Below are 109216 nucleotides of genomic sequence, written 5' to 3' on the forward strand. Positions count from 1 at the left end.
CAACAGGCTTGTAGAGGCTTGGTTGCCAGAGAAGCAGGTAACTAGAATAAGGCAATAGAAGCAATCCTTCTGTGGTACATCAGCTGCACACAAAGACATCAGTGTTTTAGGGCTTTCCTCTACCAAGACACTGAAGGACCCAGAGAGATTTACTGACAGCTTCATAAATGGTTGAAACCAGAGATCCATACCAAGAAGCAGACCATGAAACTAGTAATTTTAGAACAGTTCCTGAGAATCTTGCCTGAAGACATCCAGGCCCAGGTCTGGGAACATTATGCAGAGACCTAATGGTAGCCCTGACAGAAGATTGTCAGTGAGTCTGCCACAGGTAAGAATAATAAAATTGGATAATTCAAATGAGAGGTAAAGGGGAGTCCAGATAAAAGAACCTTTAGGTACTATGGTAAAACCAGGACATAGTACCTTGGTTTGGTCTCAGAAGGACTTTTCTATTGTCTATAACAACTCTTATACTACTTGACTGTATTGAGATGAAGAGTTTCTCCCTTAAAAGAGCACATAGCAGCATCACCTGGAAAGCTCCATTTGTGTGGGTAGGTAGGAGTGTCTGAGAAAGGGAAAGGAAGGATCTGGCCACCTTAATGATGAGAGGCTATGGGAGTAATGGATAGTGATATTCAGCAAGATGCCAGCAAAGCCTTTGCCAATGAATGCCAAAGTGTGTTTCTCCTAACATCTGAACTGACATTGTTTGCTGGGAGAATGGGCTTGGTGTCATGGAGATGGGGCAGGAGTAAGATTAATTGGACAATGAACTGGAAAAGGAGAGTACTTTGAAAGAACAGAGAAGGAACAGATACCAGAGTAAAGACTGTCCTGTTCTGCCAATAAACAAAACACCTTTCTTTACTGACTGGGAGAAAAGACAAGGGTGGTAATGGAGGTGGTGGGCATCTCTCTGATTGATTGACTTTCTCGGTTTGAGAGACAGTAACTCTGTGAAAGGACCAGTCAGGATATACTCTTCACCTATTGGTTTTATAAAAAGGTACTGCAGTGCCAGAGAAGAAAGAAACCCCAGACTAAAGAGACAGAAGAGCATCTGCTTTCTTCAGTACCATAGAGCTCTACCCGTCTCCAGAGCAATGACATGTAACAGAATCTCAGGTTCATAGCTGCTCAGAAGATTCCAGTACTTAAGAGTGTTTTAAATTCTGACTTGCTATTGCAAACATGTGGTCACTAACTATAGGAAACTGATAAATGTTATAGATGTACATATTTTCCCTATTTTTCTTCAAAGTCTCATTTTCAAATGTGGCAGGAGGCAGAGCTGTCTCTAATGAGAGCTTGATGCATGCCCGGCAAGGCATTGACAGCTAGGCTGGGCTGGAGGAAGAAGTGCTTGCTCCTGTTTTGCTTCTCTCATCTTCTAAGATGGCTACCTTGGCTTCCCTCTCCCCCAGTCAGGCATCTTCTACCCACCCTGCCATGCGCTTTACCTCCCTTTTCGCTAAACAGCCACATTACTTTCTTTCACACCCAAGCAGCTAATTACAGTCCCACACCAGCCACTCACCCATTCTAACCCATCACTTCCCACTTCTCTGTCACTTTAACCCCACCGTGTAGGCCATTAGGTCCTGACTGCCTTGACTGGGCCCCAGTGCTGCTGCCACCTCTACCTCTTTCCTTGACTCATTAAACGCTCTTCTCAGAGTGTGGGTCTATGCAGCATTTTGGACCAAGCCCTCCAGCCGGATTGACAGACTTGGGGTAGTGAGTCTTACCAGCACTCTAAAAATATCTTTATAGACAGCACCTTGAAGGTTGTGCATTCTGGCCTATCCCAGAAAGAACTAGGTCAAATGGCTGCAGGAGAAGAAGAGGGAGAGGGTGAATAGTCAAACCCCTTGTGCCAGTAGAACCTGTTGGGACACTAGGACTGCTCTGCACAACCGGGACAAAAGCCAGTAAACCCAGATGCCTGATCACCCTGGAAATACAAAGCATATCAGTAAATTAAAAATTAAAGTTCATACAATGAGATTAGCTCTGCCACAACTAACCAGCATTGAATGGAGAGTGATTGTTCCAGGTGCCAGTGAAGTTTGATTAGGGGGAAGTGCATTTCTCTGAGAAGAATGCAGACTTTGGGACAAAAAGAAGAGGAACTCTCTGCTCGGTGTAAGGGAAAGTTAGGAGGCATGGTCCTCACTGGGTAAAGATTGGTTGTGCCCTTGTTTATTACAAGATACTTGGTGTCTGAAGTGCCTGGCTGGGGTTTGGGTCAAGGTTCTGTGTTGTCTAATGGATCAGAGCACTGGACTGGGACTCAGGAGATCTGAGCTCTCCACCCAGTTTATCTGCTGGGTGACCTTGCCCAGTTAATTCACCTCTGTTGCCTCAGTTTCCCCATCTGTAAAAAGGTGATGATGATAGTGACTTCCTTTGTAAAGTACTTTGAGATCTACTGATGAAAGCTGTATATAAGAGCTAGATATTATTATCATGATAATCATCGCATACATTTCAGGAGAGTGAGGTTCTACAATCTTGAGGTTGTTTATGTGAGAGACAGTGACCTCCACATCACCTCGTATTTGAAAAGATATTTAGAACTAATCATACACATTACCCCCAACTCAGGGGATTTCTTAGGGAGAAAATGAGGATGTAGAGTGATCTGTATACATGTCCATGTTGATGCACCCAAAGAATTGTACTTCTTTAACTGTGGGGGGCTGGCTCCATCCAGAAAGGATCTAAATTCCTGGCTTCTGAAGCAGGAGATTCAAGTCTCCTGCAAATTGAGCAAGTGGTATAATGGTTAACAAAAAAGGGAGTAAGCCATCAGTAACTTGATATGAAATCTCAGGCCTGCATTAACTGTTTAATGTTGTAAAAGGGTTTCTGTTACAGCATGGGCACTTACTCTCAGAGCTCCCCCTTGTCTCAATGCTGACATTAACCTGCATAACCTCTGGCAGCTTGGTGGGGAGCAACAGGGTCTGTCCCTGCCTCAGTTTCCTCTTACAGGCTATCACTAAGCTCAGTGAGGCTTGTATACAGAAAATGGTACCACTTCAAGGGTCTAGTTTTATTTAATCATTGGCCACAGAGATTTGCAAGCAGGGGTTCACCCCCACTGTCCTACCCAGGGTACGTGTGTTAAGCTTAGTCTATCTGCCTCCACCTGAGTCCATCCAGCTCCTCTGTCCATGCTCATCACCGGTAAGGCCCTTTCAGTTGAGGACCCTCTTCTAGAAGCAAGCTCTTGCCATCAGCTGGGAAAGAGTTCCTGGAATCAGGACCCATGCAGATGTCAAACAGCTATAGTCTCCTCTGAAGCAGCATGCAGAGCCTCAACCACCTGGACTGCTTGCCACCATCTACTAAGGGCCTTTCACTGGGACTGATCTTCCTAGGCCTTTGCACTCACAGAATCTGTTGCCTCCAGGAACACCTTTCCGAAGCCCTCTTTTCTTGTAAGATCTCTAATCACCTTCCCTGAAAAGCCCCTCTCCTCATGAGCTTCCTCTCTGTGTCCTAGAACCACGTAACTGAGCCCTCATACACCTGTATTAGGCCCAGGCGTTTCTTAACTAATTTACTTCCACCCTGCCACTTAGGTAATTAACTACTCACAGGTGGATCTGGGTTGTCTCATTCGCCTTAGCAGAGCCTGTGCCAGGTAGGCTGGTTTGTAACTCCCTTGAATGGATCAGGCTTCAGGACAGTTTAATTAGCATCTCTTCTCCTGTTGACCCTGAACATGCTCTTTATCAACACAACAGTCCTTACACTTGTCTCATCAAGTTCAGCATTGTAGCCAACATTTTCATGGTAGCCGTGAGATATATTCCTCTTCTAGGACTATTACTTCCCATCACCAATCTCTCATGTGAATATTCAGGTGAGATGCTAAAAGAGAAGTAATCCCCTCGCAAGGGAGATCGTGGTTTTATTGCTGATGTTTTCTTAAGGTTTGTCTCTGGGTTTTCAAGCTCAATTCTTTTGATTTGTAGCAAACTCATTGCCCTTCATCAGCTAGCAAGGGCGGTCAAGCTTGTCCTCCAAGGTACTGCTATCAGATGGGAAGGAGAAACCTCCTCACAGCAAAGGGGTGCTAGGGAGAAGGTCCATGGGAAGGGGCTTAAAGAGATTTGATATTAAGAAAAATATCCAGACTATTTAATACTTGCACAGACTGAACCAAACTGTTGAACCTTTTGAGATTTGCCCTTCTCACTGTCGATCATTACACAGCATTACAGTACTGGGCAACACACCAGGCTATTCAGCAAATAATATAAACTCATGCTTCATTACTGAAACAACAAACAAAGCAATAATAATAATTTTAAAAGATATGATATTTATTTACATAGCAAGAATAATTTAAAATTGATCCCACCAGGGTTATCTGTTACCTTGGAGGCACCAAATAAGTTTGGGGTATATTACCATTTCTCTTCTTTATCTAAATAAATTAGGACTTGTGAAATATTATTATTATTTTATTTATTGGCTGTAACCATTCCAATAAAATCCCTCCATTTCCCTCCCCCCCCCCCCCAATTGAGAGTGGATGGTCCATGCGATTGGTAAGGGGTAACAGAACACTTTTACCTCTGGGTTGCCCTTGCCAAGCTAGCTCATGTTTGTAGTGATGGAAAGTTTCTTCCGTCTGATGGCTGTTGGCGCACTCAGGGGCTTTTGCATCAGTGATCCCCATCCATATTGCCGTGGTACCCCTGGAAATTGGCAGAGTGGAATACCACAGGGAGGTTAAGTGTTTTTGTTTTGTTTTTTTATTGTCTAGTGTGATCACTGCTGCACCATTAGGAGCCTTTTAGAATAGGGATGTGAAGTGTGTTACTCTTGGGACCACGCATGCCACCTTTCTCATGTGTAGAAAAGGGCTCGGCAAGAGTGGCCTCTCTGTAAGCACCCCAGGCCACTTCCTCCTAATTGGTGTTTGCATCACAGGGCAATGTGCACTGCTTTGAGTTTCCATTTCCATGCATGTCAACCACAGAATGGGCAAGCCACTATGCTCTCTGGCTATTAAAGCTGGAAGTGCTTACATATCCTTATTAGGCTACCTTATAACTGAGATGCGAGCCATCATATATATATATATATATTCACAGACCTGCTGAGTTTCTCCATGACACAACAAAGTAAGGCTGAGTTTGAAAAAAAGACATTGCTACCTTTTTCACACGTTGATAAAAGAAGAGGGGCCATATCCATCGGTTTTCCCTCCCCTGCCCAGGAACCGTTCACAGCCCCTCCCATTCTTTCAGAACTGGTCGTTCATTTATTCTAATAAATAACAAAAGGGGAACTTTCCAAATTAGCTGAATTTTTTAGGGATGGGAACATGTGTGCAAATGTGCGTTTGTCAGAAAAAGGAAGTGTGTTTTGGGGGAATTTGATTCACTATTGAGATTTCCCAAATTGCCCCATTCACACACATACCCTCTTCCATAGCTGGGGTGACCTAGGCTGCGGACTCCACTTATGAAGGGAGAGGAAAAAAAGAAAGAACAAGAAAATAGAGAAATGGAAGAGAAGAATGCTTCCAACTAATTGCATTGTACTGTGAGAACAGAGGAAAAGACTGAGTTTTTCCAGTTACACTAATCCAAACCTCATTATACATAACCCCTTAAAAGACACAGATTGAAGGCAACGGCTCTCCAGAGACAAGTACCTTACCTGCTGTGCTCAGGATAAGGATAAAGAAAATAGATTCTGCCTTGGTCTATAGAAATCCTTCTCAGGGCCTACTACCATCTCTGACCCCACAGGCTTAAATGGTGTTATGCCTTTCATATGCCAACCTCTCCCTTCCAGAGATTTGTCTCCAAGGGAAAGATATTCATTGAATGAATGTGATGCTATTAAGCAGGGCTTTTGATCCTAATGGATACAACACTCCTTTATTACATGAGTCAAGCACTGGAGCCAATCATGAATGAATAAACATAAAGTGTTTCTTTAAGGAAAGAAACATGAATGGCATTGCTAGTATAATTTATTCAGATTCACTTGAGTACAATCATTCAATTTCTACAGCTGGGTCCTGTTGACACAGACTTTACATATAGGAATGTCCCTATGCACTGATTTGAGACCTAGCAAAGTGGATTGTCCAGAAACAACTACTGTTTGTCCCTAGTTTAGAAGCTAAAGGGGTGTAGGAATTGTGTTTTCAGATCATTTTAATTACAGAGATTCACACACCACACACACTTTCACATCTGCCATTCTTTCTTTTTTCAGATTAATGGATGATTTCTAATTTATTTTACAGAAAAAATAATCCCCCCCTTTTTTTAACCTAGAGTATGATTTGTTTCTTTGTAATTTAGAATTAAACAATAGCCAGTAATTATGCTTTAATATTTTTATATACCCATTGGTCATCAGGCTAAGGTATGCATCCCTTTCCTATTTTATAAGAACTAGAATCTGGGTTTTGTACCAAGAGTAGATAATTTGTGGGGGATAATACCACAAAACACATATTATTACCTTATGGGAAGTAAACGGCCCCTCACAGAACTTTAGTCTAGATGGTGTGGAAAGATCCACTAAGTTAAGTCAGTACTATTTCCTAGTATTCAAGGGTTATAGACCTTGGTAAGCAAAGCTGAAATCTAGTTTGTGGGAGTTTGTGCTACCTCTGTCTCTTTTAAATCAGTTTATAATGAGAACATTGATACAAATCACTCACTTTCTTATACGATTTGGAGAAGACCCTCTAAAGATTAGTACTACATTCTTTTTCTGATCTTATTCCTAAAAGAACGTTTTTAATTTACAAAGAAAAACAAAACTTTCTCTCTTCAGAGGTCCATCAAGCTCCAGGATGCAAGATTTATTGGGTCTTCTTTATCACAGTATTATTATTTTCAACAGAAAATACTGACAGATAAAAATGTTCTATTTCACCTTCTCACGATTGTAAAATGGGGTGATTCTGTGGCAGATATTGTGCAAAAAATACATTTTATTTTCTCCGAAGAAACACAAACTGAGCGGGGAGAAGAGCTCTGTCTGCCTTACAGCTGGGCGGGTTCTTAAACTCACCAATCAGAGACGAGCTTGTCTCTATAAATACAAGCCATCTACTGTAGTGAGGCGTGTGTAGAGCGTTTGTAAATCAACGGTGTGACTATGTCTGAAACTGCGCCCGCTGTTGCAGTGACAGCAGCTGCTGCTGCAGCTCCTCTTCCAGCTTCAAAGGCTCCAGCTAAAAAACCGAAGAAGGCAGCAGGAGGACTCAAAGCTCGCAAGGCCGCGGGTCCCAGCGTGACCGAGCTGATCACCAAGGCGGTGTCCGTTTCCAAGGAGCGCAAAGGGGTCTCGTTGGCCGCTCTTAAGAAGGTGTTGGCCGCCGGAGGGTACGATGTGGAGAAGAACAACAGCCGCATCAAGCTGGGGCTTAAGAGTCTGGTGAACAAGGGCATCTTAGTTCATACTAAGGGTGTCGGTGCCTCGGGCTCCTTTAAGCTCGGCAAAAAGTCGGGTGAGACCAAGGAAAAGGCGCCCAAGAAAAAGCCAGTGGCAAAGACTAAGAAACCCGCTGCCAAGAAACCCGCCAGCGCCGCCAAGAAACCCAAAAAGCCTGCGGCCGTGAAAAAGAGCCCGAAAAAAGCCAAGAAACCAGCTGCTGCAGCAGCCAAGAAAACGGTCAAGAGCCCGAAAAAGGTGAAACCTGCCGCCAAACCTAAAAAGGCAGTCAAGAGCCCGGCTAAGGCCAAAGCTGTGAAGCCGAAGGCGGCCAAGCCCAAGCCGACGAAACCCAAAACAGTGAAGGCTAAGAGGGGCGCGCCTAAGAAGAAGTGAAATGGCGTGAGATCTTTACCATAAAAAAACCAACGGCTCTTTTAAGAGCCACCCATCCCTTCCCAAAAAGAGCTGAAACTCCAGATTCACTTATGTCATGGTGCCTTTTCAGTGAAAGGCAGATATTCCCATTTCGCTTAGCCACATGAGAATCACAGTAAAGAAGAGGCAAATAAAATATGTTTGTGCATCATTAAGAAGGAACATGAAAGAGCCTCTGGAGATAGTCTTTCCTTCTACTGTGTACCTTTCTTACTGTAATTTTACCACTCCCGCTAGAAATCAACCGGGGGGGGGGCGTATTTCAAGTCTACGGGCAGGAGTTTGTTTATGGAAAGATATTTACGATCATTACTCCTGTGTCAGCTTCAGTCTCTGTCGGAGGGGGAGGGATAGAGAACAGGGTGTGATAGGAAACGGCGATTTAGAAACAAAAGTTCATTTTCTGCCCTCTTTGAGAGTGGATTTAAACCAGTTGAAGTTTAAAAATCCCACTCTGTGCAAGGATTGGCCAGTAACAACTATTTTTTTCTTAAGGGGGATTCAGTGTCATATAGACTCTCCTTCGCCCATTCGAGGTGGGCGATCTTGAGAAAACGACAAATTATCTCCCAGGGATTTCTATTTGGTTTCCAGTCAGATTAATCGGCTGTTTATATATTGTTTCGTTCGCAACTGCAAAAATAACCTGGAAAGGAAGATGTGTGTATAATTTATCATTTTGTTAATTTAATACAACTCTCTCGTAAATATCCGAATTCACTTTCTAAAGGGTGCTGTTAATGATTGTTGCGAAAGAACAGAAAGGGATGGATAAGTTATTTTGCATTAGCATGTTTTCACTACACTCAGAGAAGGGACACAAGAAGCGAGACCTTTTCTTAAACCTCACTTTACTTCCTTAATTTCCCTGGCCGGACATCGTTGTGCTCTAACACACAACAACTTAATAAAAATACAGCGAAGAAATGACACTCTGTGGCCTACGGTCCTACCACTTCTCTTTAGAGAGTTAAATGATTTACGATAGGTTGAAAAGTTATTGCCTGAACAGCCAATGGTAATGCGTATCTAACTCTGACCAATAGACAGGTAAAATGTGCCGGAGGGGACGGCTCTTGATTCTCAGGTCCAATAAGAAAAGAGGAAAGGGAAACACCTAATTTGCATAAGGCTTCTATAAATAGAGGGGCGGCCGCCATTATTTCTATACTGTTTGTCTGTAGACATCCAGAGGTAGTAGTTTAGTGTTCGTCGAGTTCTTTAAGGCAGAGTAGTTTTTGTCAAGATGCCGGAGCCAGCAAAATCTGCTCCTGCTCCTAAAAAGGGATCTAAAAAAGCTGTGACAAAGACTCAGAAGAAGGGCGATAAGAAGCGTAGAAAGACTAGGAAGGAGAGTTATTCTATCTACGTCTACAAAGTGTTGAAGCAAGTTCACCCGGACACCGGTATTTCCTCTAAGGCGATGGGGATCATGAACTCTTTTGTAAATGACATCTTCGAGCGCATTGCGGGGGAAGCGTCTCGCCTGGCTCATTACAACAAGCGTTCAACCATCACTTCACGGGAGATCCAGACCGCTGTACGCCTGCTTCTGCCGGGGGAGCTGGCCAAACACGCCGTGTCTGAGGGCACCAAGGCCGTCACCAAGTACACCAGTTCCAAGTAAATGGTTTGTTGTGAGACCACCTACACCTTTAACCCAAAGGCTCTTTTAAGAGCCATCCACTTTATCATCCAAAGAGCTCTGATATCACTGATTCCTGTTACTTGTGTTTTTCAAACTCTAACAAAACTTATTTTAAAAATATTAATGTGCTTTAGTATCAAGTGACTTGTGAAAGTTATTTTTTCATTGCATATGCTCCCTATATCGTGGGGTGACTGATTTCGCTCTAGTAAATGTGGCATTAAGTCAATTTAAACTATATCAGGTTTCAGAATGTTAATGCAAAATGTCGCTGTCTCTCGTTCTTCTTTTTTCTCCCGCTTCCAACCAATAGTTCGGTGAGGTGTCACCCCCAAGAAATATAAAATATGGCTAAACGGTTTGTCCGGTAAATAAAAATTTGAAATTTGATCAGATTAAACTGTTCGGTTCTCTATTTAACTGAAGAATAATCCTAGAGGTTCGACTAAAAAGTTTTAGCTCCATTAATATCCTTATCTGCCTGAAGGATAGTTGGTTGCCTCATTGTTTCTCTAATTCTTTAAGTTCCTGTAGCTAAAACTCAAAATGCTTCCCCTCTCCCTCTCTAATTTATCTGAATAATCTTGCTATTTGGGAATGTTAATAGAAGAACATTAATAAGTATTTAAAAGATAACAGATGTTCAAAGGTATGGGGGTGTTAAACAGCTCCTTTCAGCGTGAATGTAGTGGCTTTTAAAAGAGCCCTTGGGTCGTTTGGAAGTTGCAGAAGATGGCTGGGTTGAGCAGCCTGTAAACCTCTCACCACGGATGCGCCGGCGTAACTGGATGTCCTTGGGCAGGATGGTGACTCTTGGCGTGAATAGCACACAAGGTAAAAGAAAAGGAGGACTTGTGGCACCTTAGAGACCAACAAATTTATTTGAGCATAAGCTTTCGTGAGCTACAGCTCACATCATCGGATGCATGCAGTGGAAAATACAGTTAAAGTTAATACTTTCAAAGAGCCCCACCAAGTAGGCTTCGCTGGCCTCCTATCGGGCCATAACGGCCGAGCTCTGGAAGCACAGATCGAAAGCGGTCGCCACAAGCTGGCTGGTTCCCTGAAATTCAGGCTCCTGGAACCACCCCAGTGCCGCGTTCGTCTGCTGCCCCCGGCCCCGCCCCCGCCACTCAGTCTACAAAACCTCCTTCCCTTTTCTGCCTCCTCGGTGCATATTTATTTCTTCTATTATATCAGAGGCTCCGTGTCTCGCTATTTTTCTTTCAAAACGACCAGTTCATTAAACAATGTCATTCCTGCTCTCTCTCTTACAGCTGAACATCCATCACGCACGTCAATCACCAGAGCTAAGGGGAGGGGATAATAGTTAACCCAAAGAATGGGATGAAACGTCTCTCGATCCTCGTATTTTGTGTTTTAATTTGCGGTTATTTAGAGGTTGGCACAACTACCCTTCAGTAATTCTCGCCTCTGTGACTATGGGGCACTGCACCTTCATGAGGGATCTCTCTAATTTCCTTCAGTCCTGCCTTAAACAGATGAAAGACTGGAGGAATTTTTAAATAGTAATTACTTGCAATAAGTTAAATGACTAAATTTCTCTGTCTACAGTTTCATCCTGATACATCTTCGAGCAAAAGAATCTAGCTGGTTTAATACGCGGCGTTAAGGAGAATAGGACACAAGAATGCCGCTTTCTTTGTCTCCCGCCTTCCTTCCCTCCTCTGAAAAAGATCGCATTTGTGTTTCGTTTCCAATTAGATTAGCTTGAATTTTACAAAGGAATTGTTCAAACCTTGTTTATCATTCACATACCGCACCCCAAAGTAACCCATTGGAGGCTTGTTTACAGGTTACTTTTAGCCAGACTGAGAATAAAGGTTTCCATGTGATAAATCTGGTTAAAAGTAAACTAAGAAATCCTTGACTACCCCCAGCTCCCTACAGAAGTCTATGTAGCTGAGTATTTTCAAAGAGGAAACATCACTGTTTTTCGGATTGCAAAGGGTTTTTATATGAAATATTTCTAGAGTTTGTCAAATAATCACCCCAAAGTGGGAAAGGGACTTGAAGCTAAAGCTTTAAATAGCAACTTTGTATTTGGCATGGGTTTTCTTTAGCAGTTAATAGGGAATAAGTGCATTTACTGAAAAGACAAGAGAGCACTATTCCTATTAAATTAAAAAGCAGTTTACCTACGGTGGTGTACCACCTCGGAACAACCCTTACATTATAAAAAGAAAGAGTACTTGTGGCATCTTAGAGACTTACTTATAGGCGTGCTACAACTCCTTCAAGTGTAACTTTAGTGGCTCTTAAAAGAGCCTTTGGGTCATTTGGAAGATGGCTGAGTAGCCTTTAAGCTCTCTCGCCGCGGATACGCCGGGCTAACTGGATGTCCTTAGGCATAATGGTGACTCTCTTGGCGTGAATAGCACACAGGTTAGTATCTTCGAAAAGCCCCACCAAGTAGGCTTCGCTGGCCTCCTGCAGGGCCATAACGGCCGAGCTCTGGAAGCGCAAATCGGTCTTGAAGTCCTGGGCGATTTCACGGACTAGGCGCTGGAAGGGCAGCTTGCGGATGAGCAGCTCAGTGGATTTCTGGTAGCGGCGGATCTCTCGCAAGGCAACAGTGCCGGGTCGGTAACGATGAGGTTTCTTCACGCCCCCAGTTGCAGGTGCGCTCTTCCGGGCAGCTTTAGTGGCCAGCTGCTTACGGGGAGCTTTGCCACCGGTGGATTTACGGGCGGTCTGCTTGGTCCGGGCCATTGCAACAAACACAAGACGTTATTAGCTCTGAAACAAAAAGAAGAAAGAGAAGCGTCTGTTGTGACACTAGCTGTATTTATAGGCAAACTCTCCTTCTTGATTGGCTGATGGTTATGAGCCATATGTCATTGGGTAATTTGAAAATTTGAAAAGCCCGCTCCGTACTATTGAAATAGGACCTTTCCCGCCTCACCACTATCCCAAAGCTTACGGCTTTCCCAATGTGGCTGCACCACAGCTCATTTCCCTGAAATCCACGATTCCTGGACCGCCCAGTACCGAACATTTGTGCGGTTTCCTCTCTCCGAAACAGACTCCACCTTTCCTTCGCTACCACCTCAGTTTCTTGTTCTTTTATATCGGAGGCTCCGTGTCTCACTACTTCTCTTTCACAATAGCCAGTTTATGAATGTCATTCCCGCTCCTTATTTCTCTTACAGTCGAACACCCATCTCTGGAGACAGAGAAGGGTAATAACTAAACCCTAGTTTGTTTATTGTTCTATTGAAACACAATAAAATCTCCCCGTTTTCATTGTGTTTCATGTTTCAGTTTGTGGTTATTTGGAGGGTTGGATGATCCTTCAATTCTAACCCCACTTTGAGCCTGAGACCTTTAGTCCTTTCGTCCTTCCTGAAACCTTAATTAAACACGCGAGACCGAAGGAATTTTTAAACAGTAATCACTTGCGTTGCAATACTTACCTAGTAAAAGGATTAAATTTCTATTTTACAGCCTGATCTGTTTCTGTTCACAATAATCTACTTGGTTTAATAAATTTCAGAGTAGCAATCGTGTTAGTCTGTATCCGCAAAAAGAAAAGGAGGACTTGTGGCACCTTAGAGACTAACAAATCAGTGGAAAAATAGGACACAAATCATTAGATACTCGCCCTCCCCCCCCCCCCCCCCCACAATTTTATACTAAAGGAGTACTCAAACTCCCACCTCCGACCCGCAGGGGTAGAGATTGTTTAAGTAGTTATGAATAGTCCCTAGGAGGACATACAGGGGAGGGTTATCACTAACTCATCTGTTAAGAGTGGACTTTTCAAACTAATCAATGTGTCAAATCACGGGCCCACTAGCCAGATAGAAAAGGTATTTTGGACTCTAACTTATCCCCAGTTTCTCCATTTCCCTTACTCACGGGTTCCCCCCTCCCCCGCCCCCCTTTGGAGGCAGAAGCTGCTGTGCCAGGAATAGTTTTAACTAAGCTTTCTAGCCTGGACTGGAAAGTCCTTGGGTATCCCTTCCTAGGAGATAGAGCTTGCTGTCCCTCTGCCGCTGCTGCAAGCCGGCTGCCCAAACAGTAGCTCTGAGAGCACCAAGGCCATCTCCCTGAAAAGGGTCTTTTTCTCTAGACAGTATTCAGAACCACCTACCCCTTATTAAAATCACTTTAACACTTTTATTTAAATCTATTCTCTGAATATGGTACAAATTAAAAATTAAGTACCACATAGGACAGGAAAGAACTGAGTTAGACTTTTTGTGAGTTTTCTCCTCAGACCTCTTATAGGTATCAGCTAGCATTCAATTTTTTGTTTCAGATTTCTATGTGTATATATATATTTATATGGAACTAGAAAGCAGACAGCTGCTTTCATACAATGTTTCTCATAGATCAATGGCTGTGAACAGATTGCTGGTAAAGATTAAGAAATTGGGAATTATCCCGTAATAATAAACGATTTGATGTGTAAGGTAAAAGTCTTTCCCCACACGTTTGAAAGAAGTTACTAAAAGTAACAGTTCTTATTGTGAAAATCTAGGGAGGCTTTGAAAAGGGCCTTTGTATTGTTGATGTTTTGGTCTAACTGGGAGAAGGAAAAAGTAAAACGTGCTCAATGAAGCTAACAGTATAACAGATCACAATCTTCAAGTTTCTTCAGCATTCTCTTCGAGATACGTTTTATACCCCTACAGCGATCCAAGCTTTGAAATACCGTGGACGTTATGGAGAAGCACTTTCCGTTACCGTTTACCGAGTCTAGTTTAGACTATAGTTTGTGCAATGAAACATCACCTGAGGCAGAGATCCGTGGGGACGACCTGATTGAAAACTATCAAGAAAAACATGGGCGGGATCTATTCTCTGTTATCCTCCCCCACTAGCCTCTGTCTTCATGATGCTTGAGTTAGAAAAAAAGTGGCGGCTTATTAGCCCGGCCCTTGCGCTTGCCATTGTCTGAGCATTATTCCATTTAGACTCCGCAATATATATACATATAATCATTTTTTCAAACTTTGGCAAATTATCAAATCCTACCTCTACTAATTATTAATTCAAAGGAATCTCTGATTTTCCGACAATACCTGGCGTCTCTGTTAATTGTTTAAATAAGAGCAGCTGTCAAATGGCATTTTTCATTTGCCATTACCTTATTTTGCCTTCTGGAGGATCTTCTGGTAAAACTGCTTCACTTTTGTGCCTATTTTGGTTTCAAACTGCTCCTTTGGTTTTTATGGATTTGCAGTCTGCAGTAAAATCTGACCAATCAGGTTTCGGGACACATCACCTTTCTTCTGCTCCCCAGCATTCGTCGCCATTTCCCCAAGTGTGCGAAGGGAGAACTAATGTACTGTATTTCATCCAAAGATAGAGCAGGGCCCTCTTGTATTATCGGATACCGTATTATTTTCTTTCGTTCATTACGTCCGTTCATTAGGAAGTATGTTCCTTTTCCAGTATTATTATTCCCTTTGCTGTACCGTACTGTAAGTAGTCTGAATACTGATTGAATGGCTGTACAAATAATCAAGCAGAAACCCAGAGTCCTTTTCCACGACAGGAAAAGGAATTCATTTATATAACTGATAAATAGAATTATTTTGTGTGGGAAAGGCTTCGAAATTGCTTAAAGAAAATAACTTTTTTGCTGTCACATGTGTATATCAAATTGTAATACACCTTAATGCTAACTCTGCTACTAAAACACAATTTAACTATGCGTCTGCTGATCTTTAGAAAGCATGGATTAAAATGATCACTAAGGGTTCTAGGACACTGAAGAAAATAAAATGCGTCATCCTTTCTCATGTATTATCCTCTACTGCCATCTAACGGACACTCCTTTTCAAGCTGCAGAATTTTAAAATATTGTTACATTGCCGTATTTACTATTAACAACAAAAAACATACAATAGCAATACAATAATAAATATTCTTTGTTCATCTCTGTAACTTTTACATTAAGATTACTTGTATTTTGAATAACAGATTATTCCCCCCCCCCCCCCCCCGCAGAGCAAAAAGCTAGAACTTTCTAATAGAAACTCAACTTTTTAATACAAGGGACTGGACAGATAGCAAGTGACAAGTCCAGCTGTAAATATGTCTAAAATGTGACATGTCTCTTAACATAATAAATGAGAACAGTATGTTACACACTGCCAAAATACAGTCTTGATATAACATTTGAACTGAACAAGGAAAGAAAAAAGCCTATTGGAAATATTTTTATTTGCTACACACTCTTCGGACCTTCCTCTGAACACAATTATTTATTTCTCACAGGCTTTCATCACCATAGTATTATAATGCTCCCCAAATATTAATTAATCTTAGAGAATTCCCCTGTGAGTTGAGGTGACATGATTAATCCAATTTCTCTGAGGAGCCAAATAACACAGAGATTAAAGAAAAAACATCCATGGATTTTGGGTGCCTGATTCCAGATGGCTAGGGCCTGATTTTTCAGAGTACTTAGCATAATATATACAACCAGAGCTCCCATTTTGCTCAGATGCAGCTATGAGCTCTCAGCACTTCTGCAAATCAGACAAAAGGGCTCAAGTAAGGCACAGAAAAAATAAGGAACACACAATTCATGACCACCTCTAAAAAGTGTGGTTTAAGTGACTTGCCCTGCATCACATAGGAACTCTATGAGAGAGGCCAGGATAGAATCCAGTTCTCCAGGGTAGCATTCAACTGTCATAACCATGAGGCCTTTGCTTCTCTTCCTGTAATCCCATGCCTTATTGACTACACACTTCACGTGATGCAGTTCACTAACTACCCTGACCCCTGTTTGCCAGAGACCATGGCACACCTCTACCTAGGGTGTGTCAGGTTGCAGCCCTCTTCCGGCTCCTCCAGAACCTCTTACTGAGATTTTGGCTGCATTTTTTCTCCACACCTCCCGATCCTGGCACACCTCATCCGTGGCCCTGCAAAGTCCTGGGACCTCCTTACCAACCTTCTCCTGGTGCTGGCCAAGATGGCCATGCATCATACCAAGAGGAGGAAGCTGCATGGGGGAGTAAGGGGTGCTCTGCGACTGGGGAGGCCTATGTCCGTTCCCTTGTCCACTCACGATGCTGGACAGAGTTTCTCTGGGCCATGTCTGTTGAGTTGAGGTTTACTGCGGGACGCTCATTAGGACCATCTCATCACAGTTGCTTCCAGCACTGGACAATACAGCTTCAACCACCTTTTGTTACACAAACTTATTTAGAACTTTTTGGTAGCTTTTCTTATACATTGGTATTAGTCTCTCATATCCATGTTAACTCTCCTCCCCTGTCAAGACAGGTATAGTGTTAGTTCAAACTGATCTTTTCCAGCTTTTTAGTTACTTTATCTTTTCTTGTTCCCACAATTTAAATATGATGACTTTGCAATTTCTTACACATGCCCAGTCCTACTTATGCTTACGTAGTTGAACATTATCAGAACAGACTCTTAAAATCCACAGCAGGCTTCTGTCAGGCCTAAATATACCTTCACTCCCAACAGTGTCTACTGACTCCCTGAACACCTTTGAGGAGCAGTGGGCGCTGTCAGGAACTTTCTGCTTCGTGTCCCCCACCAGATTCCTGATTATTACCTTATGACCTGCGCTCCCAATCCTGTTTTTTCATTAGTTGTCCCAAGAAATCAATTGAAACCTAGTTTTAATGGCCCCTTCCTTTTCCGAGGGGGAGGGCATTTAGTTTTGGGCAAACCCAGACCCACCCACACCAGTACTTTACTTTCAAACAGTGCATGCCTTCCAACTGGAGTCATTCACTATCTCCTCTGACACCGATTCCTTCTGCGACAAGAGGGCTACACTGGCACACATTTATAAAGGGGGCATCAGGTTTCAGCTCCTTTCCCAGCTCCCCCAGAATCTCTTATTGAGATTCTGGCTGCACTTTTCCCCATGCCTCCTGGTCTGTGAACACCCTGCCTATGGCCTCGCACTCATAGGTCCTCCCCATAAACCTCCTCCTGGCAATGGCCAAGATGGCCATCCATCCCTCCAGGAGGAGGAAGCTGAATGGGGGTACTCTGCAACTGCCAGGCCTGTTTCCTGTCCCTTGTCTGCTCGTGTCTCTGGGATGAATTCCTCTGGGTGCTGTCCACTGACTTTGTAGACTCCTTTGAATAGTAGTGGGGGTTGTCGGGGTTCCTCTGCTTGGTACCCCTTGCGGATCCCTGATTTTCAATCTTTGACCTTACTCAAAATCCTGCTTTCTCCTTTTTGTCCCCCATAATCATTTGCAGCCTGGGCTTAGTGGTTCCCCCTGGCCCCTTAGTTGAGGGGTAGGCACTTTATTTATGGGAAGGTCTAGATTCGCCTGTACCAATACTTCAGATAGTATACACTGTTGAGCTGCCTAGAGTAGCTCAGGCGCATGAGTGCCAACCTCAGGGCAGACTGTCAAGGAACAAGGCAAGAACCACAAACTGGTTGTATGTTCTATAATTACATTTCACCAACTAAGTAATCAGTGTGAGCTCCTAAAGCACTATAGCAAGCCTCCGAAAGCAAACCTGCCTTTGTGCCAGATGGTGTCTTACACCAAAAATCACCACAATATTCAGGTTACTCCCAGTCCCAAAGAACTTGTACTTCACACTTGGTAATGCTTCTATCCTGACCGTGCCAGTTTATAGTTTTAGAGCAAACACTTTTATAGTTACAAAGCAAACACTTAAATATTATCTTATAGCATCGGATAAAGATATTATAAGTGAGATTAAGACATGCAGCAACTTACAAGCATTTCATAAAGTCCAAATACTAAACACACCTCTATAAATCTAACACCTATTTTAACTGTACTAACACACAGGTGAGCCAGCTTGCTGTCCAGCTATGCATTTGTCAGTGTTCAGAGAGACCCAGGGGCCTTGGCAATCTTCCAACTTCTTCAAGAAATGATGAAGAGGTTCTGTGGACAACAACCTCCTTCACCACTGATTTATTCCATGAACCACTATCCATCCTGGAGCTGAATGAGGCAGCTGTTCTGTGCAGAAAATAGTATGTGATGGTTACTTTAAAAGCCACAGATTTTGTGGGTCCGTAAGTCTGACTACCCTTAAGCTTGCTGTTGTAGGTTAGTCTTTATGTTTGCTAATTCTTTTGCCAGTATATCTTATGTTTTCCTGGATGACTACATCTACACTTAGGGCTTTTGCCCACATAGTTTTAGATTATAGGTGTGATATAGCTATTCTGGCTAAACTTTTACATATAGACCAGTCCTAATACTTGTATATTGTCAGCTACCATCAAAACCCCACATCTGCACTGGCATTCACACAGGGTCATGAACCCTCTCTGTCCTTTCTGCTGCACTATTGCTCAGAGCAGTTCCACCAGTTTGGTGGCACACACTTCACCATGCACAATGCTCAGGCAGGTCTAACCAAAGATAATGGCCCAAAAGAAATCCTTAGCAGGATAAATAGGTGTAATCATAAGGCAAATATATGATATCTTGTCTGGAGTAGACAAATGGTTAAATGTAGGGGCTTTTCTTCACTGCCAAGTTAACTCACATTATAAATCAGTTATTTCTGTTAACTAATTCCTGTTACACACACATACACATAATGCCACACTTTTGTGTGTTTTGGTTCTAGTACCTCAAATAAATGGCATCAATGGATATACAGGTTAAAGCCCTGTCAGCTGCTGACACAATCACCCTGTTGTGTGAACGTCGCCTAGTGACATTCAAGTTCTGCTAACCCTTCTTTGCTTTGCCACTGTTCTGTTCCCACTGGGCTATCTTCTCTTGTTTTCAATCTATTCCTTCCTTCTAGATCAGAAATCACCTACCAATTAGTATCTGCTGACTAAGCATTCAACCGTCATGTTTTAACTTTATTTCCAGTACCAGCAATTCTCAGGTCCAATATAACACATTCTGTTTGAGAATAGTGACTAGGAAGACATCTTCTGAGCATGAAACCAGCTGGTCAGAGGGTAACGCAAAAACCCACCTTGATGTCCCACCAGCTCTGGTTGCATCCACACCACACTGCTATGTTCTTTGGCCACTGTACAATTGGGGCGGAGGGCTCAGCCACTTGGTGCCTCAGTCCATGCATGGAAGTGCACATGGTCAGCAGTACCCAATGCACCCCATACTCTGTCTACACAGGAGGAGGAAAGCAGGTACACTGATGATTTACACGTCATAAAGTTTTGATGTTTCCTGTTTGTGCATACTTTACTTTTTCTAGTTTGGGCTGTTTTAGGGTTGAGTGGTTTTGCAAATGCCTGTTAATTTATGACAGTTGGGCTCCCTGTGTTAGAAACCTGCAATAAATATTTTGTGTACTACAATCCTTTGGTGTTTGTCTTGTGCAAAATTCTTACGGAGAAACAGCAACTTAAAAATCAGGATTTGAATGAATTCTCTGGTTAATAATACATGCAACTGATTATTTGACTAGCTATACATGAATTGATATGGTGCACTAATGCAGTGCTCACATTAATTAATTTCTCCCTTAAATCTAAGATGAGGGGACACAAGGCATCCCTTACTGCCCTTGCTCTCCTAGGCCCAGCCTTAGTCTGCGGCATTCTCACTCAAAACAGAGGTGTACTTTCTTCTTGCTTGTACAGGGCCTGTAAAAATTCACAGTCACCAACCCATTGATGGCCAAAGAACCCTTCCTTATGCTCAGATATATTGTGCTGTGTACAGCAGTCCCCACTGAGATCAGTCACATTGTACACATATTGCAGTCCAAGTGACTGTAGATAACACCGTCTTGTCTTCTCTCAACCAAAGGCTCATTCCACCACCATCCTGTGCTTTCTCAGTGTGCTGTTAAAACTAATTTATACATATAGCAACAAAAACATGACATGCCACTGTATGTGCTTCTCCTTCTGGAGGAGAGGATGAGAGAACAAACATGTGACTGATGTGTAGTCACTTAATGTTCTACTGAAAGGTACTCTGATACGAGGGCAATGAAGACCATATAAGAACCTATACAGCATACAAGAGACTAGGAAGGACTCCCTTTGTAACATTAATGGCACTTAGTGTAGTGTAGTACGGTGTCATATATTTTACCAGATTGCTACAAATCCCCCTGGCAAGAATAGACCATTGTGATCCATATCAATAAGAAATAAGAGGTTTGTTGTGCTTTTGGGTGTAAATTCACCTCTCCTTCTTATCACAGTGTGAGTCATGATGACCTGCTGGAAGTAATCCTTCCATCAGTCAACACAATGAAGTGCAGTTGTGGTGCATGGTGATGAATAAGGAAATACAGTTTTGTGGGACACAACATACCACGTAAAATTGCACATTCTAGCAGATCGACAGCTCTGCTGTAGTTCTGGTTAAGACCAACTTTCTGTTTAAAGTTCAACGCTTATAGGTGCTCTAAAATCTACATGGTTACTCAGATCACTATGAAATTTAGAGTGCCTCATGTGGGTGCAGGGTTCAGTTAGTGATTCAAATTGGGAGCCCTTTGACCAAGGGGTTCCTGAAATATAGGAACAAACCATCCTGATGTGCAGAACAAACCATCCCGATGTGCAGAAAGAATACCAAATATGGCAGGTGACCAGCTTGACTTAAGAGAGAAATCTTCAGTGAGTTTAAACACAAAAAGCAAGCTTACAAGAAGTGGAAACTTGGACAGATGACAAGGGAAGAGTATAAAAATATTGCTCACGCTTGTAGGGGTGTAATTAGGAAGGCCAAAGCACAATTGGAGTTGCAGCTAGCAAGGGATGTGAAGGGTAACAAGAAGGGTTTCTACAGGTATGTTAGCAACAAAAAGAAGGTCAGGGAAAGTGTGGGAGCCTTACTGAATGGGGGAGGCAACCTAGTGACAGATGATGTGGAAAAAGCTGAAGTACTCAATGCTTTTTTTTTTTTTTTTTTTTTGCGCCTCGGTCTTCACAGACAAGATCAGCTCCCAGACTGCTGCATTGGGCAGCTCAGTATGGAGGGGAGGTGAGCAGCCCTCAGTGGTGAAAGAACAGGTTAAAGACTATTTAGAAAGCTGGACATGCACGAGTCCATGGGGCCAGATCTAATGCATCCGAGGGTGCTGAGGGAGTTGGCTGATGTGATTGCAGAGCCATTGGCCATTATCTTTGAAAACGCATGGTGATTAGGGGAGGTCCCGAATGATTGGAAAAAGGCAAATATAGTGCCCATCTTTAAAAAAGGGAAGAAGGAGAATCCAGGGACCGGTCAGCCTCACCTCAGTCCCTGGAAAAATCATGGAGCAGGTCCTCAAGGAATCCATTTTGAAGCACTTGGAGGAGAGGAAGGTGATCAGGAGCAGTCAACATGGATTCACCAAGGGCAAGTCATGCCTGACCAACCAGACTGCCTTCTATGATGAGATAACTGGCTCTGTGGATATGGGGAAAGCGGTGGACATGATATATCTTGACTTTAGCAAAGCTTTTGTTATGTTCTCCCACAGTATTCTTCCCAGCAAGTTAAAAAAGTATGGATTGGATGAATGGACTATAAGGTGGATAGAAAACTGGCTAGATCATCGGGCTCAACGGGTAGTGATCAACAGCAGATCAACGTCTAGTTGGCAGCCAGTATCAAGCAGACTGCCCCAGAGGTCTGTCCTGGGGCTGGTTTTGTTCAACATCTTCATTGATGATCTGGATGATGGGATGGATTGCACCCTCAGCAAGTTCAAAGATGACACTAAGCTGGGGGGAGAGGTGGATACGCTGGAGGGTAAGGATAGGGTCCAGAGTGACCTATGCAAATTGGAGGATTGGACCAAAAGAAATCTAGACAAGGACAAGTGCAGAGTCCTGCACTTAGGAAGGAAGAATCCCATGCACTGCTACTGGCTAGGGACTGACTGGCTAAGTGGCAGTTCTGCAGAAAAGGACTTGGGGATTTCAGTGGATGAGAAGCTGGATTTGAGTCAACAGTGTGCCCTTGTTGCCAAGAAAGCTAACAGCATATTGGATTGCATTAGTAGGAGCATTGCCAGCAGATCAAGGGAAGTGATTATTCCCCTCTATTTGGCACTGGTGAGGCCACATCTGGAGTATTGTGTCCAGTTTTGGGCCCCCCACTACAGAAAGGATGTGGACAAATTGGAGGGAGTCCAGCAAAGGGCAATGAAAATTATTAGAGAGCTGGGACACATGACTTATGAGGAGAGGCTGAGGGAACTGGGCTTATTAAGTCTGCAGAAGAGAAGAGTGAGGGGGGGATTTGATAGCAGCCTTCAACTACCTCAAGGTGGGTTCCAAAGAGGAAGGAGCTAGGCTGTTTTCAGTGGTGACAGATAACAGAACAAGGAGCAATGGTCTCAAATTGAAGTGGGGGAGGTCTAGGTTGGATATTAGGAAAAACTGTTTCATTAGGAGGCTGGTGAAGCACTGGAATGGGTTACCTAGGGAAGTGGTGGAATCTCTATCCTTAGAGGTTTTTAAGGCCCATCTTGACAAAGCCCTGGCTGGGATGATTTAGTTGGGGTTTGTCCTGCTTTGAACAGGGTGTTGGACTAGATGACCTCCTGAGGTCTCTTCCAACCCTAATCTTCTATGATTCTATTACTTGAACCAAGAGCATGGCCTCACATTTACAATGACTATAAAAGCAGTGAATGACAGATATTTAGGAAAAAAACTATCAATCAATTACCTTCTCCTGGGGCATAGGCAGGTCACAATGGATTTTTCCTGAGGATTTTACCCCATTACACACTAAACTATTTATACCTTTCCATATTATCTGACTATCCAATCAACATTAAGCCTTGTGTCTTACATAACCCATACAATATGCATATGCAAGCTTCATTTTAGGTAACTTTAGCTGTCCATGCTATTTTTATGTCATCATGCCTCTTTTCTAATTGATTTTTGTACTTCAATCATACCACTCTATGTAGAATTTTTCCTGATTTTCCCTAATACAGGGACTTCTTGTCAGTAGCTTTTATGTATCTTACTGTACTGATTAACTTTCTCTTATCTGTGCCTAGGCTTGTCAGAATTCCATTTTTATTTTTTTCTAATTGTAATGATTAATGTCGATTTTGATTTTTTAAGATGCTTTTGTTTGTATTGATTTTGATTTCTACTGTTGTTGGAAATTAAGTGGGCAGTAGGGTTGGGGTAGAGTTAGGACAGCACTGATAGCAGGTCTTCAGGGGGTTTCCTGCACATCCGAGGGGTCCAAGACACTAGGGTACGAGGGATGGGGGAGACTGCGGTCCTGGCCCTGCAGAGCAGAGACCCCCGGCCGGAACTGCAAGGAAAATGTTGAGTCCCCAGCTGTGGGGTGCTGCTGAAGAGTACCTGCTCAGGGATGACTCTCACATGTTTGTCTGGTGTGTGAGGGAGCAGGCCCATGGTAGCGGAGTTGCAGAAGCCTCCCTGCATAGACACCGGGCCAGTGACACCTGATTCCTGCAGGCACAAGGTATAAGGAAGGCAGTGGTCCTGGAGGTGCAAAGCAGAGACTCAGCGAGGACTGCCAGGAGGAGGAGAACAAGTCCACACTACAGGGGAGGTCACCTCATTGGTGAATGGCTCCTGCCTCGAGACTGGGCAGCCTAATTCTGTGTTAAGTTTTTTTTTTTTTTTTTTGCTATTTAATTTTTAAGCCATTCCTCATGTCCACTTAATATAGGGTAGCCCTCACTGAAATATACTTACAATATATCCTCAGTGGCTACTGACAACTCCAAAGGGTTAGTTAATTGTGCACCATAATTCTGTATGTCCCGGTTTTCAGAGCCTGGCAGCTCAGTGGCTTTGATGTTCTGTAAAGGCATGAGACACTGTCGGGCACTCTGAACACTGTGTGAACAAAGATTTGGACAGTGAATAACCATGTGGCAAGTTATTGTAACCTGAATGGTAAACTGCAACGATGCCTTAGCAACTGAATTCCAGTGAATGTTCGTCTTTTGGGGAGTGTCCAGTAAGATTGTGTGATGTGTCTGTGTGTGGCCTTCCAGAAACTAAACTGCAAGCATAAGGGACAGAAGCTTCTTTTCCCCTAATTTCTGATACCTCTGTGTTTTTGCATATGTGAATCTTGAAATTAAAATATCTGAAAAACTAAAGAACATGTCATGCTCTCTCCCTTCCCCTGCCCCCCAAAAAACAACATTAAAAAGCCTTAATAAAGTGGTGTGAAAACCCGTAATAATTAAAATATCAATTAAAAGTGACAAAACATGAACGAACAAACAAACAAAACCAACCAACCGTCCCCACCCCACACCTCTTGCCTGGGAGACAAGGGGTTAGTGGACATGGATATATGCAGGTTGATGAGCTGTTCTTGTGTGTGGAGAGGAGATGGCGTGAGGGTAACTGACTTTAGGGTTTCCCTGGGCATTTAGAGGTGCCCCACAAGGATGTGCCCAAGATAAAAGTGATGCCAGTGCCTCTGCATCAAACGGTCAATATTTAAAAGGATTCCCCAGCTCTAGTGCCGTGGCCCACTGGGGCTCTTTTGGCAGTAGTAGTATGGGGAGTCTTAGAGCACTGATACCTTGGTGCAAAGGCATTCTTATTTCTTATCAGTCCTCCTGCTGGAATCCTCCAAACAACTTATTTGTTTGTCTGCCCTGACGTTTTAGAGTGTAGGCTGCAGGGGAGGGAACGTTTCTTATTCTATGCCACGGACTTGGCTACACTACACAGTTTTGTCAGCAAAAGAAAACTTTTTTCAACAAAACAGCAGAGGTGTGCACCGTACAATGCTCCTCCTTCCGACAAAACTTTCCTGCTTCGCTGACAAAATAAAACCACCTCGACAAGACGCGTAGAGCTTTATGTAGCAAAGTTAGATCGACAAAGCGTCAGTGTCGCTGTAACTGGCCTCCAGGAGATATCCCAGTCCACAATGCCCACTGTGACCGCTCTGCTCACTGTTTTGAGCTCCACTGCCCTGCACCCAGCTACACAGGCATGCACCCCTTCCCTTTCAAAGCCTCAGGAAGTTTTGAAACTGCTCAGCATGGACAGCTTGCATAGGTACTGCCCAGCTGAGCATGCCGGCTCCTTGGCAGCAAATGCACTTCTGCCTGGACTACAGGGAGCAGGTGGGTCTCCTTGGTCTGTGGGGAGAGGAGGCTGTGGGAGAACTCGAAGGGAACCATGGAATCAAAACATTAATGCGGAATCCTGCTCTCTCCAGCACTAGGACCACAGTGGCAGGCAGGGTGGGCCGCTTACCTGCGAGGAGGGAGAGGAAGAGACTTGTGCTGTGCAGAGCCAGGGAGGGAGTAGGGGGCTGATGTTGGGGTGTCCCCCTCCCCCTGCTGGTGTACTTGTCTCCGCTGAGCTGAGATGGAGGGACAGGGGGACACCAGCTGTCTGTGCACCAGCTTCTGCCTCAGGATTGTTTACTTCCAGCTGCTGTCTGAACTTAGAGTTAACTTGCCCACACAGTCACTCTCCCCCAACACAAACACATACTCCCCCCTCCCCTCCACAACAGAGTCTCTCACACTCCCCCAACACACTGGGCTTCTTGTGTTAGTGTTCAGCAATGTCAGTTTGGTCATATTACTAAGTGCTACTTTAAAAAAATGATTTAAAATGTGTTACTTTTCAGGCACACACAGCAATCATTATAAGGTTCGTAGCACGGTGCAGACAAACAATGCCAGGCTCAGCACATTATAGAAACACACATTATTGTGGCTCAGTGTTATCATGCTCCTTCAAGGCATCCCCACTTGAATAGCTTCCCGTTGGGCTCCTCTTATAGCCTTGTGTTCATAATGCACCACACAATACTGAAGAGCAGTGCAGGATCCATGCTTTCTGACAGAGATGACTGGATTGCAGGTTACCAAAGCAGTTGAAAAGCAGTTGGCAATCTAGTAGGATGCCTATGGAATGATGGGATTAGAAATCTTCATCATATGACACTGTACCTGTCCCCATGAGGTATTGCAAACCCTTCCCAAAGCTACCCACACTGCAGTGCTCTCTGTGTCAATGCAAGAGCTGCTATTGTGGATGTGCTCCACTGACACAAGGAGCACAGTGTGGGCATGCAACAGAGGTTTAATTACAGTGGTGGCTGTATGTTGGCATAACTTGCACTGGCAAAACTCTGTAGTGTAGACAAGGCCTTAGTTGGTACAAATCCTAGAGCAATAGGACTGTGGCACTGGTTGGGCTCTTTAGGTCCTACTGGATTAAAAATAGTAACAATGTATGGTTGTTGGGGAAGAAGTGGCGCTTGAGCTGGGAAGGGCCAGGTGGGAAGAAGTGCAGCAGAGAGGAAAAACAAACAGCTCTGCTACCCCCATATCCTGCATTCTAGAAAGCTGGAATCTAGAGGAGGGTACATGGTAAATGGTGACAATGTGCAAACGGTGAAGAGGAGGCATTTGAGAGCATGGGAGTGTCTGGATTTGAGCAAAGGGATGTGACATGTGAGGGGACTACATCTGGATAGAGTTCAGGGGAGTGAGTTTAACTGAAATAGGGGGGAGTAGCTTGTGTAGGAGTCTGGTTGGGACACTGGGGTTTCCCCAAGTGCAGGATTGTTCCATGTGGGGTGTTTATGAATGGATAAACGGGTGTGTGGGTGGAGGGAAGAGTGACTGTGTGTACACCTATCATGAAGCAACATGAAATGTACAAGTATTGAATGAAGCAAAGATCATGCTTACCAGGGTTCATTAGTCAGTTTTGGACCCAGATAAAATCATTAACAAATTAAAATGCATATTTTCATAATATATTTTGTAATTTGGGGAAAATGAGCTACTTATACCCCGAGGTGAGGACAGACACTCAGAGACAATTCAAAGTATTTTTAAAACATCCTCATTTTCGGGGTGATGTTAGCATAATTTTCTCTTTAAGAGGAAACTAAGTGAACCAGGTTTCAGAGTAGCAGCTGTGTTAGTCTGTATTCGCAAAGAGAAAAGGAGTACTAGTGGCACCTTAGAGACTAACCAATTTATTTGAGCATAAGCTTTCGTGAGCTACAGCTCATTTCATCGGATGCATTCGATGAAGTGAGCTGTAGCTGATAAAAACTCATGCTCAAATAAATTGGTTAGTCTCTAAGGTGCCACTAGTACTCCTTTTCTTTAAGTGAACCAGACTGACAATACCATGCCACTAGCAAACTATGCATCCATATCTTACCTCCTGTGCTTCTGTTTTATGGACAATTCTCTAAAATCATATTCCTCTGGGCCTTTCTCAGGTTGACTTTTACATTAAGGATGAAACATGGAGCTGTTTTTTCTCATCCCCTTTCTCTTCCAAGTTAACCCTGTACCACCCTTTTTTTTAAAAAAAACCACAAATTGAGACGAATCAAAACAGCAGACAAGGAGGAGATTGCTTATCTTAATAGCTTCCATGTATTCTTCGCATTTCATTGGAGTATGCTTTGTAGTAACCATCACATCTTTATCATGTCTCACATATTGGCATTTTTTTTAAATGACAAAGAAGTCCTTTAAAGGGTCATACTAAAAGTGCTAACTGACTTCTCTCATTTTATCTTGGGGATTCATTAGGCTATATTGACTATTGTTTCTAATAACTACATGAGGGCATGTCCACAACATAGTGTACAGGGGAAAAACAAAGCAAAAACCACCATTATATTTCACAAATAACCAGGGTTGATTCTGGATAATTAACTTGAAGTGAGCTGTAGCTCACGAAAGCTTATGCTCAGATAAATTGGTTAGTCTCTAAGGTGCCACAAGTACTCCTTTTCTTATTACTGTTATTACTTATTACTATGATGTGCCTTGATTTTATTTATCATGGTTTATCATCTTCAATAGCAAATCAGCTTCTTCCCTGTTGTTTAGGACCTGATTGTGGCCTAGTTTTCACCAGGTTACAACCAAGATTATCATCAGCAATCTCTAGCTACTGTTGTGGAATGGACAGAATATACAGTTTACTCACTTTTATTGTTATGGATAATTCAGATGTATAATTCAGATCTTTTTGTGAACCTTTAATTGATTAGTTATAACTAGAGCTTATGAGTTCATTTTTGAACTGATGTAAGTCTCTCATTACCTTTTCAAAAAAACCCCAAAACACTGAATCATGTTCTATTAGTGCTAAAAAACAAATAAAAAAACCAAAACAAAACGATCCCTAGGTATAAAGTTTTCATGCAGTTCACAATGCAATACAAATATGAGTAATTCATAGAGCTAACATTAATTGTGTAGTTTACCAAAAGCACTTTTGCATTCTATTAAATGTAAGTGGGAAAAGAAATAATGCATTGAAAGCATTTTGATCTTTAATTAGTGTCCTCTATATAACGTCAGGTTTTTACAGCAACAATTTCTGACTAGCAATATGTTGTCATAAATAATGGTGTAAAAAACCCTAATCTTTCTTGCTTTTGAGAATACATACAAAATATTACTCTAACAACTACTTTGCTTTTTTGCATTTAATAAACAAGGTATGCATTGGAATTTAATTAATTCAAACAACAATAAAATGTCTTTAAAACTTAAAAATAACTTTTTATGTTGTATTGGAATATCTATAAATGTACACTATGACAATTACATATATAGATTTACTGTGTTTAGGAGGTAAAATACTTGGTTAAGGGAACCAATTCTTCTCTCATATTCAAAATTCAGAGGAAGTCGGTCCCCTCTCTTCAAAATCAATTTGAACTGAAAAAAAAAAATTGAAATCATAACCTTTTTACCCTGATTTGGAGGAAACCCTTTAAAGACGGATTCCCTTGTCGTTGTAATTTTATTTCCAAGGGTACAGTTTTAATTTATCGGTTCTTCTTTACCTCGTCATTAGTTTATCCAATGGGAAGCCCTACTGAATAAAAATACCCTGCTTCCCCTTCACCCAGTTGTAAAATCAAATGACTCGATGGCAGTTATTGTGAAAAAGAAAACTTTTTTTTTAACTGGGGGGGGGGACACCACCAACAAAAAAACCCCACAAACCGAAACCCTGAGTGGGCAGAAAAGTCCTTCCCGGTCGGGCTCCTTAATGCACCAATCACAGAATACCTCTGGTGTATGACCAACAGGCGCCAGCTGTGCTCTCTCCCCGCCCCCCGCCTTAAATGAGTTACAGAAAAATTCTGTTAGTACAGTATGTCGGAAACAGCGCTTCTTGCTGCTCCGGCTGTGTCTGATCTTTGAGCTGAAGCCTCCGCTGAAAAGCTGAAGAAGGCGGCAGGAGGCTTCAAAACCCGTAAGTCCTCGGGTCCCAGCTGATCACCAAGGCAGTGTCTGCTTCTAAGGAGCGCAAAGAGCTCTCTTTGGCTGCTCTTAGCTGGCGCGCCAGAGGGTACGATGTGGAGAAAAGCAACAGTGGCATCAAGTGTCTGGTGACCGGGGGCATCTTGGTTCAGAGCAAAGCACCTGGGCCTCTCATTTCTTCAAAATCAGCAGGAAGTCGGGAGAGAACAAGGAAAGTATGCCGGTTAGGAGGAGTGGAGGGGACAAAAACACAAACCCCACCAAACACCCAACCAACCCCAAAACAAACAACGGCAGAGCCTACGAAACCAGCTGTGAAGCTGCCCAAGTCTGAGATCGCGAAAAGGAGCCAGAAAAAATGCCAAGAAAGCAGCCAAGAGCCCGGAAAGGGTTAAAAACGACCCAGGCCAAGAAGTCAAAGCGTTGAAGCCCAAGGCTGCCAATCGGAAGCTAAGAAAAAGATGAAGGCAAAGAAGGTGGTGCCCAGGAAAAAGTGAAATGAAAGAAGGTTCTTGTCATTCAAAGAAACCCAACACCATCCATTCCTGCCCCAAAATTGCTGACGAGGTTCGTTTATTAATAACCTCACGGTACTTTTCATGGAAGGGAGAAATTCCCTTTTCGATCTTGCCCCTTAAAATCACAGGAAAGGGACCAATAAATCATACTTTGGTGGGCTCATTGGGAGTGAACATGAAGCAGCACCCAGGAAAGGGGGTTTATTTGTGTCATTCGCGCCCTAGAGCGGACGCCCTTGCTAGAAAGCAAATAAATGGGAACACTTTTACAAATCGATTGTAAAGCTTTCGTTTTCTTGTGGTTCGTTGTACTAAGAAAATTCAATACTAGGACTGGAGTCAAGCGTCCCTCTATAAATTGTTAGGGGAGTGAGCGACTGTAACCACGCTTCTTGTGAGAGGGAAGAGAGGAGTTAGTGTGCGCCTGAGAGAATGTAGCTTCGGCCACCAGGTGGGGGTAAGGAGAAATTTGGCAATCACCTATAGACAAGAATCCCTTTTCTAGTCTACTGGTGAGAACAGGGTTAAGTTTGAAAAGCCTGCTCCGCTGTGCAAGGATTGGCTCGTAACAATCCGCATAGCTCGATCTTTTAAGGGGAAAAAGGCATTATATGAACGCTGCTTTACCACCCTGGTGAGGAAATAATGTAGAGAAGATTGTACTTAACACCAGATGGCAAACCGAAGTGCTGCTGGTTAATATTTCACAAGAACAGTAAAAGCATAGTTATTTTCTATTAACGTATTGTTTACTACTATAAAAGTGAGCGATAACAGTTCTTTTTTGATTTTTGTGGGTGGCTCTAAAAAGAGCCTTTGGGTTGGTGTGTTTTTTGGAGTAAAGATTCCGGTTTCTTGTGCGTTGGGTTTCACTTGCTCTTAGCCTTGTGACTCTCGGTTTTTTTGGGCAGCAGCACGGCCTGGATATTGGGCAGGACACCCCCTTGAGCGATGGTAACTTTCCCCAGGAGCTTGTTAAGCTCCTCATCGTTTCGGATGGCGAGCTGCAGGTGACGGGGGATGATCCTGGTTTTCTTGTTATCCCGCGCCGCGTTGCCAGCCAGCTCCAGAATCTCAGCGGTCAGATACTCCAACACCGCAGCCATATAGACCGGGGCGCCAGCGCCCACCCGCTCAGCATAATTACCTTTGCGGAGCAGCCGGTGCACACGGCCCACCGGGAATTGCAAACCAGCCCGGGAGGAGCGAGATTTCGCCTTAGCCCGCACCTTACCTCCCTGCTTTCCTCGGCCTGACATGATTGGCGTTCACTTCAAACAGCGCTCACGCTAACAAAAGTAAAACAGAGATAAGAATGATCTCGTTACAGCCCACCCTACCCTTATATCCTTTCTATTTGAAGAGGTAAACGCTTTTTGATAGGCCGAAATGGCCTTAATATCTAAACAGCCAATGGTGACACGGATCTAACTCTGGCCAATAGTGGGATTCGACGTACTGGTGGAGAAGTCTCTTGCGGTCCACCCAATAGTAAATCATCAAGGAGAGTCGTTATTTGCATAAGGAATACTGCAGTAGCGGAGGCAGTTCGTGTGTATTCAGGCTGAATAGCAGTAGGTGTGTGAGTGAGGGAAGCACGCAGAATAGCAGTTGTTAAAAATGGCTGAACCAGCAAAATCTGCTCCCGCTTCTAAGAAAGGATCTAAGAAAGCTGTAACTAAGGTCCAAAAAAAAAAGGGGGATAAGAAACGTAGGAAGAGCAGGAAAGAAAATTATTCCATCTATGACAGGTTTCAGAGTAGCAGCCATGTTAGTCTATATTCGCAAAAGAAAAAGCAGTACTTGCAGACCTTAGAGACTAAGAAATTTATTTGAGCATAAGCTTTCGTGAGCTGCAGCTCACTTCATGGGATGCATTCAGTGGAAAATACAGTGAGGAGATTTATATACACAGAGAACATGAAACAGTGGGTGTTATCATACACACTGTAAGGAGAGTGATCACTTAAGATGAGCTAATACCAGCAGGAGAGTGGGGGCAGGGGTGGGAAGAAAACCTTTTGTAGTGATAATCAAGGTGGACCATTTCTAGCAGTTGACAAGAACGTCGGGGGAGGGGGGGGGCATGGGGAAATAGTTTTATTTTGTGTAGGTTTCAGAGTAACAGCCATGTTATTTCATCGGATGAAGTGAGCTGTACCTCACGAAAGCTTATGCTCAAATAAATTTCTTAGTCTCTAAGGTGCCACAAGTACTCCTTTTCTTTTTACTTTGTGTAATGACCCATCCCCTTCCAGTCTCTAGTCAAGCCTAAGTTAATTGTATCCAGTTTGCAAATTAATTCCAATTCAGCAGTCTCTCATTGGAGTCTGTTTTTGAAGTCTTTTTGTTGTAATATTGCGACCTTTAGGTCAGTAATCGAGTGACCAGAGAGATTGAAGTGTTCTCCAACTGGTTTATGAATGTTATAATTCTTGACATCTGATTTGTGTCCATTTATTCTTTTATGTAGAGACTGTCCAGTTTGACCAATGTATATGGCAGAGGGGCATTGCTGGCACATGGTGGCATATATCACATTGGTAGATGTGCAGGTGAACGAGCCTCTGATAGTGTGGCCGATGTGATTAGGTCCTATGATGGTGTCCCCTGAATAGATATGTGGACACAGTTGGCAACGGGCTTTGTTGCAAGGATAGGTTCCTGGGTTAGTGGTTCTGTTGTGTGGTATGTGGTTGCTGGATTCTTACAACTACAATACCCACCTGCTGAAGTGAAGAAACAGATTGACAGAGCCAGAAGAGTACCCAGAAGTCACCTACTACAGGACAGGCCTAACAAAGAAAATAACAGAACGCCACTAGCCATCACCTTTAGCCCCCAACTAAAACCTCTTCAACGCATCATCAAGGATCTACAACCTGTCTTGCAAAATTTCCAGCCTGCAAGACGTCTGCTGCTGCCTCCAAGGGAACTAGCCAGACAGACTGTGATCAAGGACACCAATCTTTCTCCACCTGGAGGATTTCTTGCTGCAGAAAGTGTTCCGAACTACCCACCTTGCAGGAAAAGAGCTATAATACTAGACTTTAAATCGCTTATTTGCATATATTGTAAGTTATAAATCAAGTAACAAATGATTGGAGCCAAATTAAGCTTTTGTGTGTTCTCCTGAGCCCTTACATCAGGGGTGGGCAAACTTTTTGGCCTGAGGGCCACTTCGGGGTTCCGAAAGTGTATGGAGGGCCGGGTTGGGAAGGCTGTGCCTCCCCAAAAATCCTGGCCCTGCCCCCTATCTGCCCCCTCCCACTTCTTGCCCCCTGACTGCCCCCCTCAGAACTCCCGACCCATCCAACCCCCCGTGCTCCTTATCCCCTGAATGCCCCCCTCTCGGGAGCCCCACCCCTAACCACCCCCACGGGACCCCACCCCCATCCAACCCCTCTGTTCCCCTTCCCCCGACCGTCCCCCCAAAACCACCCCCCCATCCAACCGCCCCCTGTCCCCTGACCGCCCCAGGAATCCCATGCCCCTTATCCAACCGCCCCAATCCCCGCCCCCTTACCATGCCTCTCAGAGCTGCAGGAGTGGCAGCCGCGCTGCCTGGCTGGAGCCAGCCATGTCACTGCACTGCCCGGCAGGAGCTCGCAGCCCCGCTGCCCAGCGCACTGGCAGCAGGCAAGCTGAGGCTGCAGGGGAGGGGGGACAGCAGGGGAGGGACTGGGAGCTCAAGGGCCAGGTAGGACCAAACGGGATGCAAACCAAAATATATCGGTCTCCCTTTCTCCCTCCTCCTTTCCCACAATAAATGTTTCAGGCCTTCTACAGACAACAGACTCCTCTACTGCACAAACTTGATTTATTCCATGAGCATAGTCCATCCTGGGACTGAAAGAGGCAGTTTTTCTGTTTAAAAAATAGTATGTGGTTATAACATGAAAAACCACAGATTTTGTGGGTTCATACGATTGACTACCCTTAAGCCTGCTGTTGTATATTAGTCTTTCTCGGCATTGTGTTAATATGGCTCTAATCTTGCTTTACAGGTGAAGGAATGTAAGAACTAGTTATAAATTCTGTGGAACAGGCAAAATTACTGATAATACTTTTTAATGATTTGCAAGTGTGATGCTCAACTTTAAGCAGAAAGTCCCTGAAATCCCACATTTGAAAAAGTTATATGTGGACATTAAAGTCATGTTGTTCCCCATGCTGTTCCTACTCAAATAAAAATAATGTATATTAATGAATAGTTTAGGATGATCCACATATACTGAATTATAATATTAAAATACAAAGAAAATTGCTGAATGGTAAAAAATAAGGGTTACATTTTGTTAGTTTAAGGCTGAGTAATGTTGATGTTATGCTAATGATTTATAATAATATAGAATGTGAAATGAAAATCAAATGATAAAAATTGGGATAAATGTATAAATGGGTCTGAGTATTGTTACATAACATTGGTTGGAGGAAAGCTAATGGATATGTCATATGGAAAGATATAAAAAACTGAATGAACAAGTGCCCATATCAGAGAATACCCAATTAAATACCCATCATGAAAAGGAGAAGAGCTTCCTGGTATCCAGGAACTCATTAACTTTGGCCCATAATTGTTCCATATTATCTGTTTATTACTGTGACACCATATGGAATATGGGGGACACTTAAGGATATTATCAATATCAATATTGTAAAATTGTAATGAGTTATGCCAGATAGGCCATGTAAGATATCTGCAAAAATGTTATAATTTGCCAGATATGATAATCTCATTTATGTGTTTTTATCACCTTTGTATAATGAGTTATAGATATGTATGTATGTGTCTATTTCAAACTTGTGGTATGCTTCTGGGTGACACCCCCAGTAAGTTTGGCATCAGCACTGCCTAGCCTGCTTGATGGCCCATTAAGGACCATCAGCTATACAATTGACCCATTGAGAAAAGGCAGATACACCTTATAACTCAGCATGGCTTTCAAGCCATGTGCTGGGCAGCTTGTGCTTGAAACAAAGGAAGCACAGGCTTCATGGCAAAAGACTATAAAAGGCAGCTGCATGGTCTTCATTCCTGCTTCTTACCTCTGGAGTAACTTTTTACTGCAAAGGAAGCGCTGAACAAAGGACTGAATGACACTTTCAAGCTGTGCATGTATTCCAGAGGGACTTTCAAGCCAGCAAACTCACCAATACTGCTAAGAACCTGATATACGGACTTTGAATCTTTGTTTGTATGTGACTTCTTTACCATTTAACACCTTTCTTCATGTTCTTTCTTTTTTCTTTATAATAAACATTTAATTTTAGACACTAAAGGATTGGCTGGCAGCAAGGTATTTTGGGTAAGATGCAAACCTAGAGTGACCTGGTAATGTGGCTGACCCTTTAGGGTCAGAAGAACATTTTGTATATGTGAGCAGAGTTATTTTAAATAATTTCTCATGTGTATTGGACCTAGATGCTGATTGGGAGTCAGAGAACTGGAATGCAGTAAGAGGGCTGCGATTTCTTTTTTTGCTTCTTGATAACCAGTGTTGGGGATCAGAAGCACAGTTTGTGACTGGTTGGGGAGCTTAACTTCAGTGTTACTCCCAAGACTGGTGGGTATCTGCTCTCCCTTTTGCAGTCTGCCCTTACCTTGGCATTTCCAGTGTGGGTTGCCCCAGGCACTGCCGGGTCACAATTACTAAGTGTCATAAATATATTATCAAAAATTATAAATAACAATGATTTTGTCTGCAAATTTATTAATAAAGGTGAAAATTAAGTAAGCCTAAATTAGGTGGAATCGTGCCTCAGTTTCCCACCTTTATACAGTGCTTTCATTTAGTTCCACCTTTACTTGTTCTAAATCCTCTCATGGGTGACCTCTTAAAACTGTCCAATACGGTTGAAAGGTGGCAGCATGTTATTTTGTAATAAAGTTGTTGAAAGAAAGAATTAAAGGAGTCTGAAAAACTGTATTTTCTAGGTGATTTGCAATATTCAATACCATCCTTCCTTCCTCCTCACACATCACCCCATCCCTTTAAGGAGCACACTTACAAATTTCCTAATCAAGTCCCCTATCAGGAGAACTCATACCCCACTATCCAGACAATATTACCATCCTGTGATTTCTGGGGTCTTAGTGATGACACAGCAGCTTGTATTACAGGAAGACTCATCTATCTTGTGAAAGTTGTTGTTTATCACCCCAGCTTAGCAAACCCTCACACCCAAATTTCATTTTTGCCAATGAAACCCAGGCCTTCTGTCACTAAAACAAACCCAATTCCCCAAAGGCAGATAAGTCTTTTGTTGAAATATTTCTGTCAGCAAAAAGTCAGTGTAGTTACTGCACTATCTATACCAGAAAAAATATTCCCCCAGCTACAGTCCCACTATGCCTCTGCCAGGACAGGGATTGCTGTCAGCACAATTATGAACTCCACTGACCAGGGGTCAGAGTGGTAATAGTTATGGAAGTAAACAATGCCCTGTCTCTAGTGCCAAGCACCACAAAACTCACATCCACTCTGATTTCAACAGTTTCCATCCCACCATCAACCTCAGCCTGGACCAGTCCACACAAGAGATCCACTTCCTGGACACTACGGTGCTAATAAGCAATGGTCACATAAACACCACCCTATACCAGAAACCTACTGACCGCTATTCCTACCTACATGCCTCCAGCTTTCACCCAGACCACACCACACGATCCATCGTCTACAGCCAAGCTCTACGATACAACTGCATTTTCTCCAACCCCTCAGACAGAGACAAACACCTACAGGATCTCTATCAAACATTCTTACAACTACAATACCCACCTGCTGAAGTGAAGAAACAAATTGATAGAGCCAGAAGAGTGCCCAGAAATCACCTACTACAGGACAGACCCAACAAAGATAGTAACAGAACGCCACTAGCCATCACCTTCAGCCCCCAACTAAAACCTCTCCAACGCATCATCAAGGATCTACAACCTATCCTGAAGGACGACCCATCACTCTCACAAATCTTGGGAGACAGGCCAGTCCTTGCTTACAGACAGCCCCCCAACCTGAAGCAAATACTCACCAGTAACCACACACCACACAACAGAACCACTAACCCAGGAACCTATCCTTGCAACAAAGCCCGTTGCCAACTGTGCCCACATATCTATTCAGGGGACACCATCATAGGACCTAACCACATCAGCCACACTATCAGAGGCTCGTTCACCTGCACATCTACCAATGTGATATATGCCATCATGTGTCAGCAATGCCCCTCTGCCATGTACATTGGTCAAACTGGACAGTCTCTACGTAAAAGAATAAATGGACACAAATCAGATGTCAAGAATTATAACATTCATAAACCAGTCAGAGAACACTTCAATCTCTCTGGTCACTCGATTACTGACCTAAAGGTCGCAATATTACAACAAAAAGACTTCAAAAACAGACTCCAACGAGAGACTGCTGAATTGGAATTAATTTGCAAACTGGATACAATTAACTTAGGCTTGACTAGAGACTGGAAGGGGATGGGTCATTACACAAAGTAAAAAGAAAAGGAGTACTTGTGGCACCTTAGAGACTAACCAATTTATTTGAGCATGAGCTTTCATGAGCTACAGCTCACTTCATCGGATGCATACTGTGGAAACTGTATGCACCCGATGAAGTGAGCTGTAGCTCATGAAAGCTCATGCTCAAATAAATTGGTTAGTCTCTAAGGTGCCACAAGTACTCCTTTTCTTTTTGCGAATACAGACTAACACGGCTGTTACTCTGAAACCTACACAAAGTAAAACAATTTCCCTATGTTTATTCCCGCCCCACCAGTGTTCCTCAGAAGTTCCTGTTAACTGCTGGAAATGGTCCACCTTGATTATTACTACAAAAGGTTTTCTCCCCCGCCCCGCTCTCCTGCTGGTAATAGCTCATCTGAAGTGATCACTCTCCTTACAGTGTGTATGATAACACCCATTTTTTCATGTTCTGTGTGTATATAAATCTCCTCACTGTATTTTCCACTGAATGCATCCGATGAAGTGAGCTGTAGCTCATGAAAGCTTATGCTCAAATAAATTTTTTCGTTTCTAAGATGCCATTAGTACTCCTTTTCTTTTTGCGAATACAGACTAACATGGCTGCTACTCTGAAACCTATAAATCTTTGGGGCGTTAAATGATTTTCGATAGGCTAAAAAGATGTGATTGTCTGATCAGCCAATGGTAATGCAGATCTAACTCTGATCAATAGCGAGACAAGACGTGATGGAGTGACTTGTCAAGTCCAATAGGAAAAGAGGAAAGAGAAGTTCCTTATTTGCATGAGGTTATATAAATGAGGGGCAGCAGCGAATTTCACACATACTGCTGTTTGTAAGAACATATAAGATAGAGCTTTAAGGAAGTTACTAAATTTAATACTCCGAAAATGCCTGAACCTGCAAAATCTGCTCCAGCTCCAAAGAAGGGGTCTAAGAAAGCTGTGACTAAGACTCAGAAGAAAGGAGACAAGAAGCGTAGAAAGACAAGGAAGGAGAGTTATTCCATCTACGTATATAAAGTGCTGAAGCAAGTTCATCCAGATACTGGTATCTCTTCTAAGGCTATGGGTATAATGAACTCTTTTGTAAATGACATCTTTGAGCGTATCGCTGGGGAAGCGTCCCGCCTGGCACATTACAACAAGCGCTCGACTATAACTTCCCGGGAGATCCAGACCGCTGTGCGCTTGTTGCTGCCCGGCGAGCTGGCCAAACATGCTGTGTCTGAAGGAACCAAGGCTGTTACCAAATACACCAGCTCCAAGTAAACATCTGGGTAACTAAATCTAGAACCCAAAGGCTCTTTTAAGAGCCAACCACCTTTTCATTCAAAGAGCATAGCATCACTGACAAGTATCATTTGTGCTTTTCAAATTGCATCATGTCGTTAGTAAAGAGAAAATATCAGGCAGGCATTAAGTTTTACATAACTATTTCTAAGTAATTTATCAGCAAACTTTCTTCCCAAACCTTATGCAGAAAAGGAGCCTGGATTCTCTTTACTAACTATAGTAAACAAGCATTTGTATTTGCTACAGTCTAGGTGAAAGGATTCTTGTCTCTTCTGTAAAAGTGATTAAAGCCCCCCATTACTACAGTAGCATTATTATTCAAAGGTATTTAGACCACATCTTAGCAATACATTAGGTTCATCATGTATAAAATTGATTTTTAATTTTCTGGGATCTCACTGGGTTTTCAAACTAATCATTTTTGTCACTCTCCCCTAATCTCTCATTCCTCCCTTCCATCTCCCCATCCCTGAAAACTTTTTAGCCCCTGAATTAAACCAATTGTCAATTTCTTACATCAAGACATTAAAAAACAAAGTTTTCCTTTTATTTTCAAGCACTTTCCCCCTACTTAGCCGTAAACTCCTTAAACCTTCATTTGGCCAGTGTCTAGATTTATAGAATTACAGACAAGTTAGCTATTCTGAAGAAGTTTGTTGAAACCGAATTTTAAACAAAACACACATAGGAACAAGGATCAGATCTGATTACAGAGTCATAGCAACACAGTTATTATTCTATTACTTTATACTATAGAACTATATACTATAGGTAGTAATCCTCTAGGATTTCACTTTGATCCATTCTCACCTGTTTAGCTGGAGGGGTACAGAAAGTTTGGTTATGGTATATTATCTAAAATGGTCAGTTCCACTGCCTTTTTACTTTCATGGCTGAGAAGCTAGTAGACATTTTGTAGTCTTGAAAAAGCTACAGTACAAACTAAAGAGGAAAATGAAGTTTCGGTTAATTAGCAGGAGTTGGAGCTGGCCCTTTAAATACCCTGGATGAGCTTTAACCTCCAAACCCATAAAGAGTTAGGCTCGATATTTCAGGACATTAACCAAGCTGGTGGCTGTCAAAGTCTTTCTTTTCCTGGTCTAAGCGTAAATGACATCATCGAGGATCATCCTCATAGATGAGACCAGAGATACATTTCACCCCGACAGCAAACGCGGTAATAGAAGGTCGGTAGTACCTAAATATTATCTCGAGGCATTTTTCTGTGATACTTAAGTCCACTTTTACTATGATCATTTTCTCCTTTACCACATTCAAACATTTTATTAGACATCTTCTGTAATAATAAAATGACTATGGGCTGCTGGCTTGAATAGCACGCCTACGATATATTCGACCTGCTTGAAAACTGAGTGGAGATTTTTTGGGGGGAGAAGAACGGGTGAAAGTTTATTTAATGATACTCCTACTCCTTAAAGCCAGATATTGAACATACATAGCCTGTTTTTTTGGGCTGATTCTTTGGAGACAAGTTATTTCCTTATTATAAAACTAAATAATAACTTGATTTCAGTATGTAAATATTGCGCCTGGTTATTATAAAACTTCTCTTTTCACAATCACAACTGAGGTTATAAAGCAGGACATAAGCAGCATAAACATATCCTTTATAAGGTGCCGGTGGCCCTCTGAAAGGAAGAAAAATATAAGGCATTTATATCGCTTTAAAAGCAGCAAATTAAAACACAAAAAAGAACCAGAACAAAGAGATTTGTATGCGTTCGACGAATCACGTGATTTAAATGTTCTCCCCTATCTCCGGGAGTGGTGCTGCTCGTGCTAAGTTTTCTTATTTTGAAGAAAGGAAGCGGCAATAACGTTCAGAGATACAGATTCGATCACTTTGAAAATGATATAGTCAGATCCCCGAGCCACACACACACAAAACCAAAAACCCCGGTGTGGCAGCTGTGTGATAGCGAGCTAGGAAACTGGTCACTAGGTCAATGATCAGCTGAAAGTTAGTTTGAAAAGCAAGAAACAGAGGGGGAATTCACTATGAACAAGGCGGGCTTTTCAAATTTTCAAATTGTCCAATGACATTTGGCTTCTTCGAAACAGCCAATCAGAAAAGAGAATTTAGTTATAAATACCGCCCGAGACGTACAGCTCTTATTCATTTCAATCCATTCTTCCTGTCTCAACGTCTTTTTCACAGGGACTAGGTGTGTTAATATGGCCAGGACCAAGCAGACAGCTCGTAAATCTACTGGTGGCAAAGCCCCCCGTAAGCAGCTGGCCACTAAAGCTGCTCGGAAGAGCGCGCCGGCAACTGGGGGAGTGAAGAAACCCCATCGCTATCGACCCGGCACCGTGGCCCTGCGAGAGATCCGCCGCTACCAGAAATCTACCGAGCTGCTCATCCGCAAGCTGCCCTTCCAGCGCCTGGTTCGTGAAATCGCCCAGGACTTCAAGACCGACTTGCGCTTCCAGAGCTCGGCCGTTATGGCCCTGCAGGAGGCCAGCGAAGCCTACTTGGTGGGGCTCTTTGAAGATACTAACTTGTGTGCTATTCACGCCAAGAGAGTCACCATCATGCCCAAGGACATCCAGTTAGCCCGGCGTATCCGTGGTGAGAGGGCTTAAAGGCTGCCCATCATCTTCTAATAACGAAAACTACTCTAAACGACCCAAAGGCTCTTTTAAGAGCCACTACATTCACACTGAAAGGAGCTTTAACATGTTCATACGGTCCGTTTTTGCTCAGTACGGAACCTGTCTTAACGCTTTTTTCCAGTGAAAATTGCGGACTAAATATAAACACATTTTATTAAAAGCAGGAGGTAGCTTACTAATCCTCTAACGTTCATTCTCCAGCTATCTATCTTTTATGATTAATCTTAAATTTATAATTCATTACCATCAACACGCCTAAACACAAGTAATTTGCTATTTAAGCTAGCTAGCTATTGTTTTGCTCATTTTAAAAATTTCATAATTCCATTGCAAATTTAAATGTACAAGTCTGCAGATAAAACTAAAAGGTTACATCAGTGCCCCAAAGCAGTGCTATTATAAATTGAAGTTGATCAGCACTGCTTCGTGCTGTTAATTGCCCCCAATGAAAGAGCGTGTTTGTTGTATTTTTATTTTTTAAGGAAGTAATGCATTACTGCAAATGGGCGTCGGGGCTTCTGTTTTGAATTACATTTGTGGAAGTTCAAAATGAAGTCAAGTTTGAAGCTTTATAAGAGAAATATTTCACAGCAAGTAAGTCCGCATCCTCCAAAAAGTCTTGTGTTCAAGCTATAAAAGCATAAAGCCCCTTTCAGTGTAACTGTAGTAGCTTTTGGAAGAGCCTTGGGGTCGTTTTAGTGTTTCTTTGTTTCTCAAATTGCCCAGAAGATGGTTGGACTTTTCTCAGCCCACTCAGCCCGGATACGCCGGTACACGGAAGGAGGCAAATGTCATTGGGCAATTTGAAAAATTGAAAAGCCCGCTCTGTGCGTAGAGAAATACGCCCCATCCCTCCCTTGTTGATTCGTCAAAGTGAAGCTCATGGGCCTGGTACATAAACCCTGCGCTTCCCTGAGTGGCTCCTTTCGTAGTTTCCTTTGATTTTTTTTTTTAAACAAACACTTTCGCTCTACAGCATGCACTCTCCAGTATTTTTTTGTCGTTTCTTCTGCTATACATATTGGTGGTCGGGAATTTAATTTTGACTTTCAGACTAACCAAATCTGTGATCATGAACATTATTCAGCTTCCTCTTCTTAGGTGCAAACAGTCATCATGAGCCCCAATGTCCAGCGAATAGGAGGGTAATAAACTGCAGGATTTGAATACATAGAAGAATCCCTTCGTTCTCATTTAATTTTGTGCTTTAATTTGCATATTTTAAGATAGTGATATCCTACAGTTCTTCCTCTCGGACTGGGTGGCACGCACACCTCCTGGAATATCTGTTTACTCTCTTCTGGCACTCCTTAAAACCTAAAATCTGACAGAGGGGAGGACTTCATAGTAATTAGTTGTGATGAGGGGAGAGGTAGCTCCCTTTGATGGACATCCAGCCAGCCAGTTAGCTGTAAAATCCCTCTTGGTAGCTGTTCTTTACTTGCTTATCACAAGTTGCAATATTTAATTACTAAAATAACAAAAAATAGGGATTTTATTTCCATTGTGAATTTCTCCTTTCTCAAAAGAACCACACTGTATTTAATATGTAGCTTTAAGGAGCTGGAGAATCATTAAATAAAGTCTCTTCTTCTACCCCTTCGCTTTCCCAGTATCCCATGTCAGTTTTCAGTCAGAAGGATCAGTGTATAAAAGAGCCATTCAAGCCAGCAGTTAACATCCTTTTATTAATAAATGTTATTATTGAAGACATCTTAGAAAATGTTTGGATGTGGTAAAGGAGGAAAGGTACTTAGTAAACATGACTCTCGACATCACAGAAAAAGGCTCCAAAAGATGATCCAGGAATCAGTAAACCGGCCACCCACTGCCTCATCTGATGAGCCATGAAATGTACAGCTTGTCTCCTCTATGAGGAGACCTGCTGAGTGTAGAAAATGTATCCAGAGAAGTAGCAGCTGTGTTAGTCTGTATTCGCAAAAAGAAAAGGAGTACTTGTGGCACCTTAGAGACTAACAAATTTATTTGAGCATAAGCTTCACTGAATGCATCCGATGAAGTGAGCTGTAGCTCATGAAAGCTTATGCTCAAATAAATTTGTTAGTCTCTAAGGTGCCACAAGTACTCCTTTTCTTTTTATCCAGAGAAGGTGATTCTCCCAAGCCAGTAAAAAGAAAGACCTTAACAGCTATGGATGTGGTTTATATCTTGAAAGGTCAGGGCTACACTCTTTACAGTTTCGGAGGTTAAAGTTCATTCAGGATTATCCATATCTATATATCTACAAATAAAAAAGTTCTTTTAAGGGAGAACTCCGACTTCAGCCAATGAGTTGAAACTTCAGTGGACACATTCAGTTACGCTGTAGCTTTTATAACACTATAAAAGACTTATGAGCGTCTCTTCTCAGCCACTAAAGTAGAAGGGTAAAAGAAATTGACCAACATAGATACTTAAAGGTAACAAAACTTCTCTGCACAATGGCAGATAAATAGGTTAGCATCCTGGAGATTTAGTAATTTAAAGGGTTTCATAATATAAACTAATAGAAAGAATAATTGTGTCAATGTGATTCCATAATCAGATCTAATCCTGGTTCCTGTGCATATTTTGTTTTAAATTCCACCTTACTGAAAGTTCCTAAGAACAGATACCCCCTCTCTAATTTCACAAACATGTCCACAAATTAAATACATTTATGGGTAAGTTGAAAAAGCTGCTTTGAAAATGCAGAAGAAAATAGGGAAATTACTTGATGTAAGAAAGGAGTTGGTTTTATTCAGCGGCACTCTCTAAGGACTCTCTTCAGGGACAGAGGAAGGATGGGGAGAAACAAGAGATTTGGGTTATAGTTTCTAAGATTTTTAGGTAGTAAGCCCAGTGAGATTCCAGCAGTTTAAATTTGCTTTCTATAAGTGTGATTCTGATATGCTGAATGAATTTTAGGTGAATACCAGTTTAATCATACCTTCATTTCAGCAGTTTGGGGGTATTAATCAGTTTATATGATAGATAAGAAACCTATATCTTCTAGAATACTATGACACTTCAAGTGCTTATTTACTAGTAGCAAAGAGAAATCAGCCTCACTCTCTCTCTAGGTATGGTGTGGGAATAGAGAAGTTTACAGACAGCTTGCTTGAGATTAGAGTTTTGTAAAGCTTCCTTGCTGTGTATTATTAATTATGATAATTAATTATTTACTTTCAAGCCACTGGATGCAGTTTGAAAAACACAATCGATAGTAATAAGTGATGTTCTCCTCGTTGAATGAGAAGGTGGATGGCAGCTTGTCTACATTACCGGCCAGAGAAATGGGCAAAGATCGATCCAGCAGGAGTCAATTTATCATGCCTATACTGCTGTGTCTACACTAAACACGATAAATTGACCACCGATCACTCTCGTGTTGACTCTGGTACTCTACCTTAATGATAAGCACAAGGGGAATCGATGGGAGAGAGTCTTCCGTTGACACAGCGCAGTGAAGACATGGTGGTAAGTAGATCTAAGTACGTCAACTTCAGCTACGTTATTCACGTAGCTGAAGTTGCATAACTTAGATCGATCCTCCCCCCTCCCCCCCTGTAGTGTAGACCAGCCCTTAAAAAAGCCTTTGGGTTACAGATTCAGATAGCCTACTGAGAAACTATTTACTTAGAACTGGTGTACTTGATGACCACAGGTCAACACTACCAGGCTCAGTCGACCTAAGGTATGCAACTCCAGCTATGTGAATAACACAGCTGGAGTCAACATAGCTTAGGTCAACCTTTTGCGGTCTACACCCCGCTGGACCGACAGGAGAAACTCTCCTGTCAACGTACCTTACGCTTATGCTACGTAACGCCAGCTACGTGAATAACGTAGCTGGAGTTGACATACCTTAGGTCCAGTTACCATTGGGTCTACACCACGGGGGGTGAGGGGGTGTCAATGGGAGAAACTCTCCCGTCAAATTACCTTACTCTTCTTGACAGGGGTAGAGTACAGGGGTCTACCGGAGAGCAATCTGCTGTTGATTCGGTGGTGTTCACTAGACTACCCTAAATCAACCCCTGGTGGCTGGATCTCCACACACTGATCTTCAGGTAAGTGGAGACAAGTATGCCCTCAGAAACAGCATGTTTGGCCAGCTCGCCTCACAGCAGGAGACTCTTACAGCAGTCTGGATCTCCCTGGAAGCGATTACAGCTCTTGTTGTAATGCGCCAGACGAGACGCTTCTCCAGCAACACGCTCAAAGATGTCATTTACAAAAGGGTTCATTATACCCATAGCATTGGAGGAGATGCTTGTGTGTGGATGAACCTACTTGAGTACTTTATACACCTAAACAGAGTAACTTTATTTCCTCGTCTTTCTGCGCTTATTGCCCTTCTTCTAAGGGTATGTCTTCACTAATCCCGGGATAGGAAGGCAGTGATCGATCCAGCGGGGATCGATTTATCACCTCTCCTGGACTCCTGGACTCCAGCACCTCCAGAGGTGCAAACAGTCGACAGGGGGAGCAGCAGCAGTCGACTCACCACAGTGACAACACCACAATAAGTTGATCTAAGTAGGTTGACTTCAGCTACTTATTCACATAGCTGAAATTGCATAACTTAGATCAATCCCCCCCCCAGTGTAGACCAGGGCTTAGTTATAGGAGCAGGCCTACACTACGGGGTTAAGTGGACCTAAATGAAATAACAAAGCTGGAGTTCACGTTTCTTAGACTGACTTATTGTGGTGTCTACATCAGGTTGGGTCCGTGGGAGAAACTCTCCTATCGATTTACGTTATGCTTCTCCTTCCAGTAGAGTATGGGACTTGATGGGAGAGCGATCTGCAGTCAATTTAGTGGGTCTAGTAAGCTTTCTTAGAACCTTTCCTAGGAGCAGGAGCAGATTTCAATGGCCCAGGCATGTTGATAGCACCTACTGGGCCGTCCCTAGCTATTTTGGTGCCCTGTGGGGGGCCCTAGGCCTCCACGGGGGGCTGGCCACTTCCTGCAGGAAGTGGAGCGACTCGGTCCCAGCCTGCTCCGCTCCCCTGGCTCCCAACCACGCGGTCCGCGAGGGCGGTTCCCCCCTCCCCGCAAGCCTGGGAGCCAGGGGAGTGGAGCAGGATGGGGCCGGGTCACTCCACTTCCCGCAGGAAGTGGCCAGCTCTCCTTCTGCGGAGGCCTGGGGCCGGCCAGCGCTCCCTCTCCCGCGGAGGCCTGGGGTGAGGTCCCACGCAGGCCTGGGACTAGCTCCCGCTCGGGGAGGCCTGGGGTCCCGCTGCTCCGCTCCCCTGGCTCCCAGACTCGAAAGCAGGGGGGAACCGCCCCCCAGCACTCGCCGGCTGCAAGCCAGGGGAGCGGAGTAGGCTGGGGCCGGGTCCCTTCACTTACCACGGGGTGAGTGCAGGGTCGGCCCTGGCTGCAATCTTCAGGGGAGTGGGGGCGGGGCCGGAGCAGAGCAGGGGCGGGGGCTTGGGGAAGAGCCTGAGCAGGGGCTGGAGCAATGCGCAGCTGCGCAGGGCACCAGGACGTTTGGTGCCCTATGTAGCTGCGTGCTTTGCGTATGGGTAAGGAGGGACCTGAGCACCTAGTTTACTTTTACTTTTCAATGCCTTCTACCTTTTTTGTGTACGTTTCTGTCTCCAGTCAGCTCAACAACATGCGCACAAACTCTGGCGGGAGCCTGTTTATGGCCATCTTGTGGAAATGACTATTCTCTTTCCTAATTTCCTATTGCATGTGAGACACATGATTCTTCATGAACGTCACATGGAACTTTATGATTGGTCAGAATTAGATTCGCGTTACTATTGGCTATTCAAACAATAGCTTCCTTTCGGCCTATCACAAAGCATTTAGCTCCACAAACAGAAAGGCTATAAGGGCGGGCTGGGAATTAAATGGCCTGATATATATAGAGAGAGAAAGTATAGTACCGTAGTTGATTTCTAGAAAGTGCTGATCATGTCCGGTAGAGGAAAGCAGGGCGGTAAAGTGAGGGCTAAGGCGAAATCTCGCTCTTCGAGGGCTGGACTCCAGTTCCCCGTAGGACGTGTGCATCGCCTGCTTCGCAAAGGTAATTATGCGGAGCGGGTGGGCGCTGGCGCCCCGGTCTATATGGCTGCGGTGCTGGAGTATCTGACCGCTGAGATTCTCGAGTTGGCTGGCAACGCTGCTCGGGACAATAAGAAAACTAGGATCATCCCCCGTCACCTGCAGCTCGCTATCCGTAACGATGAGGAGCTCAATAAGTTGCTGGGGAAAGTCACGATCGCTCAAGGGGGTGTCCTGCCCAACATCCAGGCCGTGCTGCTGCCTAAGAAAACTGAGAGTCACAAGGCGAAGAGTAAGTAAAAACGACCAAGAAGAAACGGAAAACGTTACTCCAAAAACCATCGCAAAGGCTCTTTTCAGAGCCACCGACAAAATCAAAAAAGAGCTCTGTTATCTTTCGCTTTCTCTTAATTTAGGAAAGAACCGATTAACATAAAATAAGTTTATTTTCTTTTTAAAATAATTAATACTTGTAGCATTGGGCGAAGATTAGGATGTTAACGGAGCTGTATTAAACTAATAACGAAAATGGTAAAGGAGTGTCTGTAATTGTCTCTCGAAGGGAATTTACAGTGGTAGTTGTCACTAGCCAATCCTTTCACAACGCGGGTTTTTTCAGATTGAGAGCACAACGCCATACAGAGGCTATTGGACTCCAAGACTAGTCTGTTTTAGATTGCTTGGCAAGTTAAAAAGTTTTCATAATACAGATTTCTATCGTAGGTTGAACAATTAAGCTAAGAAAGGAACAAAACACTTTCTGGGAGCGTTTCACATTCATTCACAGTGGTACATGTCAATAAGTATTTTATTCCTCCTTCCCCAGATTAAGTAAGGAAAAGGAAATGTTTGCCTTTTATGGAAAGCACCAGGATGATAGATTAACCTGGTGTTTCAGCTCCTTTTGGCAACGGTCGGATGGATGGCTCTTAAAATAGTCGTTGGGTTTATTTGCGTGGGAAGAGCCTTATCAGTAATTTCACTGCTTTGGTCCCGCCGCCTTAGCTTTCCTGCTTTAGGTTTCCTTGGCGTAGGCTTGGCAGTCGGGCTCGTAGCTGCCTCGTTTAGCTTGGCGGCTTTTTGGAGGGGACTCCTGGCTGCTTTCTTAACAGCTGCAGCTTCTGTATTCTTGGCCCCCAAACTCACTTCCAGGGCTACAATTGGCAATTGGTTTTTGGCAATTGGTTTCTAAGGCTTTGCCACTGGCTTTTTCTTCTGCGCCTTTTCTTTGGTTTCCTTCCTTGCCTTGTTAAGTTTAAAAGGGCCAGAGGTGCTAGAGCCTTTGATCTGGACCAAGATGCCCTGGGTCACCAGGCTCCTGAGTCTCAGCTTGATGCTGTTGTTGCTTTTCACCACATCGTACCCTCTAATTGCCTGAGCCTTTTGAAGGGGTTTCGCTGCCTCCTGTTGCTTTTTAGGGCAGTTTCCTACATACTAAGGTGGAGCGAGAAGAAGGGAGGGAAAGGACAGCTGGTGCCCGTTTGTTATACAGCTAGAGCTGCTCTGTGATTGGTTCACTGCAAGCTAGAAAGGACTTTCCTCCTAGCTCAGTATCTTTTTTTGAGTTAAAAACTTGTACTTTTGTACAATATCTGCCACAGAATCATCTCATCATACAGCAGAGTGAAGGGGAAATGGGGTATTTTTATTCAGTGCAGCTTCCTGTTGGAGGCACTTAAAGATGAACCAGAGACAGAAGAAACGTGTGTTTTTTCCATGGAAATGAAATCCGTAAGGTTAGAAATAAAATTTCAACTACAATGGAATCTTCTTTAAAAGGTTTTCTCCAAATCTGTGTAGCAAGACAGGGATTCAAATTAATCTGTACAGTGCAAATTGAGGTAGAAAAGAAACAACAACACAAGCCTGATTCCTCAGCTTTGAATATGGGTGAAGAATTAATAATAGAAAACTTCTGCTAGTATGTCGGAACTACTGCTGCTTCTGCTGTCTCTGCTCCTGGAGCAAAAGCCTCCTCTAAAAAGCTGAAGATGTAGAAGGCCCCAACCAGCATCAGATCCCCATTGTTCTAGATACTGTTCCAATATAGAATAGGAGATTGTCTCTGCCCCAGAACCTACACTCTAAAAAGACAGGACTGAAAAATAGTTATCAACAAACAACAAAAACTTTTTGGAGGATTAGGGCTGGAGCAATGATGAGAAATGCCTGTGCATTAAAGTATGGTTGCTCTGAGGCGCCCCATGATAATGCTGCTTAAGTACCCCTGTGAGCCAACGCATCGGGGTTGGGGAATCCCTTCAAATATTGACTGCTTGGTGCAGAGACTGTTTCCCCATCTTTATCATAGAGAGATACTTCAATTTGGCCCCACTAGATCACTCACCTTCAAGTTTTCCACTTCTTCCCCTACCACTTACACAAAGCAATCAACCTGCATGCACCCATCTCCACTACCCTCTTGTATTGGAGAAGGGAGGAAGGGTTTTCAATTAAACATAGTACTTTTTTTTTTTTAAATTAAATCACTTTCTTTTATGCATGTTTTGGGAGGGGTGGTCTAGTGGTGATGGTTGGGGGAAATATGTTTTCTAGCTTTTCAGATCCCTTTATTTCAAGATGCAAATCAGCAAAAAGACAAAAGAATAGCAGAATTTAAGAGAAAGCAGAATTTTAATCTTATGCTTGCAGTTCAGGCCTGATCTACACTACAAATTTAGCTCATCACAAATCACCTTGAGTCAACCTATTTGTGCATGTGCCTACACTCAAATTTGTCTCTGGGCAACATAACACTCCACTATGGCAACACAGTAAACCACTTCCCCTAAGAGCCTGGAGCCTGGCTGACATATTGAAGTTGACCAATTCCCAAGTGTAGACATTGCATGATGTGTGTTGACCCTAACAATCCTCCAGCAGCTGTCTCACAATGCCCAGTTCCTTGAGTTGGCTCTGGTCACTATTTTTAACTGCACTGCCCAGGGGTCAGAAATGGGAGATCCCCACCCCCAACCACACAAACCCACCTGCCACGTATTTTTGAAATGCCTTTTCCTGATTGCACACCTTGACCACGACATCTAACAGCTCTCCCTTGTTGAGTGCAACTGCCCAACCAGCAATGCCTGCTCCACTTACTAGATGTACTTCTGCTTGGTATAGACAGGAAGTATTTGATTTTCTAGGCCTGTGGGGAGAAGAGGCTATGCAAGCACAGCTATGGGTCAGCCCTAGAAAAATGGATATCTCTGAACGTGAGGATACAGGCTAAAGGACATGACAAGGCTCAGCAGCAGTGCTGTATGAAAGCAAAGGAATTCTGCCATGTATACCACAAGGCCAGGGACCTCAACAATCCATCTGGTGTTGAGCTGTTGTCCTGCTGCTTTTACAATGAGCTGTAAGTTCACATACTTACTGTGAACAGCAAAGAAGAGGGGAGAGATGTGGCAGGGGGCTCCAGCCATGCCAAAGCCCAGGACCTGTTCACAACTCTGCCGTAATCTACCCAGTCCCAACAGTCTAGCACAGATGTACCCGATGAAGGGGAAGAGACCTCAGGTTAGAGTGCCTATGCATTTTCCCTTACTATGCTTAATTTAAAAGATGGCACCCGGCACAGCCCCAAGTTAATAAGACAAACGTATGAACTTTTCATTGTTTTGCTTGTATGAGAAGAGGTAGCAGGATAAGAAACAGAAGTAGAGTTGGCATCTGCTTTTCATTCCCCTTATTGAGTTAGGCAGGAGATGGGTAGGCATGTGGCACATTTTGTCTATGTACACAGGGATGTCTCTTTATCCATCTGAGAGATCTCAATTAAACTTTCATGGAGATGCTCTGCAATCCTTTCCTGGAGGTTTCTAGGGATGGCTGCCTTCTATTTCTTCCTCTGCAGTAGGACATTTCCCCATGCCACCTTGCAATGGCTTTGGCTGGCACCACTGCAGTAAGCAGGCACAAGTAGCAGCTGCAGTCTCTGTGGGTTTGCCTACACTTATAACACACTACAGCAGCGCAGCTGCATTGGTGCAGTTGTGCCACTGTAACACTTCAGTCAAGAAGCTACTAATGCTGACAGGAGGGTGGACTTCCATTGGCATAGGTACTCCACCTCTCCAGAGGCAGTAGCTAGGTTGTTGGGCTACACCAGGGGTTAGGTCTGTTTAACTGCGTCACTCAGGGGTGTGAATTTTGCCAGGGGTCTCCTCTCCTGTTTGTGCTTTGCCAAGATCTGACTGCTGTGACTGGCTAGCCTCATCCTTTGTAGAGAAGAGCTCCTAGCTGCATGCATCTCTGACCTCCGAGTCGTCCTCTGCCTCTGGGTTCCCCTCCCCCTCCACATCCTCGTCCAAGATTTCCTCCTTCTGGCTGGGTCCATTCTTGACTGGCACGCAAGCCACCTAAGTATCCACAGTGGCTTTTGCAGTGGAGGTGGGTCACCACCGAGTATCGCGTCCATCTATTTGTAGAACCAGCAGCTCATGGGCACAGCACTGGAGCGGCAGTTTGCCTCCCGCGCCTTGTGGTAGGCGTTCCGCGGCTCCTTCACTTTGACCCTGCACTGCAGTGTGTCCCAGTAATAGCCCCCTTCTGTCATTCATCATGAAAACTGCCATAGGTATCATAATTCCTATGGCTGGAGCGCAGCTGGGACTGGACAACCTCCTTTCCCCAAGTGCTGATGAGGTCCAGTACCTTGGCACTGCTCCAAGCGGGGGATCGCCTAGTGCATGGAGTGATGTGCTGGGACCACTGCACGCATCACTGAGCAAACAAGAAGGGGACTTTCAAAATTCCCAAGGAATGTACGGGGTGGGGCTCACGGTGGGTCACCTGAGGGCAGGGCAGTAGAGTTCAAACCGATGACCAGAGACGTGAGAACAGGCATTGTGGGACATCTCTCAAAGGCCAATCGCAGTGCTGTAATCGACCAGGGTGTCTACACTGGCACCGCGATGCTGTAGCCCCGGAACAGAAAGCTGTACGCCTCTCGTCGCTGTGTTTTTTTCACAGAGCTGCGACTGCGCAGTTTCTGCGAACTACGTGGCTTAGCAGTGTGTACATCTCAGAAGTTACAATGCAGAAAGCTGCTTTACTGTGCAGAAACTTGCCAGTGTAGATAAGGCCTGAATCTCTCCATGAGGATTTGTAGCAGTGTGGTAGCATATGTGACTGCACTATAGGGTGGGATTAAGTGTAGGTGATGTTTTAAAGGGAGTCCTTAGGACAAGGGTCAAGAGATGGTAACGTCTTGCAGCTCTGGTTTGCACAGAGTAGGTGAAGTGGTTAAGAATAGGCTGTTTGTGGAGAGCTGGTGAGACAAAGGAACACAGTAAATTAAGTTATCACATGGTTCATTAATTTATCACCTCATTCTCCTGACCACATATTGTGGTTTATATAATAAAGAAAAAATTTCAGAATACATGGGGCTCCCTCAGTCTCTCCTGTGAAAGGTATTCTACTGTGCAAAAATAATGAAAAAGTGATTAAGGTAGGGGACTAGACCCAGGGTTTCTACCTTTAAGGAGGGTGCCCTAACCACTGGACTACAGAGTCATGCTCTTGCTCTCCCTGGATCAATGATCATACACTGTGGAGAAATACTTAAATAGTCTCTGGGTAAACAAGACAGAGAGCAAAAGACTGAATGACTCTGTACTCCAGTGGTTAGAGCCCCCAGCTCTAATCTCTCTTTTGTTTATCCACAGGGGAGCAACTTCCATAGGAGAGACTGAAGGAGTTCCACATTAGTGTATCCTATAGCTAAGTGGTTAGTGAACCCTCTTGAGAGGTGGGAGACCCTTCTTCAAATCCTTTCTGACAGAAAGGGAGAGTTGAATCTAGGTCTCCCACATCCTGGGTGAGGGTGCTAACCACTGGGCTAAAATCTATAGCCTGGGCAGTGTCTGATCCTCTGGCCGTTTCACATGGAGCAAGGTTGGCGTCTAACTCTTGGCCTCAAGAAACACATTAGGTGCCTAAGCGATATGACTCCAAGCTGGTTCCCCTTTGTGGATCACTAGCAGAGCTAGGTACCTTCTTACAGCCTGGACTTATATGCCTAACTTTAAGAGATGGGAAGGGCTTAACTCCTCCATCTTGTTGGTATCTTAGGTGGTTTACCTCCAAGTGTGCTGGCTTTTATGCATTTCATTTTTAGGGGTCTCTCTCTCCCCATTCAGTTTATAGGGAACCTAGGAACCTAACTTGTCTTTCTGGATCATAGTGTCGTTCCTGTGATTGTCTAGGTGCCTAAAAGTCAGGTGATGTGACACTCAGCCTTGCAATAGCTAGATCCTTTTGTGGATCCTACCCCCTAGTACTCTCTATTCCCCACTTGGAACAGTCTTTAAGGAGGAAGGAAAGAATGAAGCCTCCTCTCTCCCTCTCGCTGAGTATCTGCCCCACAGCTCCTAGTAAGGTGAACAATTATTTCTCTTCTGTCATTCAGGGTATCAATATGTTAAAATCTATTGGGAGGATGAGCAGGAGTATTGTTATTCTGCAAGGTGTTAATAAGTGCCATTAATAGATGACAGCATCTACATGTGTCCCCCATTTCCCCTCTTCAGTATTTCATTCCCCCCAAAGTTAATTGGATTCCGTCCACTGGTGACTTCAACATTCCTTGAAATTCTGGAATTAATTGGATATGATGACATTCTGAAGTTATCATGGGAAAGGTCCCATGACGGATGGGAAAAAATATTAGTGAAAGGCAATTGAGCTGAATATAAGTCCTCACAAGCTTGGCCAAATACTATTTTGAATTTTAAATTCAATTATCCAGTCACAACACTGGGAATGGACTCTGCGTAACACTATTCATGCTAATATAGTAACAGTATTATCATTATTCCACACTTTAAAAATCACACTGTTACTTTTTACAACACATTCTTATCTCTTCCTGGTGACATAAAAAGAAGTAAATAAAAAAGTCCTTGCAGGCAGAGCTAAATATGATCAGCTAGCACATGCCTCAATAAGGCCCAGCCAAAATAGCTGCCTGCATCTACAGAAACATATCAGAATGGAAAAGTAGAGAAGCAGAGAAAAAACATGAACTTGAGGAAGGTGCAAATGCTATCGAAGGAGGTGATCTTAAATTTGCAGTGGAAACTGGAGATGCGGTCAGAGATGCAGTTGATATTGGTAAAACGTGATAGGTTGAGCACACAAAACTGAATTTCAGGAGCTTGTAGGAGGAGGTTGAGAAGCTGAGGCTGCACCAATGGATGGATTATCCTGCTTTGATTGGTAATTAGTACTAGCACTGTGTCTGCTCTAGCTACAGACAGAAACGGCTATATTAATACACCAGGGATATCTGATTGAACTTTGATAGTGTTTAACATTCAGTTCCCATTTAGTGTGTTAATACAGAGGTAATATTTTAGATATGTTTACAGGTGTGCCTGTTACTTGAGATCTTTGTCTGTACTCAATGGAGAAAGCTGAGTGTCTACTGGCAAATTCTACAACTTTCCCTGTGCTGGAAAAAATAATCTGCTCTTCAAGCTACAAGTAATCCTGAAGTGAAACTGACAGAAATGAACAATATTTATAATTATTTTATTAGTTATGTTGTTTGTGTGTCAATAGCAGTAAATATTGAAATGTTATAGCATTTAAAAATTCTTCATCTTGAAAAACAATATCCATCAAAAGGCAGAAGAGGATAAGAAATGGGAAAGGGTGATGGATTTCTTCACAATTTCTGAAAATCTCTTCTGATCAGTTTTACCCATGATTTCTAAAGATCTGTAAAGTAAAATTGCATTGTATTGATTTTGTGTGTGATGTAAGTGTATATAGCATCAATTTCTAGGTATTGTTCCCAATGTTTATATAAAAAATTCAGAAGTTCACCATTTCTCAACATAAAACAGTTATTTCTGGCTATAAATTAGAGGAATGAGTTCCTTATTTTGGAATAGGAAAGGAGTCTAGTTTTCTGAGTGATAATTTCTGCCCTTATTCAAATCAACACTCACACTATTGCATGTACTGCAAAAGGAATATTACTTTATATCACCAAATGAATAAAAGTAATACTTTAGTAAACAAATATAGACAAGCTAGGTAGCGACCAGCACTCTAAGATGGCCCCAGTTCTATCTTTGAATTAAATAAATGTGTCTTTCATGTGCCCACTTTGGAAAATGACAGCAAAGTTAGGGACAAGGCAGGAAAAAGATGATAGATCAGGAAATCTGATTGGTTAGATTTTGCTGGATACTGCAAATCCTACAAAATCAGACAAACATTTTGAAACAAACAAACAAAAAGCCACAGATGGAAATCACTTTTATTGGAAGACCTTCCAGAAATGAAAATACCACAATGGAATATGGAAAACAAAATAAAATTCACTTTGAAAGGGGCTTTTATTTTCAGCAACTCTCAGAAGCGACTGGTATTGTCCAAAAATGTGGCATTTCATTGTCTTTATAGTTAAGCAGGACTTAATAACATGACTCAGCATACAAAAATGAGGAATTATTATAGAAATGATTTTTAAAAATCAAGTCTTGGGGACTTTTAATAGAGTGGATGGGAGAGTGGACAAAATGAGAAGATGCAATAACCCACTTCTTTCCCTCTAAATTGAGCATCAGCATCATACAGACAGCAGCAAGTAGTGGAGGCAAAGGGAGGATGAAAAAGACTAACTTTCCCTTTTCCAATCTTCATTCAGGCCATCTCCCAGGGACTACACACAGACTTCCTCCACTCACATTGTCATCTCTTTGTACACATTATACTATGTAGCTACTAAGTAATCTGAAGATGTTTTCATGGCAAAGGTGGTAAGCGACTTGAGGAAGGTGGTGCTAAATGCCACTGGAACAGAAGGAGCTTTGCAGTATTTTCTAAGATATTATGAAGCAGGCTATTCATTACCTGGCATGCCCTGGGGGCATGAAGTATTTTTCGGGACTGATCTATGAGGAGACTTTTGGGTACTGTAAGGAAGGGAAGGGGAACTACCTTACATAAGTTGGTAAGGGCCTAAGTATATTTAATGACTCATATATTGGCTAATATATAAGCAAATGCATATGTCGTATAAATGTTGGCCTAGTTTAGTTTGGTTAATAAGACCTTTGGATAAACCTTTTGGGAAGGAGCACAAACAAAACCTTCTTGACTTACTAAATATCCTGTTATTCAGTTTTTCAAATGTCCCTAACTTGGGTACAGGACAAAGAAAACACCTGCCAAACATGACCGGGGGAAAAAAAAAACGAAACTTAATGTGTTAAATGAGATTAATAGCTTTGTTATTGCTAGTCAGTAGATAAACATGATATATAATCTGTTGTGTACTGTGGAATTTTATAGATTATCATAAATATTATTATAATACAACAAATCAGGGGGAGTGATAGATAAAAAGGTGTCGTTTTGGATATATAAAGAGTGTGCTGAGACTTAAGTCTTTGGCTTTGTTTCTGTATTTCTGCATTTTGTATGTGTGTAGATGTAGCGAATGCATTGGCTACTCACCCCCAATTGATCACTGGGATGTGACATTCTGTACATCTGCTGAAATAAACCTGTTCGTTGGTTCTGAACTTGGAATTAGCTGTTGTCATCTGCTACAGCAAGTAGTGGCTGTCTGATTTGCTAGGTTCATAAGGTAACTTGTGGGCCTGGTTGTTGATCCTGAAACATCCTTACAGGTGCTAAAGGTTTTCTTGGAGAATGTGATGCTTTATGCTGTTACTTACACTGAACATGCCGAGTGGAAGACTGTGACTGCCATGGATGTAGTCTGCGCTCCGAGATGCTTTCTACTGAATCAACAAATAAAGGTTGTTTTCTTTCCCCTAGTAATGACCCAAATTTTAACTCAAAAGGTCTTCCAAGAACCACCTATACTTTCATGATAAGAACTTGTTGAGGACTCTAACCCCAGACGGCACGGTTCGTTGTCTGACCGGAGAGAGACAGGCAACACCAGCCAGGTCTGAACTCAAAGCTCTTTATTGAAGAGTGCACACAACAATAGAGAACAGCCCGTCTCCAAAGAGAACCAGCAGCCTCTAAGTAAAACTAATAGGTTTTTGTAGACAGTTCCATCGCGTAACAGATTTATTCATAAAGCAGCCCACCCCTCCCCTATGTTAGTTAAAATCCTCTTTCTCTATTATGCATGCACTTCTACCCCCTTATTATAGATAACTTTTAGCAAATCATAATGCTTCACTAACTTTGTCGGTATGGGTGTCAACCAGGAGACGAGGAGTTAAGAACAAACATAACACAAAAACAAGGAGTGGAAAACAGCTCCTCCGTATCTCAACAAGACAGTTCCCAGAATATCTGGTATAAGAATGCAGGCCTCCCCTTTTTTCTTACTCCCTGCAACTTAAACAAGTATTCTTTTATTCTATTTATCTTGTTCAGGGGCTTTCCCAGCAACCTTTATTGGCCTGACTTTGGTTCGGTAGGCATAACTGTTTCATATTTAATTTTCTCACCTAACAAACTGTTACAGGTTTTTATTCTACATGCTAAATTATAAACATGTATTGTCCTACCAAAGAAAACTACACATACTACTTAATCATGTTAATTTAATAGGCAGTAAATTAATGTGTTGACCGGTAAGAAACATTGTATGAAAACAAAAAGAAAAGGAGTACTTGTGGCACCTTAGAGACTAACAAATTTATCTGAGCATAAGCTTTCTTGAGCTACAGCTCACTTCATCGGATGCATTCAGGTGTTTTTTTTCCACTGAATGCATCCGATGAAGTGAGCTGTAGCTCACGAAAGCTTATGCTCAGATAAATTTGTTAGTCTCTAAGGTGTCACAAGTACTCCTTTTTTTTTGCAAATACAGACTAACATGGCTGCTACTCTGAAACCTGTATGAAAACAGCTGTGTTTATGTTCTCTAGCTCCATGGCACATATTGGGGTGAGGATACTTGGAGAACAAGTCATTAATTATAAGAAGGCTCAGGAGAGCAAAAGCTTGATTACTGTTTAGTTATTGACTTTATTTCATTTGCTACATCTTCAAGTAATATATTTAAAGAAAAGTATTAAAACCCTTTAACGAGGATTGGGGGGTTCTAAAGACTCTTCTTAAGACACCCGTTAATTGGAGGTGGCCTTTGGAGCAGTCTGTTTAGCCATTTCCTCCGGCAGCAGTCTCATAAGGGGCAGAATCTCCCGGGGAAGGAGAGCAGACCTCTTTCCAGTCTGTGCTAGAAAGCTTGCTTTTTTGGCTGTTCTTGGAACGCACATCAGCTCCGGTCTCCAAGGGGTGAAGACGAGGATAGCAAATGAGAGAACAGGGAAGGGAGCAACTGGGTGATTTAGTGACCAAAGTATCTTTTCTATTTGTCTATTGAGAACGAGATTTACCCATTGGTTAGTTTGAAAATCCCGCGCTGCTAAAGGATTGGTTAATAACCTTCCGCCGCATTTGCCCTGAAAATACTTAGAACTACATGGACTTCTACAGGTGGGGTTTTGAATGCTCATTGAGTATAAAAGTTCTTCTGCGGGGTTTTCTATTGAATTTTGAAACACCATCGTGTAACAAAGGGGTGGGGTAGTCAAAGCATTTTCTATGTTACTTTTAAACAGATTGATCACTTGGAAACCTTTATTCTCAACCTGGCTAAAAGTGACTGTAAACAAGCCGCCAATTTTTGAGGTGGGGTATGTGAATGATAAACAGGAGGCTTGAATAATTACTGAAGGGTAGTTGTGCCAATCTCTAAATAACCGCAAATTAAAACACAAAATACGAGGATCGAGAGATGTTTCATCCCATTCTTTGGGTTAACTATTATCCCCTCCCCTTAGCTCTGGGGATTGATGTGCGTGATGGGTGTTCAGCTGTAAGAGAAAGAGAGCAGGAATGACATTGTTTAATGAACTGGTCGTTTTGAAAGAAAAATAGCGAGACACGGAGCCTCTGATATAATAGAAGAAATAAATATGCACCGAGGAGGCAGAAAAGGGAAGGAGGTTTTGCAGACTGAGTAGCGGGGGGCGGGGCCGGGGGCAGCAGACGAACGCGGCACTGGGGTGGTTCCAGGAGCCTGAATTTCAGGGAACCAGCCAGCTTGTGGCGACCGCTTTCGATCTGTGCCTCCAGAGCTCGGCCGTTATGGCCCGATAGGAGGCCAGCGAAGCCTACTTGATGGGGCTCTTTGGAGATACTAACTTTAACCTCAAAAAGAAAAGGAGGACTTGTGGCACCTTAGAGACTAACAAATTCATTTGAGCATAACCTTTCGTGAGCTACAGCTCACTTCATCGGATGCATTATGCTCAAATAAATTTGTTAGTCTCTAAGATACCATAAGTCCTGCTTTACTTTTTGCGGATACAGCAACACGACTGCTACTCTGAAACCCACTTTAACCTGTGTGCTGTTCACACCAAGAGAGTCACCATCCTGCTCACGGGCATCCAGTTACGCCGGCGTAACCGTGGTGAGAGGTTTACAGGCTGCTCAGCTCAGCCATCTTCTGCAACTTCCAAACGACCCAAAGGCTCTTTTAAAAGCCACTACATTCACGCTGTAAGGAGCTGTAACACCCCCATAAATAAATATAAAAATTAACAAATGTTCAAAGTTATGTTCTTCTGTTAACAGTCCCAAATAGCAAGATTATTCAGATAAAGGGGGGGGGGGGGGGGGGAGGGGGGAGGGGAGAAGAGAAGAGAAAGCATTTGAGTTTTAGCTACAGGAACTTAAAGAATGAGAGAAACAATGAGGCAACGAACTATCCTTCAGGCAGATAGGATTGATAAATTTTCAATAAGCAGATAAGGATGATATTAATGGAGCCAAAACTTTTTAGTCGAACCTCTAGGATTATTCTTCAGTTAAATAGAGAACTGAACAGTTTAATCTGATCAAATTTCAATTTTTATTTACCGGACAAACTGTTTAGCCATATTTTATATTCTTAGGGAGGACAGGACGGGACACCTCACCGAACTATTGGCGGGGAGGGGGCGAGGGACACTGACATTTTTCATTAAAATTTGAAACCCCAGTGTAGTTTAAATTGACTTAACGCCACATTTACTAGAGCGAAATCAATCCCCCACGATATAGGGAGCATATGCAATGAAAAAATACTTTCACAAGTCGCCTGAGACTAAAGCACATTAATATTTTTTAAAAGAAGCTTTGTTGGAATTTGAAAAACACAAGCAACAGCAATTAGTGATATCAGAGCTCTTTGGATGAGAAAGTGGATGGCTCTTAAAAGAGCCTTTGGGTTAAAGGTGTAGGTGGTCTCACAACAAACCATTTACTTGGAACTGGTGTACTTGGTGACGGCCTTGGTGCCCTCAGACACGGCGTGTTTGGCCAGTTCCCCCGGCAGAAGCAGGCGCACAGCAGTCTGGATCTCCCGAGAAGTGATGGTTGAACGCTTGTTATAATGAGCCAGGCGAGACGCTTCCCCCGCAATGCGCTCGAAGATGTCATTTACAAAAGAGTTCATGATCCCCATCGCCTTAGAGGAAATACCGGTGTCCGGGTGAACTTGTTTCAACACTTTGTAGACGTAGATGGAATAACTCTCCTTCCTAGTCTTTCTACGCTTCTTATCGCCCTTCTTCTGAGTCTTGGTCACAGCTTTTTTAGAGCCCTTCTTGGGAGCGGGAGCAGATTTTGCTGGCTCTGGCATTTTTGTTCTGTGTTCTCTCACACACTCTGTTTAAACCAAAAAAAAAAATCTTCAATAGTGAAAGAAGGTGACAGTAGCTTTATTTATAGAGAATGCAAGCACATTAAAGTCTCACTTTCCTGATTTTTTATTGGTTCTGAGACAAAAGCCGCGTTCCAAATGTCCCATTAACCTTCTCATTGGTCAGAGTTACATCTCCATCGCCATTGGCTGTTCAGAAAATTAGTACCTTTCAGCCTATCACAATGTTTGAAAACTCCAAATAGAAAATATATAAGACAGCGCAAAACGCATTTTTTCTGACTCTTGTTGACTAAAACATAGGAGTTTTTGGATCGTGATTTGCAATGTCAGGCCGAGGAAAACAAGGAGGCAAAGCGAGGGCTAAGGCAAAGTCTCGCTCCTCGCGGGCTGGGCTGCAGTTCCCGGTGGGTCGAGTGCACCGCTTGCTCCGTAAAGGTAATTATGCTGAGCGGGTGGGGGCTGGAGCCCCGGTCTATATGGCCGCAGTGCTGGAGTATCTGACCGCTGAGATTCTCGAGTTAGCCGGCAACGCTGCTCGGGACAATAAGAAAACCAGAATCATTCCCCGACATCTGCAGCTCGCCATCCGTAACGACGAGGAGCTCAACAAACTGCTTGGGAAAGTGACGATAGCTCAAGGGGGTGTCCTGCCCAACATCCAGGCCGTGCTACTGCCTAAGAAAACCGAGAGTCACAAGGCCAAGAGCAAGTGAAGCTGATCGGGAAGAAGCAAAACTTTGCAGTCCAAAACCAACCCAAAGGCTCTTTTCAGAGCCACCCACAAAATCAAAAAAGGGCTTGATTATCTGTAACAATCATACTTTCAAAACAATAATTATTTTTCCTTCCTGTAAATAAATGATTGAATTGGAGTTACAGTAGCTGGAATATAGATTACAGACTAACACGGCTGTTACTCTGATTCTTACAAACAAGTTACTGAATCTCTGCTCGTTTGAAATACGTGTTCGTCAGTTTTGTAGAACGTTTGTAGGAGACAAACCTCCCTGACAGTGAGTTCTCTTTTGAAAGCGGAATTAAATTGGCACTGTTTTCTTTTCATGTAATTGTTTGGCCAGTTTGGCTGATCAGTGCGAAAAGTAGAAATTTCTAATATGACGATAACATATTACTAGACGTCGTTTCCAGAGACAATGCAACAATTGCAATAAAATAAAATGGGAAATACGGTACCCTTTTTAGGTTATTTTTTCTCCGATCTCAGGAAAAAAAAGGTTTTCTAAATGGCCTGTGAATTTGACTTTGGCGGGAAGGCCGGGGAAGAAATTTGGACTAAAACCTTTATCAAGACTGTCCTCTTCAACTTTTAGAGCGTCTATGAAAGTAGATGGATTTCCTCTGAAGAGGAATAACGTTCCGGGTTGTCTGACCAATCCTTGCACAGGGCGGGCTTTTCAAATTTACCAACTGCTCCATTTCCTCCCACCAGCAAAACAGAAAAAGATTTTGTCTATCTACAATCAAAATCTCGTCCACACTGAATCCTCTAACTCGCCCCTGTGAGCAAAGGTGGTTATGCGAGGACAGGGCACATATATTCTGACTCTTCCCTTTGACAATGTATGGTGATGCCTGATTCCTCCAACTGCTTGAAAGCTGCACCCTCTAGGCAGTTTTTTGAATATATCGCTCTGAAAAGAAAAGTAAAATAACCATAATGCGAAGGGTGGAAATTAAAGCCAAAAGAACTGTAATCCTTTTACTGGGGGTTACGGAGAATGAGGCTACTACAGTATATTGCACATACATATTTTTAACTGGAGTCGCTTCTCTTTGACCCAGAGCACAGTTCATGTGTTAACATTATACAAACACACAATGAGGGGTAAAGGTAAGTGGTAAGGGAAGAAGGAATCTTCTGTCGTAGAAAGCAGCACGAGGTTACCGGTAAGTGAACCAGCTCTTTTTTGAAAGGGATGGGTGGCTCTTAAAAGAGCCGTTGGGTTTATCTAAAAAAAAGGGGGGAGTCTTTACTTCTTCTTGGGCGCTGCCTTCTTAGCCTTTGCTACTTTAGGTTTGGTGGGCTTGGGCTTGGCCACCTTGGGTTTCACCGCTTTGGCTTTAGCCGGGCTCTTATCTGCCTTCTTGGGCTTAGCTGCTTTAACCCTTTTCGGGCTCTTGGCTGTTCTTTTGGCCGCGGCAGCTGCTGGCTTCTTGACTTTTTTCGGGCTCTTTTTCACAGCCGCAGCCTTTTTGGGTTTCTTGAGGGCGCTGGCGGGTTTCCTGGCAGTTGGTTTCTTAGGCTTTGCCGCTGGCTTTTTCTTGAGTGGCTTTTCCTTGGTCTCACCAGGTTTCTTGCCGAGTTTAAAAGAGCCAGAGGCGCCCGTGCCTTTGGTCTGCACCAACGTACCTTTGCTTACCAGGCTCTTGAGTCCTACTTTGATGCGGCTGTTACTCTTCTCCACATCGTACCCCCCGGCGGCCAGAGCCTTCTTAAGAGCGGCCAAGGAGAGCCCTTTACGCTCCTTGGAAGCGGACACAGCCTTGGTGATCAGCTCGGTCACGCTGGGACCCGAAGGCTTGCGGGCTTTAGAGCCTCCTGCCGCCTTCTTCGGTTTTGTAGCTGAAGCTTTTGCCTCAGGAGCAGAGACAGCAGGAGCTGCAACAGGCACCGTTTCGGACATAGTGACTATTATTTGTTATACAAAACAAAACAAAAACACTTAGGTTGGACTAGTTCAGTTGCCTGGTATTTATATACAAGAGAAGCCCTGTGATTGGCGCATTTAGGAACCCGCCCAGCAAGGCAGATCGGAGTCTTCTTCCCGCTCGATTTGTGTTTTTTCACAGTAACGAAAAAAGAGTGTATTTTTTTTTTTGCCCAATATCTGCCTCACAATAACCCAATTTCTTATCTGAGTGAAGAGGAAACAGGGTATTTTTATTCAGCAGAATTTCAAGTTGAATAAAGTTGGGAAAAACTTTTTTTTTTCTTATGAAAGACAAGGTAGTAGTTGTTCATAAAACCACAGTTACAATTAAATCTTATTTTAAGGTGTTTTTTATATAACAGGGTAGAAAGCCCTTGATTTGAATCAATTTCCTCTGTAAAATTATTTCAAAGTGAAGAAAGTAACACAAACTTATTTCAGGCTTTGAATATGGATTGAGATCTAGCTCCCTGAACTAAATCTTTCACTTCCATTAAATCTGTTTAAAATATTCCTAATTCCACAACACCAATAACTAATTAGAGGCTTATAGAGATATGTTTATGCACTGGAAATACTTATGAGAATAATTTGTAAGTTGCATCTTTCTAACTGTTCCGGTATAAAATAAATTATCATTCTTAGCTTGTCATTGGGAGCTGATTTACAAATGGACTTGGAGTGTGCTGAAAGTTTTCTCTGGGGTTATAGTCCACAATAGTATCACCTATGCTGAGCGTGCTAAACAGAAGGATGGTTGTCATGTGGTCCATGCTGAGAAAGGCCAGGGCCACACTCTCTACAGAAATGGGGCTGTCCATCCCTCCATCTCATTAAAAACAAACCAGAGCTTCCACACTTTGATAATAAGAGCTGACATTTTAGTAGCTTCTTCTTTAACTCCCAGGGGGTAGGGGGGAATGCTAAACTACTAAATACATAACTTTCAGTAAAACTACATTTAATATTCCTTCCTGTATTTTAAGGAAGAAATTATCCTCCTTGGGCCTATTAGAAATAGGTTGTGTCAAAGCAGGGTTTTTGTTGTCTTTTTTTTTTCCAGCTCCATATCACATATGTGGGAAAAGGGTGGATCCTTGAAGAATTGAAACTCATATGGTACATTCATGTGGTGGATTTAAAATATTAAAGGTTTATTGAGAAGAAGATTGTTCTAAATACTTTCTGCAGGAAATGATCCTATGACTAGGGATGGCTGTAGGGCCTTGCAAAACGTTGTTTGACAAGCTGAGTGGCATCACACTCATCAACTAGATTCCTGCTCCAACTAGAAAGCAGCATTATTGAAATATTAAAAAGATTTTTTGGTTGTAATGTTTTAAGAAATAGATTTGAAAGATACAGCTTCCAAACAAGTGAAGAGTATGAATGTGGGAGCCAACCATTCTGTCTCTGTAAACCCTGCCCTATAGGAGAATAGCCACAATGTAATTGTATAATGGGATTGAATGTTTTTGACCATTCTTTGCACATTGGCTTAGGTCTTCAAGGGTGAGAACTGAGTGAGGGAAAGGGGTCAGATTGTTTGTGATTTCTGTCTGGCTACTGGGAATGGGATGAAATCCATGGGTGAATATGAAAATTCTTCTACAAAGATTAGCCAGTGAAAATCCTCTGTATTTCTGCTTAAAAGAGAATATTAGAATGATATAAACCAGGGGTTCTCAAACTGGGGGTTGGTACCCCTCAGGGGGGTCGCAAGGTTATTACATGGGGGGTCGCAAATTGCCAGCCTCCACCACAAACCCTGCTTTACCTCCAGCACTTATAATGGTGTTAAATATATAAAAAAGTGTTTTTAATTTATAAGGGGGGACATAAGGACACTCAGAGGCTTGCTATGTGAAAGGTGTCACCAGTACAAAAGTTTGAGAACCACTGATATAAACAATCTATAGCAGTTGGAGGATGACTTAAGAACGCATTCAGAATGTTCTCTGTGACTTTCCAAAACAAAACAAAACTTCCTCAGTCTTTTAAAGACCTCTATTCCCATAAACCTGAAGAAAAATAACATTTAAAAAAGAGCAATGATTGCGTGTAGTTTGGGGTGAGGTATGTTAGAGATAGGCAGGTGGCTTGAACAGTTTTTATGTAATGATGTCTGATCTAATTGAAAAGTGAGCAAAGGTGTGATTTTGTGTTTGTTTTAAGAAGGAAGAAAGTCAAGAGAAGGAAAGAGATTTATGTCTACCAAGCTGTGTACTATTTTTTCTGCTCCTGAAGGCCATCTGCATGCAGATGAAAAGTTATCCTTTTACTACTTAAGTGTTGCAAGGGATTACTATTTAAGACTGCCCCCGGGTCTGTAATCTGTTTGAGATTTAAGGCAGTGTGGAAGGACAGTAAAGAAATTCTTTATAAAAAAGGGGGTGGCCTTCAATATAAGAGGGAAGAATTGTGGGGTAGCTCTTTCATCTTCTGAAAGTCTGCTAATTAGAACACAAACTAGAACAAACACAGAGAGATTCTCTACCCATTAAACATTTTGTGGTTTAACTCCCCTGTCTCCTGAGTTTGGTGCTCGTGACGATTGTTCAATTTTAAGAGAAGGAGGAAGCGGGAATGGTATACAGATTAACAAACTGTTCAATTTAAAAATAAATATATACATGAAAAGAGATAAAGAAACCTGGGATGCAGGGAAGGGAAGAATTCTGTATGGCTATGAGGTTTCAGCAAGAAAGGAAACCGCAGGAAAACGGGACACTGGTGTGTTCCAAGAATCTTAAATTTCAGGGAATGGGATAGTGGTGGCAAGACTGGATCTGGGAAACAGTAAGAGTATAGGTTTCAGAGTAGCAGTCGTGTCAGTCTGTATTCGCAAAAAGAAAAGGAGTACTTGTGGCACCTTAGAGACTAACAAATTTATTTGAGCATAAGCTTTAGTGAGTTACAGCTCACTTCATCGGATGCATTCAGTGAAGCTTATGCTCAAATAAATTTGTTAGTCTCTAAGGTGCCACAAGTACTCCTTTTCTTTTTTAGTAAGAGTATACTGGCGGTGAGGAAGGATCGCATTTCTTTTCATAGCGAAGCGCGGGATTTACACATTTTCAAATTAGCCAATGGAGCTTGGCTTCTTCTCTTTAGCCAATCAGAGAGAAGATTTTTTTCTATAAATATCTGCGGAGTACTGCAATCTTTCATTTGAAGAGAACAGCATACGTTCTCTGAAATGGCCAGGACCAAGCAGACCGCCCGTAAATCCACAGGTGGTAAAGCCCCCCGTAAGCAGCTAGCGACTAAAGCTGCCCGGAAGAGCGCACCTGCAACTGGGGGAGTGAAGAAGCCTCATCGCTACCGACCCGGCACTGTGGCCCTGCGAGAGATCCGCCGCTACCAGAAATCTACCGAGCTGCTCATCCGCAAGCTGCCCTTCCAGCGCCTGGTGCGTGAAATCGCCCAGGACTTCAAAACTGATTTGCGCTTCCAGAGCTCGGCCGTTATGGCCCTGCAGGAGGCCAGCGAAGCCTACTTGGTGGGGCTTTTTGAGGACACCAACCTGTGTGCTATTCACGCTAAGAGAGTCACCATTATGCCTAAGGACATCCAGTTAGCCCGGCGTATCCGCGGTGAGCGGGCTTAAAGGCTGCACCACTGCATTCTGACTACTTGAATACTCGCAACATTCCAAGGCTCTTTTAAGAGCCACTACGTGCGCATTGAAAAGAGCTGTAACACGCCCATAACGTGTACTCTTTAATCACAAGACTTCACTGTGTGCGGCTTACCTAAATTAATAATTCTGACAGTAAGAAACCATCTAGGATGGCCCTAATTTTTCAAAGTGTATGCTTAAGGTAGCAAACAACTTCCCATTAGGCTGCCTTAATTAAATTCTTAACTTTTTCTAGCCAAATTAATGGGTACTTTGGTGATGCTTTTGTCTTTTATCTCTGTGTTTATCAATGTTCCCTTTTCAAGATGTAATACAAACTTCTGCAAATGTGAAATATATTTCATTTAAAAAAGTATATTTTATATAACCAAATAAATATTGCCCTATTTAGCGTTTAGCTTTAAAGATTGATTTAATAAATAAAGTAAAATCACTGGTATGTCTTTCAGATAATATTCATACATTGTAAATAAGCAAATGAAGGCTGGTATTCAGAGTTTGAATGCAAATGTGTATTTCACTTAGTGGATTGTCTAGGGGGGTTCCTCTTGAAATCAGAATATTGTACAGGAAAGGGCATGGGGGGGAATGGTAAGGATGGCCTGGGAGGAGACTTATCTGGGGAGCTGAGGAACGCACAAGTTAGACAGAGGCATTTGTTTAAAAACACTAGTAATAAAACAGTGTCTTTGTATCCAATAAAATGTATGATGCAAATTACAAATGAACTGTGAAGAAGTCTAGGATAAAATCCAGAGGTAAAATCATCAGACTGTCTAATGAAGGGGTTAAAAACAGAATAAACATGGGGAAATAGTTTTACTTTGTGTAATGACACCTGATCACACTTGTTACAGTGTGTATGGTAACACCCATTGTTTCATGTTCTCTGTGTATATAAAATCTCCCCACTGTATTTTCCACTGAATGCATCCGATGAAATGAGCTGTAGCTCAAATAAATGTGTTCTTCTCTAAGGTGCCACAAGTACTCCTTTTCTTGTGTCTCTAGTTGTATTATTATTATTAATTATTACTATTATGTTCTTGTATTATAGTTGTTTGATTATGATTAGTAAGCCCTGACCAATAAACCCATTTTTTATATATTTTACAACTTGTGCAGATTGAAAAAGAATTTCCATCAGAGGGCAACAGAGGATACGACAGGGGAAAAGGTGGCATATTTCTCGGTTTTTGTGAACCCCTTCTGATCATTTCCATCCATGCTTTCAATGTGTGTTGTCAAAAATGTGTGTAGACAGTAGCAATTTCAAAGTATTTTCCTCAGTTTTTATGCAGAAACTCAAATCTTCCGAGCATAAAACAATTATTTATGCCTATGAAGAAGAGGAATGAGTCCTGGAAAGGGGAAAGGAGTCTGGTTTTCTGAGTGATTATTTTTGCAGTCATTCAAATGACGTCATCCTTTTGAATGTAGTGCAAAAAGAACAGCAACGATAAAAATACCTTCAAATGGGGGAAGGAGGAGAAAGAAATACGGATGTAGAGTATGAGGGCATGACTCTACTTATCATATTCATCCAGTGTACTCTTTGGAAAATGGCCGCGAAAGATGGTTTGTCAAAAAATCTGATTGGTTAGATTTTGCCGCAGATTACAAATCACTGAAAACCAAAGGAGTATTTTCCAAAGAAAATAGCCACAAATAGGAAGCACTGTTATCTGAATACCCTCCAGATAGAAAAACTACAATAATAGAAAATAAAAGAGAAAGAGCAGTTAGAAATAGACTCTTATGTCGAGCAATTCAGAGACCGACCGACATTGGCACAAATGTGGGATTCAGCAGAAGTAGGAATTAATAGAGGTAGGAATAGATAATGTGTCTCGGTATAAAATATAATTGAAATATAATTCGAAAATTTGTGGAGGATAAATGGAGCAGTATACAGACAATGGTGAATGCAGGAGGAAAGGAAAAAGAAAGAAAAGGGGGGGGGGGTCAATAAGCTGCCTCTCAATCGAACAGCATAAAGAGAGCGGCGAGCAGAAGAAGGAAGGAATGGACAATAAACTAGGCCTCGCCCCTTTTCAGTACCAGTTTTCAGTCAGGTCGGGCGACCAGCGATATAAAGCTAGAACAGGTTCCTGAGCACGCATACCGTGTTTTGGTACTGGTAGCAATATGTCTGGTCGGGGCAAAGGCGGTAAAGGACTCGGAAAAGGAGGTGCTAAACGCCACAGGAAGGTACTTCGTGATAACATTCAAGGTATTACTAAACCGGCTATTCGTCGTTTGGCTCGTCGTGGTGGTGTCAAGCGTATTTCTGGGTTGATCTATGAAGAGACCCGTGGTGTGCTCAAAGTTTTTCTCGAAAACGTGATCCGTGATGCTGTTACTTACACCGAGCATGCGAAGCGGAAGACTGTGACAGCCATGGATGTGGTTTACGCTTTAAAACGGCAGGGTCGCACTTTATACGGATTCGGGGGTTAAGCCTTTTTTTGACTTAAGTTTAAAACCAAATAGCAAGAAACACAAAGGCTCTTTTAAGAGCCACCCATATTTTCACAATAAGAGTTGTATTGCTAAATAGCGTTATGAAAGAGCAATGTATTATATTTCAGTTAGATAGGGTTTTTGTATTGTCTTAGTGTTCTTGCTTGATAAAACATGCAGTGGAAATGAAATAGAAAATCATGGAAGTTCTTTTACTGTGGCTTTGGTGACTAACATTTGTATTAAGAGATCATTTAGCCAGACAATCTTTGTTTCCTTTAGCACAAGTCTGATAGCTAGCTTTCTCGCTAATAAGCAGAACACTAGTTTCCCGGTAGAGGAAAACATAATGAAAAATGATGAAAAAGTGTAAAAAAAAATCAGTCTATTGAAAACCTTTATTCTGTTTTCAGTTTAATTTAAAATCTTAGTTATGGAACTCCTTTAATATCTCCCTTTTCCCCCATCTGTATTAGTTAGAGATTTCTGAATCTATGTTGGTGAGTTCAGTTGGATAAAAATATTTCTTACACAAAGGCATGTCACTGGCTCAAAGCCAGTCTCATTCATATCAAAATGCCCTATCCACTTAGCCTGAAACAATATATAATCTTCAGCTTGATCTCAAATAGGTACCTGGCATGAGCAGAGGCAAACTGTTACATTAAATCACCGGTCACTGGTCATTTCCGTTGTCCTGTTTCTTTAGTGACTGAGAACCTAAACTAGTATAATCTTTTATAGCTTTGAAAGTCACAATACAATATCTTGCATTACGTTTGGCCTCCAAAACTGTGAAGAGTGCAGGCCTGACGTTTCAGCTCACAACTACGTTCATGGTTGCCACCAACTTTCTTTTGGCATCCTCATGGTAGGAGACTGTATCCCCCAGCTAGGCTTTCAGTATAAACTGAGTTTCTCTAAAAGTTCCCTAAACAGAAGGAAAAACATTTTAATCCAGACCTTAAATTATTTTATATTCTCAGAAGAAAACTACATTTGTTTGCTGGTGCTGGAGTCTATATTTGAAACAAGCAAAAAAAAACCTATTAATCCGCCTACTATAAATTTTACATATAAAAGCAGCTGTGGTTGTGTTCACCAGCTCCTTTTACACACTTTGGAAAACCGGAAATGCTGAAACTTAAAATACACAAAAACCTACTTTCGCTCGTTTGTTATTGCATTATTTAATTCTTAATTTGAAACGTGTTCAGATGCGTTTTAATGGATTACATCTTTTTTATTGAGTTGGTGGCTCAAAATACTTTCTGGAGTAAGAAAGCATGTGGTTGGAGGCGGCCTCGGTAGCATCAGACACAGTCTCTTTAGCTAGTTTCCCCGGCCACAGCAGCAGCCTGGATCTCCCCGAAAAAGGTAATCGTAACTGAGGGCTTTGCTGCTCTAGCTACAAATTAGTATTGTCGAGATACCCTTAATACTCATAACAGTGGCTAATATTCTTTTGAGACTGAGAGTTACAGAAATCAATTTGGAAGTTGCATTTTCCAAAGTAGGTAACTGGGATTAGTGCGGGAGACAAGCATTGTCTCTTTATACACTCCACGGTTAGGAGACTACGCGGGAAAAGGCACAATTTTGCAGCGTAAGGGATGGAAGAGGTCTGTTGCCGTGGCACAGCGGCTTCAGTTTCCAAGTGACAAAAGCCAGGACAGTCAGAGAAGCAAAGCTGTTGGTGAGTTATAGGCAAAACCCCCTTTTGCATCGGGGAGGTGGCTAAAACCTTTCGTAAATTTGAAAAGCCCGCGCTGTGCAAGAATTGGTGGGTGATAAACCCTTTTGTACGTTTGAAAACGTCGCGCTGTGCAAGGAGTGCCCAATCCCAACCTGTCCTATTTTACCAGTTAACGGAGCTACCTAAACGCCCCTGCAGTCTGTCGCAGGGAGTGGTTTTGAATACGCATTCCGCACCAAACTATTCCCCAGGGTTTCCTGTTTGATTTACAAACAGATTGGCCATCCCTTTGCAGACCGTTATTCTCCTAGATCTGACCACAAATAACCTGCAAGAGAAGTGTGTGGGACTTGAGAGGTGTAGAGATAAATACTGTCTGTTCCTCGTAAAAATCATGCAGTGGAAAATGGATGACTATGAATTAAATCTAAACAAACACACAATTTAAAAGCTGAAAGCGACCTACACTGACCACAATTTAATTCAGTGTTCATGGGAGGGGAAAATGCCACTGCTCTTGTTTGAACATAGTTCCTGTTTGAAAAATAAGGGGAATATCCTGGCCCCACTGATGTGTATGAAAGCTTTGCCATTGATTTTTATAGGATAAGGATTTCATTGTTTTCTGTCACCCTGTTTCCTATTGGATCTTAAAACATAAATAAATCCTTACTTTGACCTTGCAGGTGGCTCTTAGAAGAGTTTTTGGATTGGTTTTGGACTGATTTTAGCTTGATATATCTTCTTGGTCGCAAGGGAGTGTCCTGCCTACCTTCAGGCCATGCTTTTGCCCAATAAGACAGAGAGCAACAAGGCCAAGAACAAGTAAAATAACCAACGATCAAACTAAAATCAGGTTGGCTCAAAACAGTGGATTAAATTTGTGACAGTGTAGATTGCTTTTAGCTTTTAAATTGTGTGTGTGTTTAGATTTAATGCCTTACAGACCTCCTCGTCATTATGTGTAAAGAGTTGTAGATAGTGGGGGATGATAATCCTATTTTCCACTGAATGCATCCGATGAAGTGAGCTGTAGCGCACAAAGGCTTATGCTCATATAAATTTGTTAGTCTCTAAAGTGCCATAAGTACTCCTTTTCTTCTTGCTGTCCCAAGCAGTACTGTCTAGCAAGCAGCTCAAGAATTTCAGTGATCAGATATTCCAGAACTATGGCCATATGGACCAGAGCTCTAGTCCAGCCCCCATCTGCTCAGAATAATTGACCTTCCAGAGCAGACAGTGCACACACATGGGAGGACTCTTTAAAGACGGTAATCTCTGTGCTATTTACACCAAGAGGGTTACCGTTATGCGAAGGATGCTGAGGCTGGAGCATCTGGAGTGAGAAGGCTTAAAAGCTACGCCACCAAATTTTCATACTTAATAACTACGCTGGAGGACAACACAAAAACTCTCCTAAGAGCCATTACATTCACACTGGATAAAGCTATAACACAGTGGTTCTCAAACTTTTGTGCTGGCGACCCCTTTCATATAGCAAGCCTCTGAGTGAGACCCCCCCCCCTTATAAGTTAAAAACACCTTATATATATTTAACACCATCATAAATACTGGAGGCAAAGAGGAGTTTGGGGTGGAGACTGACAGCTCGTGATCCCCATGCAATAACCTCACGACCCCTTGAGGGGTCCTGACCCCCAGTTTGAGAATCCTTATACGACATCTGCCCTTCTAATATCAAGAATACTGTGTACTTGATTTATATAAAATTGTCCTGGCTAAATATAAAACCAATAAAATGCTCTTAATATCTTAAAATCACGTTTGGTGTGGGAGAACCTAGGCAGCCTTTTAGATGTCTTGATTTAATCACTAATACTACTTAGGGTATGTCTATACTACGAAATTAGGTCGAATTTATAGAAGTCGGTTTTTTAGAAATCGTTTTTATATATTCGAGTGTGTGTGTCCCCACAGAAAATGCTTTAAGTGCATTAACTCAGCGGAGTGCTTCCACAGTACTGAGGCAAGCATCGACTTCGGGAGTGTTGCACTGTGGGTAGCTATCCCACAGTTCCTGCAATCTCCGTTGCCCATTGGAATTCTGGGTTGAAATCCCAATGCCTGATGGGGCTAAAACATTGTTGCGGGTGGTTCTGGGTACATATCCTCAGGCCCCTGTTCCCTCCCTCCCTCCGTGAAAGCAGCAGCAGACAATCTTTTCGCTCCTTTTTTCCTGAGTTACCTGTGCAGACGCCGTACCACGGCAAGCATAGAGCCCGCTCAGGTAACGGTCACCGTATGTCTCCTGGGTGCTGGCAGACGAGGTACTGCATTGCTACACAGCAGCAGCAACCCCTTGCCTTGTGGCAGCAAACGGTACAGTAGGACTGGTAGCCGTCATCGTCATGTCTGAGGTGCTCCTGGCTGCGTCGGCCAGGAGCGCCTGGGCAGACATGGGTGCAGGGACTACATTAGAAGTGACTTGACCAGGTCATTCTCTTTAGTCCTGCAGTCAGTCCTATTGAACCATCTTATGGTGAGCAGGCAGGCGATATGGATTGCTAGCAGTCCTATTGTACCATCTTCTGCCGGGCAGCCATGAGATGCGGATGGCTTGCAGTCCTTCTGCACTGTCTGCTGCCAGCCAAAGATGTAAAAGATAGATGGAGTGGATCAAAACAAGAAATAGACCAGATTTGTTTTGTACTCATTTGCTTCCCCCCGCCCCCCAGTCTAGGGGACTCATTCCTGTAGGTCACACTGCAGTCACTCACAGAGAAGGTGCAGCGAGGTAAATCTAGCCATGTATCAATCAGAGGCCAGACCAACCCGCTTGTTCCAGTAAGAACAATTACTTAGGTGCACCATTTCTTATTGGAACCCTCCATGAAGTCCTGCCTGAAATACTCTTTGATGTAAAGCCACCCCCTTTGTTGATTTTAATTCCCTGTAAGCCAACCCTGTAAGCCGTGTCGTCAGTCGCCCTCCCTCCGTCAGAGCAACGGCAGACAATCATTCCGTGCCTTTTTTCTGTGCGGACGCCATACCAAGGCAAGCATGGAGGCCGCTCAGCTCACTTTGGCAATTAGGAGCACATTAAACACCACACGCATTATCCAGCAGTATATGCAGCACCAGAACCTGGCAGAGCAATACCTGGTGAGGAGGCGACGTCAGCGCGGTCACGTGAGTGATCAGGACATGGACACAGATTTCTCTCAAAGCATGGGCCCTGCCAATGCATGCATCATGGTGCTAATGGGGCAGGTTCATGCGGTGGAACTCCTACTCTGGGCTCAGGAAACAAGCACAGACTGGTGGGACCGCATAGTGTAGCAGGTCTGGGATGATTCCCAGTGGCTGCAAAACTTTCGAATGCGTAAGGGCACTTTCATGGAACTTTGTGACTTGCTTTCCCCTGCCCTGAAGTGCATGAATACCAAGATGAGAGCAGCCCTCAGAGTTGAGAAGCGAGTGGTGATAGCCCTGTGGAAGCCAGACAGCTACCGGTCAGTTGGGAATCAATTTGGAGTGGGCAAATCTACTGTGGGGGCTGCTGTGATGCAAGTAGCCCACGCAATCAAAGATCTGCTGATATCAAGGGTAGTTACCCTGGGAAATGTGCAGGTCATAGTGGATGGCTTTGCTGCAATGGGATTCCCTAACTGTGGTGGGGCCATAGACGGAACCCATATCCCTATCTTGGCACCGGAGCACCAAGCCGGCAAGTACATAAACCGCAAGGGGTACTTTTCAAGAGTGCTGCAAGCTCTGGTGGATCACAAGGGACGTTTCACCAACATCAGCGTGGGATGGCCGGGAAAGGTACATGACGCTCGCATCTTCAGGAACTCTGGTCTGTTTCAAAAGCTGCAGGAAGGGACTTTATTCCCAGACCAGAAAATAACTGTTGGGGATGTTGAAATGCCTATAGTTATCCTTGGGGACCCAGCCTACCCCTTAATGCCATGGCTCATGAAGCCATACACAGGCAGCCTGGACAGTAGTCAGGAGCTGTTCAACTACAGGCTGAGCAAGTGCAGAATGGTGGTAGAATGTGCATTTGGACGTTTAAAGGCACACTGGTGCAGTTTACTGACTCGCTTAGACCTCAGCGAAACCAATATTCCCACTGTTATTACTGCTTGCTGTGCGCTCCACAATATCTGTGAGAATAAGGGGGAGACGTTTATGGCAGGGTGGGAGGTTGAGGCAAATCACCTGGCTGCTGGTTATGAGCAGCCAGACACCAGGGCGGTTAGAAGAGCACAGGAGGGCGCGGTGTGCATCAGAGAAGCTTTGAAAGCCAGTTTCATGACTGGACAGGCTACGGTGTGAAAGTTCTGTTTGTTTCTCCATGATGAAACCCACCGCCCCTTGGTTCACTCTACTTCCCTGTAAGCTAACCACCCTCCTCTCCTCCCTTCGATCACCGCTTGCAGAGGCAATAAAGTCATTGTTGCTTCACATTCATGCATTCTTTATTCATTCATCACACAAATAGGGGGATGACTACCAAGGTAGCCCAGGAGGGGTGGTGGAGGAGGGAAGGAAAATGCCACACAGCACTTTAAAAGTTTACAACTTTAAAATTTATTGAATGCCAGCCTTCTGTTTTTTGGGCAATCCTCTGTGGTGGAGTGGCTGGTTGGCCAGAGGCCCCCCCACCGCGTTCTTGGGCATCTGGGTGAGGAGGCTATGGAACTTGGGGAGGAGGGTGGTTGGTTACACAGGGGCTGTAGCGGCAGTCTGTGCTCCAGCTGCCTTTGCTGCAGCTCAACCATACACTGGAGCATATTGGTTTGATCCTCCAGCAGACTCAGCATTGAATCCTGCCTCCTCTCATCACGCTGCCGCCTCATTTGAGCTTCAGCCCCGTCTTCTGCCCGCCACTTACTCTCTTCAGCCCGCCACCTCTCCTCCCGGTCATTTTGTGCTTTCCTGCACTCTGACATTATTTGCCTCCATGCATTCGTCTGTGCTCTGTCAGTGTGGGAGGACAGCATGAGCTCAGAGAACATTTCATCACGAGTGCGTTTTTTTTTCTTTCTAATCTTCACTAGCCTCTGGGAAGGAGAAGATCCTGTGATCATTGAAACACATGCAGCTGGTGGAGGCAAAAAAAAGGGACAGCGGTATTTTAAAAAGACACATTTTATAAAACAATGGCTACACTCTTTCAGGGTAAACCTTACTGCTAACATTACATACATAGCACATGTGCTTTCATTCCAAGGTCGCATTTTGCCTTCCCCCACCGCGTGGCTACCCCCTCAATCCTCCCCCCTCCCCGAGGCTAACAGCGGGGAACATTTCTGTTCAGCCACAGGCAAACAGCCCAGCTGGAACGGGCACCTCTGAGTGTCCCCTGAAGAAAAGCACCCTATTTCAACCACGTGACCATGAATGATATCTCACTCTCTTGAGGATAACACAGAGAGATAAAGAACGGATGTTGTTTGAACGCCAGCAAACATACACTGCAATGCTTTGTTTTACAATGATTCCCGAGTACGTGTTACTGGCCTGGAGTGGTAAAGCATTCTACCATGGAGGACGCAATAAGGCTGCCCTCCCCAGAAACCTTTTGCAAAGGCTTTGGGAGTACATCCAGGAGAGCCCTGAATGCCAGGGCAAATTAATCCTTTCACATGCTTGCTTTAAAACCATGTATAGTATTTTAAAAGGTACACTCACCGGAGGTCCCTTCTCCGCCTGCCGGGTCCAGGAGGCAGCCTTGGGTGTGTTTGGGGGGTACTGGCTCCAGGTCCAGGGTGAGAAACAGTTCCTGGCTGTCGGGAAAACCGGTTTCCCCGCTTGCTTGCTGTGAGCTATCTACAACCTCCTCCTACTCATCATCATCTTCATCCCCAAAACCTGCTTCCATGTTGCCTCCATCTCCACTGAAGGAGTCAAACAACACGGCTGGGGTAGTGGTGGCTGAACCCCCTAAAATGGCATGCAGCTTATCATAGAAGCAGCATGTTTGGGGCTCTGACCCGGAGCGGCCGTTCGCCTCTCTGGTTTTCTGGTAGGCTTGCCTCAGCTCCTTCAGTTTCACGCGGCACTGCTTCGGGTCCCTGTTATGGCCTCTGTCCTTCATGCCCTGGGAGATTTTGACAAAGGTTTTGGCATTTCGAAAACTGGAACGGAGTTCTGATAGCACGGATTCCTCTCCCCATACAGCGATCAGATCCCGTACGTCCCGTTCAGTCCATGATGGAGCTCTTTTGCTATTTTGGGACTTCAACATGGTCACCTCTGCTGATGAGCTCTGCATGGTCACCTGCAGCTTGCCACGCTGGCCAAACAGGAAATGAGATTCAAAAGTTTGTGGGCCTTTTCCTGTCTACCTGGCCAGTGCATCTGAGTTGAGAGTGCTGTCCAGAGCGGTCACAATGGAGCACTTTGGGGTAGCTCCCGGAGGCCAATACCATCGAATTGTGTCCACAGTACCCCAAATTCGACCCGGCAAGGCCGATTTAAGCGCTAATCCATTTGTCAGGGGTGGAGTAAGGAAATCGATTTTAAGAGCCCTTTAAGTCGAAAAAAAGGGCTTCATCGTGTGGACGGGTGCAGGTTTACATCCATTTAACACTGCTAAATTCGACCTAAAGTCCTAGTTTAGACCAGGGCTCAAAGTAGCAGCCATCACGGTGTGCACGCTTTTATTTATAAGCATAGTTCATAAACCAAATAAGGGGGAAGAACACCTTTAATCAATGTTCCCATGAGAAGCTTGCTGCGGGAACGTTAAATACCGGTGGCCAAGCATGCAATCAACATAGTTTAGATATCTCATCTAACGTAATTTATGCGTATCAAAATGTCTTTTAGGCAGGGTGCTTTGAAATTTGATGAGTGTCTTGCACTAAATGGAACGTTTAAAATGAGTTATGTTCCTGTGTTACAGACGGAGGGTCCTAAAAGTAACCCTCTCTTTTTAGTTGAACCACAAAAACAATAGAATAATAGCTCCTGCCCCACTATTAATGCAAATTAGCGGACTGCTTTTCTTGGTTAACTATTGGCTGTTAGACATATAAACTTTCACATCCGACCTCACCATTGGTTAAAGGTAGATCCTCATCCCCAAGGCACGTTGACAGATCTGTGAACATTTTAGCCTATCATAAGCCGTTTTATTGTAAAAAGAGAAGAGATATAAAAGCAATGTGTGAAAACGTTATCTCCCCCCCACACACACATTTTTTTTTGAGTGAGGCGCATTTAATAGTTTTTGCGTCATAACGTCGGGCCGAGGTAAGCAGGGAGGTAAAGTACGGGCTCTTGGGCTGCAGTTTCCAGTGGGCCGTGTATACCGTCTGCTTCAGAAAGGTCGCTATGCGGAGCGGGTAGGTGCCAGAGTCCCGGTCTATATGGCTGCGGTGCTGGAATATCTCACCGCTGAGATTCTCCAGTTGGCTGGGAATGCTGCTCGGGACAAGAAAGCCAGACTCATTCCCCGCCATTGGCAGCTCGCCATCCGTAAAGACGAGGAGCTTAACAAGCAAGAGCTGAAATTATCTGACTTTCTGAGACAAGTGAAACAACTACAAAAGAAATTTTATTTATTCCCGGTTTATCTCTGGAAACAGTAATTCAGAAGTATCATAAGAGTGGGGAATGGATTAGAATCTATATGAAAAGTATATTATAGCAAAAGGGTAATAACAACGAGCAGGGTTCCCCTACCCACTGCTTGGATGCCGATTTAAAAGAACGTAGAGTTCAAAATAGCCCACAAATCTGACTGGAAAACAAATAGATTTCCTGGGGGGAATAATTTTGTAGCCATTAATCTTCTCAAGGAGGGGCAGTGTGAGTTCATATAGATTCTAATCCCTCCCTCCCCCTCTTATGATACTGTTAAATTACTGTTAAAGAAAATAAAAGTGCGGGTTTTTCAAACTAACTACGGCTCTAATCCCTATTCCTGCTCCTTCCAGGTCAGAAAAGAGACTTTAGTCTATAGATCACTAAAAATTTAGCATTTCAGACTGTTTTTCTCCGAGAGCGCGGGACTAAAGCTGATATGGAGCAGGTAGGATAAGAAAGGTAGTAAGAAATCCGCTTTCCCAGAGCCGTGTATCTGTCCTCTTCTGTTGCCACCTGAGAAGGGAATTTCTGCCCTTCAAGAGAGACACGGTTAGGTTATTAAGTAAGTGATCCCGACATTTCAGCTCCTTTTGGGAAGGGATGGGTGGCTCTTAAAAGAGCCGTTGGGTTTGTTTGGCTGAGACGATTCCTTTCCTCTTTAATCAGTTTCACTTCTCGGGGGCCGCCTTCGCTACTTTAAGTTTACTCGGCTTGACAAACTTGGCCTTCACCGCTTTGGCTTTACTCGGGCTCTTAGGTACTTTCGTGGGCTTAGCGGCTATAAGCTTTTTGGGGCTCTTGGCCGCTTTCTTGGCTGCGGCACCTGCTGGTTTCTTGGGTTTTTTCGGGCTCTTTTTCACGGCCGCAGCCTTTTTTGGTTTCTTGGAGGCGCTGGCGGGTTTCTTAGCAGCTGGTTTCTTAGGCTTTGCTGCTGCCTTTTTCTTCGGCGTCTTTTCCTTGGTCACATCAGGCTTTTTGCTGAGTTTGAAGGAGCCGGATGCGCCGGTGCCTTTGGTCTGCACCAAGGTGCCCTTGCTCACCAGGCTCTTTAGTCCCAGCTTGATGCGGCTTTTGTTTTTCTCTACATCGTACCCTCCGGCGGCCAGAGCCTTCTTAAGAGCGGCCAAGGAGAGCCCTTTACGCTCCTTGGAAGCGGACACAGCCTTGGTGATCAGCTCGGTCACGCTGGGACCCGGGGGTTTGTGAGCTTTGGTGCCTCCTTCTGCCGTCTTCGTTTTTTTGGCGAGGGATTTCTCCCCAGGAGCAGTGACATGGGGAGAGGCAATAGGTGCCGTTTCTAACATACTGGCAGAGTATCTGACAGTCTGGGACAGAAACAAACTGTAGCAGATCAGCTGCCTGGTATTTTTAGAGATGAACTGAGGTCTTATTGGTGAGTTAAAGAGCCCGCCCAATTTCATTGCAAAAGGCCTGGCAGTTCAATTTGTGTTTCTTTGTAATTAAAAAGTTCATTTTTTACATAATATCTGCTACCAAATCGCTCAGTTTCTTAGCTGGGTAAAGAGGAAACAAGGTATTTTTAGTCTACAGAGTTTTCACTTGTAGAATATAAAGATGAGTTAAAGAAGAGCCCATAAACTCTGGAACCTGAAGCTAGAGAGACCTGGGGAGAGGGTAACTTGTTTGTGCTTACAAATGAAAATGGTACAGTTGTCAATAGAATTACATTCACAATGAAATATTATTCTTTAGGGCGTTTTCTCCAAGTCAGAGTATAAAACTAAGTATATGAATGGATTTCCTCAGCGTAAATTAATTTTGAAGAGAAGGAAGTAACACAAACTTGTCCCTGAGTTTTGAAAACAGAATACGAATTGGCTCCCTTAACAATGTCTTTTACCTCCTATAATCATTTAATTCCGCTGAAATAGTGCCACAAACAAAATCATGAGGGACTTTTTAAATACTTATAAAAGGATGTTTATGCTCTGAACATTTATGCAAATAATTGTTATATTTTGCCTTTCCAGATATTCCGACTGAAGATAAGCACACTAGCCTATTTTACAGTTTCAAAGTAATTTAATGTTATTTGTATTTTCCCTTAAAAAGTAACTTTTTAAAATGTATCAAGCAAATAATTTGCTAAATATTGTTTTGTATTTTAGTCTCTTTTTACAGCATTATTGATTAAAACAACAATTAAGGTACAGTGTTGTAGTATAAACATAAACTATAGGGATACCATTATCTAGAGATGAAAATTCAGTTAATAAATTATTTTTTTCTATTTAATTTAATGTTATATAAAGGTGGCTTCTTTAAAGCGTATAATTAATGATAACACTTTATTTAGTTGTCTGAATTGCAGGAGACTGTTGTATATGTTCTGTAGCACTAATATAATATGACTCATTTTGATGCCTTTTTAACAGCTAAAGGGAACTTTAAATCTCTCTTTCTGTATATCTTCTCAGAGCCAATCACTTCAGAAAAGGACTGAATTATCTGTAACCTACTTTGCACTCACAACAAAGGAATGAAACTTTATGTTCTCTTTGCATTCCAGAATAACAGTTCTCACTTCTTGTGATGATCTTGGGTTTAAGCTGGTGACAACTAGCCCACAAATCATATCCTAAAAAAGCAGAAAGAAGCTGATTCTGTGACAGAAGATAATATAATGTGAAAGATAAAATTAAGGCATCATATACTATTTGATTAGCCTGTAACAGCTAATAAGCAAGTGTCGACTTAAATATCCAGGGAAGATTCTGGTAATAATGTCAGAGAGTTTTTTTGTCTCTTTGTGTTTTGTTTTCCACCCTACACACATTATGATGTGAGCAAGGCTCAAAAATATTTGTTAGAAATAACAATAGCTATATCCTAATGAATCCCCAAGTTTATTTTAGTATGTCCCTTAAAATGACTCTCTTTCTCAAATACTGTATATGATGCAGTATATGACACATACACCCAGGCACTGGGACAGGGGAAGAGATGAGAACATTCATGGTGATTAATTGAGAACTTCACACATCAGAGCTCTTGTTTCAGTTTTCATTCATTCTCATTAGGTGTTCTTTCACCTGTGACTGTTGTACAGGCTCCCACGTTCCCTATTGGAGTGCAGAGCCCCATCCCTATGCAGTAGACCCAGGGGCATGGAGTGGCCAGGAGGCGGCAAGACCGGGTAGCTGACTGATGAAGGGTTGTGCACAGGCATTCAACAGGATTTGGGTAGCCTATATAAAGCAAATTCAGATTCATTCAGCCAAGGGATTCCTGAGATATAACATATCCAAAATGAGTTGTTTGCACATTTCAAAATTCTATAAAATCCAAATGTATAGGTAAATTGCCTTAGAAATTGGCATGATGGAACAATGCCTCAGGTAAAAATTGTGTGGCAAAGTTGGGGTTATTTGATCAGTGGGTGATAATATACCCCCCAATGTTCAAAATCCACATGCATAGTAATATTATCTTGAATATAGGTGTATAGCAAAAGAGGAGCAGAGGTACACTCTGTTATACAAATGTTGAGGGTCATTGAGTCAAAAAGTTCCTCATATACAGCCCTTCCACTAAGAAGGTGATTTTAATATTCAAATTCCTCTAAAATCGAGAGACTTGAAAATAAGTGTGATGCATCAAGGTCCGTGGCAGGTTTGTTTCATAATTGTGGGATCATTTGTGTAAGGTGTTCTTTTATTCTACTCCTCCAATATGGACCTGATTTCAATATTCGTATTGTTCTAATATCTATGTACATAGGACATATGTATTGAAAACTGGTATTCCACAAAAACTGTGGGGGGATAATTTTACTTTGAGGGGTGGATGAAAACAAGCTTGGAGATGAACCGAGCAGTTCACCCTTCTCGGAGGTATTGTATCAGAATGCATTTATCTCCATGGATTGTTCACAGTTCTTTTCCCCTTCCCAGCCTCCAAAAAGGAATAAAGAAACTGGGGTTTACCTTGTCTTCAGCTGCTTGATCTGTTCCTCATAACCCTTCAGTTACCAGATTCCCTTTTCACCTTGGCCTCTGCACTTTTACTGGGGGCAGAGGGCAAGATGCAGGAGAAGCCCAGAGCTGGTGCAGGGGGAGGCTAAAGTATACCCACAAAGATACTTCATGCCCTCCCATAGTTGTCTCTATCATCATTTTCCCCTCTCTGCCACCACTTCCTCAAAAATCAAGGAAAACTCTCTACCCAAAATCTTGGTTAATACAGAGTTTATGTTGACTGGCAGTGCCTCTTATCTCTACATGTCAAATGCACCTAAACTTGAACATCTGTATGTTGGATTGAGATTCACTTACTCAGCAGATGGGTCTAACAAATCTTTTATTTAGGCAAAACACTCAGCAAGTGGTGATCAGTTACTTAGAAGTGGGAAGTTCATCAGGATGATCTAATCACAGTCACCTCCAGCACAGGCCAATATAGCTTTAACCTCCCTTTGTTAAACAAACTTACTTATAACTTACTTGTTTATAGCATTTTGTTACCCTTTCTTACACATATTTTCATGTTAACTCTCCTCTGTCAGTACAGGTTTAGTGTTCAAGCTGGTCTTCTGCATCTTTTTAGTTACTTTGTCATTTCTTTTTCTCACAAACATGATTACTCTGCAATTTCTCACACATGCACAGTTCTATTTATGCTTACACTGTTAAATGTTATCAGAACAGACTCTTAAAATTCACTGCAGGATTCTGTCAATCCTAAATATATCATCAGCCTCAACACTTCCCATCATGAAGCCATAGAATCCTTTCTAAAGCTTTATCAAAGCTTGTATTTCATAAACATTTATTCTCTTTCTCCACTACCTAACCATGTTCCTAACCTTCCAAATCAATGCAATTAACACCACTACTAGGATGGCTTGCACAATTACAAAGCCTGTTGATATCATGCATATCCATGGATGTTCCCCAATATAGTACACTAACTTCCACCATGACGCATTCCACAGTGTAACTATGTTGCTTTGAATATTTTGACTCTCCTGTCTTCAGGTCAACAAATGTTTTGGACATCTACTCAGAAGACTGGAAAAGGGCAAATATAGTGCCCATCTATAAAAAGGGAAATAAGGACAACCCAGGGAATTATAGACCAGTCAGCTTAATTTCTGTACCTGGAAGGATAATGGAGCAAATAATAAAGCAATCAATTTGCAAACACCTAAAAGATAATAAGGTGATAAATAACAGTCAGCATGGATTTGTCAAGAACAAATTGTGTCAAACCAACCTGACAGCTTTCTTTGACAGGGTAGCAAGCCTTGTGGATAGGGGAGAAGCAGTAGATCTTGACTTTAGTAAGGCTTTTGATGCTGTCTCTCATGACCTTCTCATAAACAAACTAGGGAAATACAAGCTAGATGTAGCTACTATAAGGTGGGTGCATAACTGGTTGGAAAATTGTTCCCAGAGAGTAGTTATCAGTGGTTCACAGTCATGCTGGAAAGGCATAATGAGTGGGGTCCCGCAGAGATCGATTCTGGGTCCAGTTCTGTTCAATATCTTCATCAATGATTTAGAAAATGGCATACAGAGTACACTTAATATAGTTTGAGGACGATACCAAGCTGGGAGGGGTTGCAAGTGCTTTGGAAGATAGGATTAAAATTCAAAATGATCTGGCCAAACTGAAGAAATGGTCTGAAGTAAATAGGATGAAATTCAATAAGGACAAATGCAAATTACTCCACTTAGGAAGGAACAATCAGCTGCATACGTACAAATTGGGAAATGACTGTCTAGAAAAGAGTACTGGGGAAAGGGATCTGGGGGTCATAGTGGATCACAAGCTAAATATGAGTCAACAGTGTAACGCTGTTGCAAAAAAAAGCAAACATCATTCTGCGGTGTATTAGCAGGAGTATTGTAAGCAAGACACGAGAAGTAATTCTTCTACTCTACTCAGCTCTGATTAGGCCGCAACTGGAGTATTGTGTCCAGTTCTGGGTGCCACATTTCAGAAAAGATGTGGACAAATTGGAAATGTCCAACTCAAGAGATTGCACAATATTTGTCTTCTCCAGCCTTCGCAATCTTGACTTGACCTTGTCCCCATTGCCTCAGCTGTACTGTGTGATTTTTTTCTTCATCGAAGGAGAACCCACAAACTGGCAATGCAGTTCAACACAATGACATATTAGGTACCTTGGCTCTTTGAACAACATGAGATATTTGGGGATTTCCAGACTCCCCCACCTGTCCTTACTAATATCGAAGGAGGAGTGACATATACTTTAAAGATGTAACCTGCCAGTAGGTTCCAACTTATCTATAGGCTGGACACTATACACTCTTTATGCATCACTTAGACCTGTGGCCACTGGTACTGCTAGTACCCAAGGAATTATCCATGTTTCATCAAACGTGCACCTTTTCTCAGTATAATGGATTCCTGAGTAGCATCCCTGCTCCAATCTACTCCTTTTATTTTTGTCTATTGTTCTAGCAGCTAATTTCTTATGAACCCACGTATTTCCCCATGCTCAATTTCCTTTACTCCAGCTTGAAGCTCCTGTGTTAAGAAACACAGACAGGTACTTTGCCTTTGACACATTATAATGGTTCACGATTTTTCCTAGTTTATTGAGTGCTGCTTCCACTTCTCTAAACACCTGTCCTGTTATCCTAGCATCCTGAACACCCTTTAAATTCTCCCCTATATCCTCATTCCATTGTTTATTTAATTTTAACAGGTTTTACAATTGAACTCTCATGCTCTAATTTTCTTCCCACAATATTGTAATTCCATGCTGATGTTCCCAATGCCCCGACCCTTAGTACAGTTTCCATATCTTTTTTTAATTTCTCTTCCCCTGACTCTTTCCCTTCTCAGGCCACCAAATTTCCTTGAATTCAATCCCATCCATTGGCTGTCTGAATTTTTGCCTGACTTCTTACATCATTTGCATTTAGACGTGCAAATATTTCACATGACAGAGCTGCTGTGGTAATGTAAAACTGGATACATTCAATAGTATAGGTATCACTTGTTACTGTGTGTTATTACTCATAATCTGATGTTCACAATTTATCACTAGTCCATTATCAGGTCATGCTTCCATTTCTGGACATGGTTCATTATCTTCCTTCAATTCTAGAGTAGTAGACATTGTTACTCCAGTATGTTCAGGAGTGGGAGTGGTACTCTGCAAGTCCTTAATCACATTCAGAAAAAAAGGTCAAAGTCTCAGTCACTTTCCTGGCATGGTAGTAGATTCATGGGCGGTAGTTCAATGATTTACTAATATAATTGTAATATTTCCCAACAGTGTTAACTGTGTGGTTAGGTTAACCATTACCATCTCATTTAAACACACCATCCCCACTAGGTCCCCCATTCCAAATCCCTGCTCCTGAGAGCTGTTAGGATCTTCCACCTTGGCTGCAGTCCAGTCTGTACCAGAACATTGTAGGCTTCCTTGCATGACTACTTGGGAACCGAAAGGCTAAGGTGGTATTCTCCCCCTCATGCACTGTCACCTCATTGTTTCTCTGCTGTATCCTGAATTCCATGGATCCCAACATAGTTCATATTATGCCTCCCATGTTAATCAACATCTGAAAAAGAAAACAATTATTCTTGCTTCCCTTTTTTTATATCAGTAGATTCCTTTCTGTCCCTCCCTCTGTATAGGTTCAGCTGCATTTCATGCAACCATCGACTCACCACCCATTTTTCATCCTTTACCTGAACCAGGTATACTGATGGACTAGCCTTATCCATTACATAGCAGGGACCCTCCAAAATGGATTTGGAAAAGGGCTTTTTCTCTGAGACATACTGTACAAGCACCTGATCTCCTACTTCATGCTCCATGCCAGAGACTTGGCCATTAAAATATCTTTTCAGTTTTCATTGGGCCTTCCCTAAATTAAGAACTTCACATTTCTAAACTGCAATTTTAATTTTATATATTGGCTTTGAATACATTTTTCGCAGGTGAGATAACTGTGGGGGTGGTGGCTCTGTTAACTGCTGTATGTTAGAAATATTCTGTATTGATACTGCTTTGATTTCCTTATTCTTTTCTAAGTTTCATCCAGCTTCAATATAGGTACCGCTGCTGCTACACTTAAACTGTTCTTTTTCTGACAGCAACATTAGTGGCTACGTTACTTTATTTTTCTATTGATCTTAGTAGATATTCCTCTCTCAACATGCCTTTTTTGTGTTAAAAAAAAAAAAAAGTCATCAATATTCCCTTTAATATTTACATTTTTTAACAATTTAATACTTGCACTCGTCCCAACTGTCTAACTTTTTCTCTCTGTAGTGTTCTTAATCTGTACAAAACTCCTTTTAACGTCACATCCCCTTCCTTAAATCACTCAGCTTCCATTTTTCATTGTGGAATAGGACATTTCCTAAGGCTTCACTAGCTTCTAAATTCTGGGATTGTGAACTTTTCACCTTTTTCTCCAGTGTGGCACAATTCTTTAGCCAATGCATTTGGAAGCTTTAAGCTTATCTCTGTCTTTTATATTCATTTTTCAGCTTTACACATTTTGAAGCTGTGTCTGCAAAGCTGTACTCCAGATACAGCCTTTTAAGAACAGCTGTGTTTTGTTGTCCAAGATTGTCAATAACCACACAGATCAAGTCCACTGCCTCTTTACAGTAAAGATACTGTTACAGGGGAGGGGGTTCCTGTTCCTTAACCTAGATACACACATCCATACTCTCCTCCCCCGCCCTCAAAATTTCAAACATAAAGTAAAAACTTCAGAAACTAGTATGCACAGTTCCAGAACATCAGTGTGTGTCACATGCTCCCTGCAATTTAAAGAATGACTCCTTTAACTGTATACACAGTGTGTGAACTACTGATATCAACATGTTCTCATTGACGTGTGAGAAAAGGTTAGCCAAATCTACCATTTTAGGCCTTAGCTAAAATCCAATATGCTCCTAAACACTAAAATCAGGAAATACAATTAAGGCAATATCTAAGACCGCACCTTAACACCTCTCCTCACCCCCCAATCTTAATTCTGCCTTTTCTGAGCAATGGGCTGAGTCCCAAAGAAAATCCTATCTTTGGTTAGTTTTAACTAAGCCTTGTAGTACAGTGTCATGTGCCACCAGACTGCTGGAATGACCCAGAGCAATAGAATCATAGAAAAGTAGGGCTGAGAGGTCATCAAGTTGAGCTAGCTCTGCACTGTGGCAGAACCAAGTAAACCTAGACCATCCTTGACAGCTGTTTGTCTATCCAGTTCTTAAAATCCTCCAATGATGGGGATTCCGCAATCTCCCTTGGAAGCCTATTCTGAATCTTAACTACCCTTATAGTTAGAAAGTTTTTCCTAATTTCTAATCTAAATCGCTCTGGCTTCAGATTAAGCCCATTACTTCTTGTCCTACCTTTAGTAGACATGGAGAACAATTGATCTTAATTCTTACTTTTTTTCAACCTTTCTTCATAGGTCAGTGTAGCGGGGTGAGCACCCACTCCAGCCCTGAAGGGGTTGGAAAAGCCCTGCAGAGGGCTGGGGCTGGGGAAGGGAGCAAAACCCCGGCCGATTGGGGGAAGTGGAGGCAGCTGCGGTCCACGCCCCAATCAAGGCCCAGCTGGTTTTATAAAGGCTATGAGCCAGAAGCCCAAAAAGACTTTCTTTCTGTCTGTCGAGGGAGAAGGGTCCGGCTGCAAGGTGCCGAGCAGGACACCTAGTTTGGCACAGGGCTGGGGAAAGGCCAAGGGAGCCGGGCGCTCCGGCCTAGGAAAGCCCCAGGCTGAGGGCCTGGTAAATCCTATTATGTATGAGGGTTGCAGGGGGCAGCCACGGGTAGGCAGAGGCAGCAGGTCCAAACCCAACCTTGCCAGTGATGAGTGACTCATACTGCAGTCTGCCCCAGGGTGTGGGGGCTAGCTGGTGACTGGCAGGAGCCTATGACTGAGGCAAGGTAGGGATAGTGGGTGGGGGGTTCCCCTGGAAGGGGGAGACCCAGAACTGTGGGTAGTGCCAGGGGGCAGGACCCAAGACAGAGGCACCGGGGTCCTGGGAGGGACATGGGAGCCAGCAGCAAGGCAAGACACCGGCCTGAAGAGGGCACTCTGGAGGCTGGAACGCTAATTCCCAAGGACAACCAGCAGGAGGCACTGCCGGTGAGTCTGCGCCCAGTTAGTCAGGTTTCTAAAACTTTTATTATTTTTGTTACTCTCCTCTGGTCTCTCCAGTTTGTCCACATCTGCCTCCAGCTTTCACCCTGACCACACCACACCACACGATCCATCGTCTACAGCCAAGCTCTATGATACAACCGCATTTGCTCCAACCCCTCAGACAGAGACAAACACCTACAAGATCTCTATCAAGCATTCTTACAACTACAATACCCACCTGCGGAAGTGAAGAAACAGATTGATAGAGCCAGAAGAGTTCCCAGAAGTCACCTACTACAGGACAGGCCTAACAAAGAAAATAACAGAACGCCACTAGCCATCACCTTCAGCGCCCAACTAAAACCCCTCCAATGCATTATTAGGGATCTACAACCTATCCTGAAGGATGACCCAACATACTCTCAAATCTTGGGAGAGAGGCCAGTCCTTGCCTACAGACAGCCCCCCAACCTGAAGCAAATACTCACCAGCAACCACATACCACACAACAGAACCACTAACCCAGGAACCTATCCTTGCAACAAAGCCCGTTGCCAACTGTGCCCACATATCTATTCAGGGGACACCATCACAGGGCCTAATAACATCAGCCACACTATCAGAGGCTCGTTCACCTGCACATCCACCAATGTGATATATGCCATCATGTGCCAGCAATGCCCCTCTGCCATGTACATTGGTCAAACTGGACAGTCTCTACGTAAAAGAATAAATGGACACAAATCAGATGTCAAGAATTATAACATTCATAAACCAGTCGGAGAACACTTCAATCTCTCTGGTCACTCGATCTCAGACCTAAAGGTCGCAATATTAAAACAAAAAAACTTCAAATCCAGACTCCAGCGAGAAACTGTTGAATTGGAATTAATTTGCAAATTGGATACAATTAACTTAGGCTTGAATAGAGACTGGGAGTGGCTAAGTCATTATGCAAGGTAACCTATTTCCCCTTGTTTTTTTCCTAACCCCCCCCCCCCCCCCCCCCCCCGACGTTCGTGTTAAACCCTGGATTTGTGCTGGAAATGGCCCATCTTGATTATCATACACATTGTAAGGACAGTGGTCACTTTAGATAAGCTATTACCAGCAGAAGAGTGGGGTGGGAGGAGGTATTTTTTCATGCTTTGTGTGTATATAAAAAGATCTTCTACACTTTCCACAGTATGCATCCGATGAAGTGAGCTGTAGCTCACGAAAGCTTATGCTCAAATAAATTGGTTAGTCTCTAAGGTGCCACAAGTCCTCCTTTTCTTTTTTCATAAAGTATGTCGCCTAAAAGTGAATGTAGTATTCCAGCTGAGGCCTCACCTGTGCTCAGTAAAGTGGGACAATTGTCTCCCGTGTCTTGCATGCAACACAGCTGTTAATACATCCCAGAATATTGCCTTTTTCATAACTGCATCACATTGTTGACTCTCATTCAATTTGTATTCCACTCTAACTCCCAGATAATTTCTAGCAGTACTACCACCTAGACCAGAGGTGGGCAAACTACGCCCTGCGGACCACAGCTGGCCCGTGGGACCATCCTGCCTGGCCCTTGAGCTCCTGGCCAGGGAGGCTAGCCCACAGCCCCTCCCTCACTGTCCCTCTTCCCCTGCAGCCACGCCGCAGCGTGGACCTTGCTCTGGGAGGAGGAGCTGTGCGCTCCTGCCGAGCAGAGTGGCAGCGTGTCTAGCTCTGGCTGGGTGGTGTGGCTGCCAGACATGCTGCTCTGAGCGGCACGGTAAGGGGGCTGGCGCCGGGGGGTTGGATAAGGGGCGGGGAGTCCCGGGGGGCGGTCAGGGGACAGGAAGCGGTTGGATGGGGCGGAGGTTTTGCAGGGGGCGTGACGGTCAGGGATGGGGAACAAGGGTTGGATAGGCGTGGGGTCCTGGGGGGCCTGTCAGGGGTGTGGATAGGGGTTGGGGGACTGGGAGCAGGGGGGTTGGATAGGGACTGGGGTCCTGGGGGGGTGGTTAGGGGACAAGGAGAAGGGGGGTTGGATAGGAAGTGGGAGGGGGCAGATAATGGTCAGGGGTCAGGCTGTTTGGGGAGGCACAGCCTTACCTATCCAGCCCTCCATACAGTTTTGCAACCCCAATGTGGCCCTTGGGCCAAAAAGTTTGCCCACCCCTGACCTAGACAGTTAATCCCCATTTTGTAGTTGTATACTTTATTTTTCCTTCCTAAGGGTAGTACTTTGCACATGTCGATATTGCATTTAATCTTGTTGATTTCAGACCAATTGTCCAATAGTGCATCAGAAAGGAGAGAGAGAGGGTACCTGGGCCTGTGTGAATTCCAGTGCAGATGGCAGGTGCTAAAGGTCACTGAGAATATAGAAAAGGGTTAGAAACAGGTAACGCTCACATATTCCCCAATTTTCTGTACATAACTAATGGAATGCCAGATTCTGGAAGTGGTAATAAATGCCATGTTAGCACATCCTTTGGGTGAAATTAAGGTGTACTTATCACATTAACCTTCTTTATACATGCTTTGGAAAATGGCAGTGAATGTGGGGTAGAAGAAAGGCGAAAGATCTGTCAGAAAATCTGATTGGCCACATTTTGCTGCACACTGCAACTTTTTAAAAATCTAAGGAGCATTTTCAAAAGAAATAGGCCATGGTGTGAAACACTTTTTCTGGAAGATCCTCCAGAAGTGAAAATACACCAGTGACAAATAAAAAGCACATTTTAAATGTGGCTCTTATTTTAAGGAGTTTAAAGGGACCAATATTGCTGGAAAATCTGGGATTCCAATAATTAGGTAGGATTTAGTAATGTATAAAAGTACAAAATTTCAGGAAATACTACAGAACTAAATGTATATATCTGTAATCAAAAGATTTCTGAATTTTAAAAGGAGAAGTCTGCTGCCAACGGTGAGCGGGAGGAGGGTGGGGGAGGGGAATGCTCTCCCGCTCTTTTCTTCTAAATGATCATTGTACAGAGGTCAGTGGGGAAAGGAAAGGGAAGACCACTAGAATAGAACCGCCTCTTTGCAGTTTTCAATTAGGTCGGTTTCAGTTGTATATAAGCAGACGAGCCCACATACGATAATATAGTTTACAGATAGAGTAGTTTATACTTTTTTCGCTGTGTGGAGTAGTACTGAGGTAGTTATGTCTGGACGTGGGAAAGGTGGTAAGGGACTTGGGAAGGGGGGCGCTAAACGCCATCGGAAGGTTCTTCGTGATAATATCCAAGGTATTACAAAGCCGGCTATTCGTCGGTTGGCGCGCCGTGGGGGTGTAAAACGTATTTCGGGACTGATTTATGAAGAGACGCGTGGCGTGTTGAAGGTGTTTTTAGAGAATGTGATCCGCGATGCTGTTACTTACACTGAACACGCCAAGCGTAAGACGGTCACAGCCATGGATGTGGTTTATGCTCTGAAACGCCAGGGCCGCACTCTGTACGGATTTGGTGGTTGAGTCTTTTCCCCAGGTCTAATTAACAACGGCTCTTTTCAGAGCCACCCATGTTTTCACAGTAAGAGCTGGATCAGTCTAATCAGCACGGGAAGGAAGACGAGCTAGGAAAAAATACTTTGTACTGAAATTTTTGATCTGAACAACGTGTTTGTCACTCTATTAGACAAATTCTATAGATACGCCTCTGTTTCACTGCTAACTCGGGTAGAGGTGCGGGGTTGAATCATGAAGGTCTGAAAACCACAAGTAAAACAGTGCCTCAGGGAACACACAGCAAATCTTAACTAGACTTCTACCTTTTGTGTTAATTCATATTTGGTTTAGAATATAGAAGTAATAGTTTTAAAGTATTGAAGGTATTTGGGTAGCAGCGTTTAGCTGTAGATGGTGTCCTCAGGCGCCAGTCTCTGGCCAGTTCCTCCAGCAGTCGCAGAGGTACAGGAAGGTGGATTTACAAGGAAGAGTCGAGTTCATTTTCTAGAAAGCAGCATTATGGGGGCATTTAAAAAAAACACCTCATAAACAATTGCTAATATTATTTTGAGATACTATATTAAATCGATTAGGAAGATGCATTTTGTAAAACAGTTAAAGGGGATTAGTGCGGGAGCCAATTATTCCCTCCGTATAAATGCTGCCGTTAGTGGACTGATCTACAATAGCCATAAGATTACCGTGTAAACGCATATCGGCCTACGTCTCCGAGGAAGGGAGGGGAGCGGGAGGAAATGCTGACGATTTTAGAAGCAAAAATCCGTTCTCTATCTGGTTTCTGGGCGCGGCTTAAAAACAAGTTCCTGCGTTTGAAAAGCCCGCTCTGTGCAAGGATTAGTCAATTACAAACCTTGTGGGAGTTGAAAAGCCCGCGCTGTGCAAGGATTGCCCAGTAACAAACCGCCTTTTTAACCCCTTCAAGGAGAGATACCTAATCCCCTTTGCTAGGTCGGAGGAGTAGGGGGAAGTTTTGTACAAAACTACGTCTCGGGGATTTTCTATTTGACTTTCCAACAGATGCACCAGTCATTTGAAGACCTTCATTCTCGTAAATCTGACAACAATTTGTAAAAGAAAGTTGTGTGGGGGACTTGAGATGCGTATACAAATACTGACTGTTCCTGTTAAAAGTCCCGCTGTGGAGAATGATCAATTATGCATTACATCTCAATTCCCCCATTCATCTGCGGACTTATTTCTCACCCACTGGATATTTACAGATATGCTCTTGTGTGTCTTTCTGTAAACTGAGCGCACTGCTGTTATGGAATACTCACTTTAGCCAGTCTTTCTGACTACATCTATCCTTACTGTTAAATCAATAGTTGGTCCATTTATCAGTGTCCTGATTTAATAATCTCCGCAAGATAGTCTCGAAGGTAGAGGGCTAGGGTTTTGTTTAAATTAATTTAATTGATAAATTCACCTCAAAGAAACTAAATTAGAAGTAAAAGCACCTTCAATGAGTGGTCCACGTCACTGAGCACCAATGTACAAGACCCGTTGCAGACATTTCTAATCTGTAAATACACAAAGAAAACTCCCTTGATATTCAGTCAGCAATAACAGATGGAAAAATGGTGCCGAGCCCCCCCCCCCCCCTCTTTTTTTTTTTTTTAATTCGATGAGATGCAAAAGCCACCCCATTCCCGACAGGCATATTCTGCTTCACCAATGGTCACAGTTAGATCCGCTTCCCCATTGGCTGTTCAGACAAGGCAAGTCTCCAGCCTATCACAAATCGTTTGACTCTGAAAACGGAAGAAATATAAGGCCGGCTGCTGGCTGTCCCTTGGTTTACTTTGCATTTCTTTTCCTGAGTGAAGGGTGTTGTGTAGAACGTGAATCGCAAATGTCGGGGCGAGGAAAGCAGGGAGGTAAGGTGCGGGCTAAGGCAAAGTCCCGCTCCTCGCGGGCTGGGCTACAGTTCCCGGTGGGTCGAGTGCACCGCTTACTGCGCAAAGGTAATTATGCTGAGCGGGTGGGCGCTGGCGCCCCGGTCTATATGGCCGCGGTGCTGGAGTATCTGACCGCTGAAATTTTGGAGCTGGCTGGCAACGCTGCTCGGGACAACAAGAAAACCAGGATCATCCCCCGTCACCTGCAGCTCGCCATCCGAAACGACGAGGAGCTCAACAAGCTGTTGGGGAAAGTCACGATCGCTCAAGGGGGTGTCCTGCCCAATATCCAGGCCGTGCTGCTGCCCAAGAAAACCGAGAGCCACAAGGCAAAGAGCAAGTAAAGCTGACTGAGAAATAAACACTTCGACTTCAAAACTAACCTAAAGGCTCTTTTCAGAGCCACCCACAAAGTCAGAAAAGGGTTTGATTATCTCCAAAAGGTGAAATCCTCCTCTTACAAAAATCAGCGTAACAAAAATCAAACAAACAAAACAATTAACTGACATCAGCGGGGACAGGATTTTGCCCTCATTTTTTCTAAGAGGACCTAGCGGTGGGTTAAATTGGGATGTGTAAATTTACGTCCCGTTCACACACGCACTTAAACGTACCGGAGGGGGAGAGAATAACTTTGGCTGAAGATGATGTGGGAAATTTGAGATTTAATACGATCATTAACGATCATTTTTCCACGGCACAACTTGCCACAGGAAGTCAGTATTTAGAGCTCTCAAGCTCCCATCCAACCTTCTCTTTTACAGGTTATTGTCAGATGTACGAGAATAGAGGTCTCATGCATCTAGGTAACTCATTGAAGAAGTAAAAAAAAGGAGGGTTGGTACTGGGCAACCCTTGCGCGGGCTTTTCAAACTCGGGAAAGAATTTCATTACTACTATGCCTTTTGCAGTACATACAGGAAGTAGTGTGACTTGGTTTGAAAGTCTGCAGACAAATCGCTAGTCGCTCAGAAAACCAGACCCCTTTGCCATTTCAAGGAAAGAGACTCATTCATCTAAACCGATAGGCAGATTTTATTTACTTAATGTTGAGAAGGGGCTTCTGAATTGCTTATATGAAAACAGAGTGCAGTATTTAGAAGACAATGCTGTAGGTGCAGGTGTCAACTGAAAGGCTACACTGTACAAATTATTTAACAATTTGCAGATCTTTGAAAACTATAGATCAAAATAATCAGAAGGGGTTCTGCTAAGCTGTGGCATGTATTTCACTTTCTCATTTCTTATCCTTTACTGCCATCTGATGGACATTCTTTTTTAAGTTGCTGAACTTGAAAATGATATAAAAACCTGTTTTACTGTTCAATATTTACTAATAACAGCCAAGAAATAAAGACCACCATACAACAAAACAGCAGGAATAATAAATATATATTTAATCATAAATACTTAAATGCCCTATTGTTCACCTCTGTCAGTTTCACAATAGGCTTATTTTAATTTCTATTGGAATACTACTTGATTTTCCCCATGGAGAAAGGACTGGAACTTTTCAGTAGAAACTCAGTTATACAAAGTACATTTGCTATATCTGAGGTCTAATTATTGGGAAACTTTTTAATAAATATTTTCCAGTATTAGTTGTTCATATAATCCCCACCCCCCCTTTTACCTTGAGGTGATCCCTAGGTATCTTAGTCAGGTGCAGGCCCTATAATGCTAGGTTCTGAACAAACAGATAGCAAGTGGCAGACCAGATTTTAAACATGTTTGAAATATAGTCTGACACAATTTGGAGCCTGACAAGTGGGGGAGAGGGGAGGAGTAAATAAAAACAATTTTGCTTTATTTTTAATAAATGTGCAACCTTTTGGTGTTAGTTAACCTTCACTTTACCCAAGAAATTTCAAATGTGAAACATAAGATAAATGTTTATACCATTATGATTTCTGGATCTAACATGTTCATTCTTGTGGACTTCCTCACTTACCTCTTTTCTCATATGCTAATTTCCTACACACTGCCACATTCACTGATACACAGAGAAAGGGAGGAGGGGGTGGGGAACTGTGAGACAACTATAAATAACCTTTATGAAAAGTTACAAACTTTCAGCACAAGTGCTACTTTCTAGTTATGCACCCTCCTGTCCTAGATCACTGCAGAGTCTCAAGACATCAGTTTGAATTTTCAAGGCCATCTTGTCCATGCCTCTCAGTCTTCAAACCAATCAAAATGTGACTAATGAGCAAAGTGAGGATGACCTGTGGTGTGTCTATAGGGGACTGGTCCTCATATAGGAGGACAACCTGCTACTGCTACTATTTGTTACTCAACTCAATTGTTGTGAGACACTTACACACAAATAGACCTTCCCACAAACTGGACAACCAATTCCTCCTCTCCTTTTGGACATGTCAGCAGATGAACGCTGTCGCCTTCAAACTTCAACTCTCCAAGCCCCTCAAAATATAGTCAGTGTTCCACGTATCATTTTGAAGCCTTATATATAGGACCAGTTCCTCGATCAGGCCTAACAGCTTCTGCCACCAGTCAAGATACAGGGTCATGAGGAATGCATAGTGCATTCTATTCTTTATTACAAACTGCAGCAAGGCCAATTCTATTACATTATACACTGGGAGGGCAATCACCCTGATGGATGCTCCTGGGAACCTACTGCCCATTTCCTTGTCCCTGACCTAGTAAAAGCAAGTTCTACAGGGAACGTCCTGACAAGCTGGGCCCAAAGCCAATGGTAGGAAACTGAAACCAGTCAAATTATAATTAGAAATAAAATACATTTTTTAACAGTGATGATTAATCATTTGAACAAAATATCAAGGAGTCTGGTGGATCCTCTGACTCTTGGTCTTCCAATGAAATATTGGATATTGCTTTGGGCTGCTCTGGAGGGAGGAGACTGACAACTGGCCCCTCAGGCAGTGGGATGTGCTCCACCCCCACTCTGGTCCTCTATCCATCAAGGTCAAGAACTGTTATGCTGTACTGGCAACCGGAGGAGAGAAGCAGACCCCAATACCTGAGAAGGAGGAGCCAACTGCCCCCCAGGCTGGAAGGCTCACTGCTACCATATTCAAGAGGAGGAGATAAGTGGTGGTGGTGGTTGAGGACTCCCTTCTGAGAGGGAAAGAGGTATACATCTGGTGGCCTGATGTGATGTCATGGGAGGTGTACTGCTTTCCTGAAGCCCACATCTGAGGTGTTATGGAAAGGTTGCTGAGTCTCATCCAGCCCTCTGATCACTACCCCATTCTGCTTATTTACCTGGGGACTAATGGCATTGCCTGGCATGACCCTGAGAAGATAAGCAGTGATTACTGGGCTCTGGGATCTAAGGTGAAGAAGTGAGGGATTCAAGTGGTGTTCTCATCCAGCCAGGGGTTGAGGGAAGGGGCCCAGGAAGGGGAAAAAAAATATCTCTGGTATGAATGTATGGCTGTGAAGATGGTGTTGACAGGAGGACTTTGGCTTCCTGAAGCATGGGATGTTGTGCCAGGAAGAAGGATTGCTGGGAAGAGATGAGGTCCACCTGACAAAGAAGAATAACATCTTGGAATACCAAATCTCCTACCTGGTGAGGAGGGCTTTGAATTAGGTTCAAAGGGGCCAGGTGAAAAAAACTCACAGGTATAAAAAAAGGTGACCTTGCCAGAGAGCTGGAAAGTGGAGAATTACAATAGGCTCATAAGAACAACAAAAGGAAAAATGGCTGGGGAATCTGCTCTACATCTTAGGTGTCTATGTACAAATGCTAGAAGAACTGGAAGTCTTAGTACACAAAGAAAATGTATGACTTCACTGGCATTGCAGAGACTTGGTGGGATACATTTCATGACGAGAATATTGGTAGAGGCAGGGCCAGGCATGGAATGACGTCACTTCCAGCACTGATTGCATCGGGGGTGCGTTAGGGAGGCGGTGACTCCCTAAACAACCAGACATGTCCCCATCCACACTCTGCTCTCTCCCCCTCCCCCTCCCCCAGGGTCCTGCTTCAGTTGTGCCACTGGGCTCCAGGGGACTGGGGCCGGGGCCATGCCGCCCAGCTTCCCAGGGTGGGGGAGGCTGCAACGGCACCACTGCACGTTGTCCCTCCTGGCGCGCTGTCCCTCCCGGTGCGCTCTCCCTCAAGTGGAAGGGGCGGGGCTGGGGGTAGCCTCCCCCAGCCAGCAGTTCACCCATCGCCCATGTGGCACTGGCCAATTACGCCGGCTCGCAGGGCCCAACAAAGCTCGGGGCCTGGAGCAATCACCCCGACTTGCAATCCCCTAGGGATGGCTCTGGGTAGAGGGGTATAGTTTGTTCAGGAAGGACAGGCAGGGAAAACATGGAGGATGTGCTTCATCACACACCAAGAAAATATACATTTGTTCTGTGGTCTAGAGCAAGGTGAAAAGGCAGACCAGAAGTGCTTAATTTCTAATGAAAGAGGTGCTGGGGCTCAGCTCCGGCAAGTTCCAGCACAAATTAAGCACTGATACATCCCCTATCCTATACACCCAAGTGACCCAACCCTGCCTATTCCCCCATTCACCAACCCATCCCACACACAGCACATGCACCCTCAGCCCCACCTATCCCCCATGCACCCCCTCATCCTGACCAGCCCTGCTTATTACCCCATGCACTCCCCAACCTACACCCCATCACAAACACCCACCCCAAACATATGCCCACGCCCTGCGTGATAGTCCAGGGCAGGGTGGGGGAGGAGTTGCTTTGGTGCAAGCTGAGCTCCTACATCCTGGGCTGAAAGTCCTTTGGGGATGGGGATGCCACCCCCTGGCAGCTCTTCCACCAGCACCAGCATCTCCTTGGCTTCCTGGGGGGCTCCCACAGTGCTGGCAGCAAGGAGAGAGGTGAGGTGTCAGGGAGAAGGGAGGTGACCATGCAGCCAGGGGGCAGTTTGGGGCAGAGGGAGCTGGGCACTGGGGCAGGAGAGAGGCTCTGGGAAGTGGACCAGGTGCTACAGGCTGGGCCCTTACAGGGAAGGTAGAGCAGGTGCGTGGAGCAGACAGAGCAGGATGTGCAAGATGCACCAGGCAGAGAGGCGGCTCTACACTCTGGCCAGGGGGCGCTGACCCCGCCATGGTGCCTGTGATCTCAACAGCCCCCAGCAGCAGCCAGGCTCAGCAGGAGGCACTGCCTGGTCTGTCCCCAGCGGGAGACCTGCACCAGGAGGAGGTGAGAACTGAGCCTGATCCTGGACCCCCTTGCACAAGGGGTGGTGTGTTCTTCCCACCCAGGGGATTCCAGCCGGGCAGGTGCCCCAATCCTGGCTGAGAGCAGAGTGATCTGGGTTCAGTTGGTGGGGATGGCAGCCCATTCGTATTGGAGCGACGGGTTAAGCGGGGTGGAAAATTAACCCTCACCCCCTGGTACTGAGAGCACTGCTTTTCCACATCCCCTTCCCCATAAATCTGTCTCATTTCTCTTTCTTAGTTGATACATTTTTGGATAGTTTATTGTAGGATTGGCTACAAGTATTGTCTTTGGTGTAGGATCTCATAGACTTTAACACCAGAAGGGACTATCTTGGATCATCTAGTCTCACCTCATGAACACTGCAGGCCACAGAACCTCACCCACCACTCCTGTAATGGACCCCCTCACCTCTGGCTGAGTTACTGAAATCCTCAGATTATGGGTGTTGGGTATAATAGGCATGGGAAGGCTCAGCCTCCCCTGGGGTGACTGCTGGACACCCGGTTGTGGGGTTTAGCGGTGGGAAGTTTTTGTTTTATTATGCCCCCATGCAGGTTTTGGGGTGGCTGAGAAGATTGTATGTGCTATTCAGCTTCCTAGGTTCATCAGTAATCTCCCTAGACTCCAGAGAGATTAGAGATGAACCCAGGAAACTAAACAGCAAATACCGCCTCCTCAGCTGCCCTGGAACCTGCATGGGGCATAGCAAAAGCTTCTTCCGGAGGAGACGAGTCCAAGACGCTTTTCCCTGCAGCAGTTTGGGGTCTGGGGAGGGGAGGTGTGGCATGGCTGGCTTGGGGCTCCTCTGAGCAAGTGGGGGCTTGGGACACCTCCAGGCAGGTGGGGGACGGGGTCTCAGGCCTCCAGCCAGCCCAAGACTTCTCCGGCGGGGGGGTGGAGGGTAGGGGAGGGACTCAGGGCTCCTCCGGATGGGGGAGGGGAGTGGGCAGAAGGGGCTGAGCTAGGGGCCAACCTTCCCAAAGTGTGGCTCCACCAGCTGCCCATGCCTAAGATCATGATTTAAACACTTCAGGTTACAGCAAATCCACCATTTACACTAGATTAAACTGGCAAGAGCCCCATGCTGCAAAGGAAGGCAAAACATCCCCACGGTCTCTGCCAATCTCATCTGCAGGAAAATTCCTTCCCCAACCCAAATCTGGTGATCAGTTAGATCCTTAGCATGTGGGCAAGACCCGCCAGGCATATACCTGGGAAAGAATTCTCTGTAGAAACTCAGAGCCCTCCCCATCTAGTGGCCCATCACTGGCCATTGGAGCTTTGCTGCTGCCAGTTACAGATTGCCTACACGCCATAGTAGGCAGTCTCATCATCCATACCCTCCATAAACTTATCAAGCTCGGTCCTGAAGCCAGCTGTCAAGGCTGATTCCTCACTCTGGTACTTCGAGTGCAGAAGATGGAGGCCAGCAAGGATTCTAAAAATTAACACTGGCCACTTCAGACTTGTATTAAACTCCCAAGGTCACAGCTTTTCTCTGACCTTGGATGGGTAGATGCTGCCCCCACTCATGTGCAAAAACCCCTTTGAAAACCCAGGAAGGCACAGTTGGGAATTCCTTCCCGTGGGGTACCCTCAAGCCCTTTCACCCTCCCTCCAGGGAAGAGCTGAGAAAGAAAACAAAGGAAATCATCTGTTGCCACCAGCTAATTAAATAACGTGCACAAACTTCTTAGGACAGAAAATCCAGTGCTGGTCTTAAAAAAGGTAAATTTTATTAAAAAACAAAAAAATACATTTGAAAGCTCAGGCTATTGCTAGATTTAAAAAACCCACTTACAAAAATTAAGCATCAGGAATAACCTTCCTGCGGTCCAGGTTAAAGGTTACAAGCAAAACAAAAGCATTTGGGGTTAGCACAGAGGAGTCCACAAGACATAAAGAAATAAACCTAATCGTGTTTTCCTGGATATTTCCTGATCTACTTACATATCTGGGGGTTTCAAGTGAGTAGTTTCTAGGTATAATTTAGATGATTTTTCATACCTGGCTCCAAGCTTCTTACAGCATAGTTCCAGCTCTGTCTCTGCTTCTCCTGGAGAACAACAACAGACAGACCAAGGGGAAGGTTTTTTTTCCTCATTTTAAAAAGTTCTAGCCTTCCTATTGGCTCTTCTGGTCAGGTGCCCACTCCTTTCCTTTTACCTATGAAGGGAGACTTTTTAACCCTTTACAGGTAAAGCAAGTAGAGAACAACTACTAAGAGGAATTTGATATCTAACTGGCTGTCTGGGTGCCCATAAAAGGGAGCCACCCCCATCTCTTTTATTTATCACACCAGCTGTGTGTTTTACCTGCACTTCTCCCCTTGGAAGCCCTTTCCAGAATTTCACACCTCTGATGGTTAGAAACCTTCATCTAATTTAAAGTCTAAACTTGTTGATGGCCAGTTTGTATCCATTTGTTCTTGTGTCCACATTGGTAATTAACTTCAACAACTCCTCTCCCTCCCTGGTATTTATCCCTCTGATGTATTTATAGAGAACAATCATATCTCCCCTCAGTCTTCTTTTGGTTAGGCTAAACAAGCCAAGCTCTTTGAGTCTCCTCTCATAAGGTAGTTTTCCCATTCCTGGGATCTAAGGTACAATTGCCCTGAGGTAAATGATTGGTCTTTTGGGACTGGGAGTAACCCGAATCTTGTGAGTTTTGGTGGAAGGGCCCATCTATCACAAAAGCAAGCTGAACTGGGTGGAAAGATAGACCTCAGTACCCAAGAAACTGTCTGTGATTCCATGGTTAGGCTATTATAACACTTGAGAAGTTCACACTTGATTCTTGTGTAATGAAGCGGCCTTTGGCGGGACACCACTGAGAATATCAATTCAGGACAAATTGCTTAGAGCAGGGCAGTCACAGCCCAAGGCTGGGGTTCAGCCAGTGGAACTGGGGTTCCACTACTAAGGCACACCAAACCAGCCAGAGAGGACTTTGGTTTTACCCCACTGGCTAACCAGAATTCATACAAGCAATTTCCTCAGACAGTCCAGTTTCCCAGTACCACCACCAGTGCCACTCATTATGGGGATGAATGGTTATGAAAACCAATACCCCAGTAAAAGAAAAAAGATCTCCCGATCCCAAAGGACCAAGTCCCAGACTCAGGTCAATATACCAGTTAGATCTTACCCACAAATCACACTGTTGCCAATCCTTTAGAATCTAAAGGTTTATTCATAAACAGAAAGAAATATAGATGAGAGTTAAAATTGGTTAAATGGAATTAATTACATACAGTAATGGCAAAGTTCTTGGTTCAGGCTTGTAGCAGTGATAGAATAAACTGCAGGCTCAGATCAACTCTCTGTAGTATAGTACATCCACAGCTTGGATGGGTCATTCAGTCCTTTGTTTCAGAGGTAAGAAGCAGGAATGAAGACAAAATGGAGATGATGCAGCTGCCTTTTATAGTCTTTTGCCATGTGGCCTGTGCTACCTTTGTTCCAAACATAAGCTGCCCAGCACATGGCTTGAAAGCCTTAGCGTCCTCTCCATAGGCATGTCCCTGCATGCCTTGCTGAGACACAAGGTGTATCTACCTTCTCTCAATGGGTCAGTTATATAGCTGATGGTCCTTAATGGGCCATCAAGCAGGCCAGGCAGTGCAGATGCCAAACTGTCTGGGGTGTCACCCAGAAGAACAGCACAAGTTTGAAATACAGACAATATAAAGCCAATACTTATAACTTTATATACAAAAATGATACATGCATACAGATAGACTAATCATAACAAGCAAATCATAACCTTTCCATAGACCACTACAGGACCTTGATTGCAACAATGATCTATACGGTCACAATTCATGTCAATAACGTCACAACTTGGTTAGTGAAATCTATGTATAAATCTTACATACGGTTTAGGGTGTGTGCCGTGCTTCTTAACAGTCTGCTCAGAGGCTAATACTCATACCCTGGAGTCACTCCAGACAGCTTAACAGTTGCCTTTGTGTAAAAGGACACAGCTCAGATTGTGGGACCCTTGCAGTGGTAAATCTGACTCAGCTGGGGCTTAACAGTGCAAGATGCTCGCAACTCCTGCTGGGGTATCTGGCCAATGTACCCCCAAAAGGTGTTTCTAGTGGTCTATGACACCTCTGGTATTATCCTCTGGTATTATCCTAGTGACCAGTAGAGGCGACTTCTGTGTGCAGGAAACACATTTTTAGACAATGGAATTTACTTCCGCAAGAGATAAGAACAGCCATGGAACCTCACTGCTTTCAGAATTAGAGGCAAAACTAATTTTTTCTCTCAATAAATTATATATATATACACAAGGTCAAGCAACAAAACCCCTGCTTAGTATAAAAATATCAAGTGTTTTTTTAGAAGCTGATGCAGTTTTTCTTTTCACATGGACCTGACATGCAAGTTTCCCCATCTTGTTGGTAAAGATAGACCCCTCCATTTGACCATTGTAAGGGATGGTCTTCCATAGGAGCTGGATCAAAATTCTCTGGTTGTGAGGTTGACTGCTATAAGTCGTACTTGCCAGCAACCTTCAGCACTACCTCAGGAATGAATCCTCAAATCCATATGCACATTTTGATTCTAAATGTTTGTGTTATTAAAATAAAAGTTGGAGGATACAGTCTGACCGTTTCAAGCAATATATTATATGATATGTATTAATAGGGCAATGGTACATTGTAATCAAAAGGAGCTGTGGGTGTTAGTGGATGCAGGGTTTGGACTGGATAAACCCCTTTCTAGTAAAATTAATTACTTTGGTTTTTACAAGATGAAACACATGAAATGTTTCTATAAATCATATTTCAGAGAAATGAAAAAAGAATGCAAACTTTGTTTTCTCACTTAACTGTTTAGATAACTATGGTTCCTATTTCGTTCTTATTTGAAAACCACATACCTGAACTATGGAACTACTTCTCTAGTACCGTGTCTTTGCTATTGAGGGAACTCCTATTAAATGTGATCTTTCCCTTCTCTAGTACTTTCCCAGTTATTTTCTTCAGGAAATGAGTCTGTCCATCTCTATGCTCAGCAAAACCATGAGTTGTAGACCCCTGTCATGGGGTGAGGGAAAAATGTGGGTTGTTAAATGCTTTCCATTCCCTTTGGAACCCACAAATGCCCGTCATGTGTAACTCCCTAGGCCCAGGGCTCTGCTGGGTTTTTCAGGTGGCTCTGAGGACAGAAGACACTCAAGTATCATGTAATGGGTGCCAAGACAGACAGACGGTGAAACGCAGAAAGCAGCCATATCGTGTGCTAGGCTTAAGGTTGCCAATCCTCCAGAATTGTCCCGGAGTTTCCAGGAATTAAAGATTAATCTTCAAATTAAATACTATGTCATGTGATGAAACCTCCAGGAGTATGTCCAACCAAAATTGGCAACCCTAGCTATGCTTCCCCCCCAGGCCTGGCAGACATGTATGCCAAACCTCATGCTGCTAGATAAATAGTATAAAGGTGCACTGTGCATCTGAACCACACTTGGGTTAGGAGAGTTTGTGCTGATATCCGGATGATAGCCAATGGGAAGATGAGTACTTTAGGAGCCATACTGTAAAGGATATGAGGGACCAGAAGAGCCCTCCAAACAAATGCCCTGGCATCCAAAGGATAGCACATTCCCTTCCCCACAGCTCCCTAAAATCCATTATTTGGAAGGTTGCAGCCAAACTCTTCACCAAAGAGAGGATTATCCAGAAGCTAGATAAATTTCCTGGGTGCTTTGTCCTCATCCCGTGAAGAGACTTATTATCCCTGACAGTGAGTGGTCTAACTTTCAACTTTACACTGTACATCCTGGTTTTTAATTTTGCCAATCCATTGTTTGTTTGCCTCTATAAAGTTGCATTTTGTGTCTAGTGTCTAAACTAGAGAATAATGTCATTTTTCAATTACTCCATTTAAAAAAAAAATCAAACTTCCTGAAAAGAGCTAGTCTCTTTTTATTCTCTGGTGAGCCTTTGCTTTTCATCCTTTATGTATTGCACTAATACCAGGCTGTTAATGGAAGGCTCAGTAATGGTTTCCTGCTGGTTACAAACCTATCTGGGGTTGTCGCCAAATATTTTCAATAGGGTCTGTGCTGAAGGAGATCTGTGAAGGGACACAAAATGATAATCTTCAGATTAGAATGAGAACGCATTATTAATGCAGCCTTGTCTTCTGCCCTTGTCACCAGAAGCCATTCCTGTAATCTTAGAAACAGGAACGAGGTATCAGCATTTTAATTCTTCTGATTTTCTGTGAAAGATAATAAGTAATAAACTATGCCTCTCTCATCTTGTATGTGGATTGTCTGGGATATTCCCAATTGCCCCGATATGCGGAGGAAGTTCAAAGGCCTGTAATCCAAAACAGAGCAGTAATAAAGTCAGAGTCCCCATTATTTTTATAAAAGGCCCTGCTCAGCAGGGTATAAATTGGTTGTCTTCTCAGCAGTGCACACCCTGCAGACCTGAGGATGCTGAGCCACTTAGAGTGTAATTTTCAGCCCACTGTACAAAGCCAAAGCTAAACCAAGGATTCTGTAAACCTGCTCCCCTGATATATTATTCAGAGCAGCTCCAGAGTGAGCTTCCTTCCTTTTGTCCTTCACTATTCTTGAATAATTTCCCACTCTAAGTCTGTGGAGTGTATTCTATTCCATTACACAACGAAAAGCTAGATTCAAAGCACATTTATTAAGGTAGCAGTGTCATTCAAAAGTTACAAAATGCAGGAATTAAGGTTGCTTGTGAACTTCAGTTCAGCCCCCTCCCCCTTGTGAAAATTCGTATAATGCAGGCTCTACTGACAATCCATGATTACATACTATTTTTTGTATAGTATTGCTGCCTCACTCGCTACACAGAATGGACAATGTTCACTTAAAGCAAATGTACACTTAAAATGACACTCCAGCTGTGCTGCTATAGTGCTTTCATGGAGCTACTCCAAGCAGACCAGAGAGAACTCTCCCACCCGCGTAGTTAATCCATCCCTCTTGAGGCAGTAGCTATGTCAGCAGAAGAATCTCTTCTGCCCACCTAGTGCTGTCTACATGGGGTTGGCGGAGGGGCTAGGTCCGTATAACTACATCACTCGGGAGTGGGTTTTTCACACCCCTGAGTGACATAGTTATACTGCTGTAGGTCTGTAATGTAGACCAGACTTTAGCGTGCAACTATCCAACATTTTGTTTTCACTTCATTCTTCAGTTTGTGACTCCATGCCTTATTTCTTGCACACAAGTTTTAAAGAGAGAATTATTTATTCCTCATGGACTTTTCTATAGAGTACCTTCCTACAACATCTGACTGCTTCATAGATATTAATGAATCCCTTTTCACAAAACCCCTGTGAGGTGAGGGGACAGTATTCTCCCTATTTTACAGATAGATAGAGAGGTGAGGCACAGAGAGATTAAAGACAAAAATATCCACTAATTTAGGTTGGACCTGATTCCTAGGACCTGATTTTCCAAATTACTTAGCATTATACAGCACGTTATAGGTTCAAAGTACAACTCCCATTGACTTCAATTGTTTGGCACTTTTGTAAACCAGACCCAGAGTAAGAAGTTGTATAAGAAAATGGGGAACTCACAATTAGTGACAGTCTGCCATAAATGTTTGGTTTAAGTGACTTGACTAGGATCATATAGGAACTCTGTGGCAGAATCAGGAAAGCATTCTCCCATGCAGCATCCCATTGCCTTCCCCATGAGATCTTCCAGCAATTCCCTGCCTCTTTCACTGTACACCTTCCAGTTTCTGCAACAAAAGAAGTAGGGGTTGTACAGACAAGAGTCTCCCTGGGAAGGTACCTCCTGTGCCCTGAATGAGGAAGGAGACTTATGGAAAAAGACTACCATAATGCATACTCCTGTGACCTAGGGAGGTAAATAGTATCCACACTGTGGTGGGTTTTCCATCATTAGCTATTTTTAAACCAAGATTGGCTATTTTTCTAAAAGATATGCTCTAGTACAAACAAGAATTATTTTGGGGAAGTTCTATGGCCTTTTTTATACAGGTGGTCAGACTAGAAAATCAAAATGGTCCCTTCTGGCTTAGAATCCATGAATCTACAAATAAGCTGTGTTTCTAACCCAGAGAGTGATGTTACTTGCCACATAGTGATTTATGGTTGATTGAGAGTAAATGTGAGGTCTTCTCTCCCTCCACTGGTGAGTATCCAGTCATTGCTCATTTCTTGGGCCCAGAACTGGTGCTCAACCACTTGCAGCAGCTCCGTGAATGCCACTAACAACCTTGATTTTTTTTCCCTGCTCTATTGCACAGAAAACTGTCCTCCAAGCAGTCATCACGTTACCAGTTGTTGCAGTACTTCCTGCAGGTCTGCAAATACAGGAGAAATGAGTGTCCTGTATTTGCAACGTTCCTGAGACGAGTATAGAGCTGTGCAGGCTCCACGCTTCTGTCGGAGATGGTGGGCACCAAAAAGTGCCAAACTAGCTTGTGGAATTTAGGGGGGAAAAAGGCACAAAAATTATGGGATATGGACGATACTATGGGAGGGACAAAGTTGCATGCTGAGATCTTGACCCCTGGCTCTAGAAATCCCTAGGAGAGTCGTTTCTATCCTGTCAGACACTGCAAAAATTTCCCCAAAGGCATCCTGCCAGGTGCTGGCACATTGCACACCAGGCTACGGATTCATGGTGCACTGCACATTAATACAAGCACTCCTGGTGAGTGCATGCAGTGCTGAAGCAAACAGCCCAGTATTCACACACACTACTAGTAATATACTAAGTTCAGTGACAAAGGATTTGTGAACTTGCCAAGGAGTTTTTGGACTAAGTGGGTGGATGGATCTTGCTGAGTATTGTTTTGGGTAAGGTGGTGGGGGCGGGAGAGGAGAGAAAATATTCAAATTGACACACAATTAAGGCCACACTTAAAATTTAGACTGACATAGCTACAGAACTCTGGGGTGTGAAAAAGCCACACCTATGAATGCCATAGATTTGCTGATCTAACTGCTGGTATAGGTGCAGCTAGGTCACCGGAAGAATTTTTCACCTATCTACTCTCACTCAGGGAGGTGGTGTTTCTAAAGAGAGAGAAAAAACCTTCCATCGCTGTAGTCTTTGTCTACGCTATGGGATTATGACAGTATCGCTACGGCACCATAGCTATGCTTCTATAGTCCCCATAGTGTAGACATGGTCTGAGAGACAGACAGACATCTGGAAGGAGCAGCTGTAAG

At 43.4% G+C, this 109216-nt stretch overlaps 14 protein-coding genes and 1 long non-coding RNA gene across 22 annotated transcripts; 10 read left to right on the forward strand and 5 right to left on the reverse strand.

Moving 5' to 3' along the window:
• The first annotated feature begins 7099 nt into the window (after window positions 1-7099).
• Window positions 7100-9912, forward strand: LOC102938707 (histone H1). Its single transcript, XM_027826487.3, has one exon. The coding sequence runs from the start codon at window positions 7156-7158 to the stop codon at window positions 7825-7827; it is 672 nt and encodes a 223-aa protein (XP_027682288.2). The 5' UTR covers window positions 7100-7155; the 3' UTR covers window positions 7828-9912.
• On the forward strand, window positions 8974-9912 carry LOC122461305 (histone H2B 8). The gene has a single exon (XM_043544900.1). It carries the CDS (start codon window positions 9116-9118, stop codon window positions 9494-9496), a length of 381 nt encoding a protein of 126 aa, XP_043400835.1. The 5' UTR covers window positions 8974-9115; the 3' UTR covers window positions 9497-9912.
• Window positions 9913-10040: 128 nt separating this feature from the next.
• Window positions 10041-23694, reverse strand: LOC102938334 (histone H3). Its single transcript, XM_043544869.1, has one exon. The coding sequence runs from the start codon at window positions 12248-12250 to the stop codon at window positions 11840-11842; it is 411 nt and encodes a 136-aa protein (XP_043400804.1). The 5' UTR covers window positions 12251-23694; the 3' UTR covers window positions 10041-11839.
• A 5060-nt stretch (window positions 23695-28754) lies between these two features.
• Window positions 28755-47047, reverse strand: LOC102938113 (histone H2A.J). Of its 2 annotated transcripts, none has more exons than XR_006290257.1 (2): window positions 29972-31586; window positions 28755-29158 (listed from the first exon to the last, which is right to left on the reverse strand). XR_006290257.1 is itself a non-coding variant. In XM_037883613.1 (2 exons), the coding sequence occupies exon 2, from the start codon at window positions 31485-31487 to the stop codon at window positions 31098-31100; it is 390 nt and encodes a 129-aa protein (XP_037739541.1). In that variant the 5' UTR covers window positions 31488-31517; window positions 46995-47047; the 3' UTR covers window positions 28755-31097. The 2 variants fall into 2 exon arrangements, 1 of the variants encoding a protein (XP_037739541.1); XM_037883613.1 differs by adding an exon at window positions 46995-47047 and having other exon boundaries at window positions 28755-31517.
• Window positions 38566-38996, forward strand: LOC102937887 (histone H2B 8). The gene has a single exon (XM_007064049.4). The coding sequence runs from the start codon at window positions 38613-38615 to the stop codon at window positions 38991-38993; it is 381 nt and encodes a 126-aa protein (XP_007064111.1). The 5' UTR covers window positions 38566-38612; the 3' UTR covers window positions 38994-38996.
• Window positions 41153-68620, forward strand: LOC102945886. The gene is made up of 5 exons (XM_037899139.2): window positions 41153-41618; window positions 42756-42799; window positions 47579-47949; window positions 61660-62038; window positions 67179-68620. The coding sequence occupies exons 1-5, from the start codon at window positions 41214-41216 to the stop codon at window positions 67609-67611; spliced, it is 1632 nt and encodes a 543-aa protein (XP_037755067.1). The 5' UTR covers window positions 41153-41213; the 3' UTR covers window positions 67612-68620.
• Window positions 47071-59612, forward strand: LOC102936732 (histone H2A.J). 7 transcript variants are annotated; one of them, XM_043544840.1, is made up of 3 exons: window positions 47071-47949; window positions 51049-51182; window positions 51823-52486. In XM_043544840.1, exons 1-3 carry the CDS (start codon window positions 47568-47570, stop codon window positions 51874-51876), a joined length of 570 nt encoding a protein of 189 aa, XP_043400775.1. In that variant the 5' UTR covers window positions 47071-47567; the 3' UTR covers window positions 51877-52486. The 7 variants fall into 7 exon arrangements, 4 of the variants coding, with proteins under 4 accessions (XP_043400775.1, XP_043400780.1, XP_037739495.1 ...); XR_006290235.1 differs by lacking the exons at window positions 51049-51182; window positions 51823-52486 and adding exons at window positions 57317-57448; window positions 59237-59612 and having other exon boundaries at window positions 47076-47949; XM_043544845.1 differs by lacking the exons at window positions 51049-51182; window positions 51823-52486 and adding an exon at window positions 57317-57466 and having other exon boundaries at window positions 47076-47949.
• On the reverse strand, window positions 60402-61329 carry LOC102936965 (histone H2B 8). Its single transcript, XM_007064045.4, has one exon. It carries the CDS (start codon window positions 61303-61305, stop codon window positions 60925-60927), a length of 381 nt encoding a protein of 126 aa, XP_007064107.1. The 5' UTR covers window positions 61306-61329; the 3' UTR covers window positions 60402-60924.
• LOC102937194 (histone H2A type 2-C) lies at window positions 61653-62106 on the forward strand. Its single transcript, XM_043544888.1, has one exon. It carries the CDS (start codon window positions 61653-61655, stop codon window positions 62040-62042), a length of 390 nt encoding a protein of 129 aa, XP_043400823.1. The 3' UTR covers window positions 62043-62106.
• Window positions 62023-66612, reverse strand: LOC102937427 (histone H1). The gene has a single exon (XM_043544815.1). It carries the CDS (start codon window positions 63972-63974, stop codon window positions 63321-63323), a length of 654 nt encoding a protein of 217 aa, XP_043400750.1. The 5' UTR covers window positions 63975-66612; the 3' UTR covers window positions 62023-63320.
• Window positions 68621-69753: 1133 nt separating the features above from the next.
• On the forward strand, window positions 69754-70169 carry LOC102937654 (histone H4). Its single transcript, XM_043544951.1, has one exon. It carries the CDS (start codon window positions 69793-69795, stop codon window positions 70102-70104), a length of 312 nt encoding a protein of 103 aa, XP_043400886.1. The 5' UTR covers window positions 69754-69792; the 3' UTR covers window positions 70105-70169.
• An 8239-nt stretch (window positions 70170-78408) lies between these two features.
• LOC119564290 lies at window positions 78409-82116 on the forward strand. Its single transcript, XR_005223085.2, has 2 exons — window positions 78409-79122; window positions 81358-82116. It is a non-coding gene; the product is annotated as an uncharacterized LOC119564290 (long non-coding RNA).
• Window positions 79313-81592, reverse strand: LOC102945654 (histone H1-like). The gene has a single exon (XM_037883509.2). The coding sequence runs from the start codon at window positions 80785-80787 to the stop codon at window positions 80035-80037; it is 753 nt and encodes a 250-aa protein (XP_037739437.1). The 5' UTR covers window positions 80788-81592; the 3' UTR covers window positions 79313-80034.
• Window positions 82117-92563: 10447 nt separating the features above from the next.
• On the forward strand, window positions 92564-93014 carry LOC102945425 (histone H4). The gene has a single exon (XM_007064080.3). It carries the CDS (start codon window positions 92608-92610, stop codon window positions 92917-92919), a length of 312 nt encoding a protein of 103 aa, XP_007064142.1. The 5' UTR covers window positions 92564-92607; the 3' UTR covers window positions 92920-93014.
• An 848-nt stretch (window positions 93015-93862) lies between these two features.
• LOC102936508 (histone H2A.J) lies at window positions 93863-96555 on the forward strand. The gene has a single exon (XM_037883555.2). It carries the CDS (start codon window positions 94538-94540, stop codon window positions 95153-95155), a length of 618 nt encoding a protein of 205 aa, XP_037739483.1. The 5' UTR covers window positions 93863-94537; the 3' UTR covers window positions 95156-96555.
• The last annotated feature ends 12661 nt before the right edge of the window (window positions 96556-109216 follow it).

The sequence above is a fragment of the Chelonia mydas genome, chromosome 1 (genome assembly GCF_015237465.2).
Source record: "Chelonia mydas isolate rCheMyd1 chromosome 1, rCheMyd1.pri.v2, whole genome shotgun sequence".
In the NCBI taxonomy this organism is placed as follows: Eukaryota; Metazoa; Chordata; order Testudines; family Cheloniidae; genus Chelonia; species Chelonia mydas.

What these genes read in the sequence shown, in the direction of transcription:
- LOC102938707 (XM_027826487.3), top strand. Translation starts at nt 7,156, where the DNA reads ATGTCTGAAACTGCGCCCGCTGTTGCAGTGACAGCAGCTGCTGCTGCA.
- LOC122461305 (XM_043544900.1), top strand. Translation starts at nt 9,116, where the DNA reads ATGCCGGAGCCAGCAAAATCTGCTCCTGCTCCTAAAAAGGGATCTAAA.
- LOC102938334 (XM_043544869.1), bottom strand. Translation starts at nt 12,250, where the DNA reads ATGGCCCGGACCAAGCAGACCGCCCGTAAATCCACCGGTGGCAAAGCT.
- LOC102938113 (XM_037883613.1), bottom strand. Translation starts at nt 31,487, where the DNA reads ATGTCAGGCCGAGGAAAGCAGGGAGGTAAGGTGCGGGCTAAGGCGAAA.
- LOC102937887 (XM_007064049.4), top strand. Translation starts at nt 38,613, where the DNA reads ATGCCTGAACCTGCAAAATCTGCTCCAGCTCCAAAGAAGGGGTCTAAG.
- LOC102945886 (XM_037899139.2), top strand. Translation starts at nt 41,214, where the DNA reads ATGGCCAGGACCAAGCAGACAGCTCGTAAATCTACTGGTGGCAAAGCC. An exon ending in AATGTCCAGCGAATAGGAGG is followed by an intron (nt 42,800 to 47,578) that starts GTAATAAACTGC and finishes CATGTCCGGTAG; the next exon opens with AGGAAAGCAGGGCGGTAAAG. An exon ending in AGTCACAAGGCCAAGAGCAA is followed by an intron (nt 62,039 to 67,178) that starts GTGAAGCTGATC and finishes TTTCATTTGAAG; the next exon opens with AGAACAGCATACGTTCTCTG.
- LOC102936732 (XM_043544840.1), top strand. Translation starts at nt 47,568, where the DNA reads ATGTCCGGTAGAGGAAAGCAGGGCGGTAAAGTGAGGGCTAAGGCGAAA. An exon ending in TGAGAGTCACAAGGCGAAGA is followed by an intron (nt 47,950 to 51,048) that starts GTAAGTAAAAAC and finishes TACTGTGAACAG; the next exon opens with CAAAGAAGAGGGGAGAGATG. An exon ending in TGAAGGGGAAGAGACCTCAG is followed by an intron (nt 51,183 to 51,822) that starts GTTAGAGTGCCT and finishes GAATTTTGCCAG; the next exon opens with GGGTCTCCTCTCCTGTTTGT.
- LOC102936965 (XM_007064045.4), bottom strand. Translation starts at nt 61,305, where the DNA reads ATGCCAGAGCCAGCAAAATCTGCTCCCGCTCCCAAGAAGGGCTCTAAA.
- LOC102937194 (XM_043544888.1), top strand. Translation starts at nt 61,653, where the DNA reads ATGTCAGGCCGAGGAAAACAAGGAGGCAAAGCGAGGGCTAAGGCAAAG.
- LOC102937427 (XM_043544815.1), bottom strand. Translation starts at nt 63,974, where the DNA reads ATGTCCGAAACGGTGCCTGTTGCAGCTCCTGCTGTCTCTGCTCCTGAG.
- LOC102937654 (XM_043544951.1), top strand. Translation starts at nt 69,793, where the DNA reads ATGTCTGGTCGGGGCAAAGGCGGTAAAGGACTCGGAAAAGGAGGTGCT.
- LOC102945654 (XM_037883509.2), bottom strand. Translation starts at nt 80,787, where the DNA reads ATGAAATTGGGCGGGCTCTTTAACTCACCAATAAGACCTCAGTTCATC.
- LOC102945425 (XM_007064080.3), top strand. Translation starts at nt 92,608, where the DNA reads ATGTCTGGACGTGGGAAAGGTGGTAAGGGACTTGGGAAGGGGGGCGCT.
- LOC102936508 (XM_037883555.2), top strand. Translation starts at nt 94,538, where the DNA reads ATGAGATGCAAAAGCCACCCCATTCCCGACAGGCATATTCTGCTTCAC.